This window comes from Amphiura filiformis, chromosome 12 (assembly GCF_039555335.1).
Source record: "Amphiura filiformis chromosome 12, Afil_fr2py, whole genome shotgun sequence".
Taxonomy (NCBI): domain Eukaryota; kingdom Metazoa; phylum Echinodermata; class Ophiuroidea; order Amphilepidida; family Amphiuridae; genus Amphiura; species Amphiura filiformis.
In genome coordinates, this window is record NC_092639.1 from 53,076,258 (window position 1) to 53,198,153 (window position 121,896).

Consider the following 121,896-nt stretch of genomic DNA (forward strand, 5'->3'; position numbering starts at 1 on the left):
GGTTGGTTGAAATGTAAGAGTGAGTGTAATGCGATTTGATTAAACCTTGGCGAATAGCTTTTGAGAGGAGGCTGATAAGTCTGTACTGAGTTGTTGAGGTCTGTACAGCCTGTCTCAAAAAAATGTGTGCAAGTGAAAAGCGCCCTCTCTGGCAATTAGAAATTACCGCTGTGACATAATGCTTACATCAACGTCACGGGCGTAGTCTTAGCTCTCAAATGCTGTTTATTCTGTTCAATTTGCTTGTTTTAATTTCGAGATATGTTTAGTTAAAGACAAAAGGGTAAAATCACAATTGTGCCACTTTTACTAGGGACGAGGGCTTTGCATGTAACAGTGATAGCATCAAGTTTATCAAGAGTTCCTTCGTGAAGAATGCATCTATTACACAATACAAATTTTTTTTACTGTTTTTACTGTTTTATCATGATGCAGGAATGATGATTTTCTTTTTCCACTTAAAAGAGATTAAAAGTTAAATAAATATTTCACATTCTGCTGTAAAAATTAAATACATGTGCATGTCAATGATTTTATCATGGTAAATGCTATACTCTTAGTCACTTAAGACATGTTAAAAGACACACAAATATTGCGCACTTATACATGTTATAGGTTAATGAACGCGTATTACTTAATTGTTGGGACAGATATTAGACAAAATAATGCACGCGTACTGATGTTGATGCGTCTAATGCACGCATCCCGAAAGGAGGAGTGCATTAGACGCATCAACATCAGCTATCATTGGTTTACATGTACAGCTCTCTTCCCGAGTAAAAGTGGCACAATTGTGATTTTACCCTTTCGTTGTTAAATAAACATATCTCGAAATTGGAACAAGCAAATTGAACAGAACAAACAGCATATGAGAGCTAAGACTGCGCCCGTGACGTTGATGTAAGCATTATGTCACAACGGTTTTCTCTAATTGCCATAGAGGGCGCTTTTCACTTGCACAATTTTTTTTTGAGACAGGCTGTATATCTCCTTTCCTGTGTATCCCCGGTGTGTAGCAGAATGATGATGACATTATTCCAGCTATCTGGTGTCTCTTGTGATCGATTCAATGAGTGACGAAATATCCTAGTTTTTTACGTACTGGGTCTTATCCGTCTTTGAGGAACTTAACGAGTACACCATCTTCACCTGGTGCCTTTCCTTTCTTCTAATCCTCCTTGATATATCTTGCATCGCATATTCCTGTATTATACTAATATTCAATTACTACAACTGCAATGGCCCTTATACCACCGCACAGTGGGCCAGAATCGCCTCAAAGTGTGCCAAAATTATAAACAGATATTCAAACGCATAAAAACACGGTAAAATGACTATAATAGGGGTTTTTGAGGCTGCAGAATTCAATGGAGGCATTTTCAAAAATGTATGACGTCATCAAAATGCTGAACGGTGATTGGTCGATTATTTTTACAACAGTATTTCAAATGACATATGTAAAAATTTTAATTAAAAAAGCAAAATAGGGGTTCCAAGGGGTGCGAAATTCAGTGATGACATTTTGGAAAGCGTATGACGTCATTAATATGCTGATATGTGATTGGTCAATTATTCCTCCCACAGTTATTCAAATGCCTGTGTAATAATTATTATAAAAACTTTCAAATCGGGGGTTTTAAGGACTGTGGAATCCAATAGAGCCATTTTCCAAGGCATATGACGTCATTAAAATACCGAACCGTGATTGGCTAATTACTCTTACACTAATTCAAATGTCCGATTGGAAAAGTATTAGCAAATAGCATATTCAAGGTTATACGGACTGCAAAATTCACTGACGGCATTTTCTAATACGTATGACATCAATAAAATGCGGACATTTTAATTGTCTAATTATAAGCAAGCAAACAAACAACCAACCAGACTAGATGTTGGGGGGGGGGGGGGGGGATTCTCTTCCAAAATTTGTGCGTGATTCTTCCTGTCGGACTCCAAAACGTCGCCATTATCTTAAACGTAATTTTGGCCTTAATTTTCAACCCATCACTATATACCAATTTCCTTGAAAAATCAACCAATTTTGCCCAAATTGGGTACTTTTACCAACATGTTTCTAAAAATACACAATGTAGGCCTACTGGGCGCTTTCGTCTGTGGTGAAAAACCACCCATCGCTTTACAAAAATGGGCGAAAAGCACCCCAAAAGGCAAGTCATATACGTATACCATGGCAATTGGAGACCCCACCCCGGATGTTAAAACTTATTAATTTAATTCACGAATTTAATATTTAATTAACGAATCTAATATAATATATAATTCGCAGAATATTAAATTCGTAGATTTAATATTTAATTTATTTAATATTAAATTCACAGATATAACATTGAATTTTAATTCGCGAAATTTATATTAAATTCGCGGATTTTATATTTAATTCGCAGATTTGATATTTAATTTACAAATGTTATATTTAATTCTCGAATTTAATATTAAATTCGCAGATTTGATATTAAATCTGCGAATTATATATTTCATCTGCAAATTTAATATTTGCGAATTTAATATTCAATTTGCGAATTATATATTTCATCTGCAAATTTAATATTTGCGAATTTAATATTCAATTTGCGAATTAAATATTCAATTTGCGAATTAAATATTTAATCTGCGAATTTTAATTCGCAGATTAAATATTAAATATGCGAATTAAATATTAAATTCAAGAATTAAATATGAAAATTTCGAATTAAATATAACATTTGCAAAATAAATTTTAAATCTGCCAATTTAATATTAAATCTGTGAATTAATTATCAATTTAAAATTCGCAGATTTGATATTTAATTCGCAGATTTAATATTAAATCGGTGAATTCAATGTTAAATTTGCGAATTAAATATTAAATTCTAGGCCTACTAGTGTATTTAAAAGTTTGTTAAACTTTATCCATCTCTATACGGAGGTTGTACGGAGTTTTGTCTCCCATTAAGCTATTAATAGAACACTGTGCATCTCCAGATGTTTTTACACGCTGCAGCGCGGTACATCTCTTTTCACCTGAATTTACGATTTTGTGGCCACTTTTACTGGCACAGGGACTCATAAAACTGACTCCACTGCAGAAGACTGCAAAAAGCTGCAACTGAATTTGGTACCACCACAAAGATAAAACTTTTCTGAATGTGCCTGTATAAGTTTTAAGGCGGGAATCGACGGGAATCTAATCTTTCGAGATCAAATTTGTTAAAATGTAATATTTCCTTAGTTTCGAGGACGTTTAAGCCAAAATATTTAATTCCCTGAAGGTTTTCACATTCTTCATATCCTATTGTTATATTCTACAAATAGTTTCTCAAATAGCTGTGAAAGCACAAATGAATCAGAAATATCAAAACAAAATTACAGAATTTTACCCCCAAATCATGATTTTTCTAATAAGAAGCAGATTGTGGCGATTTCGCGTGTTTATTATAAAAAATACCACCTTTAAGAACAAACCAGTGGTGAAATATTTTTAGAAAATATTCTTAGGTTCATTATCTTTCCAAATCACATAAAAAAAATTCGAACATTGAAAGTCACTAAAGTAGGGTTTTGGCACACTTTGACTTTGACCTGGCCCACTGTGCACCGTCAGTACTATTGCTAATAGCGAATGTTTATAAGGTATGCATATTTTGATTGTCTTTTAGCCGGAGATCCCAACTGATTTGACCTGGAATGTTCAACCACAATGCTCTTCATGGGACACAGAGAATAGGTAAGTAGTACATTAAAGCCATATTATAACATTTGCTGAGGAGGACGCCCTCACTGAATTTTTTTAATTAATTTTTTTACACGATTAAAGTGTACTTTATTAAACCAATATAGCCTGCAAAAATCAAGACTCTAGGTGCTGTAGTTTTGTCAAAATCCGAGATTTTGAATAAAACGCCGGATTCGGCGCTTTATTATTACGATGGAATTATTAGTCGAACGCATACACGATGTTCATAGTAAATTCCAATTTTCTTAGCATTTCCCTAGTTGTTAGACTAAAAAATAAAAGGGATATATCTGACAGTAAAAGCTAACATTTTATGGCAAAGAAATGCTAATCTATTTTGTTTGAAAATGTTATAATATTGCTTTAACATCTCATTATAATAATTCTCTTTTGGTAAAAAATACCTGATACAAATCAGGTGGCAACCCGGATGCCAACAGATGTGATTATCTATAAACGGGATCGACGATCAAATGGTTTTTTATGGTTCGTTTACCCAACTACAATTACAATATACTTTGGTTATTGGACAGATGAGTTCTAAATTTGCATGGTTCACAAGACGTAATCCTACCTAAGACACTTTATAATGTACAAGCTACTTGATCAATTCTTTAAGTTTTTAAGTTTGGAACACGGAATGATAAGTATAATGTGTTTCAAATGTTTATGTTTGTTCCAGATATTGGACGGATGAAGGCTGTGCGCTTATGAATCTTAATGGTACTCATTTAGAATGTGAATGCAACCATCTTACTATATTTGCAGTGCTTATACAGGTTACAGAGGTAAAGGTTACTAAAGTTGAGAAAATGAGTGGTTTAAGGGCAACCAAGGCCCATCTGTAATAGCTCCTACTTGTCATAATTTTAGATGTGTACAATATAGAATGCGGAAATGATCAAATGTCTATACGACTTGCACATTTCATATCAGTATGCTCTGACCCAGAGGATGATTTAAGGAAGCCCCATCATGCACTGCAAACGTGTTATCACTAGAGTTTCAACTGCCACTTTACTTTTCAAATCCCATTGAATTCTGTGCAAAAGATGTTGTTTAAGAATTGTGCGTGTGTCATTATTACTTGGTCGATTTCAGAACAAAAGTGATGTATGCATAAAGGATAGGCCCTAATTCACATCTTCTGTAGGTAACATAAAATGTGAAATCGATTAGCATTTTGAACGCGTTTTTATTTTAAATATATCAGTCCAAATTCAAATTTAACCATGCCCGTCAATGTAATGTGCGAGCAGTGGTGTCATGTTCACTCACACAGCTGTGCTAACCGCAAGTAACACAGTGGCGTGGTGGGAAGTGCTTAAATCATCCTCTGGCTCTGACCATGGGCAAAATTGAGATGTTGATGCAATGTAGAGGTTAAAGCGCTGATCTCTGACTTATTCTCTAATTCAGATTAATTCATGCGTAACATAGATTTAACAAAAAGACGAATATGGACTCGGCTATCTGCCAATCTCATACGATATAACATGTAATTTTCACTTTATGAATGTGAAACATTGAAACCATTGCTTTTTGACATGTTTAAAGTTTATTTATTCTACAGGCAGATTAAAATAAGCTAAAATATACAGGTAGCACCAGTGCTGGCGCCGTGGTAATTCGATTAGTGGGACGATATGCAATTAAAAATTTAGCTTCCGACCATTATGATAATTATTATGGATTTCATGAACTAACCGCTTTCCCGGCTGCACAATTTTAGGCATTGACGACCTACTATTATACTCATTTACGTGAAATTGTACCTTTTTCTATATCTTTTGTTTCCCGGTTCGTCTCTCCTGACATCGTATCCTTTTTTTAGATATGTTAAAGCATCCTCCACACACCACCAACACCACCACTGCCGCCACCTTATCATTTCTATATTTTCTTACACACAGTATCCTTTGACGTCAGTGGATGTCCGAGCACTGGATATTCTAACTAAGCTAGGATCGTCGATTTCTATTGTTTCTTTAGCGATCACTCTGGCAATCTACATTTACTGCAAGTAAGTATAATTAATCTAAAAAGTAATGTTAAATGTTGCGAATAAAATGAACTCAAATCTTAATCTTAATTGAACTTTAATAGCATAAATCATTATACTACATCCCGAACACTAAATTTACCATTGTATTGTATAGTCCAAGTTGTATTTAATGATATCTCTGCCAAAACCAACATGCACGCCTTTTTCCCATAAACTGTTAAAATATGGAACAAACTACATCAGGAAGTCATCAATTCCCAAAAGCATTTAGATCAAAAATCTAGAATCATGCTACCGAAGGCCTCTTTAGACTATTATTATTATTATTATTATTATTATTATTATTATTATCATTATTATTATTATTATTATTATTATTATTATTATTATTGTTGTTGTTGTTGTTTTGCATCCAATTTCAGGTTATACAAGTCTCATCGCATCCTAATACACGGAAACTTGGCGCTGGCTTTGTTGATTTCACACCTGTTATTTGTGTCAGGAATTGAAGTTAACGAACATGTAGGTTTCGTTAGCATATAACATTTGCTAGATAAATCGTAAGGAGTCTTCTAGTCTGTTCACTTCCTTTTTCATTTGGTTCTTCTTCTGATTTGATTTCTTCTTCGATTGGTTTTGATTGTTCAATAATGATATGACTTATGTAGTTTTTTCAATTTACTGGATGTCTTGGCTAAAAGTACTCCTTTCGTCACCCCAACACTACACTATCACAAACAATGATCATTCTAGATATTGCGGGAAATGGTTATTTTTCCGTCAACTGCAAAATCGTCAAAATATGAGATATTTAGTCGCGCTCGTCGCGCAATTTGGACAAAAATCAGATGAGGAATCGTAAAAATTTCAGAAACAACAACCGAGATACCACGAGCAAACAATCATAATTCATTATAGGTATTCAACTATAATGTTTTGTGAAGTCGGCGGAATCTGTTTACTATTACCTTCATTGAAAAGGGTGTTAAAATTATAGTCCATAAAAACCTAAAAGGTGTACTTTTTCCAATTTTGTCATCGATTTTGAATTTTTTTTAAAGAGAGAATTTAATGAAAAATACGTTGAGTTGACGGCAGGGATATTCCCATCGTTATTTGTACTCCATCCCGTTCTCTCCTCTCCTCTTCTGATTTTGTTTCTTGTATTTTTGGTGCAAATATGCGAGTACCGTAATCTTTCCATCTGGATATCCGCACAGAAATACGTATGTTCATTTCATTCTTTTGGTTTTCGCATTTATAACTGTTTTGTTTCTCGTATTCTTGCATAAATAGACGAGGACTGTCATATTTTTCTATTTCCCTGATGATGTCCATTTCATTTGATTTCACTCGAATTGTATCTCTAAAATAGTGACAAAATATAGTTATTGATTTAATTATCAAGTGTGGCAACAATAATTTACCAAACCCTGACGTTTTTGTGTATTACAGCAAGAGAACTCCTGCACGGCAATTACGTTTTTCCTGCATTTCTTCTTCATGGCAACTTTCTTTTGGATGTTAGTGGAAGGATTGTATCTTGCTGTAAAAACAAGTGCTGCATGGAATCGACGGAATATTCCATATGCAGTTTGGGCAGCTATTGGCTGGGGTGAGATTTTGTGATAATGTATTATGAAATCACTGTGTACAGTTCAAAAACGTAATCGACTTTAATTTTATAAATCTAATGATATATTCTTAAAGTGTATGTAGCTGGGAGGAAAAGCCGACGATCAATTGAAAATGTTGACCTTTTATATTGAAGATATGGATTTTTTTCCCAAAAAGACCTATTTTTTTTTTGGGTGTTTTGGGAAAAAAAATCCATATCTTCAATACGAAAGGTCAAAATTTTCAATTGATCGTCGGCTTTTCATCCCACCTACATACACTTTAAGTATAAATCATCAGATTTATAAAGTTTACTTCAAGTACTGTTAAATATCAAAATATCAATTTTAATGATTTGCCATAAAATGTGTATTAAATTGCGAATTTCAAAAATCAAAATTATTTGATATCAGAAGGACATTCTTCGTATTCAGAATGCAATTCGATATGTCTGATGTGCTCTAATGTCCCACAATAAATACTGTCCAAACGTTCATACCCCACCCCTTAAGATATGTAAAAACCTCAAAATTGATCACCTGCCCAAAAGTGTCTCCTTTTGACATGTCACAAATGTGTTTCACAAACAATTTATTATTGACATAAAACACTTGTTCTTTGATCATTTTCAGATTATATTGGACGTCATATAACCATGTTTTTATTATTGTCTTTCATATAGGACCCGCCTTGCTTATTGTAATAATATCTGCAGCCTCGAGAATCGATGGGTATGGATATCCTATTTATGAATTTGTAGGAGATATTCTGACGAAGAGATATCGGTAAGCCAGCATATTATTCAAATTATAATTTTTTATAAGTAAAGCAAAAAAATTTTTTGATTTGAATTTGTCCACCAACTTATTATTTTGTTCTCTGACATTTTACGTATTCAATATACATACATATAAATCGATGTTTATTTTTCAAATGTTTCACAGAAATTCGGTCAATATTACTGAAAATGATTTAATTAATGACAATGTATAAATAATGTGATTGAATTATTTCCTCAAAAGCAGTATTGTAATTCAATCGCTTTGTCTTTATGATTATTAATCATATGTGTAGCCTTGCATTCTTCATTAACTTTTAAGTTTAAATTCACGTATAATAAATGTCTTTGCAGGTGCTGGTTGGAACCTAGCAGTGGATTGCATTGGGCTTTTGTTGGTCCAGCGTGTGGTATTCTTGCGGTAAGTGAAACACTTTCTTTGGTATCATAACTAACCATTATTCATATCAAAATGACACGTAGATTGGGAGAGATGCTTTTCGTGACAGCAATTTGAAACTAAACGGGTACTCTGATAAGAAAACAGACAATATCCGTGGTCCAAACTTGTACGGCTCTTTTTAGAGCCATCATTAGTCAATTGTATGTAGGCAGGGTATAATTACCTCTTTCAAAGCCAAAAACAGATAGCCTCTACCTAGTCTGTACGAAACACATCTTTTTGAATTGTATTGAAGATGATTTTTATCTACGTTCGCACAAGTCCAATCGTAACATCGATTGTACAACATAATTTATTATAACAAATATCCCTTATCCAAATGAATAGAGCAAACAAACTTGACGATTGCATTCCGCCCATTGGGTAGGAAATGTAGCATGTGTACAGCGGACTTCTCTATTATTTTGACAATGTGGTTTGACGCATGTTGAAAGTGCACGCAACCAGTATTTATCTTTAAAAAAATCCTATACTTTTATTTGAACTACAGGTGAATATTTGCATTCTTATTGTAGTTGTGAGAACTTACTGCACTCTAAAGCCGAAACAAAATGAAAGACAGTTTGAACAAATAAAGTAAGTTTAAATTTAACTCATACTCTAAATGCAAACGAATAGTAGAATACAGGAAAACTAGTTAATATTTTGAAATAATTGAATATTTAAAAAATTATTCCCTTCGAAGTCATTTATTTTATTAGGCCTAATTATTCTAATTTTGTATATAATACGACAAAGTAAAATTATATATTATTTTTAAAAAAATAGTGTCGTTGATCATGATCATGATCATAATTCTTGCTTGTTCACTAATTCAAAATAATTAATGCGCAACATGAATTTAACAAAAGGCGAATCCGGATTCGGCAGTCTGTCAAAGTCATAACGATATAATACAGAGAAAATTCGCATAAAGACGAGAAGCATTATTTTTATAGCGATGCCACTTAGTACCACTCAAGCCTAAAACCGTTTACATGTATAAGAGATCTAAAAAGAGAAAGCCAGCAAAATATTTTAAAAACAAGATAATCGTACTTCTAATCGAATTGTTACTGACTTTATTATACATAGATCTGGTATCCGTGTGGTGTTCATTTTGGGAGTGATTCTTGGCCTTCCATGGATATTGGGTTCACTGAATCTAAACGAATACACTGTTGGTGTCAGCTATTTGTTTGTTTTGGCCAATGCTTTTCACGTAAGTATATTATATACAACAAAATGGTCAAACCAAACTACACTACGACTAGCATCGCACAAGGGACAAGGGAGCAAGATGTTTTACAGGGAGAATCTGCCTTCTTTCCCCACTGGCTACGCCACTGGTCGTTCGTATTTTACCATTGATGAACAAATCGTTTAGTCCTCTTTCTACCGATTATGTACTGGTTAGTGCGGGTGCGTAAATCAGATTCGCGGCAACAATAAAGCACGGTACTAAACGAGAAATGCACCTCCGGGTGCACTAGTTTAATCAAATACTACCAAATGACCATAGTCGAATAGCTGTGTATAATTTTCACTATTGTCTTGGAAATCGTGAATAATAATTTTATAATAAATAATGTTTATTCCTGATTCATTTTCTCATTGTAGGGTGTATATATCCTGCTGGATTTGTGTCTACTCGACAAAGAAGTAAGTTATCTGAAATTAGTTGACTATATCATAGGCCATTGCTTGTTTTAGGTAATAGCTTAGTACCCGGTCATAATAAGAATATTACCCAAACTACTATACTCTAGAATAGACAAACTTGTGCTGATTCGTTTTAATTCTCTGGTGCAAGGTCGAGCTTCATATTATGAGTTTCACAGAGTGCCGTATATCGATTCGGCTCTGTGTTAATTCATGTCGCGTATGAATTCTCTTTATTATTAGAACATAGATAAACTAGCACTATACCGTTAAATAAACCATGTATACCGCGTTGTGATCCCTTAATCTATAATTCTTTTAGTTCAGAGAATTTATGCGTAACAATAATTTAACAAAAAGGTGAATAAGACTGAGAATCGATACTACCCGAATTTTATTATTTAGAGACACATTTATATACTCCTACTCTGAAACCATAAAAACCTAGTAACAATGAGTCTGGGAAAGGTTAATTAACAGGTGTTCTGAGCCAAAGTAGGCCCTTGTGAAATTAAGCGGCAGAAGGACGTATCTCAAAGAGCTTCTGTGTATATACGATTAATAATCGTAATATAAACGAGTTTAAATCAATATACAGTACAGTGACTTCTACGAGTGTATGAGTACATGTACCAAGCTTAGACGTGAACCCTTCACAAGCAATAATATATATAGAGTCAATGGAGATATGCCTTTGTGCCACTGACCCGTCAAATGCCTTTTCTGTGCTGTTAATATTCACCTGTTAGTCCCTCTTTCTTATTAAGAATTATGACATTTCTTCATATACTAGGTCCAACACATCTTACTGGCTAAAGAGTCCAATCGAGTAGAGTCAGACACCACGTCAGCCACAGAAGCGCAGCCTATCAGTTCACGATCAACATCGCGAGAAGCATGGGTTGAAGATGATCAGAATCAACAGCAACAGCAAGAATCGACCGAAAGTGATAGAGGAAAAGCCAGTGATGATTTGATTTGATTGAAATGAATTGTTTTGTTTGGATTGGATTCAGGAATTATATTAAACTTATTTATGTAACATTAAAAACAAACATTGCTCGGAACGACTTAGGCTTGGGAGGGTTATGTAGAGGATTTCGGTTCGATGGCAATCGTCAGTTCGTCACCCTTGGCATGGGTTGAAGATGATCAGAATCTATAACAGCAGCAGCAAGAATCGACCGAAAGTGGCAGAGGAAAAGGCAGTGATTTGATTGAAATGAATTGTTTGATTGGATTGGATTCAGGAATTATATTCAACTTATTTATGTAACATTAAAAAAACATTGCTCGGGACGACTAAGACTTGGGAGGGGTTATGTAGAGGATTTCGGTTCGATGGCAATCCTCACCCTTAGCCCTGTCTCGATCAGCCCCAGGTGGCAACCATTTTAGGGGGGTTTGTTGAATAAATAAAACTTTGTAAATAAGAAAAAAAAATAGATATAGACATGTTTTAAAAATATGTCATTGGTTGGATAGGATTACTTGAGACCGAGAAACTGTGTCAGAATTTAGGCGCTTGACCAAAGCAATCGTTTATCGATTACCATGTTACATAATAATATATTTTCGTTTAAAAGCGGATTCTATATAGATTTTGTACAAATGCATCCCGAACAAAAGTGTACTTTATTTTGGCTCAGCCTGTAGGCTGCTAGGTGGTTAAGGGTATACGATGTATTGTTGGTCGAAGCAGCAGAAAAAAAAGTAGTTTACAGCATCTTGCGAATGGTAGTGAGCTTTAGCAAAAGTTGCATTGCTCAATTCCTAGTGAGCGTGTGGAAGATATACTTTTGTAGGTCCCGTGGTTCTTGAGTTATGTTGTAAAGAGGGCTAAAACAACAACACTTTTGTAAAACGTACATAACTCATTAACAACAATAAATTAAGCAAGTTTTAAAGTATATGATTTGTAGAATGAACTTTTGCAAAACATTAAAGTGTTATTTTTCAATAATATATTGATTCAGATAATGAAAATCGATATTATTTTGCCTGCTTCGACCAATAATACCTCGTTAGGCCAAAAGACGTGAATTTGTACGTTTTACATGAAATTGTAATATCTGTACTTAAGGGATCTAAAATGAGCGTTTATTGCGTTTCGACAGTTATTTTTTGTAGGACATGAGAGCACCTCAGACCTATCGAATTGCATTCTGAATACGAAGCATGTCTTTCTGATATCAAATAATTTTCATTTTTGAAAATCACAATATAATACAAATTGTATGACAAATTATAAAAATTTGATATTTTTCAAATTTTTGATATATAACAGTCCTCGAAGTAAATTATATAAATCTAATGATATATTCTTAAAGTGTATGTAGCAGGGAGAAAAAGCCGACGGTCAATTGAAAATTTTGACCTTTCATATTGAAGATATGGATTTTTTTCCCAAAAAGACCTATTTTTTTTGGTGTTTTGGGGAAAAATCCATATCTTCAATACGAAAGGTCAAAATTTTCAATTGATCGTCGGCTTTTCATCCCACCTACATACACTTTAAGTATAAATCATCAGATTTATAAAGTTTACTTCAAGTACTGTTAAATATCAAAAATATAAATTTTAATGATTTGCCATAAAATGTGTATTAAATTGCGAATTTCAAAAATCAAAATTATTTGATATCAGAATGACATTCTTCGTATTCAGAATGCAATTCGATATGTCTGATGTGCTCTGATGTCCCAAAATAAATACTGTCCAAACGTTCATACCCCAGCCTTTAAGTAGAAAAATTATCTACCCTACGTGTATTTGAATGCGGTTTCAACTTTGTCAATACTGCTGTTTATCTCATTTTATCATTTTAATGACTTATCCTTCAATATAAATGAAAATTTTATTTATTTTATTCATTTTGTTCATTTTATTCATTTTGTTCATTTTATTCATTTTGTTCATTTTATTCATTTTATTTATTTATTTATTTATTTATTTATTTATTTATTTATTTATTTATTTATTTATTTATTTATTTATTTATAAAAATTAATTAATTTTATTTATTTTTTATTTCTTTTATATATTTATTTTATAATATTTCTTGTAATGGTTATTCTAAGATGCGTTGTAGATTTAATATTATATTTATTATCACACGAGGAAGCATTGGGCCAGTAAAAATCAACCCCGAAACTTCCAAAGGTCAATAAAATTGCCACATGAATTCTATCATCAGAATAAACTTGTGTTATATCTGTTCAATTAGCTTAGATTCTTGAATTTTTAAGATATTTGAAAAAATAAAAATTGTGGTCAAAGTCATCAAAGAAAAGTGTTAGCACAGCCTTAGACCTAACGTGATTTATACTTTTCAAATTCTAAAGTTCAATTTAAACCCCATTTCTTTTAAATTTTGGTCTTTTCCCGCCATATTTTTATAAAAAGCCGTAGAACGTCGGGTACCATAAACTTTTTGGAATCAATCCATGTAGAGCAATGGGGACGAATGTCACAATGCGCAGAGATGGTATTTATTCGACCATCCGCATTAGGAAGTATTGTCCAGCAAAATATTTGCCAGTATGCCTAATTTGTGTTGAAACCCTTACTGTCGAAACATTACGTTATTATTTATGGGAACTAAGGTTTTCTAAAATAGGCCCAGCTTATAGAGGCCTTGCATGTGACGTATCATCCCGTAAATATAGCGGAGTACTCAAATGCATTCAATAAAAGCATGATTGCAATCTACCGTGACAGTTCGTCTCACACACATAACCCTGCACTACGATCAGATAGGATGATGACAACATTTGATTGAATGGACTGGACTCCGCCATAACTACGGTGAAGGACATCGGTTCAACTCCTTTGTTTGGAGCCAATCGATAAAATGATGCAGGGCCTCTATATAAATACATTCCTTGTGTGTGTGTATTTATTTATTTATTTATTTATTTATTTATTTATTTATTGTGCGAATGGGTCTGAGAATAGGTCTGAGAAGGTGTAGGTCTATAGGCCTATTATAAAACTACACATTTATTTTCAATTTGTTATTTCGTTTTGTTTGTTGAATACAAACTGAACAAAACTGTGAAACAAAAGAACTTTTCATTTTAAAAGAAAATATTATTTAAAACAATCAGGTTACAGAAAACATTTCTTGTAAAGTTATCTGTATCTGAAAATGTCAAGCGAATGCTGATATTCTTTGGAAGGAATGGTGGTATTAAACAAAACTCAATTTTAATTGTAAACCAGTTGAAATGAGAACGAAATCCATAATTTTAATGTCCTTGTTTAGGAAAAAATAATGCTCAGAATAATGTTATGCATAAAATGTACTCGCGCCATATAATTTCGTTTAACAAAAACCGGTGGACCATCATCACCTATAGAACCTATCCAATAACCGGAACGGTATAACAATTGAAATGGCAGGACAGATTGGTGGACAGATTGTTTTGCTAAATTGGATAGGGTCTATGCCCTAAGTTGAGAATGGACCGTCCTACTCGATTTGTAAAAAGGTCGCGAACCCTTTCGGTGGACCCAAGTAACTGCCCAAAATGAGGCAAAATTGAAAAGAAATGGGGTTTTAAATTGAACTTGGGAATTTTGAAAAGTATAAATCACGTTAGGTCTAAGGCTGTGCTAACACTTTTCTTTGATGACTTTGGCCACAAGTTTTTATTTTTTCAAATATCTTAAAAATTCAAGAATCTAAGCTAATTGAACAGACGATTCATATTTGCGTCACACGACCAATTCCATCTGGAATGGTTTTGTCCCATGGTTGCCCCTACTCCTCGTCCTAAGGCAAATAATAAGAACTATTTACCAGTACTTAAGTTGTGTATAGAGTTATTAACCATATACAAATTGTTATCCATATTTACTATAGGCTTAATGTATGAGTCTGAATATTTGCTTGAAGCGCGCTCATAAGTTAAAAGTCAAAAAGCACTTTTTGATTATTTACATGGCACAATAGTTACCATTGTTAAGTTGGTGTTTGAACTCCGTCTGGACAGTCAATAAGGCCCCGTCTTCCACACAGACAACGAACCTTTGTTTTGCTTAGTGGCCGTATCCATAGGCCGTATCCATTGCATTTTCAAGTAGATCTTCGTGGATTACGAAATAAAAGTGCAGTGCCAAGAAATGGCTGCCCTGAATTAAATGAATATAATGCAAGTTTGGAAAGTTTTGAGCATCTCTCCAGCAAACACAAAACGTTTTCGACGTCATTCACAAAAGGTTGTAAAAGGTTGTCGGAAAACGTCGGGTTATATAAAGGGTATAAAATGTTTTCATAACATTAAAAAACATTTTTCGATAACCTACTGCAAATATTTTAAAATAATTTTATAAGTGTTGACAAAATATTTGGCAAAAACTGTTTGCAAAAAATAGTTTACAATAACATTTTTCAAAAAAATATTGTTGTAGTGTGTTTTCATACAAACCGTTTTAAAACGTTTTAATTATGACCTTACTATAACCCGACATTCAATGTTATTAAAACGTTTTTACCTAAACCAAAACCCAAAATATAACTTAAAACATTCTTGTATTTGCTGGGTCAAGCTTATTTTGATTCGGAGGAAAAAGAGAAACATTGGGGGAAACCCGCATTCCAAATTGGAAGCTATTAGATTTGAACATATTCGCAAGTTATACTGGTTTTGCCGTAAAACAATAATATACGTTTATGGCAAGCTAAGCGGCTCAGAACGTGGGGCTAGCTACGCGCAGCTTCTTTCTCGTTACGTGCAGCTTATTAACCAATCAGATTCGCGGTTTTAAACACGTGGAGCTGATGTAAACATCCTCTCTCACAAATATTACGTTGTTAATTTTTGTAAATGAAAATATCTGTAGTATATCAGCAAAAAATGGTATAGGTGCTATTAAAGTAATATCTGAACAGAATGATGATTGTTCTATATTTAGGAGGCTATCATTTTCTTCGGAAGTGGATCCCAAATATAGGGGTTCATAATTTTTTGGAAAGAAAAATAAGGTGGAGGGGGTCATAAATTGATAATGACAAAATGTAGGGAGTCACAAGATGACTACAGGTAGTGTGTTTATTGTATTCAAAAAGACTGATTTCAATACAATTTTAGCCTATCTAGGGGGTAAGGTGTATCGGTGGTGGGAGTCGGGGGTCATAACATTTTGATGCCGAAATAGTGAGGGCCGCAATTTATTGACGCCGACTTTTTGTAAATTTAAGAACCCCCACCCCCCTGTTCCGAAAAAAAATGATGACCCATTTTACTCTCTCCATATTTACACAGTAGCATGTGATATCGCTTTCCCTGCAATATCTTTACACAGCGCTTTACATTAGTAGTAGTTGTTGTTTGACCTTCATATCCCCTGCACCGCTAATACAGCCCGAGTATAAAGTTACTTGCTATTTACACGGTGTAAACTTGGAAACACTAAATAAATATGCTTTGTGTCATTTTAGCCAGGCATTAGCAACATGTTCTCTTGACACGTGCTGTGATTTGGCCTCCTTTACCCGTTCGTTATCTATGCTAATTCCGTAAATTAATTACAAGATAATAATTGTGAAAGAGGATACCTATAACTATACTACGCGCAGCCACACCACTCCACGCCATACATAAATTCTGCCAGTCACATTTCCCCAATATGAAATTTTTTAAAAGTAAAATTTTAATTTTAATTTTATTTCATTAAAGTTTGGCGGAGGCGGGGTTCGAACTCACGGCGGCGGACTGCTTTGGATACACTATGAACCCAGCGCCTTAGACCACTCGGCCACTTGTCTTCTTGTAATTCATTTGAAACTTATTTGAACATATAATCGCAACTTCAACATAGGCCTACCACGTGACAAGCGAAGGCAGAAAACGTACCATATTTTGGAATTTTATTTGCCTAAAAACATTTATGTGTATTATTAGCGCTCAATTATTGTTAACTGTGTGTTTTATACAAAAAAAATCCAATAATAAACATAACTGGGCGTCTGTATGGACAATACATTATATCGATTTTGACACGTGCTTGTGTCTCAGTACATTTCCATGGTCAGTAAAATACTATAGAGGAAAACCTACCATTTTCTTGTATACACGTTCGATGTTTTTATCAATTACATAAAAAGTCCATTTTAGACCCCAAATGTTTTTTCAGGAAATAAAAGATTAGATTACCATAAAAACGAAACAGTAATCTTTTGCCGGGTCTAATGTAATATTCACATATGATTTTAAACGTTTTTTCTATCCTTATTCTTGATCAATTAAAAAATATTTTGGCGTATATAAAATTGAAATAAAATTCTCTGCTTCTTAAACGACATCAAATGTGCCACAATTGGGTATCACGAATCGTTATATATGATGTGCAGTTAATATTCATATTTTCTTTTATACAGAGGATGCTTCAGTTTTGACAGGAAAAATATTTTCTTGAAAACCCTCTCACTCGGTTATTTTAAAAAGGTAACCACGCTTCCCTAGAATGTGCAATAAATTAGCATTAAAATTTTTCTTATTCTAACAGCAAGCGTTTCTAGAATGTTTTATGGCGAAATGTGGTGTAACGCGCAGCTAACGACCCTACCACGTGATTAAATTTGACTATTTTGATTGGTCAAACAGCTGCTCGTAACGAGAAAGAAGCTACGCGTAGCTGTTCCACGCTTTTGGACCCCTTGGCTTGCCATATACGTTACATACTTTTACGTACTTGAGGTAATATGTGTACATCTGAAGTGCTAGGATGTTGGCAGGTGAATTGTGTGGGGTGGGGGTGGGTGTGTGGGGTGTGATGGGTTCGTGTAACTGGTTCATTAAGCATGTTTCGGTCAATTTTTTTGATAAAATTTACATCATTATAGTCAGGCTAGGTTCAAGCAATGTGATTTAAAGCTAAATGTTGCCACATATCTTTATTACGAATGATATACATCGTTATATTTATCACCTGAACAACATTTGAGCCTCTCAGAGGCTCCGTGACACACTCACACACTTGTAGCTACATCTCACGGGCCCACCCCATACCCATCCAGCAACACGAAATAAACATCTAAACAAATGACTCCCCTATAATGGCCACTTGTATTACAAATCTGTAAAATGCGTTGGAAGCAGAATTTATTTCTGCGCATTTTGAAACCTCATTTGTAGCATTTGTCTAAATATTGACACCACAGCGTACATTTAAATCAATGTAACCCAAGATTTAAAAGTTGCAGTAAAATCTATTGATTTGTATGCAGTTATAATGGAAGGAAATCTGTGTTATGATATTCGAGTGTTTTTGTATTGCTGTAAGTGGAACTTTCAAATCTGGACCTCACTACATTAAATTGACCGGTGTTTTATTGTTTTCTGGGCTATCATATCAAAATGCGCAAAATTATGCTTCCAACGCAATTTACAGATTTGTAATACAATATCCCTTTTTTGAATAATAGCCATTATTGAAGGGGGTTAGTTACTTTTTTTTGAGGTGTTTAATAATTTTGAGTCTCTTATGTAATACGAAAGACAGCATACGGCAGCTTTTTATGCATTCGTATAACGTATCTATGAATTTGAATTTGCATGACGTGCATGCATATAATTATTATATGAACATTCATCTATTTACAAATCTCGGCGTAGACCCTTGGCTACCTGTAAACAAGTTATACCGAAATAATGCGACAATGACATGATGTGGGTCAGTAAGCCGAAATGATTAATAACTATGTCACATCGAACTGGACGAAAACTGCACAAGATCGAAATATATGGTGGATACTGGCATCTGGAAATTTTAAATACTGTTTCGGAATTTGCATATTATTTAAAGTACAACAAACCTGATGGAAGTTATGTCAAAAATTATGTCATCTCTGATAGTGTCAATTCTTCTTGGCATCGTCTTGAAGAGCGCTAACTGCAGTAAGTAAAATATAGTAAAACTGGCTTTCGGGTTTCAAGGGGAATGGAGAATAACTTACAAATAAAAAATGTTATTTCGTTCCCTCGAAATATGTTTGCGTTCACTCGAAGTTTTATTTCGTTTTCTCGATTATTTCGGTTATTTCGCAATATTACTTTGTTCGCTTGTAATAATATTTCGTTCCCTTTAAAACATTATTTCGTTCCCTCGAAATAGTATTTCGTTCGCTGGAACTAATATTTCGTTCCCTTTAAAACATTATTTCGTTCCCTCGAAATAGTATTTCGTTCGCTGGAAATATTATTTCGTTCGCTCGAAATATTACTTCGTTCCATCGAAATACCGTAGTATTTCATTCCCTTGGAATATTATTTCGTTCATTCCCTCGAGAAATTTCGTTCTCTGGAATATTATTTCGTTCTCTCGAAATAGAATTTCGTCCCCTTTTAATATATTTTTGTTCATCGAAATATTATTACGTTCCTCTATAATACTATATCGTATTTCGTTCTTTAGAAATATTATTTCATTCCCTCGAAATATTAGGCCTGTCTTAAAACCCTGAAATATTTAATTCCCCAAAACATAATATAATATGATTTCGTTCCCAAGAAATATGATTTCGTTTTCCAATAATATTTTTGCGAAACGTTTTCTGGTTATTGTGTTATTGGTCAAAAATGTAGAAAACATATGAATATAGTATAACTCAAGAATTGCAAGACATGGGTGGGTCTAATTTTAGTTCGGAGGCACTGTGAATTCACCAGACCCTCTGTGAAATCATATACACATGTCTGTGATTTCACATAATGTTCCATAATGTACAAATTAAAATTCTATCTGTGCATTTTTGCCAAAATAAAGCAGAATTATCGCAAAAAACTTGCAGCATAACTCTCTTTGATTTTTTTTAAATGTTAATTGTAGCAGCACATAGGAAATGTTTAAATCAAAATACGCCACTGAAATTAGAAATACAGAAAGAAATGTGAATTTACAGACTTGTTTGTGAATTCAGAGAATCTGAGAATTCAGTACAGTGCCCGCCCATGATATTTTGGCGTAATGCAATTTCTATTTTTTAATACTTAGTGGTGTACTGTGTAGGTGTAGGGCATAGAATCTGATTGGTATAGGGAATGTACTCATTTCAGAATATTTTCTCCTCATAAAGACTACACAGAAAACACAAATGTCGGGTTTTATATAAAGAGTATTATATTAAAGAGCAAGCCCCGCTAGAGCCGTTCTTCTGGGGTGAACCTAACCTGCCTGGTTATCAAATTAATCAGTGACAAGGTTATCTCTGAACTTGACAGGTGCTAATTGGGTTTATCCTTCATGTCCTAACACAAAAATCTTCTATTGAAAAATTATACAGGTTTATTCCGTAAGCTACTTTAAAATTCCTCTGTGGAGTCTTTACGCTAGTCTCACTCATGAAACTAATCTCACATCCCTGTTTACAGCAAGGATTTTATACTCACTTTTTATTGCAGATACAGAAGACACATCCATATACGCCTTATCATTTCCAAGCAGACCCAGTTCGCTGAACCAGTTATCTCCGTATCTTACCGTTACAAATTTAGCTTCACATTCCGTAACTGTTAATATTGTCTTCAGCGCTGGAGACTTCAGCCAATCTTCAGTAATTGCAGTCAATGATGAAGCAACGTTTGAGTTGCCGACGTCTGTATTTCTGCCAGCCAATAATGGCATATCGAATAAGACTGTATTGGTGTGTGCTTCAGGAACGGTATCATTGTATGGTTTTATCGCAGAAAGCAAAGAAGACGCTACAATGTTCTCCTCTTTTATACTTACCGATCCATGGGATACAACCATACGAGGGGCATTTCTAGCTTTACCGGCGAATGCACTTGGTAATAAATACTACATCCCAGCTTATCCAAGACAAGAAGACTTCACAACCGTATTTACCATTTCAGCTTTGGAGAATAACACAACAGTAAATATCACTTTTGTGGCAGATACCACACCACCTGGTACGCGGAGATTTGAATTACAAATAGGTGAATCGTACCAAGTTTTGGTCAAATCAGAAGTAATTAGTTCTATAGTTGAAGCAAATAAACCAGTAAGTGTCATGGCTGCATCGAAGTCTGCAACTAACAAAGTATTCTTACTGAAACAAGTGTCACCTAATGAGAGCTTTGGCAAGGACTTTATTGTGACACCTTTTGAAAGCGGAAGCTACGATTATTGCATCCTTGCAACAGAAGCAACTGTCGTTAGCAAGTGTATGGTTGACGCATCAAACAGTATGTGTCAAGACGAAGAAATAGACGGGCTTAGCTGTGTGCAAGACATTGATATAAGCGTGTACCTGAAGATCACCACAGACAATCCTGTGGCAATCTACCAGTACATAAAAGGTTACTCTTCAAGTTCAGATGGCTTAGTAGGTCTGGCAATGAACATTGTGTCTCCTATTGACAATTACCTAAGTGATGTGAAATACACCGTAATAGGAGACGGGAATATGGTTATTAATACCTACATTATAAGTAACTCGAATATGACCTTTGAAGTAAATGGAGAAGTCCAAGATATGGGCATATTTCTAAAGGCACAAGTAGAGGACATGTATGTCTATAGGAGTCCTGTTTCGCGAGCTGGTAGACATACTATCGCATCAAACGGAACTACTGCGAAGTTTATGGTGATAGTTTACGGAGGACACCACGCGAATGCGGTGGTAGCGACTACGGCTCCTCCTGACGAGGGTAGCGGTGAAGGATCAGGATTTTACGAAAGTAGTACTTTGTCTACGGACGTAGATCACGGACGATATGAGAGTTATTTCACCTATCGAGCTGATTTGAAGAGCAATATAAATGGTAATTATCATTGCGTTGTTTTGATACTTTGTAAAAGTCTGCACAAAAAGTAACTCAGCTGTTATATATACGCCTGTAGATTCAGAACTAATAATTGTTTTCACAATATTTTAACATAAAAAGAAGGATGATTTATTTACGCGCATTTTGATACCCCATTTGTCAATTTTGTTCAATATTGACAATACGGCAGTGTTTTGAAAGAAAAATACCCCAATTTAAAAGCTGCAATTATTTGTATTGATTTGAAGTAAGCGCGAAGATAATAGCGGGCTTTACGTGTTTACAGTGCTGGCATTATAACCATTGATCGCTGTAAACTGCAACTTTTAAATTCGGGTATTTTTCTGTAAAAGCACTACTGTGTTGTTAATATTGAACGACATTTGACGAATGGGGTATCAAAATGCGTGTAAATAAATCATCCTTCTCTCTATGTTGAAATATTGTGAAAACAGTTTATTTATTCTGAATCTATAGGCGTATTTATAACAGCTGAGTTACTTTTTGTGCAGACTTTATACTCACATCGATGTAAAAAATGCGTACAAATGCGTATCTTGATTTGCAGTTGTTTTTATTGTGAGGTCATATCCAAACTCTCAGATTGTTACCACGGTTATAATGCATTCTCTTTGCAACACACTCTCAAGCTGTGAGCAAAATTGAGCACAAGTGTTTTGCAATCAAACACTCATTGGGATATTCTTGTTGAAATCCAAACACTCTTTATGGAAAACATGACCTTAATATTCCACACAGGGAGTGTGAATTTCAATTTGGGTTACCTGAATGGATGACTCCTTTTTGAAATCGATATCTACAGCCCTATGTGGGATACTAAGGCTGTGTCCTGGGTTTCAACTGGAATATGACATCGACGTGATGTAACGAGCGCACGTATACACAGAAGGTTTTCATACCATTAATTTTTATTATTAACTTTTACCAGGTATAGTATCCACATACTTGAACAGAACATGTCTGAAGTAGAGTTTAATGTGCCATTTCTATCAATTAATAGAATATTCTTGTCATCATCGCAAAATGTTGACAGAAAAACTATTTTACAGTTAACCGGTTAATTTAGGTAACCGGCTAATGCCATGAATGTGGTATACGTACGATACCTGTAAAACTTCGTACTTCACCTAGTCTGGCCACTTTTAAATCTAATCTGAAAACCCATTTGTTTCCAAACCAAGTTTTTTATTTTTAATTAAGTTGTACATTTGATTATAGCCTAAGATGTGATGTAAGTTGTACTTTTAAGATCATTGTAAAGCGCTTTGTTCATACTTATGCTAAGGCGCTATATAAATTCCGTCTATCGTTTATACTAATTGTACGGTAATACACCCTTTAAATTAATCACGATATGAGAAATATCTGTGATCTTTAATGAAACTTTGGTACGGTACAATAATTTTACGGTTGAAAAATATTTTACATGTTTTTTTTTTTTTTCAATCATTTTACAATAATGTTTTTGTCTTTTGTCTTGTTTTAGCCACCTTGGACGCATTCGAGTGTCTTGTTGCATCGGTCTCTACTCCGACACCCTTGAATACATCTACAAGTCCTCCCAACGACGTAAATGTATCTACCAGTCCTACCAATGACTTGAGTATATCTACCCAACCTGCCAATAACTGGATGACGTCTACCAGCTTTACCAATGACTTGAGTACATCTACCAATACCTTGATGACATCTACCAGTGCTACCAATGACATGATGACATCTACCAGTCCTACCAATGACATGATGACAGATACCAGTCCTACCAATGACATGATGACATCTACTAGTGCTCCCGCTGACTTGATGACATCGACCAATCCCCCAAATAATGCAGCGCAATTTGAAGATAATCTTGAGAGCACCATTGAGGATATTATTGCAAATGGCAATAATTCGGATGCATCGAACGTGTTGGGTAAAATACTACTTTTACTACAACTAATATGACTAGATTGTATTATTACATTCAAGTCATCATTGCGCCATTGCATGACCGATATTTTCTTACAGATATCTCATCTCTTATTTTAAGATAAATACTCATGCCAAATTGATGTTTGAAAAGTTGCAACGTCACAATCACTTAAATATTGAATTTTTTGTTATTGAATTTATTAGTTGCAGAAGTTGTTGTTAATGGTGAAAATACAATTACATTACAAGAAAACGCGGTGATACTCAGGACAAGCTCTGAAGGTGAGGCACAATGTTTTTTCACTTTTAAGCTTTTCTTAACGCATATAGCACATTATTATTTTTTTCAATGAAAAACTTTTAGTTCCATTGCAAATAACCAATTCCGTTCAAATGGAAGGCATGTGACTCCGTTTGGATACTCGTAGATTGGGCGCTGTCGGAAATCAATATACGAATACATGTTGAGATGTTCAACTACAAGTAGTAAAATATACCTACTTCATACGAATCACATGTATATGAGTTTATTTCAGCTTGAAATGAAAGAATTATAGGTTAACAAATGTGTATCACTTGTTGGGAGTGAGTGCGTACTGAGATGTTGATGCGTCTAATGCACGAGCCTGAAGGTTGGTGTGCATTAGACTCATAATGAAATCATTCCAAAATCTTCCACAGGGTAGCCCATTTTGTGTGTTGAGAAGTTTAGCTCCTCATCATGCACACGAGTCTCATTAAGATTAACATAATTCACTTGAAATGAAAGACCACATAATAACATAATATACATCAAGGCACAGTTCTTTAACTCCAGTAGGTTAAGGGATCGGATAGCAACGTTTGTGCAGTATTTTGTGTGGGACCTGAGAGAACACCAGACACACCAAATTGCATCCTGATATCAAATAATTTGGAAATTTAGGTCTTGTGAGGGAAATTTTGGCAATTTTCCTATGGGATTTAAAAAAATTTCAGATCGATTGGAGGAGGGAGGCACGCCCCCCGTGCCCCTATGACGCTACGCCACTCTCTTCAATACAAAAAGTCAAAATTTGCAAATAATGGACGGCTTTTCCTCCCAGCTACATACTTTAAGTACATATCATTATATTTACAATGTTTACTTTGAGGACTGTTAAATATAAAAGAAATATATAAACAATGTCAATGTTTAATAATTTGCCATAAAATTTGTATTATATCGCGAATTAATAAAAATCAAAATTATGTCATATCAGAAGGACATTCCTCGTATTCGGAATGCAATTTGATGTGTCTGATGTGTTCTCATGTCCCACAATACTATGCAAAAGTTGCTATCCGATTCCTCAAGGTTAACATAATCCACTTGAAATGAAGACCACATAATAACATAATACATCAGGATACCAAACATGCTCAACTGTTAAGGCACAGTTCTTGAACTCCAATTAAAAACCTCGCGTCGAGGTTTTGCCAAGTTTTAAAAATAACGGTTACTTAATGAAATAACGGTTAGTTCATGAAAAAGAAGAAGTGAAATTTAGCAAAACGCGACGAGGTTTATTTGCCCGTAAGAGAGCTCTATTGTTCCGCTATTGTATCCGCTATTGTATCCACTATTGTATTCTATTCATAAAAGCTACTGCAAGAATCGCGGCAATCCCTGATATCGCTGGTGTCTACCGCCGGCGTTTCGTATTTATTAACATTCAAAATGATCCGATACTCTTACATTTATAGACTTATTCCCGCTTTTTATATAATATTCAGAAATTGCAATTATGAAAACTACAAACTTTGAAAGTGAAAATATATTACCATCGAAAATATATCATACTTAAATTCTATAGAATCTATAGAGGCATTGCATGTGACGTATCATCCCGTAAATATGGCAGACTACTCAAATGCATTCAACAAATGCATGATTGCAATCTATCATCATCATCATCATCATCATCATCATCATCATCATCGTCATCGTCATCATTATCATCATCATCGTCGTCGTCGTCGTCGTCATCATCATCATATCATCATCATTACCTGACTACTAGCCACAAACCCATACCAAGGAAAATAAAATATCAATTTTGCTGCAAGCCCTCAGAGAAAAGTAATATACAAATGTTTAAAATCATGTTTTATTACAACGTATCTAATAGTAATAGGAATTTGCACACAACCATGACAACTGCTAAATTAAGCTGAAATGAAGAAAATATAGACTATAAAAAGTCTAAAATGAAAATAAATGTTGTTATTAATGTTCGTGCTTGATTGAAGTTTTTCCGTAAAGACGTTATAATGTATTTTGATTTAAGCATAAAAGTAGCAAATACTCACTTTGTTAAATTCTTCATCGTCTTGTGCGATCCTGCGCCTTATGTACAGATGTAGGGCCTATAATATGTACGTAACAGGTTGACAGACAGTCAATTTGCTAAGTATATATAATGCTCTACTACTCTTTATGAACACGCAATATAATGAAACATAAACCTTCAAATGTTTTTGATAATACATAGCCTACGTCATATTGCACCGCTTTCGAACAGTCTTAAACCTAATTGTTGCATGTAGAAATTAGGACTCATTCTTCATGTTATTACGGTACCACTTTACTGAATGGGACCAAGTTTAAAAAAGGATGAAAGGCCACACCCAGGAAAGATTTTTTAAACTTGGCCCCTTTTTACATTTTGAAATGTGTTTTGGTAGATATATTTGCAGGTTAATGGAATGACCTTTCAATGTTGTGGGTACAAAAGCTAGCTAAGTTCATTCTTCACACCTTTAGGTCACCTTTTGTACAATTATTAATAATTAAAAGGCGCACAGTGTCATCGCCCCGATATCTTCATGGCAGAAATCGCCATGGTAGGTTGAATCCACCGCCACTCATAGCCATTTTGTTCCGACCTGTTTAATAGTTTTGAGACGCATAATGGACCGAAGGACATCTGACTAAGGCTACTGACAATTGCCCGGTGACTGACCTCGCTGTGTGTGAGTCGAGCATGGTACGCCATAGGTCATATTCTTTTAGACTACCCACGATTGGCCTATACACTGCGCTATATAGTTCGGTACATATAAAATCAGAATTATTGTCAGTTTTTGAGTTCAAGACGCAAGCTTCTTTCTCAAGACGCAAGCTAACGACTATCATATCTGTTCAACACATATATTCCAGTGCAAGGAACCACATCTGGTTTCTTTAGACGAAATCATTTACGGGATATATTCATCATTTTCGTCTGAATATCAAAATCGTGCATAGCACATTCACGTGTATCGATCCCGGGTATTGATTTTAGTATCTCTGGTGTACCAATTAATTATTAGCCAGGCGATGTCGGTGTGAGGCGGTTATTGAGCCACTTGAAATTATAGCATTTTACTTCATAGCAATAAACCTCACGAATTTAATATTAATTTCTTCTGTTTCAGTTGAGGTCGTTATTGTACAGTTCGACGAAGCTTTTGACTGTCTAACGGATATACAGTATGAGAATGCTGTATCAAAAACCAGGGCAATATCGAAGATTATCAGCATTGATATGTTCACAGCGAATCGATCGGAAGAAATCACGACACTACATGAGCCAATTACCATTGTGAACTCAGTAATAAAGGTATGTCTCAGTGATGTGGTTTCTCATCCTTATGAATCCTTTCATGCTTTTTCTTCGTTCCCAAGTGTCTGAATGATTTTTGCAGTAACTATATACATTTATGAGGTTTCTCTCCTGTATATATCATTTTACGGGTGAAGTTTGCTCAATCGATAAGGCGGTCGACTATGGTGCGAGAGGTTGCGGGTTTGAAACATGGCGGTGCCTAGTACGTTCACATGGAAAAATTGAGTTAGCATGATTCCCCTGGACAAGGAACTTACTGTTAATTGTCTCGTTGTAACCCGTACGAAACTCGGGGAGCTGATCCTGGTTGCGAAGGTTATTTGTGGAATGTCTAGGGTGTGCGCTCTTGAAGCTGCAAAGTTCCTGCGTTGTTGTTAAATGGTGTATGGAATGATGTGGGGCCGTAGTGGTCAGCGACAACTTGTAAAGTGTGCTTAAGCTTGTGGATCAACGTCTAGGCGCTGTGCCTGTGCGTAGCGCACTATAAATTACTGCCCTTTTTTTAATCTTCTTCTCACGTTTTGTGATAAAAGATTTATTGCAATAGCTACAATGATGAGGTTTCTCTAATGTATGTATCAGTTCATGCCACTTCTTCTCACGTTTTGTGATGCAAGATTTATTGCAGTAGCTGCATTGATGGGATTTTGTCGCCGGTGTGGATCGTTTCATGCTGTTTCCCTTTGTCCCAACTGAATGAATGATTTGTTGATTTTCTATCATCATAAAGAGTAAATGCAAAAATCGTATAAATCGGTATAATATTTATTAATTTATTAATTTATTTCTGCCGTCGGCGTTTCGCAATTATTAACATTAAAAATGCTCCAATACTCTTACAATTATAGACTTATACGTGCTTTTTATATCATATTAACAAATCGCAATTGTGGTGTGATCAAGCAAAATCAGTCTGAAGTCGGGCATATTCCTATTTTCAGTTTTTTACATGATTGTATAAAACATTTGCAAAGCTATATTGTTCAGAAAACCCCAATGAATTTGAACATTTCGTTCCAAAGATATGAGCAGTTTAAAGTTTTTCCAAAACAATATGCAACAAAAGAAATATATCTGGAAATCAATATATCAGGCTTCCGACTGATTTTGCTTGATCACATCAATTATAAAAACTTTGAAATTGAACAAACATCAACAATCAAAAATATATATTTGTTTTGCTTGCTGTTGATTTTGGTTGCCTGTAGCCGGAGATCCCAGCTGATTCGACCTGGAATGTTCAACCACGATGCTCATCATGGGACACAGAAAACGAGTAAGTTGTACATACATTCACACGTCGTTAGCTTCTCTTTACCTTTAACTGAATGGTTGGGAAGAAAATATCTGAAAACAAAATCAAATGGCAATGAATGTCAACAGGTGTAACCGATTAGCCTTTCTCAAATGGCAATTATCACCAACAATACATGTTGTATTATTACTTCTATACCTTTAATATCATGTGTATTCGTCTGAACAAGAAATAATACAATTTTTGTCTCCTCCGAAAGAAGGGATAGTTTCATGGTTCATTTACCCAATTCCAAATTTGCTATGGTCAGTGACCAAATTACCAGACGGGAATTTTGAATTAGGATCTGTTTATAGATACTACCAATTAAAATTTGAACCTACTTTTTCGTCGCCTAATAAATACACAGTAAGAAGCTACATTAAGAAGTCTTTCATACTGCAGTTACTGTCCGTTTTCCTATACACAATACACAGTGCTCTCACCATTGACGCGTGACCTGTACAAATGATGTATGTTGGGAGAATGGACACTTGCCTAGTTAACATCACTGTGTGAAAAATAACCAGCCAATATTTTATTTATTCTCCAAAACTTCTAGCAAATATATTTCTCTAACATGACCTAAAATTACAGCTAGGTTAGATGTTCAGAAATGGTCGCACTTTTGTAAAATATGAGTGAGGGCAAGGCATAGCTAGCCAACTCCCCGTGTTAATTGAATGGAGATTTGACCGAAAATATTGGTATCGGACCGCTCACTTCTGAAGGATGCCACAAAAAAACGGTAAAAGCTACATTTAAATTATTCTAAATAGGTTCTAGAAAATAAAGTTTTGTAACATGTCCTAAATTTTTAGCTAATTTAGATGTTTGGAGAGGGTCGCACTTTTGTGTTTTAGGAAGGATATGTAAACGACAGATAACACCAAAAATATGAAGAAATTATTTCCAAACCGTGTTAAGTCAACAATCATTATGTTGCTCATTTTGAAGAATGCTGGTTAACAAAAAGCAGGTCTTTGTCTCATTTCGTGAACAAAAGTACACATACCATTGTTTCCTTTCGTTTCCTTTATAATCGGTTACCCAACTGAAGCTATAAATACCAGCTTTATTGCGATGTCGCACATTGAAAACAGTCACTTGTGCACAACCAGAGAAGATCTGATTTAATCAGTTGAGCTGCTTCAATGAGTGTTATCTTGGTTTAATAGCTTTTAATGGGGTTTAATCCTGCAAAGGTCGAGATGAGTTCTACTGTAGACATGACTGCATCATGTCACAAAGGGAGTATAAGTTTTGAATGGAATAGTTAATTGGGTAACTTCCATTTGAAATACTCACTCCAGTTGTATAGATATAGGTAAAACCATTATGCAGGGGGAGTATGGGTCTCAAAATGATTAGCTTTGTCCTAATATATTTGAAAAATATACTCCCCCTGTGGAAAATATTTCCAAAATCTTCTACAGGGGCAGTGTGGATTTCAACATTATACATTTTACGGGCGTGTACTCGAACCACTGCGTCTCGCTTTCCTAAAATCTCTATTATTTAATACACTATAAATTCAACGTCTTTTCTGTATATTGCACTTATGACGACTTTGCATGTTTGTTCCAGATATTGGACGGGTGAAGGTTGTACGCTTATGAATCTTAACGGTACTCATTTAGATTGTGAATGCAACCATCTTACTATATTTGCAGTGCTTATACAGGTTACAGAGGTAATGGTTACTAAAGCTACTACATGTCATAATTTTAGATGTGTGCAATATAGGATGCATTGTCAAATGTACATGTATATAGGGCAGCTATCGCAGATATGGTATTCTTGCACTAACGCGACGTGTTTTACGAAATGCACATTTCCATATCTGCATGATCTGACCAGGGCAACTCCAGCATTTGGGCGATTCCAAGCATCATTCCGCAACGCGAAGTTTGCATATGCAAATTAAGTTTCTCCCACCTTAATCTTTCACTTACCCAAAATAGTTTCCATTATACTATTCACCTACCTAATTGGCTGCTGCATTAAAAAGGATTCATGTGCAAACTTCGCGTTTGGGGATGATGTTGCTTGGAATTGCCCATTTACAAACTTATTAAAACACACCCAACTAAATGCAAACACACCCACCCACCCCTCCATCATGCCCACCCGCACTCGCATATATTTAAACACGCACCCTAATACATCCTCCACTAGACCAGGCTGTAGATGAGCTAGGTGTCACTTGGAGCGTAAACTTATCCCATATGGTTTTTCTAGATCAGAATTTCATGAGGAATAAGAATATCTTGGGTAACAAGCCCCTATCTTGAACAGGCTCCCACAAAAGGGGGTTCTTTCCGGGGGTCCATTTTTAAGGATAAAATATCATAAGTTACGTTTTAACAAAATAGTGTAGAGCAAACTCTTATAAATCTCATAATGTACACCCAATTAGTAAATTAAGCCCAACATATTTGATGTGGTAACAATCTGGAGGGTGGAAGAGTAGTAGGGGGGTCTCTAAAGGACCCCTATTTCCGGGGGTCCATTTTAAAGGAAAACATACCCTAAGTTACGCTTAAACACAAAATAGTATAAAGTACACTCTTTTTAGCTCTTTTTAATGCCAAGATTGAACCCACTTATTTAAATAAGCCTTTTATATTTGATGTGGTAACAATATGGGGGCGGGGCGTAGAAGGGGGTCTCTAAATGGCCACCTATTTAAAAACAACACCAGTGAAATTTGCCTAAAGTTTATTCTTTGTTTGGTATGACCAGATTTTTATGAAGATTAAGTATATCTTGACCAAGAAAGTCAAACTCCTTCATACAAACATCCATGATCCAGCCACCAACTCCCCACCCCACCCCACCCCAAACAGGGGGTGCCATTCAGGCGTTATGAGCATTTTGAGAATATAATGTGTAATAATGTATGATACTGTCATTTCAAATAATTTAACACATCTTACAACCTAAAATCAAAATTAATGTTGATATGTTATTCCAAAACTCGATGGCAACAATACTGTGTGTGTGTGTGGGGGGGGGGGGCTGGAAGAGGAAGTCTCTGAAGACCCCATATTTAATAGACGGGATGGGGTCTTTAGTCTTTAGGGGAATCTTATATTATACGGTTCCAAGCATTTGGGTCCGTAATTTGTAGGAAAATACTTCATACCATTATGTTACCCTTTGGTTCAAATAGGGCACAAATACTTGTTTGTACTATAAAGTTTGCTTTAAAGTTCTACCAATTATGCTTACTTAATCCTCTGTATCGCTTTCATCGCTGTTGCCTACAAAGTCTTCACAATCATGATCTATAAACAGTTCTAGCATATCATCAGGCATAACCTTCTCGAGCCATCTCAGTTCTAGTGATTATGTCCATCCATTGTCAGCAATGTTTCCAGCCTCATAACTACAAAGGACTGCTGAGCGCCATTCTCTAGCGATAAAGTTTGATCTCGAAATATGAAGTCTCAGTGTATGCTGGCATGGTGGTAGCAATGACACATCAGTGATCTTGTTCTGTTTGGTAAATTTCCGATCAAAGAGTATATACCGGGCCTCGTTGACGCTTTTACACTTTATGCCATACAGCAAGGCAACATAATCTTCAAGGTCTGCCCCCAGGGTTTCAGCAGAAGACACCCCAAGATTGGAGAAGGTATCCAGGAATTTAGGCTTGCATTCAAGTAACTTCCAACAAGTTTGTTTACCTTTACAAAAAAAGGAGGAGTTTTAGTCATTGCCTGTGAAGGCATGAAATCCTATCAGCGATGTCTTCTGTGCTGGTGTTAGGTCTATGTCGCTCATTCTAAAAACCTTGCGACATAGACCTAAAATGGACCCCCCAGGAAATAGGGGTCCTTTTGAGAACCCCCTACTACTCTTCCACCCTCCAGATTGTTACCACATCAAATATGTTGGGCTTAATTTACTAATTGGGTGTACATTATGAGATTTATAAGAGTTTGCTCTACACTATTGTGTTTAAACGTAACTTATGATATTTTATCCTTAAAAAATGGACCCCCCGGAAAGAACCCCCCTTTTGTGGGAGCCTGTTCAGGATAGGGGCTTGTTACCCAAGATATTCTTATTCCTCATGAAATTCTGATCTAGAAAAACCATATGGGATAAGTTTACGCTCCAAGTGACACCTAGCTCATCTACAGCCTGGCCTACACATACATAATCAACACCACCACTGCCGCCAACTTATCATTTCTATTTCTTTACACACAGTATCCTTTGACGTCAGTGGATGCAAAAGTTCTGGATATTCTAACTAAATTAGGATTTAGTTGCTCTATCATATCGTTAGTGATCACACTAGTAATCTACATTTACTGCAAGTAAGTACTTCAAATTTCTTTTAAAGTTCATTTTTCAATTTTTTGTCCTTATTTTGGTTTTGGTATTAAATCTACATTTTGCCCATAATTAAACCTACGTTATAATCTGAACCGAGCTTAGCTGGAGCCGTGATACTGTTAAAATAAACATTGTCAACATTATATACAAAAAGTCACGAAAACCTTTCGTACATGAGGCAATAAAGGTGGCACAAAAACCTCGCATACAATAATTATTACACACACTAAGAAACAAAATAAACACATACCCCCTAATCAATTTTGGTAATTACTTTTTTGTGTTTATGATACTAGTATTCAATTCAGCTTTCCCCGCCCACGAATCAAGACTTGTTGTTATTATTATGTATTATTAATGGCATTATTACTATTATTATTAATGTATTGCATTTCAGGTTATACACGTCTCATCGTCTCCTGATACACGGGAACCTGTCGCTGGCTTTGTTGATTTCCCACCTTATATTTGTGTCAGGAATTGAAGTTAACGAACATGTAGGTTTCCTTGGCATAAGAGCCTATATTAGCATTATAGCCTATGCTGGATAAAACTAAGGAACCTTGACAATGTTTGCTGTTATTTTTCTAGCATTTCCCCTTCTTCATCTGGTTCTTCTCCTGGTTTTCTTGTATTTATTTTCTTCTTCGATTGATTTTGATTTATATTTCCTGGTACTGGTTGTCACTAAGGATCTAGTGCAAAATCTCACCGACTAACTCGTCGGCGTGCCCGGAACCATAGACGATGACCCAAGACGATATAACTATGCTAAGAAATAAATATACTATTGTGATATGCGATAACAAAATGTATGTGTGCAGATAAAAAGTCATGCTCAGTCACCCGTTCATTGGCTTAAACGGCTCAAGTCACGCAACCTGATTATAACACACAATAATACTCTAAGTCTAACATATCAGTATCCTTGAGTGTGTTGATGAACGTATAGTCGGTATAGACGAATCTCACGAGCCAAGTGATGGTCAGAATTTAGTCGGCCATGACTGGGTCCCCGGCGCACCAAACTGGTGTTGTGACTATATATATATAATCACTGGCGAAGACGTAATCAGTGATGAGTGTAATTCATCGGCACACTTCGTGTGGAAAATGCAAGACGCATGAGAGCCATCGAATTGCGCCGAGACAACGTGGACTTACTCGTCGAGATTCTGCCTTGCCTTGCGTGCTTTGCTGTGTTATGCTGTGCTTTGCTATGCTTTGATGTGCTTTGCCGTGCTTTTAGTTGCAGTTAGATTTGTTTCGTTTCGTTTATTATTCCATTCACCAAAATATTTTCATGCAGATGCCTTTTACATTTCCATCAACGACATTTCCAAGATGTCCACACAGAACTACTTGTGCTATTTTATTTCTATCCTCTTTATTTGTCAATCCACAACTGATTTTGTAGTATATTGTTGTGCAAATATGAGTACAGTAATTAAATCTTTTTCGTTTCCTGGATGTACACACAGAACTACAAGCGTTATTTTCATCCTTGTTATTTTCCCATTAATTTTCCCACAGTGCGTTATTATTCATCCTCTTGTACAGATTATGCGAGTACCCCGGGGGGGGGGGGTACTCAAGTTTGGTTTTGGTAGGGACTTGCCGGTGAGAATTTGAAAGTGGACCCATAAATATACCAATTTTTCAAGAAATTTGGACCCATTGATATACCAAAAGTCAACATTTTCGGCCGAATTTAACCCAAATTGTTAAATTTGATAAAAGGACCCATTCATATACCAAAATAGGCTTTGAAAAAGGGGTCATTGATATACCAAAAGGCTGAAAATGCTACCCATATTTGCGGCACGTCCCCGTATGGTCATTTATACCCCCCCCCCCCGGTGCGAGTACCGTATTATATCCATCACTATTACTTTCGGTTACCCTCTTTTCCTGACATATTTTGCTGACCTTTTCGCTTTTCGAATAATTGTATCGTAAAATATAACTGATGTGATGTATAATGATAAAACATTTTTTGTTTAATGGATGGGGTATGAACGTTTGGACAGTATTTATTGTGGGACATTAGAGCACATCAGACATATCGAATTACATTCTGAATACGAAGAATGGCCTTCTGATATCAAATAATTCTGATTTTTTTGAAATTCGCAATGTAATTCACATTTTATGGCAAATCATTAAAAATTGATATTTTTGATATTTAACAGTACTCGTAGTAAACTTTATAAATCTGATGATTTCTACCTAAAGTGTATGTAGGTGGGATGAAAAGCTGACGATCAATTGAAAATTTTCACCTTTCGTATTGAAGATATGGATTTTTTAGGTCTTTTTGAGAAAACAATCCATATCTTCAATATGAAAGGTCAAAATTTTCAATTGATCGTCGGCTTTTCCTCCCAGCTACATACACTTTAAGACTATATCATTAAATTTGTAAAATTTACTTCGAGGACTGTTATATCTCAAAATGTGAAAAATATCAAATTTTAATAATTTGTCATAAAATTTATATTATATCGTGAATTTCATAAAATGAAAATTATTTGATATCAGAAAGACATTCTTCGTATTCTGAGAAAGATGTAAAGAAATATGTGTGCTGCCGCTCATTCAAAAGCAATCACGCTATTTAGGTTTAACAATAAAATACAACAAAAGGGTTCGAACCCGTGACTGGTGTGATACACAAGTTGCTGCTTACTAGTTTCAGGGAAAGGTCAGTGTCTGTATACCATCAATACGCATACCATGCATGCAGATCCTAACATCCAGTTTATTTCAAATAAAATATGACCGAAGTTCCATGGCAAATTATAATTTTGCACGCTTGGTTACACTTTCAATCTCTACGATTTATGATACAGACTATTTTCAATTATCAAAATATCTTTATTAGGTTTGCAGGAAATCACAGGAAAATACATAAAACAATAAAATATAGATGATCAAAAATTATCTCTTTTCTAACAAAATCCTAAAACACTCTCCTAAATAATTAATATATGTTCCAAAATGGGCGGATATTTTTGGAATCTTTACAAAACTACATTTCTTTTTTATAGTATCCTCGTGTGGTATCCCTTCAGAGCAGGTACTTAACACGCACGTGTCATACTTTCAAGGAATTCTCTATAGAAACATTGGATATGGTTTCAATTCTGGAGTGAAAATTAATCAACCGTAGTCGGCAACATACATCACGTCAAAGGCTACTTTCAAGTAGATGTGTAACTACTTGAGAATAAAGGACTATGAATAGGTGCGACAGGATTACCTACGGGATTATCTCAAGGATATAATTCCGTTCTTCCTCCTTTCTTTACATCTTCTCTGGTATTCAGAATGCAATTCGATAGGTCTGATGTGCTCTCATGTCCCACAAAAAATGCTGTCGAAACGCTCAAAACCAGTTCCCTTAACCAACCGTTATATTTTTGTGTTTTCCAGCAAGAGACATCTTGCACGGCAATTACATTTCTTCTGCATTTCTTCATCATGGCGACTTTCTTTTGGATGCTAGTGGAAGGATTGTATCTTCCTGTAAAAACAAGTGCTGCATTGAATCGACGGAATATTCCATATGCAGTTTGGGCAGCTATTGGCTGGGGTGAGATTTTATGATAACGTATTCATGAAATTACGTGTACAATATACAGCGATACAGAGTTATAGGCTTTATTGGATTTTACATTAAGGTACGCCCCCCACGAGCTGCCCTTTATTCCGTCCGTGTGCAACGTTCTGTAAATAATGAGGTGTGTGACAAGAGTGGCGTAGTTGGCAGTTGCGCCACTTTAAGGATAGACACGGTATTGTTGGTCCAAGCAGCCCAAACAATTCTCATTAACTAAATCAATATATTATTGAAAAATATCACTTTGATGTTTTGCAAAAGTTCATTCTACAAATCATATACTTGCTTGAAAACTTGCTTGATTTATTGTTGTTATATACGTTTAACAAAAGTGTTGTTGTTTTTGTTATTCAACATAACTCAAGAACCACAGGACCTACAAAAGTATATCTGTGATACTTGAGTTCTCCTACACACTCGCTGCAATTATTGTTGCCAAAGCTCATTACCATTCCCAAGATGCTGTGAACTACCAAATCGCAACGGTTTAAAATAGTTAATTCACGGTTTCAAGTTAAGGGTTTGAGCCACTTAGTTGTGCACTAATAGCGATACTCTGCACCTCGCTTACTTCACTTCAACCACGTGAATAGAAACGGGTATATTGATGTTATCGATGCAAGTACAACCCGAGTTATATAAAATAACCATTAGTTTTATAAACAATTTGGTAGTGGAATAATATTACTTCTTCTTTGATCATTTACAAATCTAAATTAACAGATTATATGTGACGTCATACAATGCTTTTATTATTGTCATTCAAATAGGGCCTGCCTTGCTTATTGTAGCAATCTCTTTCGCCTTGCGTATCAATGACTATGGATATGCTATCTATGAGTTTGAAGGAGATGGAATGACTAAGAGATATCAGTAAGCCAACATATTATTCAAATAAACATTTTTGCTTGACAAAACTATTACGTTTTTACTTACTAATACTAGAAGGAAAACAGTTAGGCCTACTAGTTTTGTCAAGTAATTTTTTTTTTGTATGTGTGTGTGTGTGTGTTTTTTTGTGTTTTTTGTTTGTTTTTTTTTTGTTGTTGTTGGTTTTTTTTAAAACTTGGTGAATCCATTCAACAACATATTATAATTTTGGTCTCTGACATGCTACGTATTCAAGGAATAAAAGAAAACTGTGGCGCAATAACAATGTAAATAGAATGCAAGAAATTGATCATTGTTGATGTGCAGTTATATCGTAACCTTGTTTCTTCCTTTTTTGGTTTTGTTTGGATTTCAATGAATTATTCAACAAAATTAGGCAGCTGCTGATGGTATTATGGTATTGGAGCTATGATATGCACGAAGCGCTAGTTCGGCTAAAAAAGTTATTGTTAAAGAGTGACGATATATAGTCATGGTGGTAGTAAGAATACACAATTACACATACTTTCTTTCTAATGTTTCACTGAGTTTCACAAAAATAGTTAATCATTGACAATGTATAATACGTACTACGATTTATTTTCTTCAAAAGCAATATCTCCAACTCAATCGCTTTGTATTTTAGATTATTAACCATTGCGTATTGCTAATATTTGAACAAAAGTATATTAAATGTCTTTGTAGGTGCTGGTTGGACCCTAGCAGTAATGTTATTTGGGCTTTTGCTGGTCCAGCGTGTGGTATTCTTGCGGTAAGTGAAACACTTTCTTTGGTATCATTAATAACCATTACTCATATCAAAATGACACAGTGTTGGATTTGGAAAGACACCTTTTAGGTGACAGCAATTTGAATCCATATCTAAGCAGATAAGCCATACTATAATAGGACTGCCGAGGTATAAATCATTGAACCTAAAGCGATACTTTATCGCTAACGACAAGCGATTTATAGCCAATCTGGTAGCGGGCAACTCCATTTATCAAATACCAATTGCTCAACGCTTCGTCGCTCAGCGATGGAGTATAAAAACTTGTCCGGCTCTTTTTAGAGCCATCATTAGTCAGTTGCAAAGAGGCAGCTTATGTTATACATACCTCTTTCAAAGACAGAAATCTCGTAAGCTAATAGCAACGTATTGTGAATAACGAAAACCACTTGTAAAAAATACAGCAAGATGACGATATCATTCTGCCCTTATATGGTAGGTATGATGAAAGACAGAGATAAAAAGACTAATTCGCGTCTGAAGTTCTGACAACTAGACAGAAAATGCCGTACTGCGCAGGTCGGCAACCAATCACGGCGCGCCTTTGCCCTAACGTCAAACGCGAACTAGTCTTGTTTATCTCGGTCTTTTTTATTATAATGTGGTATGTTGTTTTTCCTTCTTCTCTATTAATTTTGACAATGTGGTTTAAGTAATGAAAGTGCAACTAACATGATTAAAGCAACCAGTATTTATTACATTGCTAAAATAAAACATTTATTTGAACTACAGGTGAATATGTGCATTCTTATTGTGGTATTGATAACTTACTGCACTCTAAAGCCGAAAGAGGATGAAAATCGTGTTGAACAAATAAAGTAAGTTTAAAGTTAATTTCTTCTATTGGGGCTAATAACTAAAAAAGTCATAGATACAAGTTACAGTACGTTTTTGATCTAAATAATGTTTGAAAGGTTATACAAAAAAGGGCCTAAAAGAGGTGTGCTAAGAGGGGTTTTTTTTGGTGACATGTTGTGATGAAAATGAGTATGGGTTTCATATAGATGGGAAACTTCCATTTCAAATACTCACTTCAGGTAAAGAAGATATGGGTAAAGCCATATACAGGGGAGTATGGGTTACAAAATAATTAATGCTAGTATATTCCATTTGAAAAACTCCCAATGTGGAAGAAGTAGACCTATCTTAAATATTCCAAAGAGGTATATAGATTGTGCCTGGACTAGCTCATTTTTAGCCCTTTATGATATAATTTATTGTGTATATGGTCATGATCATAGAAATTGTTTTCTCTGGTCATGAGCTGGTTCAAAATTAACAGTTTGGAAATCAGTGTAAGTGTTCACTTGCTTTGAAGTGATGCTACTTTGATCATCTGCTTAGGGGTGGGCACTGACCCATTATTTTTTCAGGAAGCAGTTTTTCTATGGCCAAATTTCATCAGGAAAAAGAATCTGTCAAAAAAAATTTCACCAGATGAAGTCTTAGGTCGGGTTTTGGCGAAAATTCAAAATGGCCGCCAAAATAGGTATTTTTAGGGATTTTACCACTATTATTACAAAGGCACCAAGTAATATGTCTTTCTATATGTTTTTGAGGCCGCTGATTCCATATCTGCCATTAATATAATGGCCACATGAATATCTAGGTGGCTATAATTCAAAATGGCCGCCAAAATAAGTGTTTTTCAAGATTTTGCCACTGTTTGTATAGGTTTAGGCCAAAAGCACCAAGTAAAATGTCTTCCTATATGTGTTTGAGGCTGCTAATTCCAAATCTACCATTTCTATAATGGCCAAATGAATATTTAGGTTAGATAATGGCAAAAATGCAAAATGGCCGCCAAAATCACCTTTTAAAAAAAACACTTTCTGCGGACAGTGAGCCATTTATATTGATATCGAGTAATGTGTTTTTTTAGGTGTTTCCATTTCGCAGACTATGAATCTCTACTCTATTAAGCGATATGATTAATAGTGGCAATAATCACCTCAGATAATACATTTTATAATGGTACATGAGGCACCATTATGTTAAATGTAGGCCTACCGCACCAAAGGCATTTGTTTTTTATATTATTGGTAGGCACAACTGTATATGGTGTCAATTGTGCCATTTCAGCTTCATAACAGCTCACCATATAACAGCGGAAAAGCAAATATGAAGACATAATATCGCTAAAGTGTTGCTGGATCACCGGGTAGTTCAGCATTGCAGCGAGGAATGCATGGTTAAGTCTTTCCCTAATCTAAGAAATGGATCCTTTGTGACCGGTAGAATGATATGTCAGTGTCCAAGGGCTAAAAAAGACAATGAACAATATAAGCAAATGGTGCCAGCCAAATTGAGGCAAGTGAAATGACAGAGGACTGGAGCAAGAAGAGTGTCTGATGACAGCATAATCTCTGAGCAGAAGAATCATCGCTGACTATAACCAATTCAAATATCTACTCAGAAGTTTGAAGATTGGTTTGATAAAGTCGAACAATTCAATTTGGATATGAACGAAAATACTTAGGACATACGTGCAAAAACAGATACCTACTAGCTACTAAAAGAAACAGAAGCAGAATTTGATGTAAAAATGACTATAGAGGACGAAATCTACACGGACAATTGCATTGGGAATACTTTTTACAAAGCTACGTTCAATGCTACTGTTTCCAACTCATGGATCCGAAAGAATAAACAATGAGCATCCAAAACCGAATCGGCTGAAAGGGCTAGAGAAAGATGCGAGAATCAGAGAGAGAGAGAGAAGAGAGAGAGAGGAAGGTGTTGCTAAGAGACTGCAGATGTAAGCCTCGAATTTCCGACATAGCCAGTGGTCATTGTATTTCTCGCTACACTAGGCCTAGACCCATCGACCATGTGGTCACTCACCTATCATGTCATTGAGCTTGAGTGTTGGAGATTGAGATAATGTCCTCCAAGTAGCGGTTCATGGCTCACCGACTTAGAAATACGTGTGTTAGGTGTCCATTTGACCTCCGTTGTTTGGAAGTGGAAGCAATATCAGCTCTGTTTGGCTCAGGCTCTACATCATCACTGTCAATAAAGTGTCACTTGGAAAATCAACATTTTCTTGTTCCCAACTCCTGACCAAAGACCATGTTTACTGTGTGAAATATCATGCCTGCTAGATCATCCAGACTGACTTCATAGTCTGGTAGGCATGACGATCTATCTGGATTTGATTTACCAGAGCTTAACAGAGATCGGAGTACTTAATGACATGCTTCTTGTAGTCTAATTGCTGGTGTATATGCATTCAAAGTGCTCAAGTCTGACAATATATTGTTTATTGGATTCGAGGCATCCTGCATCTGCAGGCTCTTAGCAATACTTTTTTCTTGAACCAGTCCTCTGTTAGTTCACTTGTCACAATTTGGCTGGCATTGATTATTTGCGAATATTGGCTACTGTCTCTTTGACACTGAAATATCACTCCACCGATCACAATTCAAGCATCCATTCTTAAATTAGCGATAGACTTGAACTTGCATTCCTCATTGTATGGCTGATCTACCCGCTAACCCAGCAAGCAAGACTTAAATAGCGATATTGTGGCTTCATGTTTGTTTTTCAGCTGCTATGGTGAACCTGAAATTACACAATTGACATACAGCTGTGCGTACTAATAATGGTGCCTCTTGTACCATTATGAATAGATAATATCAGATATTGCCACAATGATTAATAAAATTTGATTATTATCGAGTAGAGATTCATAGTCTGCGACATGAAAACACCTAAAAAGACATATTTTTATTACTCAATATAAATGGGTCCCTGTCAGCAAATTCTTTAAAAAACGTGATCTTGGCGGCCATTTTAAATTTTTGCCATATTTTGATCTAGATATATATATATATATATACTTAGTATATGATCATTATATTAATGGCAGATGTGGAATCAGCAGCGTCAAAAACATATAGAAAGCCATATTACTTGGTGCTTTTGGCCTGAAACTATACCAAAAGTGGCATAATCTTGAAAAAACACATATTTTGGCGGCCATTTTGAATTTTAGCCATCTAGATATTTATATGGCCATTATATTAATGGCAGATTTGGAATCAGCGGCCTCAAAAACATATATAAAGACATATTACCTGGTGCATTTGGCCTAAAACTATACAGAAAGTGACATAATCTTGAAAAAACACCTATTTTGGCGGCCATTTTGAATTTTAGCCATCTAGATATTCATGGCCATTATATTAATGGCAGATTTGGAATAAGCGGCCTCAAAAACATATATAAAGACATATTACTTGGTGCATTTGGCCTAAAACTATACAGAAAGTGACAAAATCTTGAAAAAACACCTATTTTGGCGGCCATTTTGAATTTTCGCCAAAACCCGACCTAAGACTTCATCTGGTGAAATTTTTTTGACATATTCTTTTTCCTGAGGCAATTTGGCCATAGAAAAACTGGTTCCTGTGTAAGTTTGCAGAAAAAAGTCCTTGAGTGCCCACCCCTAGCTTTACACGATGTATTGTTGTTCGAAGCAGCCAAAAAAAAAAATCGATTTTCATTATTTAAATAAATGTATTATTGAAAATAACACTTTGATGTTTTGAAACAGTTCATTTTACAAATCATATACTTTGAAAACGTGCTTGATTTATTGTTGTTAATGACTAATATACATTTTACAAAAGTGTTGTTGTTTCAACTCTTTTTACAACATAACTCAAGAACCACAGGACCTACAAACGTATATCTGTGAATTTGAATTCTTCTACACGCTCTCTATGAATTGATCAATGCAATTTTTGCCAAAGCTCACTACCATTCGCAAGATGATGTGAACTACCAAATCGCAACAGTTGAAAATAGTTGCTCCTAGAACCTTAATAATAACACTCGAAAAGCCGAAAACCGATTACATATATAATATAATCCAAACGTTGCAAAAAGAGAAAGCCATTTTACAGGGACGTTTGTAATACTAATCGAATCACTTACTTTATTATACATTGACATAGATCTGGTATCCGTGTGGTGTTCATTTTGGGAGTAATTCTTGGTCTACCTTGGATATTGGGATTACTGAATTTAAATCAATACACTGTTGCTGTCAGCTATTTGTTTGTTTTGGGCAATGCATGTCAAGTAAGTATCTCAATGCACCAATTATTTTTATTATTATTTTTTATTATTAACGGCATCTTTATGGAGGTTAGTCCAGATCAATGGACAAAGCTCTGTTCTCCACTAGGGTCCTCTTTACATATTTAAATACACTGAAATAGTAAGTTATAAATTTGATATGTAAAGATTGAAATATAAAATTGCCATGATTGCCATAATCTTGAATTATATAGCTCTTACAATATCCAGAAAAATATAGTGCAACTTGTTAATTGCCCGTGTACATTGCAAGCATGCCATTAAAATACAATGGTTCACCACAATATTCATAATCAAATGGGTATAAAATATAGTAGTTCGGCTGCAAATTATTGTTTTATCAGGAATATGGTTTTGTCAGTTAGTGTTTCCCTCACTGATCAATTTTGGTAGAGTTTGGCAGACATCCGAATCCATATTCGTCTTTTGGTAAATCAATGTTACGCATGAATTATAATTATATTGAATTTGCAATCAAGTTGTCAGCGCTTTAACCCTAGAGGGTAGTATATCCATTTTTAACAATAATAATGATCATCGTCGACCGTACTACGCTGCACCGTTAGCTAACCGTTTATTCCGCCCACTTTTGCTTACTTATCACGCTGATCACCGTTAACAAATGTATATGCTGTCCTCTATACTATAGCAAAAGCGTTGATCTCTTGTGGGCACAGGTTAGGGGCGCACCGGGGGCGCACCATTAGATTTCCAGGGGGTGGCATGGGAGTTTAAAAAAAAAAAAAAAAAACTTCGCCCGCCAGTAATGAGATGGAAAAAAATTGCCTCCTGATTAGTAAAAAAAATTCTCCACCCAAATCTATATAATGGTATTCATTGAAAAAAAAAAAGAAATATTCGGCGCCTAGGCGGCGAAAAAAAATCCTGCCAAAGGTAGCGAAGAAAAAAAATTCCACCTACCCAAACTCCCATGCCCCCCCCCCTTGAGAATCGAATGGTGCGTCCCTTAATGAGGGTGCCTAAAAAGCATACGTTTGAAGCACTAGCACCCATTTATCAGCAGTAAAAGACTGAGATATCTAGCAATTTATTCGTACTGAAAGAGAGATGCTCACTGCAGGGTGCACTAGTTAAATCACATACGACCAAATGACCATTGTCAAATAGATGTGTATGACTTTCACTGTTGTCTTGGTAATCGTGAATATAATTTTATAAAAATCTCAAATTGTGTTTATTCCTGATTCAATTTTTCATTTTAGGGTGTATACATACTGCTGAGTTTTTGTCTCCTTGACAAAGAAGTAAGTAATCTGAAATTAGTTGACTAATATCATCGGGCAGTTCTTGTTCTTTGGTATTCGTTTCGATATTATAACCATGATATTATAACCATTGAGCACTTTATTCAAAAGATAGTCTAACTTGAGTAAAATGTTGTTAATACGCTCCTGTTTTGCAGTTGAGCACTTTCTGACTATCTCCGATAGACAGACTGACTCTGAATAGACTTTGGCTATGTTGACACCATGGAATGTATATTCTTTCACATTCCCAAGTGATGGTAGTCCACCCAAAGCATTTCATCGTGTCGTCTGACGATTGCCTTTTAGGCATGAAACTCAGAGTAACGACTACCTATTCTGGAAGGTCTGTTCTTTGAATTTTTATACGCTCTCCCTTTTGGGATTGAGCACTTTATTCAAAAGATAGTCTAACTTGAGTAAAATGTTGTTAATACGCTCCTGTTTTGCAGTTGAGCACTTTCTGACTATCTCCGATAGACAGACTGACTCTGAATAGACTTTGGCTGTGTTGACACCATGGAATGTATATTCTTTCACATTCCCAAGTGATGGTAGTCCACCCAAAGCATTTCATCGTGTCGTCTGACGATTGCCTTTTAGGCATGAAACTCAGAGTAACGACTACCTATTCTGGAAGGTCTGTTCTTTGAATTTTTTTTTTTTATACGCTCTCCCTTTTGGGATTGAGCACTTTATTCAAAAGATAGTCTAACTTGAGTAAAATGTTGTTAACCATGATACCTATGTATGATAAGAGCATTACTTAAACTACTACTCTACATATCGTTATGAATTTGGGAGAGTGACGAATCGAGAATTTTGAGCAAATACTTCTGATTAGTATGTTTCATGTGATCTTTCATTTCCACCAAAAATGAATGGTAAATCTTATTACCCGACGTAGATATCGAAATGTGGATTTGGCGGGGGATTTGGATGACCTCCCACCAACAGTTAACTTACTATTAGAGCCACGTTTGTTGTTGTTAAGAATTACTCTTAAACCATAGAAACCAGTGGCTAATCCAGAAGTGGGTGCGGTGGGGTCCCGGGGTGGGCTCGCCCCCTAACATCGATCAACCCCCCTAACATCTATCAAACCCCCTAACATCGAGCTACATCGATCAAAATCATACGAAATTAGCGTATGGCATCTACCTGCCCTAATTGACCATCCGAGATCTGTCCCTTGAAACTTACCTACAATGGACGCTCAGAAAGTGTTCTATGTGGTAGTACTCGTGTAATCTCCTCAACGGCAAAGGCTGGTGTTTGTATGTGATTGCGAGTTCAATCAATAAAACACAATATACAATAATACAGTGACTTATAAGTATAGCAATGAACCCCTTTCAGGTAATAACATAATGGAATGAATGCCGCTGACCATTCGAATTCCTAACGCTTTTCTCTATATACCGTTGATGTTCACTTGATAATTCCACTTTCTTACTAAGAATAATCTGATATTTCTTGATACACTAGGTTCAACACGTCTTACTGACTAAAGCGCCAAATAATCGTGTACAACATGACGGCAGTTCAGCCACGAAAGAACAGGTGCCTAACAGTCCACGATCAAGAGAAGCATGGCGAGAGGCATGGGTTGACGATGATTAGAAATAGCTACAGTAAAGCAACAGCAACAGAATCTACCGAAAGTGACGAAAGAAATGATTGACGTTGATTTGATTTGATTTGATTTGATTTGATTTGATTTGATTTGATTCAAGAATTATATTCAACACAACACATATAAAAACATTTCAACAACAAACATAACATTAGCATCAAAAAACATTACTATAGACGAACCCAATTTCACGCATTCCGATAACAGCCATGGCTGGGTCCCCGTCGGCTCCATCCCACCTAAAATGTGAAATTATACGGCCTTGGCGGGGATATTAAACTGCATTCTATCACCCATGTTACACATAAGTCGTGTTTACACTGTCGGACATAAGTGACTTATTATCGGTAATAGGTGACTTATTACCGGTAATAAGTGACTTATATCCGACCGTGTGAACACGACTATAGACAAAAGAATGATGACAGTATTAAAACACAATACAATATAACATCGATTTTTAAGCGGCTTTAATCCACCCAATTGGGTAGTCACAACACCAGTTTGGATTCTGACCATCACTTTGCTCGTTGGATTCGTCTATAGGAGTACCGACCATTATGCAGTCATGTCTACAGCAGAATTCACCACGACCTTTGCAGGACTTAAACCCCATTAAACCAAGATAAACCTCATTGAAAACAGCTCAACTATGTAAATCAGGGATGTGTCTCATATCCATGGTTAAATCCACAAACACGTGTTTCTGATTTACCTGTGCGATGGGCAATGGGCTGTGGTGAAATAGGTATCATGATTTCAGTTGGATGCACCATTACAAAGCAAACGCACACTAAACAATACTGTGCGTGGCCTTTGTTCCCCAAATGAGAACAATAGTCTGCGTATTGTTAACCAGGCTTGTTGATGGTACAACTCATGTCAAACTTGTCAGAGTAATTGTGATTGTATCACACAAGTAAATGAGAAACATGTGGTTTTAGACTTAACACGGTTTGGAAATAAATTTTTTCATTTTTTAGCTCCCTATCGGGCAGTCAGAACTCCATATTTGGGAGGGCTCGACAACAATCTTCCCAAAATCGCATTTTAATACTTTTTAGATGACCATAGAGGGAAAGAATTGAAGTTTATTTACAGCTTCTATGGCGAAAATTGATCAAACCGATCACCCGACGGTGTCCCTTCGAAGTTGGAGCTATCACAAGTCAGCTGTTGAGCACAATTTGCCATTGAAATTACACGTCCGACTTCTACGAAATTTTGGAATTCTCTCTTCGGAAAAATAGCTCGACAACAGCTTTCCCGTGGTATTTGTTACTTCAAATTGTAGTATGTTAAGGATGACTATTATAATTCACATGTGAGCCTCTATGGCTAATATTGGATGAAGGGTTTTTCCACCAGCTCACTAACTAGTTTATTGCCTATATCTACAGTACAGCGAGTGAGTTAGAGGTCAATCATCAATTGGAGCGCTGTGTGTGCACTGAATACGAAAAACGGACAGTAACTGCTTAATGCTTTACGTCCAAAAAGGGTTTGAGAAACCGTCTGTTTCAGCACTAAAACTACTCCCCAGCCCACTCCCCAGCCCACTTCAATGATCGGCCACTTGTTGATTATCGGTTGAACATTTGGGAAGAAACAAGGAAAATAAATGCAGAATTTGTGATGGCACCTTCGTGAAACGTAAGCATTTAAACGCCCATGTATTTTATTCTCAATTTTATTGGAGAAGTTTTGTCATCATTTCGAGCACTAAAATATAGACTGAGGTCATCTCCAAGTATTATGTGGACCCTGTGTTAATAGGGGGGAAATAGAAGTTTGGTTTGTTGAAATGTAAATTTGTGTCCGTGTGATTAATTTCTAGTCTGAGTGTTGAGGTTGAAATCAGAAGTTATGGTTAGCAACTATTTTAAACTGTTGCGATTTGGTAGTTCACAGCATCTTGCGAATGTTAGTGAGCTTTGGCAAAAATTTGCATTGATCATTTCATAGCGAGCTTATAGAAAAGAGAGAATGGCCAAAAAGTGCTCTAAAAAAGGGGGAACTGGCAACTACCGTCCTACCAGCTAATTTTGGTATTTTTGTAAAGTATGGGTCCTTACCATCTCCCAGATATAAAATTGCCCAAAATATCTGTGGGGGAACATGCTGGAATGACGTCATCAAAATGGCCGCCCAAAATTACAAATTCTAGCACACCATACTGGAAATGGCTTTATTTCATTAGTTTTTGAAACATTTTGAGTTACTTAAAGTTCCAATATATTATATATTCAATTTGTAAACATATCTTACTTATCTAGAATTATTCTAGACACATTGGAACATCAGAAATGATAGAGGCGCTTTCAATATGGCCGCCAATTAGCCAATTATGAAGTTCACATGATTTAAACAGATAAAACATGGCAAAACTTACTCCCTTTTACTTAATATGATATTAAATACTTTGCAGATGTTTGGTATATGGTATAATGCTCTATTTATCCCATATAAACTATTTCAATTTGCACATTAAATTATTTATTAACCAATATCTGATTGCGGGATTATTAAAATGTTTAGCTTAACTATTATTTGGATGATAACAGCAATTATACATACTTAAAAACTGTAATACGCACTATTTACAATTATAAGTTGCAAACTAATAAAATACAATAAGGTTGCCAGACAGACACACCCCACTCCACACCCCCACCCCATACAATCCACTCACTCACATCCCCTATACACATTCATGTATAAACCAAACGGAATGGATACATTTCTTTAAAGGGCATATCTTCAAGTTATTAGCCGATTGAAATAACTGTTTCGGTTTATTTAAGCTAACGGGTAAAGGCTGCATTATATACCAACATATACTTGGATCAACTTTTCTGAAATAGGAGAAAAGAGGGCGCAATGAGGGGCCTCTTTGTTATTGGGACACCCTGTACATGCATTTGCGGTCGTTTGCAGACCTCCAGAAACCAACGACGGTCTCACATTTCAGAGTGGTCCGCGGTTTGAATGTGAAGTGCGAGTGTGTGTGTCCCCGTTTGCTAGCAAACACCTATACACCCCATACACAACCACTACACACAACCGCGTGCAGCTTTTTACAGTTGCGTTGTAAAATCTTTCTAGCGAAGAAAGCTGGATGAAATTGCTGAGACTGACCAGATGGGGAATAACGAACATGAGGGAGGACAAGAAAAATTAAGATCAAACACCGGGATCAAATACTTCATAAAGCAGTTGGCATACTTTGTGGAGAAGTTGTACAATAATGTACAAGAAATTGATCTTGACGCATCATCGGTATTTGTTCCTGTCTCACTTCAGGCAGTTCTGCAGTGGCTTTTTGATAAGAAAGCATTTGAAGCAACAGATCAAGAATGTAAGTCGTCAGATGATGTGAGACGTCGATACATTAAACTAGCTGAATGCCTTATCTACTGCAGTCGCCGCGGTAAGAAGCAGGTAATACTATACTACCGTTTCACATTGGGCTCATGCCCCAACTGCCTCATGAGTATGGCAGCAGCAGCTTATGGTATGTGTGCTATCTATGATGAGCTTCGCAGATTTTAAACAGCGACAGGAGAAGAACAGGTAGCATATGCTGCAGATGATGTGTATGCCCAGGACAGCCTCTTCGATCAGGCAGGAGGGTGATGACAATGAAAATATCAATGGAGACACTGTAGATAGAAAAACTTTACCACTAAATGGCAAGAGCAGAATTCCAAGAACATCCCTTGACGGATAGACAAACAGAATCTACAAAGTTTCAGCGTACAGAACGCAGAAGTGCTTGGAGACTTCATTTTTGGCGAAACCGATAAATCGACCAGAACCATGCCAAAGCGGATGCCTAAGAGCAGCTTGATCGGTTTGAGCTATTTCATTGTTTGAAACACTTAGGAATTCCTAAGTCAAATACCACATGGCAACTTACCAATCCAGAAGGGTGTGAATTTTGTGCACTCAGGTCGTTCCATTTTGGACAGGCTACATAATAGAATGCAAAAGTATCTCAATACAATCCAAATGCTGTTGCTGTAGCTACATATCCACCCATAATTGAGGCACCTCCTTCTGACATGAGAACAGTTCACACTACACTAAAGAGAAGAAAAGATCTGGCTGAAAAGTGTAGTCAATAAGGTCTTTTGGTTTTGGTTATAACAGTTGTATGCAGTGGCACAGGTGGTAAAGCTGAACAGAGACAGGAGTTTCCTTATCTTGTCATACGGCTAGGTGGAATTCACAATCTTTCAACATTCATCGCTACTAATGTATTAGACGACTTTGGGGCGATTTGGTTTGAAAGATATGTTGGCAGATTCAGAAATGTACGCTCCTGCCACTGTTGAAAGTATGTTAGCTGGAAAGAAATTTTATCGAGCCACAAGAGGTCTTATTCTGGTATATGAAGCCCTTGTTCAGATTTTATCACAAACTTCCTGAAATGGTTTGAAGATCAAAGGCATCTTGAGAATAGAGTGATAAGTGATGTACAGAAGACCTTCATTGGGCATGACAGTTTCCCACCAGAAATCATTGGTCCCCTGACATCTTTGATTGAAGAGAACATCTTACCAATTTTAGCAGAGTACATTACATGGGATCGGCATTCGGCAACATGAATGCTGAAATAGAAGGCAATTGGGAACTGCATCCCAGAACTCAAGTTAAATACGCTCTCTTACTTTTCTGTGGCTGATCGGCAGAACTATTCTCATTGGCGATCACTATAATGCAACAGAGATGCTATATTCACTACCAGACACAGTTCAAGAGGCGTTTTCCAATAAAGGGTTTTCAGTCAAGCAAACTCCCGGAAAATTTAAGGGCATATGGAGCGACATGGGAGTGGAATCCACCATCATTAAGGATACCAAGAGTGATAGTGCCATCATTGGCCTGACAAGAAGGGGATCTGATGTGCTTCGATGGACATGCCACCTTCTTGATCAATATAGTGGTACAATGCAACTTCGCAGTGGCACAAAGTCAACCACAACAGAGTCACATGAACAAACAAAACCAGCAATGATGACAAAGGATGAAGCCCATACCCAGCAAATTCTTAAGCATATGGGGCATATGGGAGATAACAGGACAGATCCATTCGACGTAGAGTCACATCCTGAATTACTAGTTGATTTAGGCAGTGGTCTAGTAGCGATTTTTGAAATCAGCAATTCCCTGTTGAATGCTGTGGATAAAGGGCGAATGATGATGAGTGACTTATGACGCATCAATGTTTAAAATAATATACAGAACTTCCAAGACGTTGCAGAAGCCTTCCGCAAGAACATTACAAAGTTGCTTGAAACTGCACAAGAGGTACATGTTGTTTTTGACCGCTATGATGAGGAAACATCGCCAAAAGGTGAAAGAGGGCCAGCAGACAAGGACAACGGCAAACACAAGTATCCGGTAGAAGGGGCTCGACCACTTCCATATGGAAATCATTTATGGGATTGTCATCCAACAAGTCACAAATGGCATATGGTTAGGCTACACATCTGCTCTTACAACCAAATGTGTGATATCTGCAGATTTGGTTGAAGTTTACAAGTTGTTTTCCCCATATGAGCTCCATTCATTGGACTTTGACAAGAAAATGAATTCCATGAATGCAACTGGAGGGATAATCATTCAATCACTAGACAATGATGTAATGGTTCTATTAGTACATTACATGCCACGGATGCGAGCGGTTCTTGAAATTTGGATGCAGACTGGAAGGATTACTAAAACCATTGACCAGCGGAGAATGATTCCCTTTCACATTGCTATTATCAAATTGTCAACAGTTTGTGGTGTATTACCTGCAGTCCACTTTCTCACTGGCTACGACACAGTGTCGTCATTTTTTGGCGTAGGCAAGAAGAAACTGATGCAGACAGAAACAACAAGATTCAGACCCTGCGCATCAACAGGCATTGAACGGGGAAGCTCATAATTTGCTAATTGGCGGCCATATTGAAGGCGCCCTCTGTCATTTCTAATGTTCCAATGTGTCTAGATCAACTGTAGATAAGTAGATAATTTTACAAATTGGATATATAACATATTTGTCCTTTAAGTAACTCAAAATGTTTGACAAACTAATGAAATAAAGTCATTTCCAGTATGGTGTGCAAAAATTTGACATTTTGGGCGGCCATTTTGATGACGTCATTTGTTATAAAACAACATCCGTGGCCAGTAAAATATTTCGTTTGGGGTAAATAGAGCATTATACTACCTGACAAACATTTCCAGTATATATCAATGTTAGTTTAATTTAAAAGATCGTTTTTGTCATGTTTTGTTCTAAATAAATCATGCAAAATTAATAATTGGCTAATTGGCAGCCATATTGAAAGCGCCCTCTATCATTTCTAATGTTCCAATGTGTCTAGATCAACTGTAGGTAAGTAAATAATGTTTGCGAAGTAAATATATAACATATCTGACCTTAAGTAACTCGAAATGTTTGATAAACTAATGAAATAAGGTCATTTCCAGTATGGTGTGCTAAAATTTGGGCGGCCATTTTGATGACGTCATTTCAGCATGTTCCCCCACAGATATTTTGGGCAATTTTATATCTGGGAGATGGTAAGGACCCATACTTTCCAAAAATACCAAAATTAGCTGGTAGGACGGTAGTTGCCACTTCACCCCTAAAATGAGTCTCAATCTGCTGGCCTATAGGTCATGTGGTTCTTGTAAAGAGGGCTGAAACAACAACACTTTTGTAAAACGTATATAACTCATTAACAACAATGAATCAAGCACGTTTTCAAAGTATATGATTTGTATAATAAACTTTTGCAAAACATCAAAGTGTAATTTTCAATAATACATTGATATACATGATTCAAATAATGAAAATCGATTTTTTTTTGCTGCTTCGACCAAAAATACGTCGTGTAGCATTAAAAGAGAATAGTGCAGTAATTGTTCACACATTCCCTCATGTTCTTGTGGTCCATGCTCATATTATTTACCCTCGAAACGAACCTTATATCCCCCTAAAATATCAATCTATTGTAATGGTTTGACCGCTCGCCAGACAAAATAAGAGGCGTGAGTGATAATCCATTTTTGTCCTATATAGCATTTTCTCAATTCCAGAGGTTTATTTTTCTCCACATTCACTATCCTACAGTGTTCGCCACTGCTATTTAACAATTAATCAGAAATTAAATTGTAAATTTGCAATTTTTATGACAAGAGGACAGAAATGCAAACACGCAGACAAATACAGCGCCATGTTGGAAGGTCAGATGTGGAGTCAAAGGTTTTCTTGACTTGAAATACTCCCGGGGAAATACTACTTGTATTTCATACCTTACTTTATTGACATGAAGTTCTAATTTCGACATTACTTTTATAAAAAGTTATTCCCTTCTCAAACTAGTAGACTTTCTGTAAAAAAACAAAAACAAATCACTGGTGCCTGATGGGAAATACTAGTGCGCCATCACCGGATTGCTCTCAGCTCATATATCTGGCGCGCTTTCAAGCTTGCTACTCGCATTGAACAGGTAGAGTTCACAAAACTAACGGCGTCATTACCGGGCGTCATTATTTGCCAACCTTAATTAACAAGATCAAGGGATCGAATATGAATATTCATAACCGAACGATAACTGGCCTCATTTTCTAGCTAGCAAACCAGCGGGATTTGTCATAGGTTTGCGTTGATAATAGAACAACCGTGAATTTAGTGTCGCTCCCTTGGAGTGGCTTTCGAATGGCAGCAGTGAGACATCAACGTCAAAGATAAGCTGTTGGGCTTGAGAGGGGCATGCCTCACAGAGGGATGATAAATAAATATAGAAAAACGTCGTGCAAAGTAATCTAGGTGCTTCGCTCACCAAAGTATATTCTTTGATTATTTATACGCATTACTTGTTGGTATTGATCACTACTATAGTTACCATTGTTTAGTTGTAATTTGTGTCTTTACTGAGTCAGTAATTGATTGATTTTCAGTTTCAAGTTGATATTCGTGTGTACAGTTGATTAAGGGAAAAAAGCGTATGGTCAGTAAAATAGCTGCCCGGAAACATGATAATTAAATATCTAATTGGCAGAAAGGCCCAACTCCACCAGTGTTTTTGAGAAAATACACAAATATTCCTTTAAAACGGGAATGGGGCGCCCAATGGGAGCTTTGATGTGATATTCTAAAATGTTATCGTTTGGATAAAAATTTTCTTCTTTAAAACAATTGTAACAATAGCATGTTAATCAAAGAAAGATTAGGAACATGATGCAGTCATGTCTACAGTAGAATTCATCTCGACCTTTGCAGGACTTAACCCCATTAAAAGCTATTAAACCAAGATAACACTCATTGAAACAGCTCAACTGATTAAATCGGATCTTCTCTGGCTGTGCACATGTGACTGTTTTCATGTGCGATATCGCAATAAAGTTTGTATTATAGCTTCAGTTGGGTAACCGATTATAAAGGAAACGAAAGGAAACAATGGTATGTGTACTTTTGTTCACGAAATGAGACAATGGCGTGCTTTTTGTAAACCAGCATTCTTGAAAATGAGCAACATAATGATTGTTGACTTAACACGGTTTGGAAATAATTTCTTCATATTTTTGGTGTTATCTGTCGTTTACATATCCTTCCTAAAAAAACACAAAAGTACGACCCTCTCCAAACACCTAAATTAGCTAAAAATTTAGGACATGTTACAAAACTATATTGTCTAGAATTTTAGAAGAGTACTTTTAATATTGGCCGGTTATTTTTCACACAGCGACGTTAACTAGGCAATGTACTATTACCTATAACATTAACTAAAACACCAAAGTACGAATATTTCCAAACATCTAAATTAGCTAAAAATTTAGGACATGTTAAAAACTATATTTTCTAGAACTTTACAAGAGTACTTTTAATATTGGCCGGTTATTTTTCACACAGCGACGTTAACTAGTCATATCCCCATACTTTTAACGTAGGGCTATTTGTAGAGGTCACGCGTCAATGGGAAAGAGCACTGTGTATTGTGTATAGGAAAACGGACAGTAACTGCAGTATGAATGTAAAGCATATCTATTGCTGTGGGAGAGGTGTAAAATCTTACTGCATGGGGAGCAAGAGGTTTCAAGTAAAAATGAATAAAGCTCAGGTTACCATTTCGGTTACTATTGTTAGGCAACGATATATCATGTTGGGGGTGGGAGGGGGGAGTAGAATTATTCTATTCAGAATATAGCTTTGCATATTTAATTCTTATGGAATGTTTTCCAAACAGGGGAATTTATATTTATTTCTTATATGACTGCTGCATTGGTACAGAATAAAACAATCTGAACAAGTGTTATATAGTGACTTTAAAAAGAATTCAATACCGAAAGAGACCGTACAGCCAGTTACCACGGACCGAGTAACAAACTATAATGAGCTGTGATCACCCAATTTACATATCGCCGTCCACAGCCAATACAATTGGAGCACCATTGGCCTGTTTGCCAAATATTCATGAGAACCGCATACACTGCCACGAAAAGATCATGTAAATGAGAATGTACACACTGACGGCTATAGAGGTTGTGCATATGACGTATCATACCGTAAATGGCGAACTACTCAAATGCATTCAACAAAGGCATGATTGCATCTACAGTTCGTCTCACACACATAACAAATGCACTACCATCAAATTGGTTGATGACAACATGCGATTGGATGGACTGTACTGCGCTACTGATTACGGTGAAGCAGAGAAGATGTAAAAGAAGGAGATAGATCCAGCTATCCTCAAACAAAATATGTGTGTTGCCGCTCATTCAAAAGCAATCACGCTATTTAGGTTTAACAATAAAATACAACAAAAGGGTTCGAACCCATGACGGGTGTGATACACAAGTTGCTGCTTACTGGTTTTAGGGAAAGGTCAGTGTTTGTATACCATCAATACCATGCATACCATGCATGCAGATCCTAACATCCAGTTTATTTCAAATAAAATATGACCGAAGTTCCATGGCAAATAATAATTTTGCACGCTTGGTTACGCTTTCAACCTCTACGATTTATGATACAGACTATTTTCAATTATCAAAATATCTTTATTAGGTTTGCAGGAAATGACAGGAAAATACATTAAAACAATAAAATATAGATGATCAAAAATCATCCCGTTTCTAACAAAATCCTAAAACACTCTCCTAAATAATTAATATATATTCCAAAATGGGCGGATTTTTTTGGAATCTTTACAAAACTACATTTCTTTCTTATAGTGTCCACGTGCGGTATCCCTGCAGAGCAACATCAGGTTCTTAACACACACGTGTCATACTTTCAAGGAATTATCTATAGAAACATTGGATATGGTTTCAATTCTGGAGTGAAAATTAATCAACCGTAGTCGGCAAGGCACATCACATCAAAGGCTACTTTCAAGTAGATGTGTAACTACTTGAGAATAAATGACTATGAATAGGTGCGACAGGATAACCTACGGGATTATCTCAAGGATATAATTCCGTTCTTCCTCCTTCTTTTTCAACTTTCCTGGGTGAAGGCACCGGTTCAAATCTTTTGTTGCAATGTGTACATGCGATGCAATATCGATCAGCCAAGCAGAAGGCAAATTGCGTCAAGTGGCCATGTTTTATGCATGATCAATTTGCATAAAGTTGGCTCGACAGGGTGCTTTCCGACCAATATTTATGAATATTACATGTTAAATAAAGGAACAATACCCAAATGATGTCCATATTTGGCTCAAATATACGTTATGGTTCATATTATCGAGTGAGTTTGATATTTTTATGAATGAATGAATTTTTATGAATTTTTATTAATGGTAGCACACGATTTTCTGTACATGTCAGCGCTGAACGCATGGTACCGTGTATTGTTAATGGCATCATTCGACCTTGGTTTGTTACGAAACATTGAAATTCTTGGTTGAAATTGAATGTGTCGGTTTTTTATTTATTTATTTATTTATTGCTTTTTATATGAAGATAACATATTCAAATCAATATTAATTGTGATAGTTTGGCCTAAATGCATTTGTTTCGCAAGATACTGCTCGAAAGGAGTGGATACGTGCAGTTAGCCTATCACCTTTGTTTCATAACCATTAGGGTAAAGGACATTTTTTTGTTTTTGATATAGCCCCCGAAGTAAATGTATTTAATTATGTTTGTACTCACTCAGGTAGCATTGTGTGTGAATTTTACATCCGAACTAGAGGCTATTCTTTTTTATGGGCATTTTAGTGTCTAAAATTGCCTAAAATGAGGGTTTTTCAATATTGCCGTCCATTTCTAATCGTCACCCCCATAGGCTTTACATGTAAAATAAAAAGGCACATAAAAATTTAATAACCTCTAGTTCAGATGTATAATTCACACCAAAGTGATTTTGAGTGATTACAAAGATAATTAAATACTTTTCATTGGGGGCTATGTGGATTTTTTTTTATGTATTCCTTGTACAATGACATTTCACTATAAAATGTCCATTGGAAACAAAGGTGCTATACCGACGATTGTCCGATTATTATATAGTCAATTCACCAAAGACGGTGAATGGGAGATGTCCTCGAACTTTTCCTAACGATATGAATATAAATATTTAGATAACATATAATATAAAAATTGTTTGGTAGAAATTTTGAAAAATACTTGGCTAAAGCACCTTTCTCCGCATATTGACTCCAAATAATTTGACAATTTGCCTAATAGTTCCACCACACATTATTTGGTTGATCTTGTCGACGTAGTTCTTATGGGAATTAAGCCAGGCCATTATGTTTCAATATGTTCAATCGACTTTACTAAGGCCTTCGACAGGATCAACCATAATGTAGCAATCACGAAATTGATTGATATTGTGTCGATCTATAATACTGGTCATATGCATTTGTAACCAATCGTAAACAGACAGTTAGGATCCAAGGTAAGTCGTCTACATCTCTCCATGTATGGGGTGGTGTTCCGCAAGGGACCAACTTTGGCCCGATATTTTTTTCTGCTGTGGCAAATGATTCTGCCATTGATGCCCCAAAATTGCAACGAGTGTCAACTTGTAATGTAATCATTATTCTCTTCGAATGGAGTTAAACTTGTTTTGCAATAGATATGCTCTTTAAATTTGTAATACTTGATTCAGAGTTTTTTCTAGGTCAAATTTGTCTCGTTCGAACATGCCGTAGAACCTCACCGCTTACAGTTGGCAATCACTAATCAGGCTTCCTCAGTATGTGCAATACATTAGCATTAAAATTAATCTTTAAAGACATGGATTTTGGCGTACACTGCTGTGTTGGAGTTGCTTATAATATAAAAGACAACGTAAGGCAGCTTTGTATGAATTCATATAACGCACATCTATGAACTTGAATTTCCATCAGGTGCATGCATTATACAAATAATCTATTTACGACGCTCGACGTCAGCAGGCCTACCTGTAAAATTAAGATGAACTGCAATTAGTCTGACAGCAGTATCGGTCAGTAAATGATTAATAACTCGACTCGTTTATTGCTACTCATGGTAGTTTATGGATACTGGTAACTGGTAATTTACAGACTGCCCTGGAATGTTTACAATTCAAAATACAACAAACTTAAAGGAAATGATATCAAAATGGTGTCTTCTCTCATAGTGTCGATTCTGCTCAGCATTTTCTTGACGAACTGCAGTAAGTATATAGCTTACTATAAAACTGATTTTCGTGGTGAATTGGAGGGAAAACAAGTTGGTACCAAGTGCATAGCAACAAGATATTATTTCGTCCACTCGAAACATTATTTTATTCCCTCAAAAATTATTTCATTCCCTCAAAATATATACTTCGTTCCAAATAACATTTCGTTCTCTCGAATATTATTTCGTTTGAAATATTATTGATGCCCTCGAATATTATTTCGTTTCTTTTAAATATTATATCGTTCGCTCGAAGTAATATTTTGCTCCCTCGAATTCGAAATAATATTTTGTTCCCTCGAAGTATAATTGCATTCCCTTAAAGTATTATTTTGTTCTCTTGAATTCAAAATAATAATTTCGTTTTCTCAAAATATTATTTCGTATATTGGTCGTTTTCTCGAACAAAATATAATTTTGAGGGAACGAAATATTATTTCGAGGGAAAGAAATAATAATATCGAAGGAGATTGTTAATCTGTAAGTCCAAAGTCTCTGGAAAACTCACTTCATTATTCGCCTTTGTATTGCAGATGCAGAAGTCACATCTGGAAGTATATACGCCTTATCATTTCCATCATTATGCGGATCTACTTCACTAAGCCAATTTTCGCCGTATCTTACCGTTACAAATTTAGCTTCACAATCCGTAACTGTCGATATTAGCTGCACAGCTGCCAACTTCAAGAAATCTGCAAAAATCGACGTCAATAAGGAAGCGACATTTGAGTTGATATTTGAGCGGACATCAGTATTCCTGCCATGCAGTAATGCCATTTCGAATAAGACTGTATTGGTATGTGCTTCAGGATCGGTATCACTGTATGGTTTTATCGCAGAAGGCAAGAATGACGTGGACTCTTCTGTAATGGTTACCAATCCATGGGATGAGACCATACAGGGGGCATTTCTAGCGTTACCGGCGAATGCACTCGGTAAAGAATATCTCATTCCAGCATATCCAACACAAGAAGACTTCACAACCGTATTTACCGTTTCAGCTTTGGAGGATAACACAGCAGTAACTATCAGTTTTGAGGCAGATACCACACCACCTGGTACACGGAGATTTGAATTACAAATAGGTGAATCCTACCAGGTTGTAGTCCCTTCAATAGTCACTCTTTCCAATATTAAATCGAATGCGTCAATAAGTGTCATTGCGGCATCAAAGTCTGAAACTAACGAAGTTTTCTTGCTAAAACAAGTGTCACCTAATGAGAGCTTTGGAACGGGCTTTATTGTGACACCTTTTGAAGGCGGTAGCTATGATTATTGTATCGTTGCAACAGAAGCAACAACCGTTAGCAAGTGCATGGCTGACGAATCAAGTAGTGTGTGTCAACAAGGTCAAGACGAAACAATCAATGGTCTTAAATGTGTTCAAGACATTGATGTAAGCGTGTACCTGAAGATCACCACAGACAAACCTGTGGCAATCTACCAGTACATAAAAGACTACTCTTCAAGTTCAGATGGCTTAGTATGTCTGGCAATGAACATTGTGCCTCCTATTGAAAATTATCTAAGTGATGTGAAATACACCGTAATTGGTGACGGAAATATTAAGGAAATTAAAACCTACATTATAAGTAACTCGGACATGGCCTTTGAAGTAGATGGTGAAGAGCTAGATATGGACATATTTCTAAAAGCGCAAGTAGAGGACATGTATGTCTATAGGAGACCCGTTTCACGCGCTGGTAGACATACTATCTCATCAAAAACTACTGATAAGTTTATGGTGATAGTTTATGGAGGAAAGCATGCGGATGGTGTGGTAACGACCACGCCTGATGTTGAGGGTAGCGGTGGAGAACCAGACGTGGTTCCCGGAAGATATGAGAGTTATTTCGCCTATCGAGCTGATTTCAAGAGCAATTTTATTGGTAATTATATCATTGCTTTGTTTTGATAATCGTAGCACTTGTTTACTGAAACCTCATTGATAATTTAAGTAATACTATAAACGATTATGTTAACAGACAAGCACGTCATATAATAAAAATGGACCTTGTGTAAGGTTTGTTTCTTTTTTATATGAAATTTATAACAAATACGAATTATTCTATTCCCGGATAGTGGATTGTTCACATCCCATTGAATACTTTACGTATACATTGTAAAATCTTCCGAGCACAAAATGAACCACTAACTGCGCAATGTGGATATCCAACTAGTTTGCCCCGCAAGGCTACAAAGAACCGCTAACCATGGTAGATAAAACTGGAGACATGATCAGACACTGAAAGCTGTAGCAAATGGCATAATGACCTTCATTGAAGAGGCAAATCAGAAGTCGTACGTATACCCCTCCAGAAGATACCAACTTAGTATATGACTACTATCAAATTCCGCACTGCAGATGGTGTAACCTACCGGAATCCAGCACTGCCTCTTCCAAGAAGAGATCCAACAAACCTCTTACAGAAGGCCAATGACTGGGAATTTCTGATGGATGAGGAACATAAGCATATAGTATTTCCTCTCATAATCACAGAGACTGCAAAACGTCCTGATATTACAATCTATTCTGAAAGGACCAAAACAGTTTTCATCATTGAGCTTACAGTCCCAATGAAAGAAAACCTGTCAAATGCCAATGCAAGAAAGAAAAGCAAATACCAAGATCTTGTAGCCGACTGCGAAAATAGGGGATGGTGTACCCACTACTTCCCAATTGAAATTGGAAGCAGAGGTATTTACAACACATCGCTGACAAAATGCTTCGCAGCTCTCGGAGTACCAAGAGGAAAGAGACGTAACATCGTGGATGTGGCCTCTAAAACCGCACTCAGAACCAGCTATGTGATATGGTTATGCCGTCAAAGCAAAGCATTCCGACAGATAGACCTGATTCAAAGCTGGAAACCGTCTCCATGTGAAGATAAAGAAGACGAACGAGCACAAGACACTCAGACCTAAATATGCCAAGTGACACTTATAAATATTCCTCAACGACACTTTTCATAGCTATACACTAGTCCTGCTTGCTGCCTTACATCACCCCAGGTGGACCGTTGCAACGGTGTGGCACTTGCTAGTGTAACAAGCTGATTTTGTTCGTGCAACAAGGTGATTTTTCCAATTTTGTCATCTTCCAAAGAGAGAACTACACCAGGAGTGCTCATCTTAAGAAGGGTGAAATTAGACTCCGAAGATGACCGCGCTGGTGATTTACCAATGAATACCTCTCCGACTAATAGTAAGACTAGGTTCCTGTGACCAGTCATTGTCCATAATGACATTGCAAGACAAGGAGATATGCAGTTCAAGAAATACTTCCAAAGACACCTTCAATGGGGCACTATAATGGAGTGCTCATCTGTATAAGGGTGAAATAAGGCTCCGAAGGTGACTGCGCTGGTGCTCTACCAATGAATTAGGCTACTCCCCAAATTTAAAATACGTACTGAGCCATTCCATGTCAACTCCAGGGATGTGCACCGCAGCACCTCTTCAATTTTTTTCTTTTTCGGTGTGGTGGTAGATATTGATGAGAAAGTAAAATCCTGAAAATTTGAGCTTCATACTCCATTTCGTTTTCCCGTGGCATCAATTTGAGTGTTGCAAAACGCTACTAATTCAACGACGCAACTTGAGAGAGCAAAAAGTGGGGGCCTGGGCCAAATTTTGACAAGCCATATCTCCAAAACCGCTTGGAGTTGAGCATTCATTTTTTATATGTGTTCATTATGCTCATAGAGGTATGCTAGAAATGATTTTCAGCAAAATTTGAGTGGATGACCACTGACCAACCAACCCATTTTGTTGATGTGGTTGGAATGACATATATGTGAGTAGGCAAACCTAACTGATGTTTTTAAAAGCAAAGTCATCGAGTCCCAAAGCCAATATCTCTCAGAAATGTTGTCCAAGAACATATTGTCAACATACCTGAAGTTGATGGTGGGGCAAAATGTCTGACATTGGTTTTCAGGGGGGTCAAAATGTACAAAAAAATGTACAATTGGAGTTTTGCATGGGTAATATCTCAGCTAAAAGTATTCTAATAGGCTCAATATGGGATAAGAGTAATGTCCTACCAAAGGGCTCTGACTGGCAAAAAAATGGACTGTAAAATTATTTTAATTTTGGAGTTCTGACCCCCCGAAGTTGGTCCTGGATGAACGAAGTTGCATTTTGAGGGCCCTATATCTTTTAAAGTAAAGGAGTCACAAGTTTTCTGATGCCAGATATGAATTTTACACAAAAAAGTACCCCCAGGATACATACTTTTCAAAGTTGTTGGGGGTTCCCTTTAAACATTTATGGACCTCCAAACATCGTCTTTCGCGTTGCGACACATTTTTTACGCTGACCCCCCTAAATTTCAAATTGATGCCAAGGGAAAACGAAATGGAGTATGAAGCTCAAATTTTCAGGATTTTACTTTCTCATCAATATCTACCCCCACACAGAAAAAGAAAAAAAATTGAAGAGGTGCTGCGGTGCACATCCCTGGAGTTGACATGGAATGACTCTACTACGTAAAATGTTTTTGGAACGTTATTAAAACATTTTATGCCCCCGACAATAAAATGTAAAATGTACGGTGCTGTTGGGGCAGTGTAATGATTTTCTGTATAATAAAGTTACAGAGTTATTGTTGCCTGAGAAGCTGATGATCGAAAGTAATCAAAATAAATAATTATATTATCGGCAACATAATCCCTACTCGAGGTTGGCGGCTGTTCCTCGCGAGTTGGCGCAGCGGTTGTTTCCGGGGTTGTTCCCTCACCTTGCACCACTGAAGTCCCAGGTTCAAGCCCCGGCCGTGCTCAAGGAGTGTACGTGCACTTGGTTTATGCTCGCTCTCGCAGGTTTTTTTACAGGATCTCCGATTTCCAAATCGATGGTAAGTTGTGATGCCATGGCAGCGAAATTACAGCGCTTTGAATCAGTGGCGTAGATTTCTTTTTGACATTGGGGAGATGGGGTTGGAAAATTTTTCTTGAAGTAATGTGAATCCAGCACCTTTTGGCGACCAAATAAGTTTATGGTAAATTGCATACGAAGCGCGCGAAAATTTTTATCATATTGATGCAAAACTGATGAAATATGGTTGAAAAGTGGAATAAATTCGCGCGAAATGGCCAAATATGAGGTTAGTGTGGTCAAAAACCCACATACAGGCGTCAACATTGGGGGGGGGGAGATGAGTGTATGGACCATCCCCCTGGTAAAATATTGGGGGGATTTATCCTATGCTTTGAATCCTCCGAGATCTGGAAAAGGGCGTTATATAAATCTAAAATTTATATATTATTGTTTATTACTCGACTTTGCTACTTCCGTTGTCTCTGTAAGTCGCTTTCATTAACTTATAATAAATAAATAACTAGTTTTTGGTTGTGTTGCAGCCACTGTGGAAGTATTCCAATGTATAGTTGAATCGGCGCCCACTGCAGCCCCCTTAAAAGGCTTAACTACCCAGGCTACCACTACCAATGCTCCCAAGATAGAAGACAGCTTTGTGAGGATTATTGCAGATATTATTTCAAATGGCAATAATTCGGATGCACCAAACGTCAACGTGATAGGTAAAATACTACTAATTGCATGAATACTGTCATTTTATTAAGATTACAAATATATTATCTTCGATGTTTGTAAAGAATTACTTAAACCAAAATATTTTTGTGAAACTGAAATGCCACAATCTTTCACGATGGGGCCTAAAAGTAGCATAGGAAATGGGGCTACGCATCCTGTACAAGAACAAATAAACATAATGGGGAACGATTGCTCGCTGCAAGAGGAAACTGTATTCAGTATTCAGTTTCCTCTTGTAGCGAGCAATCGTTCCCCATTGGTTTATTTGTTCTTTTGCAGGATGCGTAGCCCCATTACCTATTTTACTTGTATTATGCTGGGAAAACGATTAAGCATCAATTATGATCTCCTGTACTTGTATCTAAAGTCTGCACAAAAAGAAACTCAGCTGTTATAAATACGCCTATAGCTTCAGATCTAATAATTGTTTCCACAATATTTCTACATAGAAAGAAGGATGATTTATTTACGCGCATTTTGATACCCCATTTGTCCAATTTTGTTCAATATTAACAACACAGCAGCGTTTTAACGACAAAATATCCGAATTTGCTTTAAATATAGGCCTACTTGTAGTAATTGATAATAATTATAGCTTTTTACATTCGCCGAAACACTAAGATGACTCATATTTCCAATTTTTCACTGTTGAATATATTTAGTTGCAGAAGTTGTAGTTATTGGTGAAAATACAATTACATTAGAAGAAACCTTGGTGGTAGTCAATACAGGTTCCGATGAAGGTAAGCCACACTTTTATTTCACTTGCATAACAAATTTCGCTTTTATTTTCCCGAAATAACATTGGTATCATTCTGTAATTTGTTTGGTAATATCGTCGGATACATTAACAAGGTACATTTTGGTCATTTCAAGTATTTCATATTGCCATGGAAACACGATATAAGAAGGAACCACAACGACTTCGATCGGCCAAGTTCTTATCCGTTTATCTATTGACGCATATACTTGTAGTAGGCTATCCTTTGCCTTAAGGTAAATGTCCCGTATACAAAGAGAGCTCCCTCCTCTGACAATCCCAACAAGAATTTAAGGTAGGTGCCCTTATTTGCTGGTGGGATTTTACGGAAGGGCACTTTTAGTTTGTGCCTAAAATTCCAGTTATGCCAAGGTAGCCCATATGCGCCATTAGTCCACTAATAGTCCACTTGAAATCAACATGATCAAGAGCACAGATGATATATTATAACCTCACGCCTTAACTATGTTTCCTCTGTTGTAGTTGAAGTCATTGTTATACAGTTCGAAGCATCAGCTATTGAAGGTTTTACTAATAATATACAGTATAAGAATACTCATGTGTCACAAACCACGATAGCGTCGAAGATCACCAGCATTGATATGTTCACAGTGGGTCGATTGGAAGAAATCAAGACACTATCTGAGGGAATTACCATTGTGAGCAACATAACAAAGGTATGTCGATCTGGGATTCAACGGCTCTGTAGGAGTAATGAAGTTCAAATTATTCTGAAACCACTATCAATAAATTTCCTATCAAGCAATTAAATATCAAGTCATCTTCTTCCAAAAGACACACTTTTGAGAGCTGAACATTTTTTAGTTTATTTAAAGTGTTTCTGTCAGTTTTGTCTGCATTTTTGCATTTTCACACTTTTTTCAGAATTTTGTTGGATCCCTTCAAGTCCTAAAGTAGTAGAAGTTCAAAAACGTCCTGTTTTCATCCCCAAGTTTTATAGCGTGTCTCTGGATTTGCCAAAGGCAGACCAGGGACCTACTGTTTCTTTAATGCCCCAAACTAGACATATTTAAAACGTAGGTTTTCTGTTCTCTGACAATTTAAACACGTGCCTTCACTACAATTTAAAAGGCCCGCCATTTAAGTGATTTTGCAGTGTCTGTAGCCTACTGACTTTATGCTATTGATGTTACGTAACCAAGTATTTGGTATCATTTATACCAGGAAAGTTGAAAAAGAAGGAGGAAGAACGGAATTATATCCTTGAGATAATCCCGTAGGTTATCCTGTCGCACCTATTCATAGTCCTTTATTCTCAAGTAGTTACACATCTACTTGAAAGTAGCCTTTGATGTGATGTGCCTTGCCGACTACGGTTGATTAATTTTCACTCCAGAATTGAAACCATATCCAATGTTTCTATAGATAATTCCTTGAAAGTATGACACGTGTGTGTTAAGTACCTGATGTTGCTCTGCAGGGATACCGCACGTGGATACTATAAGAAAGAAATGTAGTTTTATAAAGATTCCAAAAAAATCCGCCCATTTTGGAATATATATTAATTATTTAGGAGAGTGTTTTAGGATTTTGTTAGAAACGGGATGATTTTTGATCATCTATATTTTATTGTTTTAATGTATTTTCCTGTCATTTCCTGCAAACCTAATAAAGATATTTTGATAATTGAAAATAGTCTGTATCATAAATCGTAGAGGTTGAAAGCGTAACCAAGCGTGCAAGATTATTATTTGCCATGGAACTTCGGTCATATTTTATTTGAAATAAACTGGATGTTAGGATCTGCATGCATGGTATGCATGGTATTGATGGTATACAGACACTGACCTTTCCTAAAACCAGTAAGCAGCAACTTGTGTATCACACCCGTCATGGGTTCGAACCCTTTTGTTGTATTTTATTGTTAAACCTAAATAGCGTGATTGCTTTTGAATGAGCGGCAACACACATATTTTGTTTGAGGATAGCTGGATCTATCTCCTTCTTTTACATCTTCTCTGATTTATACACGTGTGGTTTGAAAGATACATACTGCAGTTACTGTCCGTTTTCCTATACACAATACACAGTGCTCTCACCATTGACGCGTGACCTTTACAAATGATGTACGTTGGAAGAATGGGCACTTGCCTAGTTAACATCACTGTGTGAAAAATAACCAGCCAATATGTTAGCTATTCTCCAAACTTCTAGCAAATATATTTCTCTAACATGACCTAAAATTACAGCTAGGTTAGATGTTCAGAAATAGTCGCACTTTTTTAAAATATGAGTGAGGGCAAGGCATAGCTAGCCAACTCCCCGTGTTAATTGAATGGAGATTTGACCGAAAATATTGGTATCGGACCGCTCACTTCTGAAGGATGCCACAAAAAAAACGGTACAAGCTACATTTTAACTATTCTCTGGCAATCATTATGATGAGTTTCTTATATAGTATGCCGAAATTGGGTACTGTAGGTGATTGACAAAGGGTCGCACTTTTCTGATAAATAAGTGACAGTGAACATGAAATATCAGCGCCCATAAACCCAAGTTAGTAGCTAGTTAGTGGAGGCCGTCACGGGACTGATTATTGATTATTGAAGTGCCTTATTAATAGATACGCACGATTTAGGGCAAGAAAAACAAACCGGGACACTTTTGGAGACATCATCATCATCATCATCATCATCATCATCATCATCATCATCATCATCATCATCATCATCGACATCATCATCATCATCACTTTCTACATTTTTTCTAAACAACATAGGGCCTACCGTTTTAATAAGATTTTTTCTTGAAATGCATGTAACTATAATTATTGTTTAGAGCGTGATGAAATAAAACATCACGATTTTCATCACAAAACAAATATAATGCATAAGAAATCGTTTGTTTTAGAGCGTGATGATGAAATAAAACATCACGATTTTCATCACGGAACAAAGTAATACCAAGGGGGTGACACTAAATTCACGGTTGTTCTATTAGCAACGCAAAATCTATGAAAAATTCAGCTGGTTTACTAGCTAGAAAGTGAGGCCAGTTATCGATCCGTTATAACTCGTTATGAATAATTCATGTTCGACCCCTTGGATCATGTTAATTGAGTTTGGCAAATAACAACGTTGTTAGTTTTGCGAACTTTGCCTGTTCAATGAGAGTATAGCGCGCCCCCAATACATCTGGGCACAAAACAGGCGAAAACGATCCAGTTTAATGAATTATTATGTTTTGATGGATCCAAGTTGTGATAATATTGGATCCAAAACATAATAATGATAACATTGGATGCTTTACGCCCAATATTTATTGGTCTCGCTATGAGTTTTAAAATATTGGACTCGACTACGTCTCGTCCAATATTTTAAAACTCATAGCTCGACCAATAAATATGGGCTCAACCGATCCAATTTTATATCAATGGCGGACGGGTATTCCCATCAGGCACCAGTGATATGTTTTTTCAAAGAAAGTCTACTAATTTGATATGAAATGACATTTTGCAATAGCAAAGTCAAAATTAGGACTTGCTGTCAATAATATGAAGGAAATATATGACAGAGGCAAGGTGGGAAATACAAGTAGTATTTAAGTTATAATAACCTTTGATACCCGACCTGACCTTCCATCATGGCGCCTTATTCGTCTTTATGTATTTCTATTATGCTCACAAGTAAAATAAAATACCAATCTGCTCTGAGCAGACAATGTAACTTGGCTCCCAGCATGAATTATTGATTTTATACGGAAGTAAAGAAATGCACAGTGTATGTGCATGATGTGCAAGCATACTCCAAATATTTACGGTAAATATGAATAGTGGTCACATGTTAACATATCATGTGTTCGGGAAATCACGTGGCAACATTTTAAGATTTCAGGCTTGTTTACTAGTTAATTGCCATTTGTACTCTTTATTATTTATCTTTGTTAATTAACATATATTTTAAATGCTGATAAATCGTGGTTGGCTACCCATGATATCTGTTAAATTCAATGTTTTATGAATATAATTCTATCACGCAGAGGGGGTCACGCAGCAGGATTATACATCACCTGACTTAGCTACATTTCGAAGCTCTGCTCTTCAAATTCATGTAAATTTCAAAGTTTATACATTTAATATATTTAATATGATACAAATTTTTTGTTATAACCAACTGGTACACGAAATATACTAGCTTATTACCTATGCAGAAAGGTGATTATCAGCCTTCACTCAGCAAATTGACATGCCCGGCATATGCAGCCATTCTCCGTCTGGATAACATGACTGTCGCCCTCAATACGTCTGGGCGCAAATTTAAATAACAATACGCTATTTACATATCAATGCGGCCTCATGCTAATTAAAGCTGCCCCGTCCAGGAGTTCATCTATGGTAATACATAAGACATCGTTTGTTTGATTGCAATCAACCGCGACAGTTCGTCTTACACACATAACAATGCACTGCGATCAAATGGTAGTCTCCTCCGCAGCCAGTTTGGTTACGCTCCCTCCACACAAACAGTCTGCCAATGGTCACGAACTGGTTCTTTTTGATTCGCTACGGTTTTCTGCCGACGTCATCCAGCTTGACGTCAAACAAAGCTTTCAATTGGTCGATCGGCTACACGGCTACTTTATTATTCATGAGCAAGTTTGACCCGCCATCTCGCCAGCTAGACTGAGGTCAATCAAGTTCCCGTATGCACAGCTCTACGGCTATATACGTGTAGCCAATCAGAAACGGCGTTATAAGTGGCCATTGGCAGACTGTTTGTGTGGAGGGAGCGGAACCAAACTGGCTGCTGTGGAGACTATCAAATAGGTTGATGACAACATTTGATTGAATGGACTGCACTGCGCCATGATTACGTGCACCGGTTCAAATCCTTTGTTTGGAGCCAATCAATAATTTCACGTACAGCCTCTATGCAAATTAGAGTTTACACACGCTGCAGCTGGGGTAATCGACCGAAGCTGGTTGCCGTTAGTGATCGAATGCATGAGCTTATTTGCTTTGCTGAATCGATTTACTGGATTAATTTCCTGTTAACTGGGTTTAATGCCACAAAGGTCGAATCGCCTTTGCCATGGACCATGACTGCATCATGAAAGGTTCATTCTTTATGTGGGCATGAAGCAATTTGATCAAAATCATCAATATATGGGGTCAAACTTTCATAACATCTATATTGACCACCCCTTGTACTAATATAATGCGGTTTTACTGATACAACTAAAGGCCTTTATGCCACTTCTATTTGTACTGCTAGCCAAGGTAAATATTAACAATATACTGTAAATCGAGGGTTGGGAGCCAGAAAGCTTTATCTCAAGAAATATTGCGTAACGCCAGGGGTGAATCCCGACCAGCACACAACTCGAAAAAAAGCAAGAGAATGTGCCGGCATGAGAATCGAACCCACGACCTTCCGATCTCTTGACGGACACTCTTTCCATTAGGCTACCAGCTCCCACTGATAAACGGTGGTTAAAACCGGGCCTAGCTGTCGAGGTATACAATACACACAGGGGCGTAAATCCATTTTTGAAAGTGGGGGGGACACAATGACAGTGGGGGAAATCAATAAATACAGTAAAAAATGGCAAAGCGGCCATATCGTTGCGCTTGCGCGACGCAGGGGGGTGTCTAAGGGGGATGTGCCCCCTCAGAGGTAAGAAACTTTTGCAAAATGAATACCTAATTGAAGCGATTTGGTGGCCCATTTTGGCACTATAGTGTGTAAAATTTTACTTTAAAAAAGCCAAAAATTTGTGAAATGACAGTCCACAAAGCCTTTTGTGGAAAAGTTGTCCCTAGGCCTATAAATGATATAAATTGGCAAATGTGGAAAGCAGAAGTGAAAATGGCTACTTGTTTAGCCACTTCACAGGGGGTGACTGAGGGGGATGTGCCCCCTCAGAAGTAAGAAACTTTTGCAAAATGAATACCTAATTGAAGCGATTTGGTGGCCCATTTGGCACTATTAGTGTGTAAAATTTTAGTTTAAAAAAGCCAAAAATTTGTGAAATGACGGTCCATGAAGCCTTTTGTGGAAAAGTTTTCCCTATTATTGTAGGCCTATTAAATTACATAAATTGGCAAATGTGGAAAGCAGAACCGAAAATGGCTACTTGTTTACCCACTACGCAGGGGTGTTTGAGGGGGGATGTTCCACCCTGAGAAGTTGAAGCCATTTGGTGCATCATATTTACACTATTTAAATCCTTGCTTAAACAGAAAAAGGGTCCGAACTCAATTAGCAAAATGTTAAATGTTACACAGGTCCACTGATATGTTAGGCCTATAAGACCTGCCCCCCCCCCCTGAATCCGTGCCTGCGGGTGTAGAAGTGAAAGCGACCACTTGTTTACAGGCCTAGACACACAAGGCGTAGGGGATGTCTGAGGGGGATGTTCCCCTTTAGACGTTGGAAAATTTTACAAAATGAAGGTCCAATTGAAGTCATTTTGTCAAAATTTTACTTGAGATTTGAGATTCACAATTACTAAAGCATGCATGGAATGGATTGATGTTGAAATCATTTTTTGATGATAAAATGTGACAGGCCCTGCATATAGGTGGGCCCGCAGGAATTTTCACACGCTTATGGGCCGTGGACCCACCTTCACGCAACGCCTAAAATAACCACAGGCCTATATATAACCGACTGTGCGGTTTTTGTAGGCATGGGCAGTGATGGGCATACTCAATTACATGCAATTTAATCTTTCTCTTCTTTTTTTCTCCCTTTTCTCTTCTCTTTTTCTCCCTTTCTCTTCTCTCTTTTCCTTTTTTTTAGGGGTGGGGACCAAAAAGTGGGGGGACATTTGATATTGTGTCCCCCCCCACTTTAAAAAGTGAGGGGGACGTGTCCCCCTGTCCCCCACCCGATTTACGCCCTTGAATACACACAAACAAATATTACGCAAATATACACAAACAAATGTGTTTGTGTGTATAATGATTTTGCATCATTCCGGACCAAAATCCCAAAATGGCCAAAAAGTGTGTTAAGGCTTTCTGGTTCTGAACCCTCGAAATTATTAAACGTTATGTTTTGTTTTATTTTGGTTGTATGATAGCCGGGAAAGATCAGCGAGGAGACCCAGACTATTTCGACCTCGAATGTTCAACCAATATGCTCATATTATGACGAAGAAAAAAAGTAAGTAGTAGGCCTACATCAACATCTCATTTTCTTTACCGAAGAGTTGGAAAGAATACCTAATCACAAATCAGATGCAACCGGATGCAACAGGTGTGGTTTTATTATCTATGCACGGGATCGATGGTTCTTTGTCTCCTCCGAAGGACGAAATATTGTGCATGGTCATTATGCGGAAGGGAATTGTGACTTTTCATCTATTTATCATGTTTATAGATACCAAATAATAGAGTCTGATTTTTCGCCTATAAACAGGGTAAATGGTTATTTAAAAGGAATATTTATAAATCGTGAAAATATTTCTAATGATGAAAATTTATTTAAAATGCTATAAATTGTTTCATCAACATCCCAAGCACATTTGCAACATTTTTTATTATCTTGAATGATAAAATATTTCATACAATGTCTAACTTTAAATTTGTCAAATAATACCCCTTTTTGACGAATTAATCTTTTCAGTGTATATGTAAATGTACCATTGCGCCACGTATCCGTATATAGCATATTCAAAAACCCATTTCCAGCAAATAGGCTATGCATTCAAAGGCAATAGAAACGAATTAGTTCGATCTTTCGATCAACCATCGATGCTTGACCGATCCTTATTATTTATGAAATCAATTAATTTACTATTGTAAATTGTGATAAAATAGTTTGTGCCGGTAGGGATATTGACCAATATAAATTTAGATTTTAATTCTGCTTAATTAGTTGATAGTTCATTAATAACAAGCATCGAGGTAGCATCGACTGTCGATCCAAAGATCGATAAGATCGATCAAATTATTTGTGTCTGATGGTGCCTTATTGAAATAGACACAAGAGATGACATGACATTAATTATGGTTTTGTTGTTTTTTGTTATACTTATATGATGACTTTGCATATTTGTTCCAGATTTTGGGACAATAAAGGCTGTATAACGATTATTAACGGTAATAACGTAGAGTGCAAATGCAATCATCTTACTATGTTCGCAGTGCTTATGCAGATTACAGAGGTAAGGTTACCATGGTTACCAAAATAGAGAAAAATAGTATGTTTTACGTAAATGCATACTTCCATAATATCATCCTGACCTGATTGTGGTAGGGGTTCCAATTTTCTTAACAACTTAATTTATTTGCAGCTAGTTTCAATACATCTTCCAAATTTGATTATGTATAAATTATAAAATGTAATTTGCATATGTGAATTAGAGTCACGCGGTAGCCGTGACCAGCAAGTTTAAAAAAAAAGACTGATAAAGAAGACTATAACAGATGCTCCCGCGAGACTATATTTACACCTAACATTAAAACACTTGACTTCTATTGTTCGATGTTATTTTTCACTGGGTACAAAATGTATCTAAAACCATGCTAAATGTTATTTACAGTCCCAGGGGTAATATCTTGACAACTCATTAATTCAAAAAGGGCCACCAATCCTACAGTCAATCATTGTTTGTAATAAACAAATATTTTTGCTTCCATTTCACGCGGTATTTCATAGCGAAAATTAGTGGCAAATCATACTGATCCAGAATTTTTAGACACTGCTACAGGTCTACCTGGTTATCACCTTCACACTACTTTTTCAGATTCACTTCCAATTATACCCTAGCAATTTCTGAAATACCGTACATACAAATTCCGAACCCCATTCGCCAAAAAATCATGTTTTTCACAATTCTTTTGTTCTTTTCGGACGACACATCAATTCATATAATAAATATTGTACATCGACACGCTATTCCACAGCCGAATCTCGTGGTGTAATGGTTAAGGCATTGGACTCCTATTCCGGGTACTCGAGTTCGAAATCCCATGACCAACTTTTTACAATCTTTTATTAAACAATTAATTTTCGTTCATCAAGGATAACATAATTTTAAGCATCCGGTGCTATTGTGATATTTTTTTTTTTATCAAAGCAAGATGTTTTATTCTCAGGGATGTTTAGGGACATCAAACTAGACAAAAACGCAAGGCTACAAAAACTACAACCCGCGAAATGTGGATATACAACCAGTTTAAAGACAAATTAGCCACCGATACAGGCCAGGGCCTGAAAAAAATAGAGAAATTAAAACCACAAACCGCGAAAGAACGCCAAAAACCGCCGCTCACTAGGGATATCCAGCTTGATTGGCCTGCATGGCTACAAAGAACCACAAACCGCGAAATTTGAATATCCAACAAATTAAAACCACAAACTGCGAAAGACCACCAACAACCGCCACTCAATAGAGACATCTAGCTAGATTGCCCCGCAGGGCTTCAAAAACAACACACCGCGAAGTATAGTTATCCAACAAGCTTAAACTATAAATTAACACCCGGGAGGGTATGGCATGAAGAATGAGGGAAATCAAAACCACAAACCGCGAAAGACCGCCAACAACCGCCGCTTGATAGGGAGATCCAATTAGATCTATAAATCTAAATAACTATCAACCGCGAAATTGGATATCCAACTAGATTGCCCCGCAAATCTTCAAAGAACCACACACCGCGAAGTATAGTTATCCAACAAGCTTAAACTATAAATTAACCCCCGATAGAGGGTAGGGCATGAAGAATGAGGGAAATTAAAACTACAAACCGCGAAAGACCGGTAACAACCGCCGCTTAATAGGGAAATCCAACTAGATTGCCCCGCAGGTCTACAAAAAACTATCAACCGCGATTACAAAAACCATAATCATTAAAACATAATTATCTTGCTAAGTCGTGGCATTTATATGCTTCCGTAGTATAAGCCTTGATACATCCAGCTAGATTGCCCCACAGGGCTTCAAAACAACACACCGCGAAGTGTAGTTATCCAACAAGCTTAAACTATAAATTAACACCCGAGAGGGTAGGGCATGAAGAATGAGGGAAATCAAAACCACAAACCGCGAAAGACCGCCAACAACCGCCGCTTAATAGGGAGATCCAATTAGATCTATAAATCTAAATAACTATCAACCGCGAAATTGGATATCCAACTAGATTGCCCCGCAAATCTACAAAGAACCACACACCGCGAAGTATAGTTATCCAACAAGCTTAAACTATAAATTAACCCCCGATAGAGGGTAGGGCATGAAGAATGAGGGAAATTAAAACTACAAACTGCGAAAGACCGCCAACAACCGCCGCTTAATAGGGAAATCCAACTAGATTGCCCCGCAGGGCTACAAAAAACTATCAACCGCGAAATTTGGATATCCAACTAGTTTGCCCCGCAGTGTTACAAAAACCATAATCATTAAAACATAATTATCTTGGCATGTCGTGGCACTTATATGCTTCCGTAGTATAAGCCTTGCTACATATACACGCATTTCTCAGTTTCAATTTGGGTATGTGTTGTTCATATTTACATTTTCTTAGTTGCCTTGAATAAGTAAAGTATATTAAAATGAATATGTATCCCTATTAACATTACAGTCACGCGGTAGCTGTGACCAGCAATTTTTAAAAATAAACGGCTGATAAAGTTTTATTAAATTATTTACTGTCATAAATCAAGGATAACATAATTTCAAACATCTATTTTTCGTTTTATTCGTTTTATAGAGTACTTCGTAACCCGATGACTTTCCAAGCTTAAAGCTGCTTGGCTACATTCATAAAAAGAAAGGAAATCCACCAAGAAAACGTTGACAACGTAAAGAGCAGCAAGTTTAAAAAGCCCCCACCTCGGCTCACTTTTTGAAACTTGGTCCCATTTTGAATATCAACAGCAAATCGGTGTTTTTAACGCTTAAATAATAGCATCATTGCCATTAACATGCCTACTTGTTATTCGTTTAATTCAATCATTGATCATGAACTCAATAATTATTATAAAACAAAACATATATAGGATATTGGCCAAGAACAACATCATAACCTTTCTGATCGTTCCAGAATGCTAACAACTTAATATCGCATCGGTACATTAAAGATACATAACACTTCTGAAATGTTTAAGTTGATAATTATGACAAAGTTTACATCAGTATCTTTTACAAATGGGACCAAGTTTCAAAAAGTGAGCCGAGGTGGGGGCTTTTTAAACTTGCTGCTTTCTTTTACGTTGTCAACGTTTTCTTGGTAGATTTACTTTGACACCTTTATTTTAGATATGTTTTGTACATGCAGTAGGCCCTATAGAATTTGGCATCCTCGAATAGGTGCTCGTGTATGAATAATGCCTTATTTTTATTATCATTTAACGTTCATGAAAACCAAAATAAAAAAAAATTAAGGAAATTCTTCTAATGCTGGTTTCATACTACCTTGCCGCTTGCCGCTGAGCGGCGTGGCGCACGCGCATTTTAGACAAACAGACACAATTCAGGGCTTGTCATTGGTTGATGCGCCATGCCGCTTGCCGCAGCGGCAATCGCAGGAAAGTCTGACGGGGGTATAATGTGCATGAACTGTTCTTTACTGATAATCAAAGGTCTTCGACCTTTCTTGTGCATGTGGGTGAACACGCAAAAACGTATAATTATTAAAATATCTTCAATAATAATTGTCCATTTGGATGAATAGCAGGCATTTTCATCAGTGAACTGAGTGAAGCGCAACACGGCCAGAGATATTAAAATTAAAATTCCCTTAACGACATTTGTTTTAGGTTTCCATGACGACATAATATATACGGAATATATAACCGTGCCATGTAAAATCAAATAATAATATTTATAAAAACATAAAATAGGCCTATACATGACACTGGTGTGCAGTATTGTCATTTTTTAAAAGGAAACATGATGTAATGCAATCAAGCAAAATGAGTCGGATGTCGGGAATATGGATTTCGAGATATAATCAATAGGCCCTAATAGTACCGGTATTCAACTTCAAGCAAAATGCTCAAGCCAAGCTTAAGGGGGTACTACACCCCTGGCCAATTTTGTGCCTATTTTTGCATTTTTCTCAAAAATTATAGCGCATTGGTGACAAGTAAGATATGTAGGCCTATATTACAGGGGCAAGGACTACAACTACTGCACTGGAAATTTTATTTCAGCACAGACAACAGTTGTGGAGTTACAGTCAAAAATGAGGGAAAACCAATATTTAATCAATAAATCACTTTACTATTTGCCTTGAGTTGCTGACTTTTCAGTGCAGTAGTTGTAGTCTTTGCCCCTATAATATACATATCTATACCTGTCACCAATGCGCTACAATTTTTGAGAAAAATGCAAAAATAGGCACAAAATTGGCCAGGGGTGTAGTACCCCCTTAAAAGCTTCTATAAGCATGCTGGCCTGTATGAACGGAAAACTAACAGAATGAAGAAAAAGAAAAAGAAATTTAGGTCCTTGGGTCGAGAAATAAGAATGAGCTTGATTGCATTTTACATTATTGACACCTGTATGTTTTCATCGTTTGTAGTAAAATATTAATATGGTTTCATTGTGTTGTGGATTAAATATTCATAATATTACGCATGTAATTGATTTGGTTGATAAATTGAATGTTTGGTATACCCGGGTTAAAATGGGGACGGCAAAAAGTGTAGTGTACGTCCTTAAAATTAACAAATGGGAACGAAAATTTGGCTTTGCCCCCTCACACTATTGTCCTAGCTGCGCCCCAGATGTAATTTTGCCCCTACCCCCCATGACCAGTGTTCGTTACGTATGCCATGCATTGTTGTTAGTAAATATGACACCACTTTACTGTGTTTATTCATTTAACAAATTAATAAATAGGCTATTATTTAATTATATTAAATTTGAAAAGACCATGCTTTTAAGCAACAGCACGTCGCTAAGGAAATTGTATGTTTTTGTTTTGTATAAGTGTATATCTGACCACATGATCTATCCTATGATGTGTGTGGTGACGATTGATCGTGTCAATGTGTTCTGATGAATGATAATGTCACTAAGTATTGTCACTCGCATATTAATTATGAAAAGATTAATTTGTAGAACAGTCATCTGTATAACGCTTGCACCTGCCAAATTATGAAGTAGAATATTGTTCATTTCCTTTGTCAGTTGTAGCCTAGTCAACCTAATTCACAACAATATACTTACGTCAATAGTGGGGGTAACGCTAAGGGTATTTTTTTATTATTATTATTTTACGTTAAGGTGGTACTTGATAAATTGTGACTATTTTTACATTGTTCTCAACAAACAATAACACACTGGTAACAAAAGTTATGTATATTATCGGGGCAATGAATCCAGTTACTACACTGGAATTTCAGTGACGTAAGACAAGCGGTACGGTTTTTTTTTATAAGAAAAGAGGTACCACTTAACTAGAATGTACCACATTTCTAAACATAATATAAATGAACCACTTGTCTTGAATCACTGATGAAATTTCAGTGCGGAAGTAATTGGATTCCTTGCCCCTATAATATACATGACTTTTGTTACTAGTGCGTAGTTATTTTTTGAGAAAAATGCAAAATTAGTCACAAAATTTATCAGAGGGTGTAGTACCATCTTAAGTCTATAACATACGGTAGTATAGCAATTATTAATTTCGGAACTTTGTAATGTTGCTCTTGTGTTTTGTGATTGTTTTATTTATTTCCTCTTGTGCTTTGTTTTTATTTGTCTTCTTAAAATAATTGTTCCTACAATTTCCTTATCTACCATGGAAGTAAAAAAGCAGACGTGACAACAGAAACACCGTAGCAAAAATATATACAAACACTGCATGCACTGTGAATGAGATCAATAAAAAATATTTGTAAGTGACAGAATGTAGTCGATGTACTTTTGGGATATAATATACAAATTTTTAACGTTTGCTGCGCATATCTGTTTTTTTTTCTTCAAATTGTTGATGTAATTAGGAGTAGGCTATATTTTACCACGTTGTGATATATTGTTGTACTTAATGCCATGCTGTGTATTTTTGATGTATTTTTACTTTCTTTGTACAGCTCATTGGTCCATGGGAAATGCGCTTTATAAGTTCTTTGAAATAAATAAAATAATAAATAATAGTATTTTATTACAATTTTTACTATTATTGTTATTATTTTTATTATTTAGGCCTATTTTATTTTTTTACATAGGCCTACATGTTTTTGTATTCAACGAAGCCACATACAAACATCTATACTAATAAAATAATGAGCTCTGTCTGTCTGTCTATCCGGCTATGCGTTTCGCCGCGCTTCGACGCATCGTTCCGATATTTCGGATATAGATAGGTATTGGACATTCCACGTTTATGGGGTGGTTTGAAAGGTCATCGGAGGTCAAGGTCAAAGGTCAAATTTTAAACTTTGTCCGATCGGGCCCAAATTTGGTGGGTGGAATCCTTGATACAAGGGAAATATAATGTGCGAAATAAAATCGAGGTCAACCGAGGTCAAAGGTCATTACGGAGGGGGTCAAATTTCAAACTTTGTCCGATCGGGCTCAAATTTGGTGGGTGGAATCCTTCATACAAGGGGAATATATGCCCGAAATAAAATTGAGGTCAAGCGAGGTCAAAGGTCATTACGGAGGGGTCAAATTTCAAACTTTGTCCGATCGGGCTCAAACTTGGCGGGTGGAATCCTTGATACGAGGGGATTACATGCCCGAAATAAAATCGAGGTCAACCAAGGTTAAAGGTCATTACGGAGGGTCAAATTTCAAACTTTGTTCGATCGGGCTCAAATTTGGTGGGTGGAATCCTTGATACGAGGGGAATATATGCCCGAAATAAAATTGAGGTCAAGCGAGGTCAAAGGTCATTACGGAGAGGTCAAATTTCAAACTTTGTCCGATCGGGCTCAAACTTGGTGGGTGGAATCCTTGATACGAGGGGAATACATGCCCGAAATAAAATTGAGGTCAACTGAGGTCAAAGGTCATCACAGCGGGTTCAAATTTCAAACTTTGTCCGATCGGGCTCAAACTTGGTGGATGTAATCCTTGATATCAGGGGAGCACGTAAAACTTAAAATCAAGGTCATCCGAGGTCAAAGGTCATCCAGGAGCTACATTTTAAACTTCATCTGATTTGGCTTAAACTTGGTGAAAGTAATTCTCCATATCACGGGAGCACTATCACGGCTACAGGTATATCAAAACAAAATCCCTTTATAAGTTAGAGAATAAAGGTATTGTTTTACCCGCTGTCGTGCATCTATCGTCTCATATAAACATCATTTTAAGTAACAACGAGGCGAAGCCGAGTTGTTTTACGACAAAAATGATGACGTCGTCCATGTTAGGCCTATATGAGACAATAGATGCACTTCAGCGGCTAAAAACAATACCTTTATTCTCATTCTTAAATAATTCATCATAAGTATACCAAATTTTAATGAGATTAAATCCTACGTTTTATAAAGAATTACTTAGGGCTTACACTCGATCAGTCCCGTTGTTACTAGGCACCTCCGATTGGTTCGCTTGTGCTGAACAGTGTTATATCGTGTCATACACGGCTAAGAACCAATAAGATTGCAGGAACTTTCTCACGTGTTTAAGAATTGATGTTAAAACATGTTTGATCTACACAAACATACTTATAGAAAAAACACCCCACGTATAAAATTGAAGACATAAATTGCATAGATATAGCAAACCAGCACACGCACGCATTGTGTTATTAAATTATACCGTGCGATATTAAAATCCACCGAAAAAAATCCCTCTCATAAACCAACAGGGGTGCGCTCCCAACTCCCATCCCACACCATCGCGCATGTATGTACCCCACACCCCCACCCCCACCCCCACACACATTGCATTGATTCATCATACACACCCACCCCCTTATCATTTCTATTTTCTTTACACACAGTATCCTTTGACGTCAGTGGATGCGAAAGTTCTGGATATTCTAACTAAATTAGGATTGTCGCTTTCTATCATTTCTTTAGTGATCACACTAGTAATCTACATTTACTGCAAGTAAGTCAACATTTTGAAAGAGTTTGAAATAATGTGTATTGTTTATTTTTCCCTTCAAGATCAACTTTACACATTGGAATTTTGTATTTGAAATCCACATTCCCACTGTCACATTCCCACTGTGGAAGATATATTTGGAGTCTTCCACAGAACAATGCAGAAGGCGTGTACACGTGTTTCACGTGTTTCAAATAGAATAGACTGGGTGTCTTCCAGAAAAACAAATGAAAAAAAAAAACATTTGAAGATTAGTGCATTAAACTAACAACAGGAAATTCTAAGAATTATTTGGCTGAGGGGCTGTGACAAAAATAAATTCTATCCTCTCGGTGTTGCAAACTTTGATTGCCCCCTCCTCTTTTGAAGTGCATATAATCCTTGCCTCCACACTTTCAGCACATGCACATTTTTGGGAAAACCAATTTCCAATGCGAGCGTGCAGAATATAGTGCATCCTGTAACAATGCGGCAATCGCAACATTATGCATTTATAACACGGAAAAACAGTGGCATGATCAACGGGAATTATATAAATAAACATTAATTTTCACCAGGTTCGCCGTCGCAAATAATAAAGGAGACAAGGAGAAAACGTGATCCCGCCCGGGAATCGAACCCAGGACCTCAGGTTTACGAGACCTATGCCTTAACCACTTGGCCACGGGAGCTTCATGAGTAGGCTGGTTGAAATTCGAACCCATAAGCGGTCACTTAAACTTATCTCCTCCCCGCAAATAGCCCATAGTAGCTAGGGCCGTAAATGCGAGAAATAAATTGCCATCCTCCCTGTGAGGAAATATAACACGGAAAAACAGTGGCATGATCGACGGGAATTATATAAATAAACATTAATTTTCACCAGGTTCGCCGTCGCAAATAATAAAGGAGACAAGGAGAAAACGTGATCCCGCCCGGGAATCGAACCCAGGACCTCAGGTTTACGAGACCTATGCCTTAACCACTTGGCCACGGGAGCTTCATGATTAGGCTGGTTGAAATTCGAACCCATAAGCGGTCACTTAAACTTATCTCCTCCCCGCAAATAGCCCATAGTAGCTAGGGCCGTAAATGCGAGAAATAAATTGCCATCCTCCCTGTGAGGAAATATAACACGGAAAAACAGTGGCATGATTGACGGGAATTATAAATAAACATTAATTTTCACCAGGCTCGCCGTCGCAAATAATAAAGGAGACAAGGAGAAAACGTGATCCCGCCCGGGATCAGCCTAATCATGAAGCTCCCGTGGCCAAGTGGTTAAGGCATAGGTCTCGTAAACCTGAGGTCCTGGGTTCGATTCCCGGGCGGGATCACGTGAACCTGGTGAAAATTAATGTTTATTTATTATGCATTTATGTAAGAAATATAATTATCAAGCATTATTCACGTGTTTTTTTTAAAACAAACTCATAGTGACCATAAAAACGAATAAAAACATCCGTCTCTCAACACGCGATATTCAAAATTCCCGGGCACAGAAATTTTCGAGTGCAATGACGTCCCAGTAATTACAATGAAGGCTGCGACAATTGAGCACAAATAACCATTACGTCATTGCACTTAGACCATGGAGCTATTAAAGATGGAGAGGCAATAGATTATGTAACGCATTGTAAACTTGTGCCGATTTGAAATCTGACAAGCTATTCATCGAAAGGTACCTTTTGTTTGGGACAAAGGGCTTCCGCCATTAAATCGGTAAGCTGACCCGACAGTGTATTAACGCTTTACCTAGCAGACTACTGTCAATAAGTGTTCAAACGAAAGTCGCGTGAAAGCGCCTACTATAACGAAAAGTACCTTTTGTTGTCATACCACTCAAGGGTGTGATTGAGTAGCCGTAAGCACAAAAGGCACACATTAGCCGCTGATGCACAGTTCGTTGTCACCCTACTGAATTTAGGTGCTTCATTTAAATAAATTGAATGCGCTTGCTGAATGGTATTCAAGGCTGCCATGTCTGCATGTCTATAGTACTGTATAATGGTAATAGCTACGTATACATGTAACATATAATAAGTATACCGGTATAGGCCTATATAAACGTTGTTTCACAAATTGACATTTTATTTTATTTTAAGAAGGAGCATGTCATAAACAGTGGCGTACTGAAGGGGGGGGCAGCTCTTCTGTGAGAGGTCTTGGGAGGGATGAGGGAGGTAGAGGTGGAGGGGGGGATATGAAGAATGAGAGGGGGACTGGAGGAAGAGAGAAAGAGGAAGAAATGAAGAGAAATAAATAAATAGATGTAAATAAATAGAAAAGTAAGGAAAATGATAGGAATGAGAGGGGACAAAAAGTAAGAGGGGATGGAGAAGGGAAGGGTGATAAGAAGAGGGAGTGATACTTTAGCAAGGAAAGAATAAGTACAGAGAAAGGAAAAGAAAGGAATAACAAATAAATTTGGGCCTTATAATAATTATTATAGAAACTAAACACAGCCCCCCCCCCACATAGGCCTAACACTAACAGCACTATAGGCAGCCATTCGATGATGTCAATGCCTTTATGCGTTACGTATTTAAAACGCTCAGTCAGATGTATTTTACACCTGCCAAGCACAAGTCACCCAATTTCGAAAAGTGGACGTTGAATGTACACTCTCATGAATATTGATTGGCAACATTTTCCAATATGTCAGCGCTCAAATCGGACACAATAGAACAATAGACCATTCAGTGCGTTGACTTAGACAATTTCGACGCTATATGTTGAATATAGCGTGTTGAGAGCCGACTGTTTTTATTCGTTTTTATGGTCAATATGAGTTTGTTTTAAATAAAACCATGTGATTCGTGCTTGATAATTATTTTTCTAACATATTAGTCATAATGTTATGATTACTGGAGACTCCCATTAAAATGTAAAACAATTACTTTTACTCAACTTAAAAGGCGATTGATCAATACGGTCACGTGTGCTGCAAGTGGGGAGGACATGTAATATTCATGATATATCTTGGAATTGAAAAGACTAAATTATTTAAAATATGTGGACAGAATGGACCAAAGTTGCCATGTTCTAATAAGTGTCATCGTGGTCTATATGTTATATTCCTATTAATATATACTTATACAATATTAATGATATTATTGATGTCAATAACGTTAATGTATCAATGTTTCACGTGGTCTATATTTTAATTGATATTTCTATTACGATTATTGTTATAATTATATTATTTCACTCTTAAAACAAGCTACTAAATTTTTGAATAGACATTTGCGAAATTAATCGGATGTTCTCATCAAAATGACAAGGAATACAATAAATTTGTCAATATTGCCTCATTTAAAAAAAAAATGAATAGGTTCTTGTCAAAAATGACCCAACCTATCAAATTTGAGTATTATTATTATCAATATTTTGCATCGCATTTCAGGTTATACACATCTCATCGTATCCTAATACACGGAAACCTGGCGCTGGCCTTGTTGATTTCACACCTTATATTTGTGTCAGGAATTGAAGTTAACGAACATGTAGGTGTCCGTAAAATTTGCTTGATAAACCTCATGAGTCTTTTTAAAATGTTTGTTGTTATTCGTCTTATATCTATCTTCTTTTGTTTCTTCTCCTATAGCTTTGCATTTTATTTGTTTCTCGGTTGTACAAAAATGCTGCTAATGTTGTTAAACCATATACCGGGTGTCGTTGCCAAAAATATTTGTGTCATTCCCACTGTTATTCTATTTAGTTTCCTTCTGATTCCCTTCCAACTTAATCTATATTATTTACTATCTGACTCGTACTGAAAGGAGGATTTCGTGATCCTAGCATCATCTTTGTATGACATTTTTCAGTAGATATCTACGAAAAAAGCTTATTCCCCAAATTTCAGTTGATTCCGATTTTGCGTTAGAGAGTTATGCATGATTATGCGTATTACACTGCTCCATAGGCAATGTGTTGTAATTTCGTTCTGGTATACCAGAACGTAATTCAAAGTTGACGATATTTTTGCTAAACGAATTAATCTGCAAGAAATGTTTGGTATATACACATTATGTAGCCAGAAGATTCCAGTGGTATAAAAATCTCAACTTTTTTGAGAAAAGTGGGGGGATGAGGCTGTGGATCACGAAATACCCTTTTAACCATTTATTTCTTTGTTTCTTTGACCTCCTTCACTATCTTTTTCTTCATCTTCTTCTTAACGTTGAAAATCCGAGCTCCGTAATTTTTCCATTCCCTGCCCGGAGAACTACGTGTTATTTTCCCATTTACAATTGATTTTATTTCTCGTGGTCTTTTGCAAATATCCGTGTACCGTAATCGTTCCTATTCCCGGATGTCCGCAAAGTACTACTCGTCTTATTTTCATACTTGTTATTTTCCAATTTACAGCTGCTTTTATATCTCGTATTCTTGTGCAACTTAGCAAGCGCCGTAATCTTTCCATTTCCCGGATGTCCGCAAAGAAATACTCGTGTTATTTTCATCGTCGTTTTCCCATTTACAACTGATTTTGTTTCTTGTATTTTTATGCAACTAGGCGAGTACCGTAGTCTTTCCATCTCCCGGATGTCCGCAAAGAAATACTCGTGTTATTTTCATCGTCGTTTTCCCATTTACAACTGATTTTGTTTCTTGTATTTTTGTGCAACAAGGCGAGTACCTTAGTTTTTCCATCTCCCGGATGTCCGCAAAGAAATACTCGTGTTATTTTCATCGTCGTTTTCCCATTTACAACTGATTTTGTTTCTTGTATTTTTATGCAACTAGGCGAGTACCGTAATCTTTCCATCTCCCGGATGTCCGCAAAGAAATACTCGTGTTATTTTCATCGTCGTTTTCCCATTTACAACTGATTTTGTTTCTTGTATTTTTATGCAACTAGGCGAGTACCGTAGTTTTTCCATCTCCCGGATGTCCGCAAAGAAATACTCGTGTTATTTTCATCGTCGTTTTCCCATTTACAACTGATTTTGTTTCTTGTATTTTTGTGCAACAAGGCGAGTACCGTAGTCTTTCCATCTCCCGGATGTCCGCAAAGAAATACTCGTGTTATTTTCATCGTCGTTTTCCCATTTACAACTGATTTTGTTTCTTGTATTTTTATGCAACTAGGCGAGTACCGTAATCTTTCCATCTCCTGGATGTCCGCAAAGAAATACTCGTGTTATTTTCATCGTCGTTTTCCCATTTACAACTGATTTTTTTTTTTTTTCTTGTATTTTTATGCAACTAGGCGAGTACCGTAGTCTTTCCATCTCCCGGATGTCCGCAAAGAAATACTCGTGTTATTTTCATCGTCGTTTTCCCATTTACAACTGATTTTGTTTCTTGTATTTTTATGCAACTAGGCGAGTACCGTAATCTTTCCATCTCCTGGTTGTCCGCAAAGAAATACTCGTGTTATTTTCATCGTCGTTTTCCCATTTACAACTGATTTTTTTGCAACTAGGCGAGTACCGAATTTCCTCCTTGTTATTTTGTTAGTTTCCCATCTACAAGCGATTTGTTTTTCATGTATTTTTTATGCCATTATGCGAATAACGTAATCTTTCTGTTTTACGGACGTCCAACAGAGCTACACGTGTTTTCATCCTCGTTATTCTGTTATTTTTCAATTCTAAAACTGATTTTGTTTCCCGTATTCTTGTGCAAATTAGGGAGTACCATAATATTCCATCCCGGATGTCCACACAGCCCTGCTCGAATTAATTTTATCCGTGTTATTTTCCTATTCTACAATAAATTGATTTTGTTTCTCGTATTCTACGCAAATATGCGAGTATCATAATCCTTGCTATTCCCGGATGTCCTACAGCTGATTTTGTTTCATGTATTTATGTTATTTATCATTTTTACACGTGTTGTTTTCCTCCTTGTTATTTTGTCCCATCTACAACCGATTTGTTTTTCATGTATTTTTATGCTATTATGTGAGTAACGTAATGGTTCTGTTTTTTGGACGTCCAACAGAGCTACGCGTGTTTTCACCCTCGTTATTGTCTTATTTTCCTATTCCACAATTGATCTTGTTTTTGTATTCTTGTGCAAATTAGCGAGTACCATAATATTCCTGCTCGTATTAATTTTTATCCTTGTTATTTTCCTATTCTACAATTCTACTGATATTGTTTCTCGTATTCTTGTGCAAATATCCGAGTACCGTAATTTTTCCATCTCCCGGATATCCACACAGAACTACTCGTGTTATTTTCATCCTTATTGTTTTCCTATCTGCAGTTGATTTTGTTTCTCGTGCTCTTGTGCAAATATCAGAGTAACGCATATCTTTCTATTTCTTAAATGTCACCACCATCCCCACAGACCTGCTTGTGTTATTTTCATCCTTGTTATTTTCCCGTCCACAGCTATTTTGTTTCTTGTATTCTTGTGCAAATAATGAAAGTAGTAATCTTTTCTATTCTCGGAATCCCAGATGTCCTCACATGACTACTCGTGTTATTTTCACATCTAAAACTGATTTTGTTTCTCGTATTCATGTGCAATTATCCAAGTATACTGTAATCTTTCCATTTCCCGGGTGTCCTCACAGAACTACTCGTGTTAATTTAATTCTTGTTATTTTCCCATATGTAACTAATTTCGTTTCATGTATTCTTGTGCAAATTAGCGAGTAACGTAATCGTTCCGTTTCCCGGACTTCCAACAGAGCTACATGTGTTTTCATCCTAGTTTTCAACTAAAACTTATTGTGTTTCTCATATCCGTGTGTAAATATGCCATTATCGTAATCTTTCATTTTCCGGATGGTAACGCAGAACTTTTTGTGTTCATTTCATCCTTGTTACTTTTTTATTTACTTTGTTTCTCATTGTGCAAATTAGTGAGTACCGTAATCATTCCATTTCCCATGTGCACATATGCACAAAGAACTGCTCGTGTTATTTCCACCGTTGTTATTTTTAACTAATGTTATTTCTTGTTTTCTGATATAAATTCCGTAAAAACTCGATAGTTAGCTTATGTGCTTACTATCGAGCGCTTTTAAAACATGCAAACATGAAGTGCCCCGTCCACAAAAGTGTAAATGGTTTTGAGCAAATCATCGATACACATAGTTATACGAACAAGTAAACCTGCAAATTTATGTCTCAACCCCATTAGCTCAGTTGGTAAAGCGACGGGAGAGCGTGGTCTAATGGTTAGGGTACTTGCCTTTAGTGCATGAGGTCCCGGGTTCAATTCCCGGCGATTTGCAGGGATATTGACTTGAAAAAAATGTCTGAAATTAATTGGCAACATCTGTAGATTAAATTCAGACATCCGCTCTCCCCATGATTCATTTAGAATTGGGTAAATGAATCATGAAAGTACTCCGTCCTTCGGAGGGGACGTTAAGCCGTCGGTTCCGTGTACAGAGAGCTATACCTGTACATGTATCTCGCAGTCAGTTTCGAAAAGAGTATGGTGTTAACCCCTGACTGTTCCCAACCTGTCCCGATGTTCAAATGGACCCCAATGGAAATAAGCTTCAATAGAGGCTTTCTTGGGTTATCCAGGGTTGTCAAAACCCGAACAAATCAAACAAACAAACAAAGACGGACTTTGGTACAATTTCATGTTTTCAAAAGCGCTCGATAGTAAGCATGGTAAGCACATAATATGTCGTGTCATTTCAAAAGGAGACACTTTTGGGCAGGATCGTAAATGGAGAAATAGCCAAAAATCTGTCCGGGGGTGATTTTTTCACAATTTGGGTTTGTTGCGAATTTGTGATGTTATTAATGTTTAAAATATTGTCTGATAGTTTCAGGCCGGAATATAACTGGCATCTGGTAATTTTTGAGGCATTTTTCTAGTTAATTCCTAGTCTCAACACTGTCAATAATATTTCTAAAGGCCGATATCTCAATTTCCAATTTTATAACACCATAAGTTAGGAATGTCCGATTTCATTGGTGAAAACGGCATTGTGGAGCAAAATATCTCTATGTAAAAACCTTAAAATTGATAACCTGCCCAAAAGTGTCTCCTTTTGACATGACACGTCACATATGTTATATCGAGTTTTTAGGATGGTACGGTGATCTTTCCATTTCCAGGTTGTTCACACAGAACTACTCGTATTATTTTTATCCTTATTATTTTCCCAAGCCTACAACTGATTTTGTTTCTTGTGATTTTGTGCAAATACGGGACTACCATAGTTTTCAAACTACCAGACTCTATTTCAAACTAGTCGCACATTTAGCGTCCCAATTTGTTCATTTTTATTTCTTTTTCTTCTTATCATCTTTTTCTGAAATTTGCGTTTGATTTTCATTTGAATTGTATAGCAGTGACAAAGTGTAATAAATGCTTTCATAATTTTCGTAATTAATCCCTTTGTGTAATTACAGAAAGAGAAGTCCTGCACAGCAATCACATTTTTCATGCACTTTTTCTTCATGGCGACTTTCTTTTGGATGTTAGTGGAAGGATTGTATCTTGTTGCAAAAACACGACATGAATTACATCGACGGAATATTCCATTTGCAATTTGGGCAGTCATTGGCTGGGGTGAGATTTTTAAATAATATCTATACAAGTAAAAAGGTCACAGTGGCTTACCGTCCAAATAAATCAGTTCAGTTCAGTTCAGTTTAATTCATTTATTCTCATCTAAATTTACAGTATAAAATACAAAATGAAAACAATCTCAACCAAATAAACCTGGTAAATTAAAGAGATATGGAGACCACAAAGACGCAGAGCGTGTAGCTTGTGGCACACAAACAAAATAAATAATTTGAACAAAAAAAATAAGAAAAAGGTTATACGTGAAAGCAGTATACATGGTATATCAGGCAATACTGTTCATGTTAATTTACAGCACTCTTATAGTTATACGATAACACACATTTACTAATATAGGCCTAATATTTACAAATGGAATATCACATCATGGATCATTTTTGAAAAAGGATATTTTATTGAGTTTTATGCGTTTCCTAAAATTTAGGAAACAAACTTGCCTCATGAAAAGTAAGTTAAACTCATATTGAAATCTATAACAAAGAATTAGGTGTCAGAGAGCCCTTGGGTAAAACAGTGCGTAGTTTATATATTGATCGTGGCTACCCTCTTTAATAACATAAAATTTATAATAAAATATAGCCTAATATCATTGTCTTTCAATTCTTGTCATTATATAGTGCCTGCCTTGCTTATTGTAATAATATCTGCAGCCTCGAGAATCGATGGTTATGGATATCCTATTTATGAGTTTGTAGGTGATATTCTGACGAAGAGATATCGGTAAGCAGGGTTTACAGCCAGAGCTGACTATGTTCAAAATTGATGTTTTGAGTTTGATTCATTGTAACAAATCAAAAATCCCAATATCGATTCTCAAACTATCCTTGATATAATTTGACGCCATAGAATATATACACCACTGGTACAGTGATCGCGACAGTTTATGTTAAAATACAAAAATAATTCCAAAACGTTATAAGCTTGTTACAAACACCTTTTGATTTTATTCAAAACGTTAAAAAAAATTAAAATAACACTTAAATGTCAAGTTCTTGAAAGGTCTTGAAAACGTTTTTAAAACGTTATAAAGGAAAAACACTGCAACAACATTTTGAAACGTCAAAATGTTATTATAAAATATTTTATGCAAGCATTTCAACTCTTAAATAACATAAGTTACTTTAAAGGAGTATTTCGTGATCCTAGCATGCTCTTTTTATGACATCTTTCAGTAGATATCCACGAAAAAAGGTTATTCCCAAAATTTCAGTTGATTCCAATTTTACGTTTGCGAATTATGCATTATTACTATAGTATGTGTGTTACACTGCTCCATATGCCACTGTCTTATTTCGTTCTGGTACACCATAACGTAATTCAAATTTGACCATATTTTTGCTAACGAAATCTGCAAGAAATATTTTGTACATAAACATAACGTAGCCAGAGCTTCCCAGTGGTATGAGATGTGGCTGTGGATCACGAAATGCCCCTAAGTTAAATTATATAGCCTACATTTCTTTATACAGGTGCTGGTTGGACCATAGCACTGGTTTGGTTTGGGCTTTTGTTGGTCCAGCGTGTGTCATTCTTGCGGTAGGTGAAACATTATTGTTATTGGGAAATCATCATTCTGGATTTTATTCCGTAAATATCCAGTCAATATGACACATTTTTAGATAAGATAGGGCCTACAGATTTGAAACCAGAACCGAACAGATACTCTAATAGGATTACCTGTGAACATATCTTGCACGGCTCTTTTCAGAGCCGTCATTAGTCACATGCAAGGGGGTAGCTTATATACTATGCATACATCTTTTCAAAGCCATGCAGTTCATGTCTTCCAGCAGAGGATGATTTAAGCACTTCCCATCAAGTCTTGCGGTTAGCACAGCTGTGTGAGTGAACATGACACCACTGCCCGCCCACTGCATACACATGTGCATGGTTAAATTTGAATTTGGACAGATATATTTACAATAAAAACACCTTCAAAAGTTGGTCGATTTCACTTTTTTGTTATCTACAGAAGGTGTGAATTATCCTTCATGCATACATCACTTTAAATCTGAAATCGACCAAGTAATAATGACACACATGCAATTCTAAAACAACATCTTTTGCACAGAGTTCAATGGGATTTGAAAAGTAAAGTGGCAATTGAAACTCTAGTGATAACACTTTTACAGTGCATGATGGGGCTTCCTTAAATCATCCTCTGGTCTTCCAGCAAGTCATGTTAAATCAGAAGACACAAAATTAATTGACAATTGACACGTCTTACATTTTAGATATGTCTTCCATGGACATATGACTTTGTGTGCATGTTAAATTTGGAGACTAGCCTCACATCCCAGGGAGGTAAATAAAAGAACACTGGGTGGGCATTTGCCCAATCAGTAAATTATTTTGCCCACCCAGTAAATTCAACTTGCCCATTGCCCAAAATGCTCACTAAGTATGGTGCACCATTTAATTATCATAAAACAAGTACCATGGTGACTCTTGAAAGCCACTGTTGCTATACTTCAAAAGTGATATCTTTTCTTAATATTTGTTAATAAATCAAGTTCAGTTACAACTTCTGAGCAGGAATACATATCACACACTAGGACTTCACAATGGTATAGCAAGCTATAAAAATGCTCATAATTATTTTTATCTAATCTGTGAGTGCTGTGCGTCTATGATAGCAATTACACAGAAAAGTTCAAAACATTATTTCACTACTAAATTCAAAACAATACACTAACCGCTATTCTAATAATGATTTATTGTTATTAACTATGATAGGCCTATATCGGTATTCCCCGTTATTTTCCGCCCAATACCGGTGGTAAATGAATTTACTGCGGTATATTATTTGGCAGTAAAATAATGGGCAACCTAAATTATGCATGTTGACCTACTAAATCTCAAATACGTGGAATAATCACCAGACATCTCATTATCATTATTACTCACGATATATTAATTTATTAATGGACTCATATTACATACGATGCAGTGTATTAAAAAAATTTCATATGCGACCGTGCACCACGAATGAACCGTAAATGTCCTAAATTGTATTCTGAGTTACAGTGTAAAATGTGCATGAAGGTACCTCAAGTTGGTGTTCATGGCGTTACATGTATCTCATTTTGATAACGTTAGTCAACACCTTTTAAACCAATCAATAAACCTATTGTTGAAGAGGATAATAAGCTTCTACCTATGCCTAAAGCATTCATAAATAGCTCTAGTCTTTGTCTGCTTTAGCTAAATCCTGTTTAAGTGGTAGGTTACAAAGCATTGTATTTTGTCTAGGTATGTATAACGAACAATAATTAATAATGAGAGAACATTCCTCGTTGACTTGGGGATGATTTGAAATGACCGCCAATTATGACTGTTTGATATTTATTACCAACAATGTGGGAAAAGAGAGACTTGTAGAACCGAAAAAGGTATGCAATTTTGTGAAAGTTCAACAAACCACAACCCCGCTTATGGATATCGTTTGAAGTCAAATGATATACCATTTTAAAGCTTATGATATATATTTTCTAAACACGAATTAAAACAAAATTGACCGGGCCGACTTTACGGCTCATTCGTGGTGTACGGTCACATATGTCAACATGATCAAAAAAGGGATTCATTTTATCGATAAGCTGCATCATTTCACTTTTGAACAGGATATAACATACTTAGTGTTATAATGTTCATCATTAATCATGTTAATGAGAATTTGAGACCATGATAGATGGGTCATTTGGGCAGCATTTCTTTGAACACGCGAAACAACGCTAACCCCGTAACATATAACATTTTTTTACCAAATAAACTAATCAATACATGGATCATTTTGTTCTGCGCATAGTTTGATACCTTATTAATTTTATACCGAATTGAATGAAAAAGAGATCATTTCAAAAGAGACAAATTTTGGCTATTTCCTCCTTCAGGGTGATTCCTACCGGCTATTCTAACGGGCTCATTATAGCATGACAGATAAACACTCATTCGCCGTGTTCATCATTATCGTGTTTCGAGAGAAAAGTCTATATGAAAGAGAAAACATCGTCCCAATAAAGCTCGAAGACATACAGTCTCTATGTATTGTATGATGCAACTGTATTTTTTTCGTCTGTGCCCCCGAAATTTTATTTTGCCCCCTTGACCAAAAACTGGATACGCCCCTGCTTTTGAATTTGAATTGCTCTCTCTTTTTTTATTCAAAAACAACGTGCCGAATGAGGTATCAAAATACGCAGAACAAATTTATCAATCTATTTACTAATTCATTTGGTAAATTAGGCTTAGTGTCTTCAAGATATATTGCTTTCGTTTTAAGTGTTCGGATACTTTTTATCATATGCGTAGTATTATTAACCAACATTTATTTGAACTACAGGTGAATCTATGCATTCTTATCCTAGTATTGAGATTTCTGTGTACTGCAAAGGTCAACGAAGATGAGAATTTGAGTGAACACATAAAGTAAGTTTAAACTTCCTTTTTTTCCCCGATTTTTGTATAAAGCCCAACTGTGAACAATAGCCTACACCATTATAAAAATTAAACTACAAGGGCTGACAAGCTCTTGTCAATCAAAATGGACTGCAACTCAGTACTGCTTGACAATAAATGAAAGAACCTCAAAATGGGTAGGGGATAAAAAAAACATGCCCAAGACTATTCATATAGTGATAAAAGCACATGCACATGAGACAACAACAAAATACAAAAAATATAAATTTATATATAGACTTGGAATCCTGTCAACTGAGACCATGCCAAAAGCAGATATCATCTGGCATATCCATTGCAACTAAATTACTACTCTCATTTATTACAATTCTCGTCTAATATTCTGATAAAAATTACTCTAATTAAAAGCGAGCATTTTTCAGCTATTCGACTTTATGCAGCTTTATGCCAAATAAAAAAAGACTCAACCGTTGTCATGGTTGTGCAGATGCATGCGGGGTCGAATACGCATTCAACCATAGCACTCATCATTTATCATTGGTTTTGGACATTTGTGCAGAAATTACTGGTTAACATCATATATTTTAAATCATGCAGGTTCTGCCCTCTGGTCCTCAGGGATGTGGACTTGTTATATAAGTTATAAATAGTAATTTCCTGTCATATTTAGCAAAAACTTCGGTGGAAATTGCACTTTTCTATGATTTTTAAGCAGAACCCCAAATTATGGCCTGTATTTTGTGTATAATTTTCTGAGATTCCCCAATTCCGCAATATCGCACTCACCATGCTCACATTATTACGCCATGGGAAATGCTTGTACTTATATTTTTTTGTTATTGCTATAAAAGAGACCTTCAGCTATACATTGATATCACATCCCAGCAAATACTTAACTTTAAAAAAATGTTTTAAATGGGTTTTATTTTGGCTTTAGTTTTGATAAAACGTTTTCATAACATTAATGTCGGGTTTTGTAAAGGTCGTGAAAACGTTTTGTTTAAAAACACACTTCAACAACATTTTAAAATTGTTGTCAAATTGTTATTGTAAAATATTTTTTGCAAAACTTTTCGTCAAATATTTTGTCATCATTGTAATTACATTACAGAATATTTTGAAGTAAATTTTCAACAAAAAAAATGTTTTTGATGTTATGAAAACGTTTTATATACCCTTTATATATACCATTCATCTGACGTTTTCTGGCAACCTTTTATACCCTTTTGCGAATAATATCGAAAACGTTTTGTATTTTCTGGGATATAGCCTTATAGGCTATATGATTGTGAAATAGAAAATCCGGTGTATTAAACAGCTGTATAATAGATCTAACTGATTTGTACAGCTAAAATAGCTCTATACGATTTGTCTCTTTGTCAAATTCAATGTAATTATAAGCTATTATAAACGTCATTTTCTTCGGCCATGAGCGCTTGCTTGTTCACACAAAACAAACCTTTTCAATTGCTTATGTAAACTGGGGGCTCAAAAAGAAACTTATAATTTTTCACAAAGTCATATCTTAAAATCCTGTCCATAAAAATGAACCAAAATTGAAGATTGGAGATTACTTCAATGCTCTACTTTAAACACTGGTCAGTAACCAAACAGTTGTCCAACTGTCACAACAGCAAAATACACTGACATGGAACAGCTTCCTGGACCACATTCACAGCCCAATAATTGGCACCCAACAAAAGAAATCTGTGAGTAAGTGGAATAGTGTGGAACAAGACCTGTTTCTTGAAGAAAGTGCATGTGTGAAAAGCAGAAGCAGCCCGTTCCACAATATTACACTTAGGCTACTCTTTGGAAATTATCATGTGTAAGGTTTTTGCACGCATTCTCATATATTTCTTTTGCTGGGTGCCAATGTGGTCCAGGAAGCTGTTCCGTGTCAGTGCATTTTGCTGTTGTGTCAGTTGGACAACTGCTTGGTTACTGACATGTGTTTAGAGTAGAGTATTGAAGTAATCGTGTGTGTAATTTTGGTTCATTTTTATGGACAGGATTTTAAGATATGACCTTGTGAAAAATTATTTTCTTTTTGAGACCGGTTTATTATCATTTATAATTATTATCATATTTTGAGTAAAAATTTTTTTACAAAAATGTTACACAAGGGACGTTCGTAAGTCTAATCATACATTGCCTACTGACTTTATTATACATAGATCTGGTATCCGTGTGGTGTTCATTTTGGGTGTAATTCTTGGTCTACCTTGGATATTGGGATTACTGAATTTAAACCAATATACTGTTGCTGTCAGCTATTTGTTCGTTTTGGGCAATGCATTTCAAGTAAGTAAATTTCTCGTCGTAAGTTTGGTAGCATCATGACGTCAATTTGATGTAATTCAAGAGTGCTGATTGGTTATATGGTTGAAATGACATCAAATTGACGTCACACGTTCCATGTCTACGTGTGAAACTCTAATCCTGTTTAATATTAGAAAGCTAAACGTACCCTCCGAAGGACTGAGCGTTCTCATGAGGAGAACTTTTCCATTAATAGCGCTATATGAAAATGTACACTCTAATAAACGCATTAGCTTGGTATGAAGTCCAGCTTTTCCAGGTCATTATCATGATATTACTCTGATCTCAAAGTCAACCAACCATCACTCAACCGTGACGGGGGCCGATACCAGTTACCAAGAGTCTACGACCAAGTGTTGGGGTCAAGTGTCCAAAAGGTCATTGATCCCAAACTTGGGTTGCCAGTCTCCCGATGAAGGTATGACCGAAAATTTGCGGTACTATCTTGTGTTGAGATCAAAAGTTTAAAACCATAAATCATAATAAGTAATTTATATTTATTTCCGTTTCATTTTCTCATTGTAGGGTGTATATATCTTGCTGAGTTTATGTATATTTGACAAAGAAGTAAGTTATCGTATATCAATCATATTATTTGATCTAATTTATTGCCGTATGGCATTTGAGTATTTATGCATGATATGAGTATTTTATACCCAATTTAATATGCTTCTTCTCCACAGAGATGCACACAAAACGCACTATTTACTCCCCTATACCCTGTTACAGCTTAGTTCCGAAAGCTTCCGTAATGCAAACTAACTACGCTGCCAGTTTCATTCCACTTTAATTCTCCACAGAAACCGTCTGCCAAATGTGCCAAAATGTTCACCAAAATTTAACACAAATTGTCTCAGTTTTTTTCATACAATTTATCCCCAAAATATTGGTAAATTTGGAAGTTTTGGCTACAGTGAAACAAAATTGGGCTATTTTCCGAAAATATCGAGAAAATTTTGAAAAAAGGAAATATCCATATTCAAAATTGGCCTAGTAAAACGAAGTTAAACCGTACCCAGTAAACACAAAAATGTAAATACTTATTTCATGGTATATTTTAAACAAGTCAGGCAATCAATTCGGCTTGAAATATGGGGAGAGGGAGGGGGGAGAGAGGAATCGGCCTGATGTCAAAAAATTGCTGAAAAGAGCAAAGTAAATTTATGTGCACCTTGGTCATATGTTGGTCTCGAGATGGCCTCCTGACCAAAGTGCACAGACACTTGGTCATATCTCTATTCGCTACTTGCACGGTTCCGCCATTATGCACTATGTGCGGGAGAGCCTCGAACTGGCAGCATACATGAATGGGAATTGAACTAGTCATAACGTTCTGTGTAAGGTTACATAATTCTTCCTTTCATGTATGCTGCCAGTTCGAGGCTCTCCCCGCACATAGTGCATAATGGCGGAACCGTGCAACTGAGTAGCGAATATAGCCAATCGGAAACGGCGTCAAATTGGCAGATGGTTTGTTTGTAGTTAGCGGGATCAAACCAAGCAAACCGGCAGCGGAAGAATAGGATGACACGCTTTAGAAATTTGATTATTGATGACTAGACCTTTTTCCCGACCTTTTCATGCCTACATCACAGTAAGCTTCGATGACTCTCAGGGAGGGGGAAGGGCACATCAAAAATTTTGGTGGTATGTTCCCCGGAATTTTGATGTGGTGGTCACTTGGGACTATTTTGGGAGCTGACGGCGTACCGGTAAAAGGGGCTGTTTTGGAGCTGCGAACCGGGCTGGGAACAATGAAATGGGGACTTTTAGAGCTGCGAACAGTCAAAATCTAGGGTCTTTCTTGGCTTTTTGATAGTAAATCGCCTGAAAAAATAAACATATGAGGAATGAGCAATTTTGGGGTCTTTTAGAGCTGAAATTATCAAAATCAAGGCTCTTTATTTTGGTCAAATATAGGGGTCTTTCGGAGCTGCGAAATCCAAACATGGGGTCTTTCCGGGGGAGCATACCGGTATGGTCATTTGTGTTAAGTGCCCCGGGCGATGACTCAGACACAGAAAGACGGGTCTCCAAAACAATAAGTGCATAGGGCCGTCACTATTGCCCGCATTGAAACCACTTCGGGGTCAAGGGGAAAAGCCCCTGTCGGGGGCCCAGGGGTCTCACTCATAATTGTCCGAATAAGATTTGATCTTTGACTAAGTTCGAGATGAAAATATGAAACTACAAGAAGTTAAATAATGAGTAAAATACATTTTGATCTATGGTTTAAGCAGCTCAACATCCAAAACTCAGAGGGTTGCTAAAGTTTTGGGTAGGGACGTGCGGTACGTGCCTCCCAGAGTCTGGAAGCTTTATATAAATTTCGCCCAAAATGGGATCCATTGTCCTCTATAAACATATTTTGTAATGGAGATTTTGCGAAATGTCGTTGATAATTTACTTCTACATCACCTTCATCCATGCATGTTCATTCGCTGTAGGGGGCATCACAGTAGGCCTATTGGTATTGAATAGGCGTAAATAATATTTTAGACGTCGAAGTCAACTGCAACTATAGGCCCTATTCGCCATAGAAGTGATATAATAATCGGATTAACTACCATAGCAATAGATGAATACAATTTTTGAGTAGATCGCCCTGCACTACAAGCAGATTGCACAAATCACCTGTGCATGTCAGCAAACATAGATTGAATACATACAATACCGCTCTTTTCAAAGATACTAATCTTACAGGTGTGAGTGATCCGTCTTTCTTTGACATCTATGGTTCATGCATAGGTATCGCGTGAACGTTGTAGTGCAGGGCGATATATTCAAAATTGTATTCATCTATTGCTATGGTAGTTAATCCGATTAATTACGGCACTTCTACAGCGAATATGAACATGATGAAGTATGAATAACCAATTAATTGTTAACGCAGTTCAATTTTACAGTTATTACGCCCTCTTTTTTTTCGCACATTCAAGTTTATTCTCTCTACACCTCATTCTCTCACTTCTTTTAAGTCTCTCCTTTCCTTCCCCTCTTCTCTCTTTATTAGGGTGTCCCATGGTCACATATCGTGGTTTTATGTGTGAATGCACCAATATGTGAACCCATCACAGGTATACATTCATACACATAAATTGATTGGACTTGGAGATACGCCTTTGTGTCACTGATCCCGAATTCATAACTCTTTTCTGTGCCGTTGAAGGTATGATGATCCATCTATATCTTTTCTTTCCTATTACGAATTCTTATATTTCTTCTATACTAGGTCCAACACGTCTTACAGGCTAAAGACCCAATTCGGAAATGCTTTGGACATGTGAACAGAAACCAGGGAAGCAGAAACCGAATAACACCAGACACCAGTTCAGCTACGGAAGAAGAAGCGCCTATCATTTCACGAGCAACGGTGCGATCGAGAGAGGCGTGGGTTAAAGATGATCCGAATCCACAACAAGATAATCGACCGAAAGCGGCAGAGGACATACCAACAACGTCGGGTACTAGTAATCGTCAGGTCAAACCAAATGATCGAAAGTTGAGGAAGGAAAGTAATCTAAAAACGCAGGATGAAGTCGAGAAACAACAGCAAGAGCCCACGATCCGGAACAGACAGAAACAACAGAAAACTCATAAATCAAGCAAGGAAAGTGTTCAAAAAGCATCAGTTGAAAGTGAAAACCAGCAACAAGATGATGAGGGTAGTAATGAAGCGTCAAGGGATTTGAATATCAACCCTCCTTGGGTTGGTAACTTCTAGAATAGTGTACCCATACTAAAGACCTCGCCAATAAAAAGTTCAACGTTGTCAATGATTACACAGGCTACAGAAGTGTAACAAACATCAACTTAAACTGGAGCTCATTAGGGCTCCCTCCTGCACAAACCATGACACCATGACAGAACACCTTTCCCTGCCGATGAATGACATAACCGGTCCGGTGTTCGACCGGGCGTTCGTCACGGCACCAACACGACAACTGCTACAATGTATCATAAATTTCGTCATTTAATAATGTCATGATTATTATGCGTACACCACAGTCTGCGTATCTGACTCCAATAGGAGCTTTAATTCTGTAATTCTTCAGATCCAGATTCAAAGTAAGGAACAGTCCACGACGTTAGGTATTGAGCAGATACAGCTGATAGCTTGAACGATGGGTTAAAGATGAGGCCAAGTATATATCAAGAACATTCGCCGAGTAAGAAAAGCTCCGATTTGCGTCACAAGCAGCTTGATTTGTCAAACACTACTGACTATCACTCAGAAAAGGAAATACAGAAAAATCAAGAATCTGAAACAATCACTCACTTACTTTTACTCTATACTTTTATTCTCCACTGGTGCCTTTCATATAGCGTCGTGAGAAAATGTTCTCCTATATATCTAGGGCTTGTCGGGTTGTTTGGCTCGGGTGACATCTGGTCATACTTCCCCGACTCCGTCTGCTCACTACAAAGAAATGAATAGCAATAATAAAGATGAAAACCAAGAACAAGCTAAGGATGATTGAAATGATGAAGGCACCGATGAGGAAACCAAAACTATATAAAATATAGGCCTAAGATCTATGCACCTCAGCAATAGACGAGGGCACCTGCTTTTCGCGCTTAGGAAGATAACCAATAACAAAATTTACTGCACGCCCAGAAGCAGCTCAGCAGCAAAATGCGTATCTCCAAAGAGCTCCCGTGTGTATTTATTGCCTTTGATACACGATATACAAGTTTTGCGAATCACATGCGTTAATGTATGTACTAAGTATACTTAAACCCATCACATGCATACCTTTAACTTTAACTTTATGTGCCGTTAATGTTCACATGATAATCCGTCTCTCTTTTGTAAGAACTCTGACATTTCTTCATATATATCTAGGTCCATCACGTGTTACTGACTAAAGAGCCAATTCGGAAATTCTTGGGGCGTGTACACAGGAATCGAATTGAACCAGACAACAGCTCAGCCGCGGAAGAACAAGCGCCTATCATGTCACGAGCGACGGTGCGAGAAGCATGGGTTGAAGATGATCAGAATCAGCAAAAGCAAGAGAATCGACCGAAAGTGACAGAGGAAAAGGCAACGTCGAGTAATCGGCAAGTCACACCAAGTGAACGAAAGTTGAGTCAGAAAGCACAGGTTGAAGACGAGAAACAGCAAGAGCACAAGATCCGGAAAGAACATTCTACATTGAGCGGCAAAGAGATCCGGAAAGAACATTCTACATTGAGCGGGAAAGAGATACCTCCGAAGACTCGTAAATCAAGTAAGGAATCTGTTCAAAAGACATCAGTTGAAAATGAAAATCAAGAGCAAGATCGCAAATTGCGTAAGGAACAGTCTACAATAGGTATTGAGCAGATACAACCAGTAACTCGAGCACATAGTCATGAAAGCCTTCACAAGGTTTCGGTTGAAGATGAGACCAAGCAGACACAACCAGTAACTCGAGAGCCTAGTCATGAAAGTCTTCACAAGGAATCTGTTGAAGATGAAACGAAGGAATCTGATCCATCACAAGCTACCGAAGATCAGTCAGAAAAGGAATTCAAGAAAACTCAAGAACCTGATACTGATGATGCACACATAGAAGCGAAGAAAGATGAAAAACAACAAGAGGAACTTAGTAAAGACTAGGGGTGAAACTAACGGTATACGGGTAATGGGCGTGATTGGTGAAAAGTACCAAAGACTAGAGTAGTGAATCTATACGTGGTCTATTTATTTTTGAAAGTTTGTAGGTCTAAATCAAATAGGGCCAATACGTGAACGAAAAATTGTCATCCCGGTAAAGCGGCACGTCTGATTCGCTGGTTAATGTTTTTCAAGTTTGCACACTGCGGAGTTGAAGTGCGAACTAATCAAAGACATAGCCAGCTGAATGAAGACATGTCACAATGTTCACGGGAACTTCCAGCAAGTGAACATTTTAAATCGCTGTAATGTTTCAGCATTTTTACATTGGGCATAAAAAAGACAACCAATGTTCTCCAACATCTCTAATATAGAAAGAAACAAAAGAAATCAAAACTCCCGCTCGGCAATACTATCCTAACAAGATTGCTAACAACTTAAGCAACCTAGGCAAGCCTGAAAATAAAAAAGGCTGAAAAAAAACGAAAATTTAATAGAAGTGTTAATTTTTCCGTCCCGATATTGCCTGAAATAAATTTATGTTCCAAAAGGAGAGTATTCCCTCCTGGCTACGTCCTTGTCAAAACGGCTCAAATTGCAACGAGTCTCAATTCTTTCATTTTTGAAAAAGAAAACTTGAGAGATATAATAATAAGCCTTTTTGAAATATGGCGGGCACAAAAGGAGAGGGCGTACTTTGAAGTGAGTAATCTTTTGTATGCTTCTCTGCTGACAAAAGATTACTCACTTCAAGGTACACCCTCTCCTTTTGTGCCCGCCATTATTTCAAAAAGGCTTATTACGTGTTTAGAATAACATATCAATACCAAACCTTTACTTCTCGACATGGATCTAAAACATGACAAAAATAAGAGAACAAGCTGATATTTTAAAATGATCTGACAGAACAGGTGCTTATTTTTCCTAAACTAAACCCTATCTTTCCAGGAATCTTTGCATGATTTTCTTAGAATCAAAGACAACGAAACGGTTCTTCATGGAACAAAAACGAGTTCCGTTATGAAAAATAGTGGATTTTTCGGCGGGAAGTGCATTTACGGTTCTAAGAAAATCATAAAAGGATTCTGGATTGATAGGGTTTAGTTAGGAAAATAAAAGCATCTGTTGAATTTTGTTCAGTCTGATAACTTTAAGACATCCGCTTCTTCTATCACAGCAGCTACATGTAGTAGGGCCTATAGCTTTTAAAGGGAAATATAGGATTAATTCGGAAGTTCCATGTATTTTACTGCGATAATGGTTAAAGTCAAGCATGTTTTGTCACATTATTTTTGGATCATCATTATTATTGTATAATATAATCATAATATTGTAATATATGTAATAATATATAATTTTTGATACAATGATGGGTGCATACATGTGTAAATATTATAGAGAATGTATGCCTATGGTGTGGGTGTGCACTGGCAGAAAAAGGGGTCTAAAATCTGAGTCTTCTATAAAGAACCCTTAACGGTTCTGTAGCGAATGAAAAAGGTTCTATATGGGCCAAAAGTGGTTCTACAAGATGTTAAATAAAACTTTAACGAGCCTTGAAGGATTCTTAAAGTTTAAAAAAAAAAAAATTCTTGAGGGTTTCATATATAGCACGAAAAAGATTCTTTAATGCCTTTTAGAACCTTTATTTCTGAGAGTGTGCATGTTGGGTGTGTGGGTGGGCCGGGTGTGCGTAGGGATGCATGGGGTGGCGCGATCATGTACATGGGCAATAATAAAAATGTATACATAAGACTCTTTTGAAATGAAATATTCTATGAATTGTATATAATGATAATAATGTATATTTAAAAGAAAGAATATTTCAATGTCACATTGTAAATAAAATATATTGCATTACAAGAAGTGCACATCTCAATATCATATTTTTTGTAACCGATAGTCAACATATACTCTCTTAAAAGAGGAAGCCCCGTCAGAACAGTTCTGGGGTGAACCAAACCTGCCTGGTTATCAAATAAATCAGTGACAAGATTATCTCTGAATTTGACAGGTGCTAATTGATGTTATGTTATTGCATCAATTAGCACTTGTCAAATTTAGATGTCATTGATTATTTGATAACAAGGCAGGTTTGGTTCAAGGATGAAAAACTAGCTCTTCAAAAGAGTGAAATCAAAAATTTGTCAAAAGATTGTAACTCACAATCTCTGAATGTCTCGTAAGTTCTGCTCACCTGACCACACACAATCAAGTGAATGACAAAAAGACGAATGATATTATATTTCAAGTGCAAGAAATGTAATATAAAATGCTTTATTTGATTGCATATAAACACTAAAGAATGAAAACATCTCAAGGTGAATTTCAAAAATTTACTTTCAACATATGAAGTGGATAATACATACATACATGTACAATAAAGTGCTGCGTCCTGCTGATAATTTGTTATAATAATATTATATTCATGAATTTCATAGAATAAATCTGAAAAAAAAATCTCGATCAGGAATAGATACACATAAAGGGATATACAGTCACTTTGGCTGCAAAATAGACATAGACCACAACTTGTATGTTCCCCTAATACTTATCGAAAATATTTTATGGAATGTAAGAGTGTAAAAAGGTATAAGTAGACTTATTTGTCTTACACATATGGACCACTTTGTAGCGTCACACATCATTGTGTTCTGTCACAATGTTTCATTATGTAAAAAATAAACCATTTGAAAAGTTGCATCTGAGTCCATAAGAGTCAACTCTCAAACAATATAGTAGGCCAGGCCTATAACTCATATGTTTGTTAAGAAAAAAATGACTGATAAGGACTCAGATCATGTGCAACTTCTAAAACATCCTCTTATTTTACATAATGAACCATTGTGACGGATAACAATGATGTGTGACGCAATAAAAGTGGTCCACATGTGTAAAACAAATAAGGCTACACATATCATATTACAGTTTGCTAAATATTTCTTAATTTATTCTAACAAGTATTGGGGGGAGGCTGTTGTGGTCCTTGAATGAAACACAAACAGAGCTTTTCAACAACAAAAAACTTTTCATAAGTTCAATTCTAGAAGAAAGGTGAACAGTATTAAAAAGGTTTTTTTTAAGTTTTGGGTGTCAAAATTACACCACTGTTTATCCCTCTAATACTAATAGTCTTAAAATAAATAACATGGGCAATAAAAGGTGAACATAGAATCTAAGATCATCAGATTGGACATTTGTGGATAAAATCATCTAGTCTAAAAGCAAAAGTGTCTTAAGTGAGTTGCATGCAAAAAACACAAATATGTGAAAATGACATGTGGCTACTATACACAGAGATTCTACGACCAATTGATCCTGGGAGCGTCATCATCTTCCGATGACGTCATACCATCCAACAAAGGATCGATTGGCAGACACCATTGAGAAAGGCAACAGACTGGATTGCCGAAACTGTATGCAAAACGTGAATTTTTTCTTGGAATTATACTATGAAAAACTTTGAAAACAGAGATTCACGTTTTCAGAATTTACAAACTTTTCAGGTTTTAGTTAAAATTTCTGTGGTTTTACTTATTTTTTTGGCCAATTTTGGACCTTTTGACCCTAAAATTATGTGCTACTTCAGGAGAATCAGGGTGTTTGTCACTGGTTGCAGTCTTTTTCAGTGGTACTAATTAATGACATCTCTGCTACATAAAATTCAAGCATATTGGGACCTAAGGCACCAGAACCACATTTGTTCGATCTTTGAATCGACCATCAATGCTGCTTCTATGCTTGTAAGTAATGAGCTAATTTATGACTTAATTAATGAAACTATTTAATCAGAATTACTGGTAAATTTGTATTGGTCAATATCATTACATGCACAGATTCATTATGTATATCACAATTAACAATAGTCAATTACCCCCTTAATTTTATTAATAAAAATAGACCAAGCATCAATAGTTGATCGGAAGATCAAACTAATTTGGTTCTATTGTCTATACAAAAGGCATGCATTCTGACAGTTTGCTTCAAAATTAATCAATTACTGAATGGATATGGAAAAGGTTAGAATTATACAAATAAATAGTACCGTATTCATTCCAATAAGCACCCATGCCCCAATAAGCGCCCACCCAGGGTATTTTCAATTTGATAAAGGGTACCATTAATGTTGAAGTGACAGATAGATGTCGATACAGTGAAATAGCTGGAGGACTACAAGTCCTGTGTTAGCTTGCAATACATTTTCTGCATCAGAAAAGCTACTAGAACATCAATTTGTCTCTAATAAACGCCCCTTACGAAAAAAATTAGGTAAACCAGGTAAAAAATAAGCGCCCACGCAAAATGACTTTGTTAAGCGGGCGCTTATTGGAATAAATACGGTACATGAAAAACTTTGGCTAATTTTGTCCATATTCATTAATGGCATTGATATTCATGAGGCAATGAATCATGGCAGCAGATCTTTGATAAGTGCATTTCATGCACTGATTTTATGCACGGACACAAATTTATGTTATTCATATTACTGCATGAATGTAGCACAACTATGTACGTTGAGTAATTCTGGCTGCCAATGATGCATTTTTACTTCAATCATTAACCTCTAATCATATCCGTCAATATCTTGTATGTGATTTTTGACTACCCCATCCCCCCTTAAGGCCAACATGCCTTCTGTGATTTTTGACCACCCCATCCCCTTCATCCAATGATTAAAAGACATCAAAACCTTGTATGTGGCCATTTAATAGAATAAAACGAAGCAGTTTCACAAGGTAGTAAAAATCACATACATGTTACACAAGATTTTACCAGCTACATTTGTAGAACAGTGATAATATGCATCATCAAATTTTGCACTGGAACTTTTGGTAATCATGTCGTTATGAATTCGGCAGACAGCCGAATCCGGATTCGGCTTTTGGTAAATTCATTTTTGGCATGCATTACTTTTGAATTCGAGAACAAGGGATCAATGCTTTACCTATAGAGGGCAGCATATCGATTTTTTAACGGTTATCGCTTTGACCGTACTATGAGTCACTGTTAGATAATCCTGTAGGCCGTTCTCTTTTTAATACTTACTATGCAGTTATCATCTAATCTCCGATAAAAAATTGCTATGCTGCCCTCTATTATGTATAGCATTGATCCCTTATTCTCAAATTCAAAAGTAATGCATGCGTAAAATGAATTTACCAAAAGCCGAATCCGGATTCGGCCGTCTGCCGAATTCATAACGATGTAATTAAACACTATCCTTGTGTGGCAAACTTGTATAGATGTTTCATACCATTTAGGTATCTGCCCAATTTTATAGGTTATCTGCCCATTTAGCTAGGTAGGTTTGAGATCATGCATGGATGACTTGCAGTTTATTCTGTTGACCACAATGGGTGGTGATATCCAGATTGTAACACTCATATACTGCAGGCTATACTGTGATTCACATCAAGTTTGGTAGTGACGTCAGTGCTTTTTCATGGTTGTGTCGCAAGCATGTGTACAAACTACCCTTGTAGTTGTACACATGCTTGTATGCTCTGCACAATTAACATGATGCGCATGGTTCGATACTGCAGTGTACACAGCGAAATCCGCTCTTATGTCAGTACCGAACTTGAAGCAAATCACAGTATAATGACAGTACTAATATCACACATTACTGCAAAATATATCCAGCAGCATGTACAATGATACAATGAATTATTCCAGTTGCAACCCATACACTCAATGGAAGACATGACCTTAATCTCCTACACAGGGGGTGTAAATTTCAAATGGAGTCACCCATTCAGGTAACTTCTACAGCCCCTGTGTGACAGATTAAGGTCATGTTTTCCACATGGGGTGTATGGATTGCAACTGGAATAGCCCAATTCATCACCAGTCACCTACTACATGACTACTGTAACTTTACATTCAAAGTCATATTCAAAGTTACCCTAACCCTTGGGTTCATTTCATAGAGCTGTGGTGAAACATGGACACATGTGGATCATCCAGGCTGACTCCTGATCATCACGGATGATGAACATCTTTTGTTTCCATAAACAGGCTTATGAGATTATCATATAGCATGACTTGCATGACCAGATAAGCTAATATCAATATCCTAATTAGATAAGGTGGAGATCAGTATGTACGGTGGAAATCTTTCTTCTCGATGACGGTGGGTAAGCTTAATTTGGTTTGAAAGTGATTACCAAGGTCATAACTTGCCCAGATCAGGTAGAACACTGATGAGTCTTTTATCTCAATTATGTCCTTCTCTATACTGACTTTTGAGATTCACATTGGCATGGTTTGTCCAAAAGTAGGCAGGTATAATCATCCCCACTATATACTAGAATGTGAATGATTGTTGAGATTTAAGGAGAATATTGGCATCTTTGGTCTCAATATGGTCATCTCTACCATGACAACGAGACCACTATAATTGGCACAACTTGCCCACATGTAAGTACAGGTCCAATTTCATCTTCATTAACTTTTACCATTTGCAGTATGGTACAAGCCATCTCCACTATATGAAATGGACTGTAAAGAATTGGGGAGAACATCAACGTTTCTTTGGTCTCAATATATGTCCCCTCGCAAGATCTCTTTATGATATTCCCAGTGGACATATTAACTTGACCCGATGACCCGATATCAGCATATCCACTGGGTAAATTGAACGTTGAGATTTGTGGAGAACACCGAGCTGAGTCTTTGATGTCAATAATGTCCGTTTACACATAGGCTAACCTATGATATTCCTAATGGCACGATTTGTCCAGATAAGCTGATATCAGCATCTCCACTGGGAAATTGAATATTGAGAATTGTGGCTAACACTACCGAGTCTGGTCTCAGTCCATTTACACATAGGCTACCCTATGATATTCCCAACGGCACGATTTGTCCAGATAAGCTGATATCAGCATCCCCACTGGGTAAATTAATGGGTGATGAGTCACGTAGTATCTTGTGTTTAGGTGGCTCTCTTGGCATTGATCTGTACAAAGAAGAAATGAAGTGAAACAATTAAAACATGAGCCATATTATACCATTTTTCACCCTCATGTGGCAGTGATGTCAGTGCGCACATCATTGGTTGCTGCTCAAATCGTTGGTGTTCGCTCAAAGGACTGGTGTACACACGCACACGCTTAATGACACTGCATAGATGCGCGCACGAAAAAGCTGCCTCGACACATTGACGTCACTGCCATATCAGGGTGGAAAATGGCATAGGTTAACTATGTATCAAAATTTCTTATCACTAAAGGTTATGGTAATATATCAAATATGAAATAATATCCCTTAATGAAGTCTTGAAACTGCAGGTAAATTAGGTTAATTCTTGGCGAAGTTCAAACACTCGGAAGGCTAGTGGCTCCGCGATAAACACATGCACACATAGCGCGGAACAAAAGAAAGCATGCACGTGCCTTGCACGCTAGTACGCTACATGGATGCAACAGGTAGGTTTGAGCTTGGCCAAGAATTACTTAATTTACCTGTAGGCAAATTTAAATTCTTTTTATCCTCTACCCTCAATGCCTACCTTCTCCTTGGCCTGTCCAAGTCGCTATGGCTTTTCACCATTAATCCCAACGGTTGTCTTACATCAGTTTTGGTCTTAGCTGCTGAGCATGGTTGACTCGTTGATTTGGCTAGGACAGCTTCAAACTGCTTCTTTCCTCCCACCAATCCAGGCATGATATATATGCTGTTCAAGTCACGACCTCTTGCTGGTGGTTGTACTGGTGGAAGCTCTCTCGCTGTGTAAGGAAATTTTTAAGGAAGTGTGGTGAATTAAAATATGCATGGAATATGTTTTAGCTTTGGCTGCTGAGCTTAGATTGTTTGTGTTTGGGTTAAGACAGCTTCTGTAAGCTATTCCAGTTGAAATCCATACACCCCCTGTGGAAGACATGACCTTTATCTTCCATACAGGGAGTGTAAAGTCCAAATGGGGTTACCTGAAAGGGTATCTCCATTTCAAATCTACACCCTGTGTATAAAAGATTAAGGTCATGTTTTCCATAGAGGATATGGATTTGAAACTGGAATAGCCCAATGTACCTGTTGTGTTACAACTTTCAAAGTGGGGTGTACACGGGGGTGGGGGGGGGGTCACTCCCATTGTGGCCTGTACACCATCCGCGATAATCAACTTTTGAAAAGCACCCTAAACAAGGATTTAACCCTTGGCTAAAACGACACCCTAAACAGGGATTTCATTCCTAACATTAAATTTCATACACTAAATTTCATTTCCGCGTATTTAGAAATTGCAATTTTGCTACCCTTTTTTTTAATTTTTCATGTTTTTGACACCCTAAACGCGATACGCGCCTATCGTGCCTACCCACGAAAAACAACCCTTTTTACGCGTTTTCATTATCACGGATGGTGTACAGGCCACAATGGGAGTGACCCCCCCGGGGGTGTACATTTACAACTTTTTAAATGATAAGCATTATATTGCACATATTCATACACCCAATTTCAAATGACATTGCACTTCCACCTCAAAAGTAGGGTGCATATTTTGAAGCCTGCTTCTTAACCTCCCCCATGTTTGGAGTAGTGCCCCTTGACACAGAGAAAGTTTGGATCATCAAGCGCCAGAATATTTATTCAATATAACAGAACCAAGAAAATTCAAAGCTGCTGTTGGGGATTACAAAAGACTTCTCACAGGAGGAGCTACACCCCCTTCTTGCCCCTCTGCAGGGTTAGACTTTCGATGAGAATCCAAGAATCGATTCCGGTAAAGATTCTCTTAAACAGAGTTGCATGAATCTAGTTGATCCTTGCAAACTTTTGTAGTTTACACAGAAGTTGATTGGCAAGATTCAAATGATTCACACAAATTGTGTCTGCAAGAATCAAGATTGATTCCTGCACAGTGGAACAAAATTCTGACCCTGCATTGATACCATGATTAAATATTGTCAGCCGTCAAAGATCTTTTGTACCATCTACAGCCCACAAATGGAATGCTCTCCCTGCGCATTATGCCTGCTATCAGACCTCAGCCCAGCTTCAGCAAGAAGATTAATAGCTACCTGAGTGCAAACATGTCAGCAGTCTCTATAAGATGAAAGTTTCATGCTGTTAATGCCTAGATATGCCTTATCATTAAATAATAATAATAAAATACAAAATACATCTTCTCTTACTTCCATGACCACTGATTGGATCCCCTTCCAGTTTTTGTCTCTTCTTGGCATCTTTGGCTTCTCTCCACTTGAGCAGAAATTGTTTCTCGGTGTCGCTGATTTCTCTCCCATCTAACACAGCTATAAATGAATGGAGGAAAATGAAAAATAAGTATTATTAGTGCCTATTATACTGCACACAAAAAAGTTTCCAAACACTTAAAACAACTTAAGCAATACCTTGAAGACACTTAACTTCAAGTACCAAGTAATCATTAAATGGATAATTTTGATCTGCATATTTTGATACCTTATAAGGTGATTCCTACGTACCAGCTATTCTAATGGATTCATTATAGCGTATGACAGATCAACACTCACTCGCCGTGCTCATAATTATTGTGTTTCAAGAAAAAAGTCTATGTAAATTTTGTCACTTTTGAAATATATTAAATAATATTCTGTTTCCTCTCGTAGCGAGCAATCGTTCCCCATTGTGTTTATTTGTTCTTGTGGAGGATGCGTACCCCCATTACCTACTTTACTTGGTATCCAAAAAAGTATCCAATATGCAGAACAAAATTCTCCATCAATGGATTACTTCATTTGGTAAAGTAGGTTTAGCATCAAGATAATTTTTGCTTCAGTTTTAAGTGCTTGGATGCTTAAATTGTGTGCAGTATACAATATATATGGATACCGTAAAGATTCGCCTAATGGCGCACTTGGGCTGCTTTGGCTTGAGGTACACCTCATGTGCAAATCGAGAGCCCCCTCATCTACAATTTCCAACAAGAGTTAAGGGTCAATGCCCTTATTTGCTGGTGGGAATTTTACGGGAGGGTACTTTTAGGTTGTGCCTAAAATTCCACTTATGTCTAGTGAGCCCATAGCGGCATAGGCGAATCTTTACGGTATTGTTATGCTACTGACAATTTAACAGATATGAAAATGTAACTTATATTTCTGATCCTAGGAAAATTGAGTCATCATTATCACACCGACCATTACCCATGATTGATGATTTATTCATCTGATGAATGATTTTAATTGACATTTAGAAATCCACATGATGATACTATGTTAACCATAGTGTTTGAAGGGATGGTATTAAGGTTGAGATTAGGGTTATAGCACAGCTAGGGTAAGGGTTAGGAGTAGGGATACGGATAAGAATTAACATACTGAATAGGGGAGGAGTATGAGGGTTTGACTCAGATCAAAGAGTGAAGTTAAAGAATAAAATCCAAGTTACTGTTCAGATTAGAGTTAGAAAGTCAAATTACATGCAACTCCTCTACTTGCTTCACAGGCAGTCGTCAAGTAGTAGCATGTAGAAGTAGAAGAAGAATTAGAGTCAGTGTCGTGTTGAGATTATGATTACATTTATAGGGGTAAGAGGTATTTGGTTAACAGTATATTCAGGGATTCAGCGCAACACTGCCTTATCTCCATTTTTGATGAAAATGCGATTTTGGTAACATATCATTCTTAAGCTGAATTTATACTCCATCGCTGAGCAACGAGCGACTGGTATTTAACCAATGAGGTAGCACGCTTTTCCCGATGCAACAAAAAGTGCACTACCTCATTGGCTAGAATCCAATCGCACAGCATTGGAGTATAAATTCAGCTTTAGGCTTGTGACTCCAAAGACTTATGTCCATTTCCAACCTCAATAAAGCCACAGGCCAGTGAAACAGAGCCATATACTATCAATTATTAGGTGAGATTTGGGGGTGATATGGACTCCGAGAATAGATGTAATCCATATCACCCGCACCCCCTAAACCAAACCTAATAATGATTTTATCATACCGTACAAATACTCTCACATGACAAGAAAACATATTCACGGGTGTTTTGTAATAATCCTCGCTATAATGAAGTAGGCCTAATTCTCCAATAAAGTTTGACAGCTCAACCAGCATGGTCATCTTCCGCACCAATTCAACTTTGCTGAGACAACTCCTGCATTTTGCTGCAAATTTTGTTCAGAAAAGCTACCATGTTTGCTCTTTGTATTACTTGGAGTGGTATATCTCGGTGAGACCTGTGTTTCTATGTGGGCACACCGGCTTGTTAGCCTGTTATTTGAACCCGATGGCATGATTGTTATGAAACAATCATCGCTGTGCGAGTTGTCATGCAGAGATGCGCATGCATTATGTCTTACTAATATGATACCGTGCACATATAGGCGCTCAGCAGGTATGATACGAGATATATCATGTCAGTAAAAAATGCAAAAAATAAGGCCAACATGAAGATAAAGTTGTGTTGTGCTTAGCCCTCGATGAGGGGAATTATAGTAAATACAGGTGAAAATCTCAACTATTTTTTTTATAATTATTCATCTATAATAATAATTTATTATTAATCACATCACTTACCAATGGATTCGTTCATGACGATAACCCTGTCTCTATACTTGGCTTTCCTACACAATGGATTCCCAATCAATTCTAGTCTCCATAACTGTTGCCATGATGATATGACTCGTGACAACGTTTTCATGTCTCGTAGCTTGTTGTCGTTGGCTACAAATTGCGTAATGTAGCGTAGAATGCGTAGATCTGCTATGTCATCTAAATTGTTGCTTGATACATTGAGTACTTGAAGACATACCTTTGTACAGAAAAACGAAAACGTAATTGAGTTTTAAAACACTAGTTCTGTTTACATGTACAACATAATAATTATAATTTAAACAGTTCCTACAGCAAACTAAGTAATCAAATGACTTATATGACCATTTTACATTCACACCTCACAAGTAGCGCAGAATCGGCGCAACTGGACTTTTTAATACATTGTATGGTCTCTAGTCTACTTTATTGACCCTTTTAATTTATCATCACTGTAATCTGGCTTTCCCCCCTGACCATGGAAACGCCACCAATCCTGTTCTGACTGATCCAACAGCTATAAATCTTCAACGTTGATGGCCCCACTCTGGCGGCACAGTTCTAGGGAGAGGGGGTACTGCTTTTTGTGATGAGCTATCAACACACAAAAGAAAAACATACATGCGTTTCCTCTTTATCCTATATGGATGCAGTCAAATAAATTTTGTAGGTTATAATACTTACTGATAATGCAGCTAGTGTACGTGGATCAAATAGTAGTTTCTCTCCTGACGGTAAATTCTGTTGTTCTATGTGTAACTCTCTTAACTGATCTAGTCTATCTAGACCTTCTATTACTGTGATATTATTACATCCTAGGTATCTGTTGAGAAAGAATATTACATTGGATTAGTTGTCCATTCAACCTTCTTTCAGGACCGGATTTACCTTTTGGGGGCCCTGGGCAGTGGGCAAGGTCACAATTTGGAGGCCCAAACTCACCCCGAGGAAGGCATGTGCACTCAAGTAGCCATGTTTTGATTTACAAATAGGGGGCCTACTATAAGATTAACAGTGGCAGAGACAAGCAGATTTTGTTTCGATTTTACTAAAATTTTGTGCGTGATGAAGTGCACAAAAATTTTAGATTTCAAACAATTTTATTACAAAATGAAGGTGAGTTTTACTATGTTTTAGGCTAGTGCACAAAATTTTGCAATTTTACCTTATTTTGGTCCCAAACCTGGTGTTTTCAGGCTAAAAAGGAACATGCACAGGGCAATTTAGGGGGCCCTGGGCCTGGGCCCATCTGGCCCAATGGTAAATCTGGCCCTGCCTCTTTTATACACAGACCTCTAGCCCAGATTGAGTTCTATTATCCAGCTGAGCAATCTTTTTAAAAAAAACACTATTATTATAACTAGAGGACCTATCAAGCCAAACACTAAAAGATCTGTGAGGAAATTAAAAATTCAATTTGAGGGCTGGTGCTGAGATTGAATCCGGAGTATTCCGGACATTTGAAATATTTGCTAACTTGTACTTAAATTCTATCAAATGAAATCATAATTGCTAGAATGTTAAATGTACATTTAATACTAATTGTGACACGATCTGGTCCATGGTGACCGAAGGCGGCAAATTTGAAATTGATGATAAAGGCAAAAATATTGAGTAAAAACAATAAAGTACATTCACAACACAAAACTTCAGAACCATATAACATACAACAACCCTCACATTTCAGAATTCATTGGAAAGAGGAAGTAAAAATATAGTAAGTTCTCCCATGATTACTGATCCTTCAAAAAGGAGGGGGGGGGCTTTGCCAAAACTTCAATGCTGCCGCATTGGCTGTTGATCATGCTACTTGTGTGTGTGTTTCAGAGTACTTCTTGGAGGACATGATCATCCACCACAAGTCCACAAATGGGCTGTAATGTCAGCGGTTTCACTTTCTGAGATATTGAACAAGCAAATTATTTTCAAACTAAGCTGTACAATGATATATTAGTTTAGTTACATACATGTCCCTATATTGCTTGATTGAAAGAGAGTGAAAATAATGTGTTGGAAAATTGTTTGTTTTCTATTGTTTTTTAACATGTTCAACGGACCATATCTCAGACCTTGTTCTGCTAACATTACACTGCCCTTTTGTGGTGGATGGTCACATATGTGATGTGATCAAGCAAAATGAGTCGGATGTCGGGAATATTGATTTTGAGATATAGCCAATATTAGAATTCAACTTCCTTTGTAATTTATTGTTCTAATCTGAGCAACACTAAAATGACCATATCTCAGGAACAGTAAGTCTATTTATGATGGAGTTTTCAGCAAAATAAAGCTCTGCCTCTGAGAATGGCTCATGTAATGAAATTGAAAACTTAATTTTGATTTTGATCGACACCAGACTCATTTTGCTTGATCGCATCACATACATGTATAATGGTTACTTACAGTTTATTGAGTTTCTTTAGTGGTGCCAGATTTTCTATTCTGCTGATATTGTTGTTCTGTAGATAAAGATGAGTTAAGTTGGCAGCAAAACCAAGGTTCTGTATCCTAGAGATCTTGTTGTCATATAAGTACAGTACTGATAAGTTCCTACATTGTGATAAATCATCCTGCGTAAGATTAAAAGAAGAAGAAAGAAGTTAATCACTGTAAAATGGGAGTATACCTTGTGGACAAACCACCTCATAAGCTCCCCTGCCATGAACAATGGTGGTGGATTAGCTTTGTTATCCTGGCAATATAAGTAGCAACAAACAACTTCAAGTACAAAATGTAGGGACAACTTCAAATATATAGTTTGAAGCAAATAGGCCTATTCCGGAGGATCAGGGTAACATTTAGTGTGAAAAGCATAATAGGCAATAGCTTACACAGAAGAACAGTCATTTTACATCATACATCAACCCATAATAAGTAAAAGAAACTAAAGAAACTACATGAAATAATAGCTTTTCTATGTTGCATCCAAAGTTACCCCACTGTCCTAAGTTAAAAGAAAATAATGTTCAATAAATCATAATGTTTTGGATTCTTTAAGACAAATGTAGTATTTATCCATTACATAAAGGTTCATGTAGAACTTTCTGACATATAGATAATGCCTTTAATGGGTGTCACAACATACAAAAGGCAAGAGAAAAATAGCTCAAATTCTACTCCAGCATGTATACTTACTATTTCATCAATATTTTTCTCTGAAAAATAGAGATGTGTTAATTTCTTCAAATACTGTGGAATACTCTCCTCTTTCTTTCTGGCCGCTTTCCCGATCAAATCAACCGTTAGCTTCACCATGGTGACAGAAGACTCAAAAGTCTAAGCACTTAATGTATACTGTTGTAATAGATTCTGCAGTTGTCTGGCCCTGTTATTGTATCTTCTTTTATGTTGCTAGGCAACAGTTCATCATGATAAACAAGTACAGATGGGTTTTATGATTCATCATCTTGGCAGAATTTGAACTTTGACCTAATGTTAATTGTTATCAAGTTTCTCTCATTGTCTTCATCATTAGTCCAGATTTTTATGGTGCACTAGAAAATAAAAAAGGAAAAAGGAGATAAACCGGTTGAGCCCAGATCCATCGGAACACGCTTTTCAATAGGAATAAATGCTAACCTCATCATGATATCAACCAAGCAGCAAAGTTCATTTCCCATTGAAAAAGCGTTACGGTACCTGACGGCAGGGGTAGCGCTAGAACTAAACACTCCAGTGTCCGCAGGGACCCCCGAACTTGCAGAAAATTAGAAAGTAGGGGTACGGATTAGGGTTTGGTGAGTCCGAGTTGCACAAATGCAGCATAAATAGTATGTCTGCAATAGCGCTAGATTGAAAAACTGGGGGTCTGCAAGGACCCCTGAACATGCAGCAAATTTAAAAACAGGGGGTCCGAACTCTATTCAGGGACCCCAAAAAGCAACCTAGTGCTACCCCTGCCTGACGGATCTGCGCACAGTTGACTATTCTGTATATGTAGCCAGTGTAAGTGTAAGTAATTCATTTCCCCCCCCCCTTCAAGGTTGACTGATACAACATACATATCTCTGCAGTCGCATCCACTCTATAGTACAGCAAACCTAGACAGTAGACATTGTTTTAATGTTCTGCTGCTGCAAGATCGAGTGCTGTTTTCACTTTAATTTGACTGAGCATGCTAAGGGGGTGACTAAAAACGGTTGTAAACAACCGTTTAGTCATGATATGAATGAACCCCGTTCATACATACCAGAACATATTGTGATTCTTATTTCATCAACATAATAACAAAAAAATAACAAGTAACATCATTCAAAAATGTGAATTTCCTTCGTTTTCCCTATCCCACCATAGCGCGATCACACATCCGGGCCACAGGGCATAAACATTGTTTATGCCTGGGTCTCTTGACCAATCACGCGTGCTGTTATATATAGCGTGTATGTATAACGAATATAACATATAACATGTATAACAGAATATAACATCCGTTGCAAAAAATGTCTGTGCTGACTCAAGCATCAAATGTGTTTATTTGAAGCTAGATTAGGCTAGAGTTTGTCTCTGATTTGATTTGTTCAGGATTTTTAACATTATAAATCCAAGAAAGCCTTTAATAGTATAATTGAAGTTTGTTTCCATTGGGGTTCATCTGAAGTTCTGAACACTGGGACAGGTTGCTGGGAACAGTCATGGGTTATATGGCGCCCAGGGCTATGGATACATAATGGCGCCCGCAACCTTGAAACAATTGCGTGCAGAGCATGAGAAAATTTGTGCAAATAGGGCCTACCACTAATTAATTTTGGTTATAATAAAGTTGAATGTCTGTCAGTCTTAAAGGAGTATTTCGTGATCCTAGCATCCTCTATTTATGTCATTTTTCATTAGATATCCACGAAAAAAACCTATTCCCAAATTTCAGTTGATTCCGATTTTATGCGTTCATGAGTTATGCATGATTATGTGTATTACACTGCTCCATAGACAATGCGTTGTAATTTCGTTCTGGTGCACCAGAACGAAATTCAAATTTCACGATATCTTTGCTAAACGAATTAATCTGCAAGAAATATTTTGTACATAAACATTATGTAGCCAGAGGTTTCAGTGATATAAAAATCTCAACTTTTTTTGAGAAAAGTGGGGGATGAGGCTGTGGATCACGAAATGCCCTTTTAACATGATCTCTCAAATAATTTTGCGCTAAAATGTGTTAAAATGTGTGCAGAAATTTTGACTTTCATTGCTTGGAGGGGCGCAGAATTGATAGTTGTACCGAATTGCAGGGGTCGATTTAGCCACTAGCCCACTGCCACTGGCCCTAGCCAGTAGTTTTCTTTTCGGGCCAGGAGATTTTCTGTCTGGATGGCCTGGCAGTGGGCCAGTTGGGATTTTGGCATAATTATGAATAATGACATGTTACAATATTAACAACAAATCTGGGCCATATATGATTTTTCTTGTGATGAGACAATCGCACATAGAATTTTAGAGGGATTGTGATTGCAGTTCCCACATAGAAAACTGCACTACCATGAGGCTGTTTTGTTTTTTTAATTGATGCATTTTAAAATGTTGGTTACTCGAGAACTCTAGCTTCGAATTTGCACACGATAGTTACGCTTTTACACGGCGGTGTCATGCTTCCGCTGAATCCGACTAGATTTTGAATGCAATCAATGGTCTCTAGCCTAGAATGTGAAGCTATCGGTGAGCAAATTCTCAGACAGAGAGAGAGAGAGATGGCAAATTTGTCTTTCATACCTAAACATGTATACAAAAGAATAGCAATATTAGCTGTTTTCACTTGTTTTCAAAAAGTTGTTTTTAACCTTGTTTTTTACCCCATAATTTCCCTGGTTTATCGAAGCCCTACCCTCCTTCCAATACATTAAACCTTGACTTCAAAGCGTTAGGTAACTGCTCATGTTGATTAAAAAGTAAACCTTGCATGCTTATGTCTTTTTTGTGACATCACATGCAATTTAAAAGTAAATTTATACTAAAATGCAGAAAACCTTAGACGAGCGCGTATTGTAAGAATACATCGCGTATATACTGCGTTGCACGCACTTGTCTCTGATTGGCTGCTAAGGCGATATATTGTTGCTGAGTGGAAATTTATGAATGAACTGTGCGCTGTACGCGTTGTTAGCGCCGAATTTGCAACATCACGGTAGTCGCGCTCGTAAAAGGTTTGCTGCATTTTATAGTCCACTTTTATGATAGCATGATAGCGAGGGTGGTCTAGACTCGCTGAGTCTCATGGACGCCGTTCCTATGTCCATCAGACTCGTATTTCCCATTTTGGATGTCAATGAGAAATACACACTTAACGATTTGCGCCGGTTAGAAACTTGAAAAAAAATCTTTAAAATTTTATCAATGTATATAAAAGTGGTACCAACCTTATTGTGCTTGCTAATTTAAGACTCGGTTGAAACAAAATTAAGGATCGAATGCATTTTAGTGTCCAAAAGGCAAAATTATCGTCAAAGTTCTGCCGAAATCGGCACCCTTGCGAAGGGTTCAGAATTCGAATCGGGAACGAAAATATCCGACCTTTGCGATCAAAAACACAAAATTACAACTTTAAACATACTATTGGCAAAAGACATTATTACCAAACAATATAGAATAGAAAATTTGACATCATTTTCTCAAAATATTGAAGAAATTTGCTCACTAGACATCGAAAAAGTACGCAATCCAATTCCCGTTCAAACGCGTGAGAAACTGAAAGTGCATAATCCCGACTAGGGTGGTCCAAAGACGTAAAGGAAAAGATCGCCAAATGACTGTATCAAAAGACCAATTTAAAAGATTTATTTCTAAGAGACTTCATAAACACAGTTATCTATAATATAATTGGTTACGAAGGCAAAATTATCCAAGAACTTACCTGGTTCTGAACGTCAAAGTTTACCACACTGCACTCGAAATATAAATGTTATCTATATTTGTGTTAAAGATCATTTACCAAATGAGTGACATTTTTGCCGTTCTTTATCTGTGGTGTGGTGAAATCAAAGTCAGCCTTTTGTAAAATAAACAGTTAGCAACGAAACGCTACCTTTAATGCGCATGCGTAAAAGTAATTGGCAGAGGGTTCACATTGATCATGTTGATGCGCTCGTTCGTTTCATTTGGGGGGGGACTGTCAAAACATAATTCGAGTGCCGTAAAATTTGGTCGGTTAAATATATATTTTTTAATAAATGGTCATATTTTCGTACAGCAATATTGTTTTTAGTCATATTTGGTGTCAATATATTTGGAAGAAATACAAAAATAGTCGCTCATGTCCAATTTAAAATGTTGGTTACTCGAGAACTCTAGCTTCGAATTTGCACACGATAGTTACGCTTTTACACGGCGGTGTCATGCTTCCGCGAATCCGACTAGATTTTGAATGCAATCAATGGTCTCTAGCCTAGAATGTGAAGCTATCGGTGAGCTTTACGTGATTTTTGACCAAAAATTAGCATTTTTTTCAGAAAAAATTAAAAAATCGATATTTGTGAGCAAGGATGTGTGCTTGATTAATTTTACAAGGGGTCAAATGTCACAAAAAACAACAACTTGCCCACAGCGAAGATCAAGTTTTTTTGATTTTTTTTTCTTCATGGAATGTAATAACTCTGACTAATCTTTTTCAACTTCATGGTGTAGAAGGCAGTGGCGTAGCTGCCGGGGGGGGCAGGGGAAATTGCCCCTGGCAAAATTGCCTATTTGGGCCCCGCCCCTCAGACCCTGCGCCCCTAGCGCTATTTGGGCCCCCGCCCTAGCGAAGGAAAAAAAAAAAAGGAAAAAGGGAGAGAGGTAAAAGAGAGGGAGAGAAGGGGAAAAGAGAGGGGGAGATAGGGAGAGGAGGCCGGGAATCCATACGATATGCAACTTACCATACGATTATTGTCAATAAGCCTGGCAAAAATTGTCTATTTGGGCCCCGCCCCCCTAGTGCGGGGAAAAAAGAGAAAGGACGGAGAGAGAGGAAAAAGATGGGGAAGAGAAGGGAAAGAGAAAGAGGGAATCCATAGGCCTACGATATGTAGGGCCATACGATTATTATCCATATACTCGACAATATACTTGTAATGACTTCTTGAAGACAAAGAAATATATTATG

At 36.7% G+C, this 121,896-nt stretch overlaps 2 protein-coding genes across 3 annotated transcripts; one reads left to right on the forward strand and one right to left on the reverse strand.

The window, feature by feature from the left end:
• The first annotated feature begins 58,967 nt into the window (after positions 1-58,967).
• LOC140166393 (uncharacterized) lies at positions 58,968-104,326 on the forward strand. Of its 2 annotated transcripts, none has more exons than XM_072189845.1 (16): positions 58,968-59,160; positions 59,699-61,054; positions 64,529-64,708; positions 65,384-65,464; positions 65,965-66,158; positions 72,529-72,611; positions 73,512-73,614; positions 81,356-81,465; positions 84,848-84,947; positions 89,781-89,940; positions 90,576-90,678; positions 91,428-91,494; positions 94,301-94,386; positions 96,555-96,681; positions 97,225-97,266; positions 101,546-104,326. In XM_072189845.1, the coding sequence occupies exons 1-16, from the start codon at positions 59,106-59,108 to the stop codon at positions 102,302-102,304; spliced, it is 3,606 nt and encodes a 1,201-aa protein (XP_072045946.1). In that variant the 5' UTR covers positions 58,968-59,105; the 3' UTR covers positions 102,305-104,326. The 2 variants fall into 2 exon arrangements, with proteins under 2 accessions (XP_072045946.1, XP_072045947.1); XM_072189846.1 differs by lacking the exon at positions 101,546-104,326 and adding an exon at positions 99,932-101,451.
• Positions 104,327-107,790: 3,464 nt separating this feature from the next.
• On the reverse strand, positions 107,791-120,785 carry LOC140166394 (protein phosphatase 1 regulatory subunit 42-like). The gene is made up of 8 exons (XM_072189848.1): positions 120,670-120,785; positions 116,961-117,319; positions 116,229-116,395; positions 114,510-114,648; positions 113,811-114,045; positions 111,439-111,558; positions 109,815-110,031; positions 107,791-109,262 (listed from the first exon to the last, which is right to left on the reverse strand). Exons 2-8 carry the CDS (start codon positions 117,078-117,080, stop codon positions 109,142-109,144), a joined length of 1,119 nt encoding a protein of 372 aa, XP_072045949.1. The 5' UTR covers positions 117,081-117,319; positions 120,670-120,785; the 3' UTR covers positions 107,791-109,141.
• Between the last annotated feature and the right edge of the window lie 1,111 nt (positions 120,786-121,896).

Coding starts and splice junctions, on each gene's coding strand:
- LOC140166393 (XM_072189845.1), top strand. CDS start 59,106: ATGGTGTCTTCTCTCATAGTGTCGATTCTGCTCAGCATTTTCTTGACG. Junction 90,679..91,427: donor ATTCTGACGAAGAGATATCG/GTAAGCAGGGTT, acceptor TTCTTTATACAG/GTGCTGGTTGGACCATAGCA. Junction 97,267..101,545: donor TATGTATATTTGACAAAGAA/GTAAGTTATCGT, acceptor ATATATATCTAG/GTCCATCACGTGTTACTGAC.
- LOC140166394 (XM_072189848.1), bottom strand. CDS start 117,080: ATGGTGAAGCTAACGGTTGATTTGATCGGGAAAGCGGCCAGAAAGAAA. Junction 116,396..116,960: donor AGAAAAATATTGATGAAATA/GTAAGTATACAT, acceptor AATCTTACGCAG/GATGATTTATCACAATGTAG. Junction 111,559..113,810: donor CGTCATGAACGAATCCATTG/GTAAGTGATGTG, acceptor ATTCATTTATAG/CTGTGTTAGATGGGAGAGAA.